This window comes from Trachemys scripta, chromosome 2, assembly GCF_013100865.1.
Source record: "Trachemys scripta elegans isolate TJP31775 chromosome 2, CAS_Tse_1.0, whole genome shotgun sequence".
NCBI lineage: Eukaryota > Metazoa > Chordata > Testudines > Emydidae > Trachemys > Trachemys scripta.
In genome coordinates, this window is record NC_048299.1 from 208656823 (window position 1) to 208801001 (window position 144179).

General features: G+C 40.5%; 2 protein-coding genes across 9 annotated transcripts in view; one reads left to right on the forward strand and one right to left on the reverse strand.

Moving 5' to 3' along the window:
• Positions 1–4324: 4324 nt before the first annotated feature.
• On the reverse strand, positions 4325–112718 carry TRAPPC8 (trafficking protein particle complex 8). Of its 8 annotated transcripts, none has more exons than XM_034762826.1 (31): positions 112364–112718; positions 100389–100583; positions 97648–97731; positions 88677–88766; positions 86117–86291; positions 84684–84837; positions 83346–83433; positions 77969–78225; positions 75792–75907; positions 74253–74403; positions 72632–72732; positions 71736–71841; positions 67861–67992; positions 61492–61716; positions 55456–55564; positions 50792–50986; positions 50440–50570; positions 48943–49014; positions 48324–48450; positions 44987–45144; positions 43908–44350; positions 40842–40986; positions 37677–37773; positions 36669–36737; positions 36492–36532; positions 26368–26547; positions 24017–24118; positions 12683–12730; positions 9431–9576; positions 6955–7044; positions 4325–5413 (listed from the first exon to the last, which is right to left on the reverse strand). In XM_034762826.1, exons 1-31 carry the CDS (start codon positions 112518–112520, stop codon positions 5179–5181), a joined length of 4419 nt encoding a protein of 1472 aa, XP_034618717.1. In that variant the 5' UTR covers positions 112521–112718; the 3' UTR covers positions 4325–5178. The 8 variants fall into 8 exon arrangements, with proteins under 8 accessions (XP_034618717.1, XP_034618716.1, XP_034618720.1 ...); XM_034762825.1 differs by having other exon boundaries at positions 77969–78228; XM_034762829.1 differs by lacking the exon at positions 97648–97731.
• Positions 112719–131889: 19171 nt separating this feature from the next.
• RNF125 (ring finger protein 125) overlaps positions 131890–144179 on the forward strand; it is a 25509-nt gene continuing 13219 nt past the window's right edge. Inside the window, 1 exon segment of the mRNA XM_034759569.1 lies at positions 131890–132071. Coding sequence (XP_034615460.1) covers positions 131890–132071 — 182 coding nt within the window.

Consider the following 144179-nt stretch of genomic DNA (forward strand, 5'->3'; position numbering starts at 1 on the left):
AGAGCAATTTGAAGTAAGTACAAGTAACGAGGCAGAAGAGTAAAAAATGATTACAAGAAAAATAAAAGATAAGACGTTCACTAATACTTAAACTATATCAGATTCAAGCAAGGTTTCTCCCCACATGCTTTCAGCAGTCTTACTGACCAAACCTTATAGGTCAGCACCCCTTCCCCAGAGTTTAACAAATGCTTCCTTTGTCCTTCAAGTGCCATGAATGTGATGGGCAGGGGAAGAGAGCTGACCCTTGGGTTGTTTATCCCTCCTTTTTATAGTTTCAGTCCCCCTCTTGAAAAACATGTCCAGCTGGGCACTAGGCCACAAGGTCTATGTGGAAGGATGTTCCCTGCTGGCTTTTTCTCACCTGTTTGAGCTGTCTGTGTTTCCCTTCCTGCTTGATGACTGTTTACTGCTTAAATACAAATTAAGCAGCACACACATTCCTTTATTTAGGATAGAACTGTTTGCCAACTTCTGTTTGGGCAAGACTGTGGGGTTTGGAACATGTGTTAACTCCATGCAGGGGAATGTTATAACTTTACATACAATGCTGCCACACATTTTAGCAGGATGATACTGACCAGCTAATTATGACTTTTCAAATGATACCTTACAGGACATGCCTTGTACAAAATTATTACAATAGTATGGAGGATGTGAACACAGGGTATATTCTGTCACATCCATGCACTTGGCCACCTCGCTTCTCAAACTCTGTGGGTATTTCTACACTGCAATTAAAAACCCATGGCTGATCAAAGAAAGAGAAAAGTGATAGCCCAAAAAAGAGGTTGAGTTTATAGATGAACAGGCAAAGATGTTATTCTGCAACTGGCACGGCTGCAGAACCTAAAAGTTACCATCTCTGCAACAATACCCACTGCTTATACTGAAATATAGTTTCCTAATGAGCACTGCCAACATTTAAGAACTGCCTTTGTCAGCAGCTGCTTGCACTCGCATTGCATTCTCTGGCAATTCATTAACATATCAGCACAACAGTGATCCCCCCAACCCCCAGTTTGTATCCTGTAATAACTTTGCTATTCAATTGTGTAACCTTAGCATGATTTATTTTTTAATTTTAGAAGAAAGCTGCAACTCTTCTGCTTAACACGGCAGTCTGAAAATGAACAGTATTGCCATTATCTGCCGGTAGATTTCACAGTTTAAGTTCAATTTAAATTAGCATTTGAACTTTAATAATTTAATCATCATGTGGGTCCTCACTGGTGGACATCTACAGAACAGAGGCAAACAATTTTCATAATCTAAAGTACCGGGATCCCATACTGCTAGAAACACAAGTATTGCTTTTGAGCAAAGCTGTTGTCATGAGCAGTTAGCTCAGAATTAAAATCTTTTATCCTTTTCAGTTAAAATATTGCAAAAAGTGCTTCTCAATAGGACCTTTCATACAACTGAGCTGAGCAAAAACAATCAGCACATTTCCTTTTAACTATGTAGTAATATACTGAAAAAAATTTCTCTCCGCTAATGAGGAGGTCCTAGCCCTATAAATCAGATCTATGAGTAAATATTGCAGAGCTTAATATTCGTCAGCTTTTCCATCTAAAGACCCGGCATTCATTCAAAAGATATATTCATTGGACTCCTAGATAGAGTGAGAACATGGAAGCATCCATGTTGATGCATCATGTATCAATGGCAGCTGCAAGTCCGTCTACACTACAGAAGTTTAGTATGCTAGCCATTGTTTAGACTCCTAGCATACCATTAACTCATCACATATAACATGCTCCCAGCAGTGCATGGGAGTTCACACTGGCAAGTGCTGGCTTATTAACCTGAGGGGTTCAAAGAGTCCTCTGACTACGGTTCCACAGTACACCACTCATTGTATACGTGGCCTGTCGAGCAGTTTCTGTACCCAGCTGAGTAGGGTCAAGTTTGCCATAAGCCCCCTTACCCTGTACAATAGCACTGGGTCCTATTTCTTGCCAATTCTTTGCAATCAGTGTGTTTAAAGAAAGCAGATTTCAAAACATGTGTCTGAAGAGCATCATGTGCCAACTGGCCAAAGGCTGACATCTGCAGACTTATATGAAGTGAGAACGATTCAGTTATAGCTAAACCCTAATTTGAAACACCCTGGCCTCTGACTGGATATCCAAATGCCTTGTTGAACATGGTATCAGTCACTTCAGTAAACAGCGCCAGGAGAAAATAAGAGGACTGAAGATGCTATGTAACAAGGCTCGGATGCCAATAGCCACCTCATTGTCAGGGAGGAAACCCTATCCATTTTTTAATGAATTGGAGCATATTCTTGGCTTTTCCCCAGCCACAGAGCCCCGGATGCTACTGGATAGCATCCATCTGGCAAATTACAAAGAAAACAATGACACATCTAGTGTAACCCAGTTGGAGACCATGGATGAAGCAGAGGACCAGAGATGTCAGATGATATGCAAAGATTCCAAGACTTTTTCAGTCTCTTCAGCCCTGGAGACAAGCAGGAAAGCTGGTTTTGGTGAAGGTGAAAAACACTGGCTTTAAAAAAAAATTGGAGCAGGACTTGCATGTCTGGGGTTGGACGGAGAGTCTTCTGCATTTATGTAGGTACCTTCGTTATTGGAAGACTGGTGGATGCAGCCTCACATGAGGGCAGAAGTGTAGACTTTCCCCTACCTCCTTAAGATCCTTTCCTTCCCAACCCTGCTTCCACAATCAATGGCAGCTCCCTCCTTCTTGCACTTGGTTTGGCTCCACTTGACTGACATTTGGTGGCCCTTTCCATAAACTCCTCCAGGTTCCACTGCATGATCTTCATTCCAAGGGCAGAAATCCCTAGCACATGGCAGCTACTTGAGCTTTGCCATCCCATTGGATTCAGAGAGTTATGCCAAGAACCAGGGGACTCAGAGCAGAACACTGATGTCACAGGGTAGCTGGTCCCTATTGGCTGGGCAGGAATGTTGTCCCTAGCCTCTGTTTGCCATAAGTTGGGATTGGGTGACAGGGCATGGATCACTTGATAACCTCTCTGTACATTCCCTTTGGGGCACCTGCCATTGGTCACTGTCAGAGGACAGGATACTGGGCTTGATGGACCTTTGGTTTGATCCAGTATGGCTGTTCTTATGTTCTTCTTAAGTGTCCAGCATGTCCAGTTCTCCTCTACCAAAAGTTGAAGCTAGCCAAATTCAGATTGAAAAGAAGGTCTAAATTTTTAATGGTAAAAGTAATTAAACATTGAAACAATGTACCCAGGGCCATGGTGGAGTCTCCCATCACTGGAAATTTTTAAATCAAGATGCGCTGTTTTTCTAAAAGATATACCCAAGGAATTATTTTGCAGAATGTCTATGGCCTGTATCATACAGGTCAGACCAGATGATCACAATGGTCCCTTCTGGCCTTAGAATCTATGAACATGTGCTTCCAGTTTAGCCAACTGGGGAGGCGGGGGAGCACCTGGGGCTTTAAAAGATCAGGGAAAATCTGAGGAGAGACCTGGTTAGTCAGGGCTGCCTGAAACCACAGACTGGAGGAGCAAAGAAAACAGGCTGGTGAAAGCCACTTCTGAGAGACAATCTGCAAAGTGCAGAAAGCTCTGCAAGCCCTCCCTGGGAAGAGTGAGGGATTGGCCTAGAGGCTGGCGAACAGGCTAGTTTGCTGATGGTCCTTAGCCAGAGAACCTGTGGAGGGAAGGTCAGAAGGGCTAAAGGCTACAAGCCAGCAGATGACCTACCCTGCAGATCTTCCTGAGCCAGAGAGTCAATACCATGAGGCTGAAAAGAGATGTGACCTGTTGGACTGTGTCTGAATAGGTGAGTCATGAAATTGGTCACTCTCAGGGGGAAGGGCCTGGAGAGTGGGACCCTGGAACAAAAGCAGAAAGAACTGGGAACTGAGTGCTGGTGAACTCCAAGGTGGGTGTCTCTGAATGATGTCCCTGGAGATTTCTATGCACCTTCACGTTTACTGTAAGTTTGCTGATAATTGTTTTACTACAAGGATTTTAGGGAAATAAATTATGCCCAGAGATGAAACTTTGTATTGAAAATAGAGACTGATCCTTTCATGGTAAAATAGAAGAGGAAACAAAGGTAGGTACATATTTGTACCGTGGCCTGCTGCAAGAGGACTCCAAGCAGGGTTCTGACAAACAGCAACTGCAACTTTTGAGTAGAACTCTGTATGCGTATGTGGGCTGGAACTGCACCTAAACCAGCCTGTCTACTGTGGATGCATTGCACCACTGTTATTTACACTAGCAAACAGCTTCTAATTAAGGCAATCTTTGTTGACAGGCTACTGCTGTAGATAAGATGCGAGAAAAGTATGCAACGGAAGTCTATTCAGTGAATATGGTGTATGTTTTATTCTATTTACAGTACATTTGTTATAAATATAATACATTTCTTGAAAAGCTTAATTAACTTGAGTAGATTTTTTTTAAAACAGATCAACTCAGTTGTTATAGTTACATAATAAAGTGAATGACAATCTCATGGTTGTGTAATAGTGCATTCTGTATCGAGATGAATGAGAAAACAAACTGGTTTCAAAATTATTTTCAGAACATCTTCGGTGAAGTTGTGTGTAAGCCATAAGGCTCACTGGCTATCAGAACATGAGGACACAATAACAAAGCCCCAAACTAATTTTAAAAACTGAAAAGCGAAAAAAAAAACCCAAACAAAAAAACCCCCAGCATAAATTGTATTTAACAACCTATCAAACTTCACAGTAAGGCTGGCATTTCTGATGAATAATGGCTTAAGTCAGGAAAAAAGACAACAAGGGTTGTCTTCTGAACTGTCTTTTAATATAGCCACAAAATATATTTAAAACATCATGCTGGAAGTTGTAACAGCAGTCAAGCTGCTTTTTTATTATTATTTGGACAGAGCCTGGGATACACAAGTTAATTCAAACGGTTTTATAAGGGGTATTTTAGTTCAGTGTTATGAGTATAAATTACCAGAGATGCAAGAGACATCAAAAAGAATATATGCGTTTTCTGTCCAACGTGCTTTGCCTTAAGAAACAAAATGGCAAGTAGTCTGAATATTTTGCTATTGTCTCCTACACAATCTTTTGTAACAAGTTAGATGTTGGGGTAACATTCCAAAACTGGAATAAATGTCAATCCGCAGAATAAGAAAAATCAGATTCTTTTGGTTTTTAGTATGATCTTTTAGTAAGTGGTCAAATGTTACTGATGATGATCAGTGCTGGCATGGAGTTCTGCTGACTTGTTTCAAACAAAGTAACTTGGTCGGCTAATTTGGCAAATACTCTGTGAGTTCCAAGATTATAGACTCCTGTACGAACAAAGCAAGCTTTCAACTGCAAGCTGTAGACCTCTTGGCTTTTAAGCTGAAGTTTGTACTGTGTTTGCCCAAGCCACGTGAAAGAACCATGGATTTCTAGTGCTTCTGGACTGAAAGAGAGAGAGGGGGAAAAAAAATAAATAAGGTATCTACTTTTGATCCTCTTATGCTTAAGTGTCTACCAAACATGCACCCATTCAAAATGACAATCCTACGAAAAATTTTACTTCACTGTGTAATATGTTTCCTGTATTAAGTGGCATGCAAATGCACTGCATCTCTGGTGTTTTGGCTGTCTGATGTTTTTGAAAAGTGACCAGATGAGCTGACTAGTGCTCAGCTCTACATTAATTCTATTAACTCATTTATAGATTAGTTCTTTACAAATTGTTTAATTGCGATTTCCTGGCGGACTACTGTCCTTACTATCTTCTATCTGTCAACATTTGTATTAAAAGCCTGGCACGCTGAGTTTCATACCCATCTGGTTAAATACACCGGGCAACCCCTTGGCACTGGGCAAATGCATTCTGATTACATTGAGTTTTGCTAAATCTGTCCCAATTATTGCCCTTCAAAATCCATCTCTGAGAAACTTCTAAAAATGCCTAATTGGGACCGTTACTGAGAATACTATTCAGCTATTTAATTACACTAAGTCAAGTTTGATGACAATCAGACTTGAATATTTTTTGGTATTCAACCACTTACACAGATTGTGGAATAAGATATTCAAAGAGAATAAAATTATATACAGAATTCAACCAGCTCTACTATACGTAGTGCATCAAAGGTATCTGATGTTTGCCTCTTTTTATGCAACTTTTATTTTAAAAATCTCATTATTTGTTTTTAAATGTTTTTCCCCAATGTTACTGATAATTTTGAACACAGATGAATTGCTATATTTCCAAGTAAAAACTATAGTCATGTGCAGCAGTGGATAAAATCTAAGAACTTGTGATAAGTGCTGTTAAAGAAGTTATACTTTTTGTTAGGATGAGAAGTAATTTGTCGAATTTTGTATTGCTTATCCTAGAATATGGATTTCTACACAGTAATTCTAACAAACGTAGCAATTATCTACACATTTTAGAAACAATGCACTCTTACTGTACAACATTTTAAAAGAATTTTAGATGAAAGTAACTATATTTTAGGATTTCAAAAGATAACTTTTGTTACCATTGAGAAACTGTGTTAAACAAAATAAATTTTTTAATGAAAACAGCATCCATTGTTGATGTTCCTCTCATTTTGCAGAAACTTTCATTGTAGGAAACATTTCCCCAAAACAAGGAGATTTAAACAGCAAAAAATAAATATTGTTGTCTCACTTTTCTTTATAATCCAGTCATTACTCCCAGCCCGCTTGGCAATACAATCAATTTCTGTTTTACTTCCAAATGAACATGGGTTTTTGAAAAATACTCAAATTGATTTAATTATGCTCCCATTGAGATGAGGAGAAACTCCCACTGACATCAATGGGAACACAGTGAGGATGAAAGTCCTATCCTAAATATTTGATACATTTAATACACATTTGATAAAATGATGTAAATAAAATCAGATTAAGAGATCTCAGTAGCAGTAAGTGCTCACAAGAAACATCAAATTGGTTTTAATTTAACATTTAGAAGTTTACTACCTTGTTGTTTTATGCCGCAAGTCAATTATTACATCAACATCAGCCTCAGAACAATTGGAAAGTAGAAGAGTGACAGGTACTAAACAAAGGCTGCAAGAGAAAAATTGTTTTACAATGCAAGATTTATACACATCACTGGTCAGTCTTGAGAATTACAAAATGTAACAAATCTATTTAAAAAAAATTCTTATGTCCTTAATTACTCAATCATATAAACATTAAAATACATAGCGGTATTTTGTATGACATTATTACAGTCTAATATCAGCTCTTACATGCTGTCAGATAATCATTTTGACTTCTGAAAAAGGAAATTCATTGAAGTATATTTATGATTGTGACCTCAGAGAAAAAAATTATAAGTCAGTGTTGAAACGATCTCCTCAGTTTGTCTAAATGAGACCTGGTAAAGCAATAGTTCAGAGCATAGCTTGATTTTTGCAAGCTTTCTATAAAATCATGTACAACAAGGTGCATTAATACAAAATTTTAGAATGTGAAAACATTTGACCCAACATGCTGGTCTAAATTTTGACTTGCTGCAATATCATCTTTACACCTTCTCTCCATATACTTCTATGCCCTTCTGCATATCGTTGACTAAAAGGGCTATTTAAACTATTTGTTTTAGTGGCCTGAAGAAATACAGGCATTTTAGCCAGGGCAGGTGTACAATGCTCAGCTAAAGCTGAAGAAATATGGACATTCGAGTCCAACTTATTGCATGTTTTTTAAAATGTAGGCATTGCTTTGTATTTAATATCCTGAAGAATTCTACCCAAATACGCTTATTAACACTAATGCTTTTATACAGAACACTCCTTCCAGAAGGATCCCATAGCACCTTTATACACAAACTTTTCAGGGTCGTGCCCCCCCTTACTCCTGTCTGTTCCCCCTGGCCCCCGGGAAGGGTAACGGAGCTGAGGCTGGGTCAGGAATGGAGCTTGGCCGGAGATGGGGCCAGGAGCAGAGCCGGGGAGCTGGGGCAGGGCCGGGATCACAACTGGGGGGCGGGCTGGAGCAGAGTTGGGGGAGGAGTGGGACTGGATGGTGGCTCCCTCCCCAACCCCCGTATGGGGACTGGCCTGGGTCCCGCCGTACCTCCGAACGTTCCTCGGCAACCCCCTAGAGGGTCGCGCCCCATAGTTTGGGGACCATGAACTAGCAGTATCACTTCACCACTGAAATGCATCACTGGGATTGCTTAGCAGTAAACACTTTAAGACAGGAAGTAAAGAGTGCCTTCAAGACTGACCACTGCAGGGGGAATTTAGGTAGTAAGCACATAACTCAAATTGGAATATGACCAGAATTAGACCCTATTTGAATATGTGGAGGCTCTCATAATTAAAACAATCATTTTTGCACATCATTCCGCTTATGCTAGTTAGTTTCAATTCAATATCTATTGTACTAGTGTAAGAATGTAATAGTTAAGTTGTCAAAGCACAACAAGGAAATGTATACATTCTAAAAACGAAACATTTTTTGCTACAATTAAATTATTATCAAATTTTGTAAATAAAATTTCAAAGCAATAGAAATTTGAAACCTAAACTAGTTCCCTTTATTTTTGTAGTGTAATGCTCACCAAAAAAAATTGACAAGACTGCATAACCACAAAGTAGAAGCTACAGGAACACAATTATCAAAATGAAAAATCTTGTGTACAAGTGCTTTAGTTCATTGTTACTACACTAAGTCTCCAATTTCAGCCATGTTAAACATCCTCTTCCTGCAATAGTTTATACCTAACCCATGTTAACATTTAGAAAATTTGGATATGGATATGCTACTGACATAATAAATAAAAATTAATAACTAGAGCAAGAAGTTATTTGTTCATTCAAATATTGTCATTTTGCAGCATATAGTATTCATTTTCAACCCACTTAATGATTGTTTATGCTGTGATTTTCTCAGGCTGTGAAGACAGATATTATAGATTTCTTCATCATTACTTTCTTAACGAGTTATCTAACTTAACATTCCCATTCATTTTTAAAACTAAATTATCTATAGGAGAGGTAGTCAACAGGCAGACCACGGGCCAAATTCGGACTACCAGATGCGTTTGAACGGACCCCCAAACCTTTTAATTTTATCATTGTTTTTTTATTATTATTTTCTCTGGAGTCTGGACCTTGACCAAGAAACCTGGATCTTGATAAAAAGTAATTGACCTTTCTGATCAATAGTACTTCATTTTCATTTCATGTGTCCCATCTTCAACTGCTAGAAAATGCTATTGTGTTGCAATTTTACCAATACATTTACAAAAAAAAATCATTTTTTTGTTTTATAGTTATATAAAATGTTTGTGTTGAATTTTTCCTTGCTCATGGCAATTTTTCCTTGTTTTATCACTTTATTTCATCCTTCCACAGAGCAATATCTAAAAAGGATTTTTGTTAAAGAAATGGGGAAAAAAAATAGTTTCCTAAAGGAATCTTGAAACAAACATTAATCAAACCTTTTCTGATGAAATGAGTGATTAAAGGACTCTGGATAATGAAGACTAGTCTTGATAAGGTTAGAAAGCTGTTCTGGTGTTGGTCTTGTGGGTAGTGAAGTGTTTTCTGGTCGAAAAAACTTTAAGAGAACCATTTCTGATGATTCCTGGAACACACAAATATTCAGACAACTTCATTTAAAATACTCTTATAAATACACTAACACGACACACTGTATAACAAGGGATTAACCAGACAGATGTTAACTTGCAGGTACCATTTTCTCTTAAGAACTGTAGCTTCCAACAGATTACACTACTGTGTCACAATGTTTACAGGAGGCAATTAAGGAAATTACTGTGTCTTACTGTTTTAGGTGCACCACTTCCTCAATTCTTATGATGGGGGTGCTATATCACAGGCAAACTATTAAATTTTCTTCTCCCAAAACTGCTTTTTTAAACCAATGTGTTAAGAGTTCTGCAAATATGTATTACTGGTAAGATAAAAATAGAACAATGTTTAGACTGCACCAAGTTCATCTTGGGGTTTCACAAAAATCCAAGCAGATACAGTGAAAAGTCTATCATGGGGAGGTTGCCACCAAGGAACTGTAGGTAGCCAGGAAAACCCCAGAAGTGGGTGGCACTGGGTGGGAAGGGAACATGTGCTAATACAGTACATCTCTAAAAACTGGAGCCTAGTAAGCTCCTTCAAAAATGAAAACTACCTTCCCCTCCAAAGAGTGGAAAGCCTAAGGGAAGGCAGGTGGTGAAGTACAACCTCCAGGAGAGAGGGGATTAGATGATGTGGAAAGATGTAACTTCAGTGCATCACCCTGACTGCATCTGGTCCAGAATCTAGATCAGGGGTCGGCAACCTTTCAGAAGCGGTGTGCCGAGTCTTCATTTATTCACTTTAATTATAGGTTTCACGTGCCAGTAATACATTTTAATGCTTTTTAGAAAGTCTCTAAGTCTATATATTATATAACTAAACAATTGTTGTATTGTAAAATAAACAAGGTTTTCAAAATGTTTAAGAAGCTTCATTTAAAATTAAATTAGAATGTTGATCTTACGCCACTGGCCCGCTCAGCCTGCTGCTGGTCTGGGGTTCTGTTCACCTAGGCCAGCAACAGGCTGAGCGAGGCCTGCGGCTGGGACCCCGGCTGGCAAGGGGCCGGTAGCTAGAACCCCAGACTAGCAGCGGGCTGTGAGGGGCCGGCGGCCAGGAACCCAGTCCGGCAGTGGGCTAAGCAGCTCAGCCCGCTGCCACTCAAGGGTTCCATCCGCCGGTTCCTGCCAGCTGGGATCCCGGCTGCCGTACCTGCTCAGTCCACTGCAGGTTTGGGGTCCCAGCCCTGACTACATACAGTGGGTACCTAACTTCTCCCTGGTTTTGGCCCGTTCTCTTCCTCTCTCTCTCTGCACTGAGCTGAGAGTGGGAGTGCACTGAGCACAGGGCTGGGGGTTGGGGTGTAGGGTCTGGCTGGGAGCTAGAATGAGGGAGGGGGCTCATGGTTGGGGCAGGAGGTTTGGGTGTGGAGTGCTTACCTGGGCAGCTCCCATTTGGTGCGAGGGGTGCAGGTGGGAATGTGGGGTATGTGTGCAGGTGCTCCTGTTTGGTGCTCAGGGTGGGGGTGGGGATGTGGGGGGTGCATGGGGTATGGGGGGCGTGCAAGAGTCAGGGCAGAGGGCTGGGGGCATGTGAGGGGGTGCAGGTGGCAGGGCATAGGGGGCCTGGGTATGTGAGGGGGTGCAGGTGGCAGGGCAGGGGGGGCCTGGGTATGTGTGGGGGTGCCAGTGTCAGGGCTGGGGTCGTGGGGGGGGGTGAAGGAGTCAAGCAGAGGACTGGGTGTGTGTGAGGGGGGTACAGGGCTCAGGGCAGGGGCTGGGGGGGGAAGAACGGGGCTGCAGGGCTCAGGGCAGAGGGCTGGGTGTGTGTGTGAGGGGGGGTCAGGACAGAGGGCTGGGGGTGTGGGCTGGGGTCATGGGGTGATCACGGCAGGGGGCTGGAGGGGATATGCCCCGCTTCCATCCCCTCCCCTTCCCCAAGGCCCTGCCCCCGCTTCTTCTCTGCCTCTGCGGGGAGCAGCGAGCACACTGACTCCGCTCCTCCCCCACCCCCTGCCTTGAAAGGGCCATCAGCTGATCGGCTGGCAGGGAGGGAAGGAAGGAGGAGGGGCAGGAACCCAGCACACTCTGGGAAGACCCAGGGGAGCCAGCAGGACCAATCTTCTGCCCACTGCCCCCACAGGAGGGGGCGGAGGGTGGAGAAGAGCAGGCCGGGCCAGGCTGGGCTAGGCAGGATTTTTAATGGCACGTGGCTGCCTGCCGGGACCCTGGCAGGCACCAGCGTGCCATTAAAAATCGGCTCGCATGCTGTCTTTGGCACGCGTGCCATAGGTTGTCGACCCCTGATCTAGATGATATGGTACTTGTCCAACACCATCCAATCTGTTATCTACTCCAATCAAAAAGTTACTTATGAGGGGTTAGCTTTCCTCATTCACTTATGAACCGTTGATGCAGAGTCGATAATTAGTGACATAAAATGCATTCACAGTAATGAACGTAGGCAGCTGCTAAATATAAGGAGTTGATTGATGAATCCCATTTCTGCACTACACTTAGAAACAGTTACAGTATTCTTAGCTTATTGCTGCGCTTGTGTCAACAACTTATATTACAATATTTTCTTAAAATACTGAAGACAAAACACTATGAGAAACACATTGAGATTGTGACTTGTGTCAATAAAAGATAGCAGGGAAAATCCCAGCCCCCACTGAAGTCAATGGGAGCTTTGCCACTGACTTCAATGGTGTTAGAATTTCAATCAGGAAATTTAAATAATTATTAATTATTTGCATTATAGTAGCATCCTCAGGTCTGGTTGTACTAGGCATAGGTCATCAGATGACAGCATATGCTTGAAAAAAATTAAGATTATGCCCTTTAAACCAAAACTAATTCACTGCACTCAGACCAGCAACCTAAATGCTCAAGAAGAATACTCTTATTAACAATGGAATATAGTTGGAAACTATCTTTTTAATTCAGTTGGCATTTCTGGTCCTGCTGTAATGGAATCCATCTTGCTGAAAGGTGACACCATGTATAACACTAGCTATATTTAAAGACTATATGACTCCATGGAGGGTGGGGACGGAAGGTTAGAAGATTGATCTAATTGGGGAATATTCAATATTATCTTGGATAGCATATATCAACACCCTAGAAATTGCTCTTCCCCCTAAAGTCAGTTACCTGTTCCAAGTCCTCCCAATCAGAATTCCCGAGTATTTTTTTAAAACCCTACAAAAAACAAATATCAAAATTTATCTGAACAGACAGACAAAAAATAGGATAAGTTACAGAAAAACAGGTAGACAAAGTAAGTCTGGCATCATTACATTTCATTATTTGATTAATTTAACATGTTTGAAACCCTTAGTTCAAAGCAACATTACCTTGGTGCTGAAAGACTGGCAACAGATAGAAATTGGACAATTTAACACCCCAGATTTAAGATTAGTCTTTTGGTTCCTAAATAAAACATCACTTTGACAACCCTCTTTGTACCCAGAGGATGAAGTACTGGCTACCCTGAAGTCATGGCAAAACTCCCATTGACTTCAATAGGGCCTGGATTCCACCCATACTTTTTATATTTGGGCAGAAAGGCTTTCAAAACACAAGCACTCAGAGTGCTGCTCTACACTAACAACATCTCACTGAGTTTCCTTTTTAAGCAACCTGGAAAGTTTAGGAAAATCTAGATAAGAAACCAGACAATTAGAGACACAAGGTGGGTGAGGTAATATCTTTTACAAGACCAACTTCTGTTAGTCCAATTAAAAGATATTACCTCACCCACCTTGTCTTTCTAATATCTTGGGACAAACAAGGCTACAAACAACACTGCATAAACCACACAATTGTCAGCTTGTAAGAAAAAGTGGCACCTTAAAGGCTAAGATTTATTTGGGCATAAGCTTTCGTGGGTAAAAAAACCCCACTTCTTCAGATGCATGGAGTGAAAATTACAGATGCAGGCATAAACATACTGGCACATGAAGAGAAGGGAGTTATGTTACAAGTGGAGAACCAGTGTTGACAAGGCCAATTCAGTCACGGGTGGATGTGGTCCACTCCCAATAATTGATGAGAAGGTGTCAATACCGACAGGAAAAATTACTTTTGTACTGAGCCAGTCACTCCCAGTCCCTATTCAAACCCAAATTAATGGTGTTAAGTTTACAAATGAATTGTAGCTCTGCAGTTTCTCTCTGAAGTCTGTTTTTTTGTGGAAGGATGGCTACTTTTAAATCTGTTATTGAATGTCCAGGGAGACTGAAGTGTTCTTCTACTGGCTTTTGTATGTTACCATTGCGGATGTCTGATTTGTGTCCATTTATGTAGAGACTGTCAGGTTTAGCAAATGTACATGGCAGACGGGCACCGCTGACACACAATGGCATATATCACATTAGTAGATGTGCAGGTGAATGAGCCCCTGATGGTGTGACTGATGTGGTTGGGTCCTCTGATGGTGTTGCTAGAGTAGATATGGGGACAGAGTAGGCAACGGGGTTTGTTACAAGTTAGTGTTTCTGTTGTGTAGTGTGTAGCTGTTGGTGAGTATTTGTTTCAGGTTGGGGGGCTGTTTGTAAGCAAGGACTGGCCTGCCTCCCAAGGTCTGTGAGAGTTAGGGATCATTTTCCAGGATAGGTTGTAGATAGATGATGTGTTGGAGCGGTTTTAACTGGAGGTTCTATGTGATGGCCAGTGGTGTTCTGTTATTTGCCTTGTTGGGCCTGTCCTATGGTAGGTGACTTCTGGGTACCCGGCTTGCTCTGTCAATCTGTTCCCTCAGTTCCCCAGGTGGGTACTGTCATTTTAAGAATGCTTGATAAAGATCTTGTAGGTGTTTGTCTCTGTCTGAGGGATTGGAGCAAATGTGGATGTATCTTAGGGCTTGGCTGTAGACGATGGATCGTGTGATGTGTCCTGGATGGAAACTGGTTCTCCACTTGAAGGTAACTCCCTTCTCTTCATGTGCCAGTATGTTTGTCCCTGTATCTGTAATTTTCACTCCATGCATCTGAAGAAGTGGGGTTTTTTACCCACGAAAGCTTATGTCCAAATAAATCTGTTAGTCTTTAAGGTGCCACCAGACTCCTCATTGTTTTTGTGGATACAGACTAACACAGCTCCTCCTCTGATACTTGGAATGAATATCAATAATTCTGTTAAAACAACGAGAACCTTTGTATAAACTCAAAAAAAAATCTTCAAAACAAAATATTATGGCTAAAATATACTCTAGTGCTAATTGCACTAACTTTCTCATGTAATCCCTTTCATGTAAATTTGATAAAACAGATTCATACCCAGCTTAAATAAATTCTGGCTACTGACTTAAAAAAACCTCACAAATGTTTTGAACTTTAAATCGTAACTGTCCACTCCAGAACTAGTGCGTAAGCATCTTCTGAAGAAGCAGGCAGAATGGGTTTTTACCATAAATGATATGAATGGTGGGAGTCAAAGAAGATGTGGAGAATCAGGATCATTTGACTTGTTCTAAATTACAGTTTTTGAAAATGAGTCGTTCAATATTACAAGCCAGCACTAAAGGAACCAATTACATTACCTCCCACAATTACCCTCCTAAAAACCAATGAGAATGGGAACATTCAAATATAAAACAACTACTATTCCTCTTATTAACTGTGAAAATAACTGCTGCATCAGAACGATGAAGCTAAGAAATCCCTTTGTTAGGCAAATGAATCACAAAAATTGGGAAATCCCATCCATGAATGTTAGCCTGAAAAAGGATTCATATAATTAACATTGGAAACATTGTTACCATTCAACTTCAGATTAACTGAAAAACACATTTTTAATTTTACTGAGAAAAATGTAAAGAACTTTGCTAATACCTGATCTCCGTTGCTTGTATTTCAAATGAGTTTACCCTCACCTGTACTACTAATGACCATGTACCTTGTGCTGGTTTCTTCAGCGTGGTTTTAGAATGTTTTTTGCAACCACACTACAATCTCCATCCTACATTGAATATTGGCTTATACAAAGTCTAAGAATTAGTGTGTTCAAACCAAGTTTTAATTGTTAAGTCAGCATTAAAGCAGACTTGGTACACTTGTAAAGGTCTCCCAAGTGTCACAAGGTGCAGCTTTTCAACAAGATGGGTGCCAAAAGGAGGTAGAATCTTTTTTTAAAAACACATTCACCTTCAACTATTTAAATCAGTTTGAAGTTTTTGTTCAATGAACATGATCTCAAGAGGTGTTGGGCACCTTCAAGTCTATAGATCTCAATGGCAATGCCTCCCAGTCACTTGGCGATGTCTATGTGCTATTTACACCTTTTCCAGATAATGTTAAACATACTTGTTTTTAAAATTAACTGATGTATTTAGCAAAAAGAATACTCAATATAAGTTTACACAAGTCTCATGCAGTTCCAAGGAAAAAAATACATGCTTTTAGCGGAGTTTGAAAGATTGAGATAAATAGGAAGGCTGCAAGGACTGCAAAGAGAAGACTCTTGAGCCAGCTGAATACGGCTGTACAGTGGGACAGAGGAAGCATGAGCTAGAGAGGAAAGGAAAAAATCCCAGATTTTAAGTGACAAAGTGCCAGTGAGAACAAAAATAAAGGGATCTGAAGAAACTGGAAGTATCGGGAGAATCTGATTAGAATCAGTGAGCTCTCATTTCAAACCTCAGATTAAAGCTATTCCTCCCCTGATCGCTGGGCCTACTTTTTTACTCTCCTGTGTTAACTTTAAGTACTATTCATAGGAAATAAAGGCTCTGTGAAAGGTGTTCTACAAGATTGCATTGTGTACTTTGCTCAATCCTAATTTAAAATGAATACTTTTTACATTATTTATCTGGAAGAGTAAACACAGACAGGATTGGTGTGTCAAATTCAGCTGTATGCCTTTAGTGTGAGATTATGAGAGCGATTGGACTCTGAAAAGTGCATTTTTTTAAACTATTAAAAACCAAACTCAGAGGAACCCATTTTACTGGTGTGCCCATGTTGTAAAGAACCCTCTAATAAACATTGGTATATTAGTATACTAATACCCACAATATAAAAATGGCAACCTCAAAGTATGTCTCTCGAAATGGGTACTAGAGGGGTAGATCTCCTGCGTTCTTTCCGTAGCGACTGATGACGTAAACCAAAAGTGTTGATTTGTAACATCTTCTTTCTTATAAATTATGTTTAGCCTGAACACCCCATCATTGATACCCAATTTCATCCTCTAATTTCCTATCCCATATATGAAGCTTCACTGGCACAAGCTACCTCCTCCCTCTGATAGCTATGAAGTGACTATTCGTAAGTTACCAGCTTTTGCCCCAAGGTTCCCTTCTCTAACCAAATTTCTCCAACCCAGTCTTTGGTCTTGTTTAGACTTGGATTTAAAGAGGTGATATTAGCATGTGTTAGCTAACATGTGTTGACACATTTTAAGAGTCTACTATAGATAAGTATCAGAGGGGTAGCCATGTTAGTCTGAATCTGTAAAAAGCAACAGAGGGCCCTGTGGCACCTTTGAGACTAACAGAAGTACTGGGAGCATAAGCTTTCGTGGGTAAGAACCTCACTTCTTCAGATGCAAGTAATGGAAATCTCCAGAGGCAGGTATATATCAGTGTGGAGATAATGAGGTTAGTTCAATCAGGGAGGGTGAGGTGCTCTGCTAGCAGTTGAGATGTGAACACCAAGGGAGGAGAAACTGTTTCTGTAGTTGGATAGCCATTCACAGTCTTTGTTTAATCCTGATCTCATGGTGTCAAATTTGCAAATGAACTGGAGCTCAGCAGTTTCTCTTTGGAGTCTGGTCCTGAAGTTTTTTTGTAGATCATGATCTACAACCCATCCTGGACAATGATCCCTCACTTTCACAGACCTTGGGAGGCAGGCCAGTCCTCGCCCACAGACAACCTGCCAACCTTATGCACATTCTCACCAGCAACCACGCACCGCACCATAACAACTCTAACTCAGGAACCAACCCATGCAACAAACCTCGATGCCAACTCTGCCCACATATCTACACCAGCAACACCATCACTGGACCTAACCAGATCGGCTACAACATCACCGGCTCATTCACCTGCACGTCCACCAATGTTATATATGCCATCATATGCCAGCAATGCCCCTCTGCTATGTACATTGGCCAAACTGGACAGTCACTACGCAAGAGGATAAATGGACACAAGTCAGATATCAGGAATGGCAATATACAAAAACCTGTAGGAGAACACTTCAACCTCCCTGGCCACACAATAGCAGATGTAAAGGTAGCCATCTTACAGCAAAAAAACTGTTGAAGGCCTCAGTTGAAGGCCCCCAGATGAATAGACTTTCCTCCCGAATAAGTCCAATCTCTTAGCTTCCTTGCCCTTGGGGGCAGGAGCCTGCTGGCCATGCCGCTCTTTTTCGTTGACCGCTGAGACCACCAGCGAACAGGGGGACGGGTGTAGAAAGAGGAAGTCAAACCCTCTAGATGGGGCGAAGTATTTCCACCAGTGTGCCCGCTACCGCCTCGTCTGGCGAGGAGGAAGAGGTCGGGGCCTTCTGCCCATCCTCATTGTCCTGCAATCCGGCATCAGCCAGTTGTTCCTCTGCAGCCTGACCCGCAGCGTGGGATTGGGACGGCACCGTACTCGGTGCCGAGTCCACTCCTTCCCGCTCCAGTGGTCTAGAGACCGTTGTCTCCCTATACGATGTCGGGCGGTGCCGCGGGGATCGGGATCGGTACCCGGATGGCCCGGATCTCGAGGCCCTCGATGGGGGCCCTTGCTGGTGGTAGGCCCAGGGTGTCCAGAATGGCCATTGGCTCGGTTGGCCCCATTGCTGGCCTGTGACCTATGGGCATACCCGCCGTACCGGTCTGAGTCAGTCCCCGAGACCACGGACGGTGACCTGGAAGGCCACGGTGGAGCCGTAGGATGGTGCCGGTCCGGTTTTGGGAAGTAGCGCCTCCTCAACCAGGACCTGGAATAGCGCCTCGCCGACCTGGAACGGTACCGGTGATCGCGGGACCGGGAACGGCTACAGCTGGTCGGCCTTGGGTAACGAACCGCCGACGCTTCGCGGTGCCGACTCGTGCTCAGTTGCTGAGTCGGTGCCGACCGCTTGTTGAAGCCCGACTGCTGCGGTGCTTCCTGCGCCAAGGGCAACCGGGAGTCCACCGAGGCGGAGCTCGACCGGGACCGGTTCCTGGAGAGGTGCCGAGACGGCGACCGTGATGGGCGCACCAGCGCCGGCTTGCCTCTGCGCAGCAGCATCGGCGGAGCGCCCTCAGCGCGTGCCGGGGCCTTGATGGACAAAGCAATGAGGTCCTTAGCTGCCTCAAACGTGTCCAGAGTGGAGGGCTGTTCCACGAGCTCCTCCAGCCCTTCATCCTCACTCGACGCGCCCATCCCGGGGCTCGACGGGCCTTTCGGCGCCGGAGACACTACCGGGGTCCGTGTTGGGGCTGTATCGGCCTTAGGGGCACTCGAGGTCTTTACCGGTGCCGCCCTCTTGTGCGGGGAGCGTCCTCGGGCCTTAGGTTGGCTCTTCGCTTTCGCCGGCGAAGACGATCGGCATCGTGTATTTCCCCGCTGGGTCAGTGCCGCGGGCTTCGGGTGACCCGCCGGCGCTGGTTCCCGCACCGATGCCGGGGTGCTCCGCACGGAGGCAGATGGTGCCGTCGAAGTGGAGGGCTGTAATGCCGTCTCCATGTGCAGCTGCTTAAGGCGAAAGTCCCTCTCTTTTTTAGTTCTGGGCTTAAAGGCCTTGCAGATCTTGCAGCGCTCTTTCTGGTGAGCCTCCCCCAGGCAACAGAGACACGAGGCGTGGGGGTCGCTCAATGGCATAGGCCTGCGGCACATGGCACAAGCCTTGAAGCCTTGGGCATGCGGCATACCCCGCCGCCCAGGGCCGGTGCCGGGGCTGAACAAACAACCACGGCAGGAACTTTAAGTACCCTAATGAGCTGTTAACTACTGGCTCAACACTACTACAAACTGATAAATGCTAGATAACACTAATGACTATTGCTAAGGGACACTCTCAGACGAAAGACAGAGTTGTTCCAACGCCGCCATGGACGGTAAGAAGGAACTGGAGGGGTCGGGTCGGCAGGGATATATATACCCTGGAGCAGGGCGCCACTCTGGCGGGAAGGAGGGGGCCCTGCCGGCCCGACGGGAGCCGCTAAGGGAAAAAGTTTCCAATGTCCGTGCACGCGGCGCGCGTACATCTAATATGTAATGGACGTGAACAATCACTTGAAGAAGAAGTAAAGGATTTCAGGTTACTGTAGGTTGGGAAACAAAGAAGGAGGAGGATGAAGCTGTTGAAAACTGAAGTGAACCAGGGCAATTATAGATTGGGAGTAGCCGCATTTTGAGCTTTGGCTAGCTAAAGCTAATTGGTCACTGCAGATGAAGACAACAGGTAAGACTACAAGTGCTAAAAAGAGCTTCAGTACGGCAGTGTTAGAGGCAGTGGAAAGGAAGGTTCCCACAAATACCTAATTAATTTTCCACTGAATTGCAGTAATTCCTATCCTATGAGTATCTTCATAGATGGACCTTTGTCCAAAAATGTTACATATTAGTGGGCATAGCTGGTTCAGTATTAGGATGTCTAAGGTAACTGTAGAGCATGAACACTTTTAATATTATTATATATATATATATATATATTAAAAATATATATAAAAAAATAAAGTGTGTACACAAATGCTAGGTTTATTGCCAAAGCTTGTAATTTTGTAGGCCAGACAGCTTTTACCGTAACATCTCTATTCACATATTTGGCTGTATTAGTTGTTTGCTTGAATTGATTCCGTTTTATAAATAAAAACCCAATCTTCAGTTTATATTCATAAGTTCCTATTTCTAATTTCTGCTTCATATTATTGCTAGAAACTGTATTGTATCACTTAGTTCTTTAAGAACTCCGTTACACCTGGCCTAGTTTCCTTTTTTTCCACCCCCGCCTCTCTTTTTTGGGCTGCTCAAAGGAATAAGCTATATTTGGCATTCTTTGATTCTAATTTTATCTCAAGAGCAGTTTCTCACGTGTAGACTTGGAGGAATGGGGAAAGCCAAGGGGATAAACAGATTCAAAACTGTCTGTTCATTAAAGAGACTGCTACACTACTGCACATGAATCAAGTTTTTAAAAAGCAATGTTGCTTAGCAACATTAGATGCGTCAGAGCACAGCACATGGATGTAGCAGCACTGTCAGTTATAATTTCTATTTATAACTTATTAGAACAAAATATTAAGACTAAGATGTGCCAAAACAGATAGCTGATCCATCTAGTGCAATATTCTGCATCCAACAGTAACCAAAACCTAATGTAGAAGTGAAAATCCCATCTCATTGTAATGCATATATAGACAGTGGTAAAATACTGTACATATAGGGGGGGAAATCTTTGATTTCCACAGGGAACAAACTATGCCCCGAAGCATATGATTTTATTACTCTTGTGCTAGCTAGGATAGCGAAGAAAAGTGATTTAGAATTCCTAATTTTAAAGGTTAAAAGTTTAGGGAAGGAAATGTATCTATTTGATGTTACAAGTGCAATTTAATCAATCAGGTAATGTGCAATTATTCGTACTGGAATTTGATCAAGTCCAGGATAACACTAAGTTTTTTAGAATTCTGCTGGAATTATTATGGACTCCATGTTGTCAGCATCTTGGTTTTACAGTCTCCTTGAAAATTACTGTGGTTCAGTCAGTTGTGGATGATAATCTCCTGCTGGCAACTGCTGGAAAGGCAATTATATGTTCTCAGTTTAAGCAGCACTGGGTAATTGAAAAAACCCCAACACAAACCACAAATAAAATGGCACCATGACTGCTTTACTGTAGCTCAATTCCTCTGAGACCCCCTAGAACTATGGCTGAATAATTTCTCCCTGAGCAGCATGGTTCTAACTTATAATCTGTTCTGTTCAGTTACATACAGTGAGGCCTATAGTTAACGTTTCCCAACACTTGTAAGCCATTGGTTTCAGGTGCGAACTTAAGTCAAAATAGCTTAAATTTGACAATTTTCCATGCCAGGTGTCTGCTCAGGGCTGAATTTTTGGGGGGTAAGATTCAGTAAAATGGTTCAGCCATTTCTCAAAACAAAGCTACTTTTCAGCATGGCAGAGGTTTGTTTTAGTAGTCACAAAAAATCCATTGTATAAATCAGTTTCATGGTATGAGGATTACACAAGAATGAAAGATGTTATAATGTGTACAATTTTAGATAAAAATTGTGAAATATCTATATAATAGCATTTTTAAAAGTGCTGACTGGTTACAAGACACTAATGACAAAAATGTAAGCATTTTGATATGAAATGGTTAAGAACTCAGAAGCCTGCGCCTCTTAAGCATAAATGGAATTTGGATACCACAGAGGAAAGATGCTCTTATAGGTGAGGCACTGGACTGGAACCCAGGGAGACCTGGGTTCAACTTCCACATCTGTCACAGACTTGCTACAAGACACAAGGCAAGCCACTTACTCTTGGCCTCATTCCCCCCCCCCCCCCCTCTTAAAAAAGGAGTTAATACATCCCCATAGAAGGGTTATGAGGACAAATTCATTACAGCTTCAGATGCTGCACTGACAGGGGCTATGTACATATCTAGATAGATAACCATATCTGCCTTCAGATGCAATTAGGAAAAAAAAGTTATTGTCCTAGCAAGCTAACGGTATAAATATAGTCAAGTTTGCAATACATTTTTGCAGAAGAGCTCGCAGGAAATACATACAATACAGATTTAAGGGAAAAACAGAATTAAGATAGCTAACACGTAAACAAAAATGGGCAGGATAGTATTACTTAACTTTTAGTTACTGAGACTCACCTACCTTTACCTTGCACATTACTTGTTTTAAATTCTTCTTCACATTCACAAATACATTGGACTATTCATGTGTTCAGTATTACACTTTGAATTAATACAGTTTTGTATACTACTAATTCTTATGATTACCAATGCTGCACATACACATACTCAGATATTCACTGGTTTGTTGCAGACCCAAATTATTCATTTTCTTCTATAGCTGTTTTTGTGATATCAGTGAGAACAGATATTTTAAAAGTTAATTACAATGGTAGAAAGATTTTATTGATTGATCTCTCACAATTCAGTTTGTCGATTTCTCAAGTTATTTCCTCTGATAATTCTATTAATTTTTATAACTCTGCTAAGTTTCACAGGGAAAGCTACACTAGTGCACAAAATACATCAGAATACAAAAGAGTCAAGTGTTTTTATTTAATCCCTTAGTGCAGCAAAACTCAACATCCTTATTTTGGAGTCAACTTATTTTATTTTATCCCAAGTTGATTGGGGTTTTTTTGTGCCAGAAAGAACTCACCCAAGTTTCACTACTACTATATTACCCGGTAATACTGTATTAAGAGGCAATAGAGAAGTCAGCATGTTAGTATAAGATTTGTACTAACTTAATATTGTATTAAGAGCTCTGAATGCAATTCATCCAGTTTGATTTTAATCTTGCAACAAAACTAAGGAAGTAATTTGTTTAAGACAATTATGCAGTTACATCTCATCTACATGGGTCATGGGCTTACTGCCTTTTTTCCTTTAACATGAACTTAAGTTAACCATTTTGAGGTCCAGCAATTAATGCTACTAAAAATTAAGTAAAGCCAATAAGTGTTAAAACACTGAACTTTAGCTCTTAATTGATTTGTCTGAATATCCTATATTATGTTTGTTTAATTATGCTTCTACATACTAAAAAGCTTGCACATTCAACGATACTCTTCCATGTATGTGACGTTCCCATTATCAGCAGATCACTGAAGTACACTAACAACTTCCAAGACATTATTCAGATCCAATATGTAAACATGTATTTAGAGAATCCTCAGTGCCTATATCAAAGTATAATCAGGAACTATGCCATATGACAGTATCTAAAATTAAAATTTTATTCATGTCTTTTCCAAACACTCTTCTGTTGCTTACACTTCTATATGTTAAAAAAACTTGGCCAATATTACACGTTAACTCCCTTTAACATTTATTGTGTTACACTGCAGCAGCAGAAAACCTCTAAGACAGTGGTTCTCAGCCCATGGTCTGCGGACCACTTGTGGTCCAATCAGCACACCACTACGCTCCATGTGACATTCTCAGGGCCATACAGGTGGTATATAATATTGTATGATGTGGCCCACATAACACAGAGAGCTGCATATGCAGCCCAAAATGGTAAATAGGTTGAGAACCACTGCTCTAAGACCTTGGATGTATTTAAGTCTTCCATTGAAAATTTTGTTTTTATAGTTGTCTCATTTAACAGACTTGAAAGTACGTTGCTGAAATTAGTCTAAAATTAGCAGATTCCTTTTAACTTACAAGATGTATACTTACAAGAGCTTTACAAGGTAATCTCATTCATTCATTTAGATACACACATTTTGGAAACATACCGAACACTTTGGAAAGGCTTTTGTAAAGCAAGAGGTTTTTAAATACAAAAAAGTATTAGGATTACCTGCTTTTGTGGAAAGGAAAAAGCCTCCTTCCCTACTGTATGAAGAACAACATGATGCTGGCCTTCTAAAATAAGCTGCTTGTTGTCTTCCACAACATATGCCTAAATACAAAGATAAAAGACATTTAATATTTCTTAATTTGCTGCAAACCTCAAAAGGTTATCAAATAACACTTCTCTTTCATAATACAAACTTTAGAAGTGATAATGATTTTACATTTATACCATCTTTTATTTAGAAATATTCCGAAGTACACCATAATCTTTACCAACAGATTTACAAAATTATGAATAAAGGAATCGCTTCAACTTTCAATAAAGTGCAATTACTTTGCAGTAGAAAGCTAAGGAGCTAATTAATAAATTCCATCTATAACAGTCCTCTGTGTTGCCTTAATGTTTCTAATTCAAGGAACGGTGAAGAGTTGGGTATGCAGTGTATTTCACAAAAATAATGAACAATAAAATTCACTTTAAACAAAATCTCAGATGAATTATGTAAAATCTTAGGATACATTGAAGATACACTTATTTAAATCAGTTTTGCTCCACTCTGGCATTGTGGTATATTTTTAGAATTTTTTCAACACTACTAAAGATTACCAAGTGAGTTAGTGCTTAGTTAATACTGCAGCATAAATTCCTGGTTTAATTGTAGAATTCAGTACAGCCCTGCAGCACGAGTCACAGAACTGTTCAGCACAGTTTAAGTTCACAGAGCTGTCTAATGCTTGATGCCTTGTTCACAATCAGCAAAGCCTCACAAATTTGTTGTATTACATATTTTAAGGGAGATTTTATGCAGGTCTCCTGGCAGCTTCTAAGCTGCTATCATGGGTGGGAGGAAAATTTATTTTCCACTGTTTACACCATTCTACAGCCTCAGAGTGCAAGACTCCCACTGAAGTCAGATCTTAGATGAACACATTGTGAACTTCAGGGGAAGTCAGTACTTATTTCATTTCAAATAAAGGGAATTTTGAATCTTACTGTTTTTGCAATTACTCTTCATTTGGAACACCATGCATGTCAGCAGTGACAAGAGGCAACATGTTTTTTAGTGTAGACAACTCCCTCTATAGGAACTCTTCACAACTCTCATTATGAATCAAGGTCTCTTACTACTACCTTGGGAGGGACATTTATTCCCCCACTGTACAGAGGGGTAACAGTTTGCAGAAGGTCACTGGAGATAGAGCTGGTTCTAGACTCAGGTCTAATATAATGAAGACAAGTCATCTATTTTGTCTTTCAAAAACAACACTCCTAGAAAAGGTTATCGAATAACACTTCTTTTATAATACAAACTTTAGAAGTGATAATGATCTTACACACGAACAGTGAATAGGAGCTGTTTATCTGCAAATGGCTAGACCGTATAAGGATTTTTATGGCTCTGCTATTGCTTCTGTAGTAACAGGTCATGTTTTTGTAGCTCAAATGGTAGAGGTGATAGTTTTTACATCCAGAGGCATCAGGTTCAATCCCTGAAGACAATCCCTAATGGGGGCCATTATTACATTTAGCTATACTGTTTGTAACCACAATCTGCCCCTAGAGCTAGGAAGAGAAACCCTAAAGGAGGAATCCAGCAGTGTTCTACTGCTGTCTAACATGTCTTGCATGTATGGGCTAGTCCACTGAGGAAAACAGCAGGCTTTCACCCTCAACAATTTCTCCCATAACCGAAGTGCAAACAGTCTGGTGCCTTGTGGAGGTGAAAAAAATATACAAAAGTTAGCATGCAGACTCCCGAACAAATGCTGGAATTTTATATTGCCAAACACAGTATTTAGATTTACTGTAATTTATGTTGATACATTTTTAGTGTTTATACTTGATAATTGGAGCCACCCCTTTAAAAAGTGAGTGGGAGCATTACTTCAAATAAACCCTCTAAGAATGTGAGCAAAATGTGGGAGAGTCTACCTGTGTGTTCAGAGAGTTAAAGATGCTGGCTGTGTAAGGTTCAAAGGAGTCAGAACTTGATTTACTATCTTTGGGAAAAAAAAGCCTCATTCACCATGAGGAAACATAGGCACATATGGAGGGGACAGGATCTCTCAAGTATTAAGCCAATCACATTTAAACCTAGACATGTTTCAAAAAATGGTTCCTGATTACTCGTTGTTATAGTAATAACTTTCAGTACTGTCCCAATTGTGGTTTCAATTAACTTAATTTCCTGTTTTCAGACAAACTAAAGTTTAATGAAAACAAAACCTAAAATTTGTCTGGAAAATTAGGCGTACATCTCAACACTATGTTAGATATAAACAAACAATCTCATTTGCTCTCATTTTCTACTAATCATGCTCTTATATGGATAACTGAAAACAGACCATACATACCTTCCAGAGAACAACAATATTCAAATCCACCTCACTACATTTTTGTATCAATCTGACTGCCTCATCAAATGACTGTTTCGCAGCTCCTTGAAACATATTTGATTGTGCATGTGTTCTTTTTAATTCGGAGGATAAGCTTCGGAAAAAAAAGTCTGCACATGGACTAGCTGAACTGATTATCTGTAAGAAAACAACACATTTTGCTTTCAGTACATGTCAAACGGATTCAAGTTTATTCTATGAAGGTGGAATTTCCTCCATTGTGGAGCTTCTCGGTACTAACTCCCTGGTAAGCAAAACAGTCATGCATGTGGGCTTTTGCACACCTTCTGTGTCACAGAAGTTAACTCCATACCAGCTCTAAATAAGCCAGAGTAGAAAAGAGGAATGGAGATGGTCCAGTTCTATCCCATGATCAAGGGGGAACTGAGGGGCTGTGGCCACTCTTGCAAATGATAGCCTGCCCTATTGAACTGATTATGGTTTGGGACTCCCCAACAGGCTTTAACTACCTGCTAACTCATGTAAACATTACAACTGCTCTGCCTTCACTAGGCTTTTACCTCAAGTTAACCAACTCTAGTTAGCTAACCAGAATTAAGAACATCCCTTTTGTTGTAGTGCATACCCATATTTTACCCTTACTACATTATTTCAGCCATTTTTATGGGAAGCTCTAGCACTCCTATGATTTGGAGAAAAACATGAATTTTGATAAGGATGTGCTGTTTGCTATCCCCAGGAAAATCTGGCCAAGTTATAAGCCTGAATATCACAGTTCACTCATGCTCATTAGAGGTTTGTTAGAGTTTGTCAGCTAATTTCTCCAAAGATTCGATCAGCAATGAACATACTCCATCCCCAGAGATCTTCTATGTGGTCACTAGACTGTGCACACATCATCCCCACAGAATGAATGAGCAGGCTCAATGTCTGGGCAGCAGGAGCTGAGCAGGACACCAATTGTTTCCTGGGGTCCAGACACCAGAACGGAGACCAGAGACACTCCTGTGCTCTCAATGCCATCGCTGCTGGAACCCAAACAAACAGTCCAGATAAGAAAAGGAGCCTGACTGGCACGCAGAAATGTTAGGTGAAAGACTGGGAAAGGAGACATAGAATTTGTAGCCCTGGACAACACATCCCTCTCAAACCTTGAACTGAATCCAGGATTCTACAGTTATCTGCAAATCACAGTGAAACCCACTGGTAAAATCTAGGTCTCATCCCTCTCTAGTGGCTGGTCCATATAGAGCAGTGCTTCCTCAATGACCGGTCCATGGATCTCGCAGGGCCGGGTCTAGGCACCAGCAAAACAAGCTGGTGCTTGGGGCGGCACATTTTTAGGAGCGGCATGGCCGGCGCCAGAATGCCGCCCCTAAAAATGTGCCCCGGCAGCCCTAGCTCATCTCCGCTGCTGCCGCTCGCGCACTGCTGCTCGCCCTCCCTCCCAGGCTCTCAAGAGGAAGACAAACTACTAACTACTCCTATTTGTTACTTCATTGCTCAAGAGAGACAGGCCTGTGTTGTAGTGCTAAAGGTTCCAGCCCTGCTGATGACTCGAGGGCATCAAAATGGTTAAAAGGTTGCATTTGATGTTTTCCTTAAGGTTTCCCAATTCTGCATGAAAATCTCAATTTTCATTTAAAAAAAAAATTTAGCCCTCATTGTTAGAGAAGAGTTTGAAATTATGGCCCAAGTACACATTAAAAAATTAGAAACCAGAAGCAAAGAAAACCAAAAAATTGGGCCTCCTGATTCCCCCCCCCCCCCCCCCCCCAGGCCAGTCTTATTTTTGAGCTCTTGGTGATAGCAATACTATGGTTCCAATGATGAAATCAGGATACAACTTCCTATATGTTTAAAATAGCAACCTTAAAAAAAACAAAACACCATTAAAAATATTAAGGCTGCAAAGTCTATATATGGGGTAATAACATCTCAAATTTCATTCTGCAGACCCAATCAATTTAACCAAGAAAAACACTTGCATTGCCCTTAATGATACCCAAATTGAGGCTTGAACTTTGATGGAGAGATTTCAGAGTAGTAGCCGTGTTAGTCTGTATCCGCAAAAAGAACAGGAGTACTTGTGGCACCTTAGAGACTAACAAATTTATTAGAGTATAAGCTTTTGTGGACTACAGCCCACTTCTGCATCCAAAGAAGTGGGCTGTATTTATTATGCTCTAATAAATTTGTTAGTCTCTAAGGTGCCACAAGTACTCCTGTTCTTTTTGATGGAGAGAGTGGCCCAAACCCTGGTCTAGGTCATTATGAGGGGAATCTTAAGTTGTTGGATAGAATATATGTGTATGTGTATATTCATTCACACACACGCACACACATTATATATTCATTCCATCACTTACTCCAGAACGTTTTCAACCAAATTTCAGAGAATGAAGTAGCAGCTAAGGAGTCTGTCCTTGGGAGAAGACTGGACAAGGAGGTGGTGGCAATATTTGGTATGCCTTCCTACTCCTTCATCCCTACCCTTCAGAGGTCTGTCAAAATGCCCAAACTATATTACCTTGTGCAAAGCTGTTAGCTGTTGTGTATTGGCAGATTACTCACACCATGGGAGAGTGAGTAATGATCCCCCTGGGCTTGGGGAAGTAATGGTCTATGGGAGAACGGTCTTTCTAGAATGTTTTCCTGTAAAGGAGACTGATGAGACTCAAGGACTATACTAAATTTGAAACACCACAGACAGAAGAAATACTGCCCTGCCATTTTTGCGGGCCCTACTTTATGAAACTGCCCTGGATTTTTACATTTTAATACTTGTATTCACATAACTGAAAGCCCGGATTAAAGAATGCCATTTAAACCTGTGCCAACAATGGACAAGATACACAAACAATTGAGTAAATATCACAGAGACTATCTTACTGCTGCTTATACCTCCTGGTCCCCCTACTCTCTTGTGGTGATCAGATGTACCCGCAATTCTATTGCCACTCAGCCACCCAAGCTCATGCTGGGATAAGGCATAGTTCCAGCCTGGTGGGAATGGTCAGTCTCCTAAATTTTATAGAGAGTGTCATTTGGTGCATGATAAGGCAGGCACAGGAGAATTTGACAAAAAAAGCCACCTTTTGGAGAACTCTAAATACCTGCATACTGAGCAGATCAGTGCTAAAATGGGGGGAAATTAGCAAGGCTTTGCATTTGGGGCATTTTTGTCCCAGTCTCATGAGAGTTCAGCCATTCAAGTAAATACAAAGGAACCTGAACACATGGCATGCTGTGTCTCAAACACAGAAGAGAGCTGAAGTCCACAGGAAATTGGCAAAACAAACAGTTAAAATCTTCAGCCACTGATTGGATCTGCTATGCTTGAGCAGCAGGGAGCAAGCCCAACCATTAGGAATTTGAGGCTCAGAAAAACAATGTAGAATACAAAAATGTTGGAAGCGATGCCCTTTTAAAAAGTGGACCAATTCATTCTGATTTAGATCTATTGTCTTCCACAAACACTTAGCTAAAAGCAATTTAGTGTTTTTCTGACTGTGAAAATATCCCAACATTACTGTATTTTCATAAATTCCTTACAAACAAGTTCAAACAATACCATTCATACCACCAATGTCAGGGCTACAAAGTGCCATGGATCTGTGACACGTACATTTAAACAACCCTTTCACATCTATGCAGTGAGCTATATTGCAAGCGAGTTGCAATTGCGGCTCATGGCCAAAAGAAGCCACTATAGTGCCTGTTGAGTAAGTAGCCTCTGCCTTGTGACCTCTTTCCCCTCCCCTCCTCCACAGAGAGTCCAGGGGGAGAACAGCCTGGAAGGGTATAACAAAGCAGTGACAGAAAATTATTGGGATCCCAAACTAGTCCCAGGCTCCACCCCTATCCAGCCAGCATCAAGATAGCTTATCAGACACTTACATCCACCAGCCTCTGAAATCCTCCAACAGGGCCCCTCTACAGCTACCTCCCAGATACCTCTCTCCCCAACTACTCCCCATCAAGCTCCTCTTTTACATTTTCCCCCTTAAATTTCCCCACACTCCCAGCTGTCCCCATCTTCTCTCCCAAACTGACCCCCGGGGCAGAATCACAAAACTCCCCCAGTAACTCCCCAGCCTGAACCTCCATCTGCAGTTGCCCTCTCCCCTAGCCCAATACTTCTGCTTGTCATTCAGATACATAATCTTGCCTCACCTTAGGCTCTGATCTCTCTCTAGGACCTGACTTCCACATTATGTCTAACTCTTGCTGATTCTTTCTGCATAAGACTTGAGAAATAAGACTTAAAGACATGACTTTCCTCTCCATCCATCCAGCTAAAATCCCTATCCAGGGTCTCATTTCACATCTCAATTACGGCAACACACTGTTCTCTGGTCTGGACAAGTGCAATCTTGTCCCAAGGATATCTATTCAATGCTTCTGCAAAGAGAATTTTCCTTGCATGTTGCTTTCCTCATGTCACCTCTCTCTTTGCATCCCTCCACTGGCTCCCCTTTTCTCTATCACATCCAACAGCTGCTTGTCTTCACTTTTAAAGCTCTATACAATCTATCACAACTCTATGTATCATATCTCATTCACTGTAAGGTCAACTCCCACCTTCAGTCGGACCATGATGCCAATCATCCATTTGCTAAATTTTCAAATAAGAACCTTCATTAGGGTTACCATATGTCCGGGTTTCGGGTCTTTAAATAGCTGTCCGGGGAGAATTTGTAAAAAGCTAAAAATGTCCGGGATTTCCCCCTGGACGGCTATTTAAAGACCCAAAAGGGCTGACAGGGCAGCCGCGCTGGAGGGACCTGCCTGCTGGATGCTTCCTGGGAGCCGCTCCAGGTAAGCACTGCTGAGCTCACCTGGCCCCCTGGCAGGTCCCTCTGGGGGGGGGGAGACCCCCTCAGACCCACTGCCCTCAGCCCCCACCCTGACCTGTTCCCTCAGCCTCCCCCGCACTCCCCCCTGTGCCCCCAACCCTCAATCTACTGCCCTCAGCCCCCCTGACCCTGTTCCCTCTGCCTCCCCCACAGTCCCTCCCCTCCCCCCGATCATCTCACCCTGCATGGATGTGGAAATCTGTCCCAGATTCCAGGCTGTCGTTAGCCCCTGGTGCAAAAGATCAGCAGAGGTTTCCAAAGGGAAGTTTGCAGCCTTTGCTCAGACCCAAACATTTTCACTTAAAAAAAAAAAAAAAAAAAAAAATCCCGCAAACCCATCCTGACACCCATCTGCTCTGTCCAGATTTGCTGTTATCCCTGTTGAGGCCAAAGTGATTTGAAAAATTAAAAATCCATGACACCATTGTGTTGCTTCCCCTTGTGTTGCTCATTAATCCGATGGACCTGCCAATAATGAATAAAGATGAATGCCCTGGGAGCACTGTGTCAGGCAGTTTGTCAAGTAGGAAGTGAATGCTGAAGCCCTCACAAAATGCAGAGGCTTTTCTTAACCTGAGAACTGAAAAAGAGCCAGATACCCTGCATGGGTTTGAAAGCGACAAGAGCCTAGCGACTGACCAGAGCAGCGCCAGGTTTGAAGTGATGAGGAGGGTCCGTGTCATGAAGTCTGCATTTCCACTGAGGACTCTTCCATCGCCAGTGTACCGCTGGTGCAGGTCTGCCACTCGGCACAGCAATGCTAAGAGGTGCCAGTGTAGACCCAACCCACTGCCCTCAGCCCCCACCCTGACTGTTCCCTCAGCCTCCCTGCAGTTCCCCCGTACCTCCCACCCCCAACCCACTGCCCCCAGCCTTGCCCTACTCCAAATCTCTTCTTCAGCCTCCCCCGTAATCCCAGCACCTCAACTTCCCCCCAGGCCAGTCCTGCTCCCGTCATCCCCTCCAGACCCTGTCCCTCTCCCCAACCCCCCGACCCTCCCCAGCCCCATTGTCTCCCCCACCCCACTCTACACAGCTCTCTCTACCCTGTCCCATTCATGCTCCCCTCAGCCCCTACCCTACTCCCCCCATCCCAGTCCAGTCCCATCCCCCTCAGATTCCCCCAGTCCCAGTCCTGTCCCCCTCAGTTCGTCCACCCTGCTTCCCCCGGTCCGTCTGCACACACCCACTGATTCCCTCGACCTCCCTCCCCCCAATCCCACTTCCTGGACCCACCCCCGTCCCACTCAGGACATGCATGAAAAAGAAGCAATGGGCTTAAATTGTAGCAAGGGAGATTTAGGTTAGACATTAGGAAAAGCTTCCTAACTGTAAAGGTAGTTAAGCACTGGACAAATTATCTAGAGAGGTAATGGAATAGCAGTCATTGGAGTTTTTTAAGAGGTTAGACAAACACCTGTCAAGGATGGTCTAGTTGTTATTACTCAGTCCTGCCTCAGTGCAGGGGTTTGACTAGATGATCTGTTGATGTCCCTTCCAGTCCTACATTTCTGTGATTCACACTGAATTGCCTTGTGCTACTGTCTAGTAGTAGTGGCACACAGTTCTCTGACATGCAGGTTTATAAAACTGTAGTTAATATACAGTTTAGAGCATAGCAATTTTAAAGCTCTACATGTTCAGACCAACTGAGCTGAAAATTGTGATCTTATATTCAAAACTATTAAGATGTGGGCTGAAATAAAATCAGCATGAATTGCTCAACAGTATCAATGGAATCAGCATTGCGCTGCTATATATTGTAAAACATTACAGTGAAATCTTGCAAGTATTACATAGCACACCGCCTTGCCCAAGTGGTAACTAAGCATAACGTTTTCCTGTTTCAACATTCTTAACTTGTATCCCTCCTAGAAGTTGTTTTTTTTTTTTTTCCCAAACACTGAATGCTGCTAAGTTAGAGTTTTAACAGTTTTTTTTCCCCCGTTTTAAACCACAGCACTGAATGTTATTCTAAAATTGTTTTCCAAATATTCTTAAACTCCCAGTTTATCCCCCGCTGATGTTCATTGTGAAAAGTACTGCAGGTCTAATAATAATATTTGGCACTTTTGTAATTCACTGTCCAACATGTGTTTTGTGCCCTCCTCTGGTGGATTTTTAGAGGATAACTGTATAGCTACTAGCTAAAGGAATTATACCTTGAACTCAAATAGTAGAAGCTCATGCTTTTAAGTCTGGATGGCTCGGGTTCAATCTTTGGTGACTAGCTATGATGGAGGTTGCTACACTTATAATCCCTTTAATCAGAAGTTCTGAATATGCTTTGTTGTAGGCAGAACTAGCCTATAGTTAAGCTACCGAAAATTTAGAATGGGAAGTGTTGAAATGTTGGGAAGCCTTATAATTTTGCCAGTCTGGAACAAACATCCCATCTGAGGGATGGGGGCGCAGAGAGAGGAGAGTGAGACAGGACCAGGAAACTGGGACAAGGAATCCAGAGCGGTAGTGGGGGGCAGTTGAAATCAGATGAGGAGCTGGGGCGGGTTAGACAGCAATAGGATAGACAGACTGGAGGGGACAGGGAAGAAGGGTCTTTGACTACTAGAGACCACTCCGTTCTCCGAACATTTGATTCGTGAGGAGCAGGGGGGTGGAGCGTTCAGGGGAGGGGGTGGAGTCAGGGCGGGGACTTTGGGGAAGGGGCAGGTATGGTATTGACCATAAGACGAAGTTTATGATCCTATGGCAAATATGTAAGTTAGTTCACATAACGTCACATGGAACTGCACAAAACTTAGTGGCGATGCAGAATCTATATCTTGTGCAGTTTTGAACTCATTTTCCTTTCTTGCATACCTGGGATAGTAGCATTAGTTTGCCAAAATTCTAAAAAGCAACAATTTAAGTGCATGTGCTTATCTTCCATGAATGCTCATCTATACATTGAGAACTGACTAAATGTTAACTTAATTTTTACTTATTATAGCAGAATAACTGATATCTAAGATTGTAAATACAATTAGATGCTTGTGTTTTACCTGCTGTGAATGACAAGTAAATGGTACAAAATTCTGTTCCAGAATATACACTGCAAGCCCTCCATTCTTTGATTGTGAAAGACTGAGAGAGTCTTAATAGTTTAAGTTTTATGATTAAGTATTTTAAATCTACAAAAATGCCATTGAACTGGAACAGTTTGCTATAGATGAAAGCCAAGCCTACCCACGTTCCTAAGAGAATAAAAAACTTTCAACTATATCAGCATGTTTTCAAAGAGAAATCTCAGTGTTCCCTGTAACAGATTAGTTGAAAATATTAAAATGCAGAGAAACGGACTAACCCTTATTTCAAGATCAGAATCAGCATCTTGTTTCATCTGTAATCAGATGCAATCAAAGATGATCTACTAAATTAGCAGACACCAAGAGAAAGTGCTACTTCAGGATCAGGTGCTACAGATTAAGCTAGGTGTTATCTGATGGGCAGAGAAAATTACTAACTGGAATTATAATGTGTAAGTAAAGAAAAAAAACAAAGGCACTTTATGAGTTTCCCCACTGGTGATCATATGAAATTACAAAAGAACAACTTTATGTCTACCAGTGCTCTCATCTTGAAGTTTCAAAGTCACATTTACAGTTACTTCTATAGAATGTGCTGCCTTTCAACTACATACAAAGTCAAACAAATCTTATTTTATATACACATGCAAATATTAACTGCTCTATGAAGTCTCAGTATGAACTGTTATTGGTTTTGACACAGATACTCTAAAGCTTTGTATCAGTGTTCAATCTTGTTTCTACTGAAGTCATCATCAAGACCTCCACCAACTTCAGTGGGAGCAAATTAGGCTCGTCTATGGTCAATTTGACTGAAGGCATCAGATACACTCTTAGCTCAGTAATATCAGAAACAGAAAGGGTCAGATATACTGTGCATTTAAAGCAAGATTAAACCAATGTTACACATACACACACACACGGTATTTTTGCATCTAACAAGCAATATCAGTGAAATCTCAACTTGGGGAAGTGTCAGGTATACAAGCTAGTAAAAAAAAAAAATGTAAGAAGGCACAACAGTTTAAAAATTTAGTTATAGTGGTCACATTTGAAGCAAAAGTCTATGCTGAAAAGTGATTTTGAAGACAGACACATTACCTTCTCTATACTGCACCTAACATAGCAAGCCCCAATCATCATCCGGACAATACCATATTGTAAATACACCTCTACCCCAATATAAAGCAGTCTTCAGGAGCCAAAAAAAATCTTTCCGCATTATAGGTGAAACCGCATTACATCGAACTGGCTTTGATCCGCCGGAGTGTGCAGCCCCCTCCCGCCCCCCAGAGCGCTGCTTTACCGCGTTATATCGGGTCGCATTATATCGGGGTAGAGGTGTACATAAAACTAGCACCTTTAACTCAACAGACCTACTCTCCATTTGCATTCAGAGTCAGCGGGCTACTTCAGTCACAGTTCCCACACCCCCCCCCCAACTCTCCCCTCTGCTATAAGCATTCAATGGCTATGAAAGAATATGGATTCTTCCAAATATACCTACACAATCCCATTGAAAACAAAAAGTTCCACAGGTATGTCTGACTGTGAAATCTTTATTATTAATGATTATGCACAAGACAAATGACTTTTTTGGGATAGGTGGGGTTTGTAGGACTGGCAATTAGGGAAGAGGTCTACTTGCAACACAACAAGCAGATCTGGAATTCACTGAGACACTCATGGAACCCCTCCTCCCCTCACCCATATACTTTTTACAGTAACATGTGAGAGCAGAACAAATGTTAAAAACCATCAACAAATTTAATAGTTATTTTTATTATTTCTATTACAGTAACATCTAGATGCCACAACAGATTAGGTTTTCCCTATCCTAGGTACTGAACTACTTATGATCTAAACAGAAAAAACTGAAAGGGTAGGAAGGGAAAGAGGTGAAGTGAACTGCTCAGTGCCACAAAGCAGTGGCAGGGCCAGAAATAGAACTTAGGTCTCCAGATTATCCAAGACCTTATCCATTGGATCATGCTCCCATATTGTCAATGTCCATATTGTTTATTATGTTTATGTACACTGAGGTAGCAAGGAGAAAGGACTTTAGGGTACAAGAATTTGTGTTTTTAAAATACTAGCACAAACATGAAGATAATTGTATGCCACATATGGAGGTATTTCTTGGGCAATAAAGACTTTGATTGGGTCATATGCACAAGACAGGTATTTAACACTGAAAGAATATTGACAAAGTATTAAGTTGTATCAATTTACATACCTGCTCATTTCCAAAGACAATGTCTGCAAATGTGTAATTTTCTAAAGGACAGAAAGAAAGGAAGTGTCACTTCATCTGCATGCAAAGTCACAACATGAGGACTTAAGTTTCATAGAAGTCAAACACTTTTGAAAATCCCATCCAAACCCAATGTCCAATAAAGTTAAGTGAACATACCTCCAGAGTTTTTGCATCTTACTGCTTTAAAGCATAGCTTTCCTCTCTCTCTACTGGCAAGTTTATAATCTGAAAGAAAGATGTTGAAAAAAAAAATGTATTTCCCATTGACCTAGATGATTATATGGTCTCCACCCCATAGCACCTGAGGACCTCCCAAAACCAGTATTTGCAATCTGTAAGCCTGATGCACATAGGAGACTAAGTATTTAGAAACTGCTCATGAACCAATATTGTACAAGTTACTTGTCTCAAAAACTGACTATAATAGAATTTACTTAACTTGGATTCTATATCTTATTTGCTAATAGATACAAAGAATCCATCTTGCTATAATTATCTGGTATACAGATAATGATATCAATCAGTGAATGAATGACTTCCATTTGTACCTCTAATTATTTCTAACTTGGAGTAGAACGTGTTGGAGTAGAGAAAGAAGGAGCAGGTATGGGAAAGGAAACAATTACAGCATAGTAGTGTCTGACTGGTCTGGCCATTATTCTAGTGCAACAGGAAGCCCAGGTGTTTGGACTCATGTTCAAATAAGCAAAGAGCCAATTTTACAGGTATGGATAAAGTAAATTTGTGTAAACTGAAGTAGATTAAATTAAAAATACATAAAGGAAATAGATAACCGAATAAGTTAAGTATCATTCTACCGCTATAAAAATAAACAGATGTAATATAACAGAGGAAGCAAGGCGATGGAAATCGGCAGAATCTGAGAAGTAAACTCCACTAGTCAACCAATCCAAACAGTTAGGTTGAACTCTCAGTATACTGATGGATTTTTAGTTTATTGGTAGAGCAGAAATGTCTTTTAATGATAATGACAAATTAGTTTCTGAAATGGTAAAAAACAGAATTACAAGAAATTAAAAAAAAAAAAAGACAAGAGAAAACAAGTAGATTTAAACAGTATAATCTGATGACTTCTCGCATAAGATTAACTGTTCTTTGCCAAAACAGAACAGTGACTAACATATACTTGATAAAAATACAAACCTTTGTCTTCAGAGAGATTTACAGCTTTTTGTAACTTCCAGTGTTTGCTGTTACTTGATACTTGTACTATATGAAATTCTTTAACACCAGCTTCACTCTAAATAAGAATGAGAAAGTTAATTATGCCAATCTAAACCAACTGACAAAAGGAGCAAATTTTTATTCTAGAAATGAAGAACCCTATTTCAAAACCTATGAGATCTGGCATCTTTGGGAAAGCCCTAATCCATATTATTTGTAATACAGGTATATCCAGAGGCCACAATAGATTGGAGTCCCTTTGTGCTAGGCATTGTACAAAGACAACAAGAAAGTCCCTACCCTGACGAGCCTTCAAATTAAATAATCAGTCAAGAAAAAGAATGGAAGAAAAACAGAGGCATGGAGAGGTGACGTGTCACACAGCAAGACAGCAGCAGAGTTTGAATAGAACCCAGGCCGGCTGATTCTCAGTCCAGTTTTCTATCCACTAGGACACTTTGGGCTGGTCTACACTCGGGGCGGGGGGGGGGAAATCGATGTAAGATATGCAACTTCAGCTACGGGAATAGCATAGCTGAAGTCGAAGTATCTTATTTCGACTTTCCCACGCCGTGAGGACCCGAGGTTCGACAGCAGCGGCTCCCCCGTTGAGTCCACTACCACCGCTCGCCCTGGTGGAGTTCCAGAGTCGACGGGAGCGCGTTCAGGGATCAATATATTGTGTCTAGACGAGACGTGATACATCGATCCCCGATAGATCGATTACTACACGCCGATTCGGCGGCTAGTCTGGACTTACCCTTTGACTCTATCCATATCACTATGTCTAAAATTACTTAGGTAAATATTTCACATCACATGGGCCAGAAGCACAAAACCTATGTTTTAAATCAACTTTAAGACTTAATGTTGCCTAACAACTCCTGTTTTTCTTAACATTTCCAAGAATGATAAAAACATTCTGCACAATTCAGTTGCATCTAAAACACTAATTAAAAATGTTTTATCTGAGACTGTGGAAGCCTACTGAGGTCAGAATTCCTGCCTCACACATCCTCTCATTGACATCTGCTCAAGAAACATTAACTTTAAAAACCAGCCAAAAGAACGGTAACACAATGTGCCTGTGCATATGAAATATTGCAGGGGTATTCAAACTGGGGGTAAGGACCCCTCAGAGGGTCGCGAGGTTATTACATGGGGGGTTGTGACCTGTCAGCCTCCACCCCAAGCCCCACTTTGCCTCCAGCATTTATAATGGTGATAAATATATAAAAAAAGTGTTTTTAATTTATTGGGGGGATCTCACTCAGAGGCTTGCTATGTGAAAGGGGTCACCAGTACAAAAGGTTGAGAACCACTGAAATACTGGCTCAGTTCAGTGATTCAACTAGCCCCCAACTGTTTAAAAAAAAATCATCGGTAAGGATTCAGTTACATTATTCTGCTGTTTAGTGCAGACACTGTAGCTTCACCATTCTGGAGCATGGAAACTCCTAAATATGCATAATTCCACTATAGGCTATGCCAATAATTTCTAGTGAAATGGAATAGTCTAATGGTCTGAACTCAGAAATGGAAGCCAGGAGCCTGGTTTCTAGTTGTATCTGACAAACTCCTTAAAAAGCTTTAGACAGTCATTTAACCTTTCTGCCTCACTTTATCAGCATAAAAATCTCTCTCTCCTTCAAAGGAATGTTGTAATAAATATTTAATCTGTTTTTAAAAAGTTACCTACCAGTATCAATTTCTAGTGCTACCCAAATATTACAAATTAAGAAATATTCAAGTTACAATATCAATAGGTTTAATGAGCCAAAGATAATAGTGAAAAGCTCATTAAATTTAGCTTTACATGTGGAATTCCCTCCGACAGCCAGGTTAGAGAACTACTGAACATTTTTCTTTGATCTCGTCTTCCAGCCAGCTCTGCTGTGGTAGCCAACCATGGCTACACTGGTGATACCACATTACTAGAAGAACTCTGCCAAATTACACAGCTGGCCTCAAAGTCCCTCCCTCCTCCCCCACCCCATTGTTAAAATTTAAACACTATCTTGTATATTAGTTTACAATAGTTTATATCTTGGTGGTAGAACATCTTTAAAAAAAATGAAGCAAAAAAGGCACTTATTGACTCCTAAGATCAGGATTTCAGAATGAATAGAATGCAACCTGCAATTGGTTCATACCCTGGGTTGTACTCAGCTGGTTGAGGGCAATAAAGCAGCAAAATTCTGCAAGCCCTAGGACCTAGTAAGGGTACAAAGCAAAAGAGCAGCTATCCTGGACTCCTACCTGCTGCCCCCCTCCCTCTTTATAACTAATACCAGCACAGCACCAGAAACAGTGTTACAGTGAACAAGAGTTAAATGCAGTATGTTCAGTGAGAAGCATGCTTACAAGTGCCCATATAACAGACCTACAATGACAGAGCCTCACACAAAAAACTCATCTGTCATTTCTTATGAACCAATCTCTAAACCTTGGCTTGTAACAAGTACATTTGGGTTTTTGGGTGTAGTGTGGAAAAAGATTGCGAACCAGCGCTACAGATCATGCCAAGCTATTGCACCAGCAGCACCCATTACTTCAATTAGGGGGACCTACCAGGTTGAGAGTTTGGCTAGTAGGTGTAAGCAAGAGTCAAAGACTCAGATTCCAAGTTCATAATGTTGAACTGAATCATTTTTTCATTTGCAGTTAGCAACAAAACTTGTGTGATGGAATGAAAGGCTTAGATATGCCATTCATAGTTAGTTGTCCATGCTTTGCAACTAATGGGCATGAAGAATGCTTCAAACGTAACTTACAATACATACTCTTTCAAGTCAAATAAAACCTGACACCTATCATAGTTCCTAAAATATATTTGGGGGGAGGGAGGAATTACAGTGGAACTTGTCTACACTGAACTTTGATTTAGTGAAATTCCACTTGTAGTTGAAGAGTCCTAAATTGCTTCAATGCATTTTATTGAGCAAGTTTCACTTAGAACTTCATGTTTATAATAAATCTGTTTTGCAAAATAGTTTGTCTTAATTAGCATATTAAAGAGAAACTTGCCTATCAACAGACCAAGCATATGCTTACAGAAACACATCCAGACATGCAGCCATGAGAGTAAACCCTGGTAAAAGAGTATAAAGACAAAATAAAATCCCCTTTTCTAAACAAACTTACAGTATTGATATTTTCCACATCCACAAACACCAGCATATTGTCCCCTTTGCCTTCATCCTCAAGGGCATTACTTCTGCAGACAGTAGCTCGAACATTCAAAGATCGGCTGGTACAAATAACTGCAGTGTGTCTTAATACTCTATGACTAGAAAGAAAGTATCAGGTTCTAAATTGCAATACTGGTTTATCAGAGAAATTCTCATTAACAAGTATGCTTTTACATTTAAAGGCAGATGTAATCAGGCCATAAATTTGTTTCCAGCTCCCGCTGAGAAGACATCCTTTGCTATATAGCATCTTCCACTCCAAGATAAAAGATATAGCAAGTTGACACTCATGTTTGTAGGTGTTTGAAAACCTGTACTACTGATTAGGCTCAAGGTTCTGGAGAATGTAAATACAAGAATCACAATACTGACACAGGTTCAGATATAGCCAGATGCAGGGAAAAAAAAAAGTTTATGGCTGCTGGTCCTAAATTTTAAACGTGTTAGTCTAGTGAGTACTTCAATGCTGATAAACAAAATGTTAATTCCTTTAGTGCCCAAAGTTCCCATATATCAGTCTGTATTTTGAAAAGTACAACTTTCAATTAGCTACAGTCACACACACATATGCTGAGTATGTGAGCACTTTAAAGTGTGATTTTAGTCCAAAAAGACTAAAAATGGCACCACATTCAAAAACATCTGATACCTGTGCGCATCCAGAATCTTAACTACTTACTCCAGCAAAAAAGGCTTATTTCTAATCCTGTTAGCAGTGCAAGAGCAAGTCAGCTATTGTGAGCTTTATATTTTTCTAGCTAGCAAGTACCTGACAAAAGATACAACTTGACCAATTTTCTGAAGGTCAGCAGGCCTGCCTGTAGTCTGCAATACACCAGAAAGTGAGTTCTGCAGACCTTTTACTGAGACACTCTGCACTTGGAAGATGACAGAAGGCCTGTGAAATTCACAGAGCACAAGAATAATATGCTCATAGCAAAGTCAATCAGTATTTGATAATGTGTATCCAGTTACATTATATGCTCTAAGGACACAACCCACTTAAGCCTGTAGGATAGGTATTTATAGGGAGCTAAACGACAAAGAATTCTTCAGTCCAGTTTACAGAATTCACTTCTCTTAGACTTGAGAAAGATGAGGTGGGAGAGGTAATATCTTTTATTAGACCAACTTCTGTTGGTGAGAGAGACAAACTTTTGAGCTCCACAGAGCTCTTCTCCTGTTAGATTTGGCAAGTAAACTGAACTGTAGCTAGGTGCTTTTTATGGACTACATCACTATAATATACAAGTAGCTTAGCCTCATTAATTCTTCAACATCTATTTGAGATAGTGAAATATTCTCACTTTACAGATGGGGAACTGTGAAAAAGACTAAGTAAGTCGTCCAAGGTCACATAGGAAGTATTGATACAACTAGGAACAGAACTCAGATCTCCCAAATCCCAGTGATTTAATCTAGGTAAAGCTAGACGTTGAGAAGATGCAGCAAGCCAAGAATACGAACATCCCTGCACTGATTTGAAAGTGTAAGAACCAGCCAGGACATAAATTATGAAGGGGAAAAAAAATGAAAGGCAGAGAAGAAAGAGGGATTGAAAACACTGAATTCTCCACTCTGATCTATGAGCAGATAGAAATTAAAACATTAGGTGAATGTATTGGTTCACTAGAGTCTCCTGAAGGCTCACTCCTCCACTGTCTGGACAACTGATGCTTGATCAACTGATAGGCTCTAAAGAACCATGCTGTTTACAAAACACTGAGCCCCTATCTGCTGCTACTCCTAAACTGTATTAGCCAGGACAGGGACTGAACCTAAGAAGCAGTACAAGGCTCTCTGTAGAACCATAGGGACAAGGCACAATAAGGAAGGGCATGTTATGGGAACAGCTGATGCATCTTGTACACTCTTTGGAAGCTTGGGAGTGGACACTGGATGCAAATGTGGTTCACCTCTGTTATAAGGGAAAAAAGGAAGAAGGAATCTGTGGATATTTGGGAATCTGGAGGGGTGAGGCAGCCAAGCATTGTGTTGGTGACTCCTTGTGGCGGATATCCAATGCAGGAACTCTGTATGGAAGGGATACAGTTATCAGGTAATATGGATTGGAAAAGGATTTAAAAGGAAGGCACTCCTTATAGGAGGTGCGGAAGAGGGCTTGGCGCCCCCACGTCTTGAACAGCAGGGAGCTGACCCCCTCCTCCCTGCACTGTACAATTTGTTTCCAGATATTCCCAGCTATTAAAAGGAAATAAAGGTGCAGCCTAATTAACCCACATCCATGGCCTCCTGTCGTTCTTTCAGTGTGGACAATCTCTTCTTGCCTATGTCAACCGGATTAGCTGCTATTTTGTAGGTGGTAACAAGAAAAAAAAAGAGGCACAGAAAAACACAACAAATGGTAAGGCCACCTTCTCTCCAGATGAGTAGCAAAACCAGTATCTTGAGTAAGAAAGTGAAAAGATATTACTCTGATTTTGTATTTGTAAAAAAGCTATTTGTTTTTGAATACTGGTTGAAGAAATTAATAAGTTGGAACTAACTGCTGGCCAAGTTCTGAGCGGAAAGCAAACTTCCTTGAGGCTCTGATGTGGACAGAGCTTCCCTTTTACAGTATCCAATAGCAACCACTCCACTCTCTCTTCCCCTATGGAAACAAGACAACCCACGAGCAAGAACTAAATATGCTTCCATGGCAAAAGCCTGACTTCACATACATTGTCCTTTGCTAAGAATTCATGGAGATTTCTTTCATTCATGAGTGTAGTACTTTGCATATATTTTGGACTGAGCAATTTTCCAACAGTTTGACAATTTAACCAGAAAGTTAATCTAGCAAGCGGTGAGTTCAGTGTCATCTATATAGCCACTGATGTTTATGCTTTGCTATACTACTACAGCAAAGTTAAGCACCAATTAGACACCACTTTCATTTTTATGCCACTTAAGTCCAGAAATATTTAACATATCTAAATACATTTAGTGTCAAGTAGTTTACTAGGTGAGACCTAATTTAGTTTGAAAAAGCTAGTTTAAAAAAAACAAAAACACTTACCACATTTTTGAGTGTTTTTTAATACTTTCATAGTAAAACAAAAAGTTTATTTCATGAACCCCTTCTTCATCTGGTCCATGTAACCACATTGGCAGCTGGATTGAAGCCCCAGGGAGAAGGACAGAGTCAGGAAGTGGGACATGTATCACCTCTGGCTGACTTCCTGTGCCAAGCCCAAAGTTTACAGAAGAAGCTGATGACATCAGTGCTGTGCATACAGAGGTAGAATCTGTCACAACAGTCTTGTAAGCACTACAGTTTTCAGAAGCTGATGGACTCAGTGGTGTTAGAACAGCAGTATTTCCACCAAAAGTAAAAAATTCTGGATGTTTTGATACAACCTTCAGTGCAGTAAGAGGACACTTGCTCACATTCACAAATTCTACATATGCTTTTCTGATTTCTCCACAGAGCAGCCCTGTAGGAAAATTTATAAAGAATACCTGCATTGGGGGGGGGAAAAATTATAAGGTTAACAATTTAATAGTAACAGATTTCTGAAAATAACTTGAAGCCACCACGGTATTAATAAACTAAAATTCTAATTTGTCAATGTTAAATTTAAAAGTAAAGGGAATCATACTGAACCCTAGCAAATGAAGGAATTTTTCTATTTCATTTTTGCTTTCACTGACCCCTTTTATACTCAGGAAATAAGGCCCTACTTTGGGAAATTAGGTTTTGCAACTGGAGATAGGAAAACCAAAATGCTAATTTGCCAGCTATATTTTTTTTCTTGCAGCTTTTACTAATAAAGTTTTGTTAACTCAAATTCTGGCAGAAGTGTATATACTCCAACAGGGGCACAAATTTGTGATGATACCTGTAACTCTCCGAGGTTTCACCTGAATTAGATACAAACTTGGTACTTGGAAAAACTGTACAGCTGTAAAAGAATAACTTACAAAATCCACTACATTCTGCCCCTTTATAAGATTGCGATCTTTTGACCTAACATCCAAAATGGCAATGCTATAAATAAAGTTAAACCAAAAGTAAAAAATATTACTATTTTATTAAAGTATAGTTAAACGTTTGACTATGTGCTCAAATTATTAGCAGGAGAGAATATAAAATACCTCCAACAAGGGCATTTCCTCAGTTATAATAGGATCTAAACGTCTATCTGGTCCATATTTAATCGATGTTTTTTCTTCTTTTGTATTATTAAGTCGAGGGCCCTGAATTTCTAAGTCCTGTCGTCCTCGTACAGACATCCCATTATAGACCAATTTTCCTGAAACAACAACCAACAGTGTGAAACCATGAAGTTACATAAGCAAAATAGTTTGTTATTTTTTCAGCCTCAAATCCTTTCAATTTCATGGCTTTCTAAAAAAGAAGATAAAATGAAAAACAGTAAATGGTTTTTAAGTATAAGTGTGAATACAATGATTATTAATAGTGCCCTACCAAATTCATGGCTACGAAAAACACATCATGGCCGTGAAATCTGGTCTTTTGTGTACTTTTATTCTATACTATACAGATTTCACAGGGGAGATTAGCATTTCTCAAACTGGGAGTCCTGATCCAAAAGGGGCTCATGGGAAGTTGCAAAGTTATTGTAGGGGGGTCACGGTATTGCCACCCTTACTTCTGAGCTGCCTTCAGAACTGGGTGGCCGGAAAGCAGCGGCTGCTGGCCAGGCATCCAGTTCTGAAAGGCAGTACTGCCGGGAGCAGTGCAAAAGTAAGGGCGGCAATGGGCATCCGGAGAATGGTGGCTGCTAGCTGAGGGCCCGGCTCTGAAAGCAGCAGTACAGAAATAAGGGAAGCAATATCATACCGTGACACCCTTACTCCTGCACTGCTACTGGCGGTGGCGCTGCCTTCAGAGCTGGGCTCCCGGCCGGCAGCTGCTGTTCTCCAACCACCCACCTCTGAAGGCAGTGCTGCCGGCAGCAGCAGCGCAGAAGTAAGGGTGGCAATACCACGACCCTCCTACAATAATCTTGTGATACCTCCACATCCCCCTTTTGGGTCAGGACCTCTACAGTTACAACACAGTGAAATTTCAGATTTAAATATCTGAAATCATGAAATTTATTATTTTAAAATCCTGTGACTGTAAATTTCACCAAAATGGACTGAATTTAGTAGGGCCCTAATTATTAAAGATTAAATAGCACCCTTAGAGACTAGTATTCATGGAACAGGAACTGCGCTGGCAGTGCACTCTGCACCTGCATAGAAGCCATGCCTCAACTGTTTTGGAAGGACCAAAAGAAGATTAGGTAAAAACTGAACTATCAAGTCTTATCCTCGCAGAAATGTCAGAAAACCCAATTAGATGGGTCTTCTGACAGTTCTTAACTAGGGACTGGATTGAGACCAATCACACAGGCATAGATAGTAAAATATTTTTAGCACCTTAGAGACTAACAAATTTATTAGAGCATAAGCTTTCGTGGACTACAGCCCACTTCTTCACGAAAGCTTATGCTCTAATAAATTTGTTAGTCTCTAAGATGCCTGTTCTTTTTGCGGATACAGACTAACACGGCTGCTACTCTGAAACCTAAAATATTTTTGTTTCACTCCTAACCTTAATTGAACTTCTGTATAAAGTTATAGAACAAGATCTTTCCTGGAAGATGGTTTAGAAGGAAGAAGAGGGAAAGATACAGACCTATTTTGAAATGAAGTTAAAAATTTTATGAAAGCAAGTTCAGAATGTGCCCCCCTTCACCCACACTGGTCAAAGAAAATTAAAAAGGAGTGTAAAACATGATAGATAGAACTCACTAAATGTGGTCATTTTGAAAGACTAAAAGTAAGAGACACTAACCGGGGGGGGGGATGGGGGAGCGGGGGGAGGATCATAAGTAGAGCCATCCAGCTTCCTGTATACTAGGAGTCAGCAACCTATGGCACACAGCTCCCTGCCGCGGTCCCGGCCCCCAGCCCCACTCAGCCCCCCTGCCCACTGCTCTCCCCTGCCGGGGCAGGAGGCAGAAGCTTGGTTCTGCGGCAGGCAAGCTTCCCTCCTCCCCCACTTCTTCCCCCAGCATGGTGCTTTCCTGTCCCTCCTCCTCTCCTTCCCTGCACCAATCAGCTGACGGTCCTAGCGAGGGGGAGGGGGAAGGGGAAGAGCAGCAGCATGCACACAGCTCTGTAGAGGACGCAGAGAGAGATAGGGATGGAGCCTGGGGAAAGGGGGTGCAACAGGGCATAACCCTTCCAGCCCCCTGCCATGAGCCGCTCAGGGAAGGGGGCTGGGAGCACCCCCACGAGCCCAGCACCCCAGCCTTCTGCCCAGCACCCCCCATCCCTCTGCCCTGAACCTCCCCACCCCATACACCCAGCCTTCTGCCCTGCACCTGCACACACACCCCCAGCCCTGAACCCACCCCAACACACACCCAGCCTTCTGCCCTGCACCCCCACAGCCACATCCCTCTGCTGACCCTTGAACCCCCCCACACCCAGCCTTCTGCCCTGATCTCTGAACCCCCCCCCACACACACACACACCAGCCTTCTGCCTTGAATCCACTCCCCTAGCCCTCTGCCCTGACCCCTGAAACACCCTCCCCCCCCCCAAAGTCTGGGGTCCCGGCCGCAGCCCTGATCAGCCCGCTGCTGGCCTAGGTGAACAGAACTCCAGGCTGGCAGCGAGCTGAGCAGGCTGGTGGCATAAGATCAGCATTTTAATTTAATTTTAAATGACGCTTAAACATTTTGAAAACCTTGTTTACTTTACATACAATAGTTTAGTTATATAATATAGACTTATAGAAAGAGACCTTCTAAAACGTTAAATGTATTGCCGGCACGCGAAAACTTAAATTAGAGTGAATAAATGAAGACTCAGCACACCACTTCTGAAAGGCTGCCGACCCCTGCTCTATACAAAGTATGTATCTAAAGGAATAGCATGTTTTAGGAAAGGAGAAAGGGATAACAACTGAAACATTTAAGATGTCCTTGGCTGAAGAAATTTTTAATGTCATATCAAATCTGATTAAATTATAGCTTGACAACAAACTATGCCTGAGAACTTCAAGTGGCACTGAGATAGGAGGAGACAGCTAGAAGAGAAGTAAATGGAGAGGGACTCTAGAGAAGAAGAAAGTTGCAAAGGCTAAAGAAGGCAAAACATAGTAAATGTGAATTTGTTTGGATTTAGATTTGATTTTTAATGTTCCTGTTTTTTTTCCTTAAACCCAGGATACAAATGCTGAAGGGAAAGTAGTTTAGGCAACGGTAAACCTCTACTTCCCTTACATCCTCTTTCTACGTGCTGCTTCAGTCTGCCACTTGTGTTCACTTACTTCATCAGTCTCTTCTTCTTTCTTTAGACATGCCCCCTCCACCACCACCAGCTGCCACTGTTTACCTGGCAGACTTCAGTTCTATTCTGTGGTACAAACTAATATTCTCTGCCATTTCTCAGGGAAATGCCATATCCTTACCTGCTTGCAATCCAATAGAAGGATCAATCCCATCTAACATCATAGTACCCTGAATAGTGCCAAGATTGTAAACGACTCCCAGAACATGTAGCTCCCCTGTTTGATGGGGAAAGAGCTTTAGTCTTGCCTGTGGAGATACGTTAAATTTTGTTGTTGTTGCTACTAAGAAAATTTTTTTTACATTCAATGTCCCATTTTTACAAAAATTCATAGCATTCATTATATAATCATGTATCAGCTGCAACTGTATATTACACAAATTAAATCAGAAAAGTGTTAATTGTAACTAACTCAATATCTACAAGATTTTTGTTTTTACATTTTTGCAGAATAGTTCATTTGCACATCAGTAGAGAAATTATCAAGCACATAGGGAAAAAAATCTCTTCAGAAAGAAAAATTTCTAATCTGGAATTAGCCTGTTAGAGATCTTAAAAACAAAGGATAATACTGATGTACCAAGTACTGCAGTAAAAGGAAATTATTCCAAGTAGAACTACCTTCTGTCTGATAGAATATCTAAACTTGTCTTTCATTTCTAAGAAAAAAAACTGTATCTAAATATACAATATTGGATAATGTGCATTCAAAGTGTAAATATAAACATTTGCCTACTTACCATTTTTGTCTCTTCGCTATTAATTAAGAATTCAGCTATTACTTCAGCTCCTATCATGTCATTTCCACATGCCTGGGGAGGAAGGGAGGGAAAAAGGCAATTGGTTGAAGAGCTGTTTTTATTTCCTTATTAACAATGTTCTTCTGAACTAAATTGCTACAAATACTAGTTCTTGCAACAGTGTGTTGTTTTGGGACACTTCAAACAAGCAAAAGCATGCACAATTTGAAACAGTAAACAGGGACCTGCAGAAATGCGACCAGCGCCAGCAGACTCCCTTTATTGCCTCTTCTAAGGTAGATAGGTAATTTTTAAGCACTGATCAACCTTCCAGGCCTAGTGAGCCACTTCATTAATGAACAGAGTTCCAAAGACCAATTCTGTTGTTTACATCATGACAGTGCATCTGAGATTCACCATGTGTTGTGAGATGATCAGCTCTAAACTATGGATTTCATTGAGAATTACAGAAGGTTATACAGACTTGCACCACTCACACAGCAAATAAAAGGGAGTCTTCTGAAGGAGAAAGTTAGCCAAACCACAAGTATGAAGTTGCCTCTTTCTATGGTTGGCTAGAAATAAACCAGTCATTAATACTGAGGGACTACATTATTCTGTAAAAAACAGTAGTCAGTTGAGAGATTAAGAAAGTGGTCTAAACACCTTTTCACAGGAAATCAACTTGATATGAAAGAAATGTACTAAACGTTTCAGAATAACAAACTTTATGATAGACCTCTTTGAATAACAAAGGTCATTATAAGAGGAAATTCTGCCAAAAAGAGACATGATCCAAAGTGGCATGATAAGTATAGGTTATTTTAAATAGCAAAGGGTTGATTATGAAGCTACTAAAATAATAATGAAAGGTATCAAAAAATATCCCTGTTACGTAAAAGACTACATGAAACAATTTATGTTAAAAAAAGCCAATGAGAACTGAAAATCTAAGCAAACTAACTCAAATGTAACATAAGGAATCAACTGGTAACAGAGTTATATTAATTGATTATAAACATAGCTGATATTTATTATAAATATGCAGATTAAGTGATCCTACCTAATTAGTAAGAAAAAATAGGTATTGATGCAAAGGTTAAGAATGCATAAAAAGTTTCACCCTGCTGCTGTTATATCAAGCTTCAACTATCTGAGAACAGATGACTCAAATGACTTTAAAGGGTGTGTAATTTAAATAATCTTATTAAAATCAGAGATTAGAAATACTTTACATAATATCTGTGCTTCAAACTTTTACACTATTTGCCATCAAAAGACTAAGCATTTGCCAGCTTTTAACAGTCCCTCCCCCCAAAAAGAACAGTTACAGCAGAAAATAACTGTAGTAACTCATATGGTATTTGCAGACAAATGTTGCCTTTTTAATAAAAGCAACATCTCAATATTATGCCACAGAAGAGTAAGTTTAAGAATAAAATTGTTTAAATTGTAAAAAAATAGTTCGGCAACAGTTAAACATTCTTAATTACTCACCAACTCTTTTGTTGCTCCATTATGCTTTGCACTGAAATCTTTAGATTGGAATTTCCAAAGCAACGATAAATCAGTCAACAAAAGTGGAACCTTCAATGGATTTCTAAAGGCTACTTCCACTGTTACTGGTTCTATTAAGAAAAAGCTATTATGTACTATACATAGGAGTACGTATTTCAATAAGTGATTACAGGCTATATATTCCTAATATGAGCTGAAACTCAATAGTCACCTCAAACAAGCCATATCACAAAAAGTAGCTTTGTTAGTTCCACAACAGCAATGGAAAACTTCCTGCAGATTACATTTAAAGACTTATGATTTTTAAAGAATCCATACGCTATAAATTTACCTTCTACTACAGCAAGTGGAAACTTGGAGTTATCTGAATAGCTGTTCAAACAATACTGCGTCGGTTGAAAGTTTGAAGGTATTATTCCTTTGTTAACCACAGCCACAACCTGTTCTTCAAGCTCCTTCCATTGGTGAGAAGATTCACAATCATATTCCTGATCAAGACTTATGTGTGTGGCTGCCTGCTTTTCACCTAGTAGAGAACAAATAAAATTAAGTGGCATAAGAGAGTGGTGCACAACAGTTATAACATAAAGAGCTGTATTGGCAGCTTACCAGGGACCCAAGGATCATAATCAAGTTTTATATCTGATTCATTTGATAACACTTCCCAAGCGGGTCACGTGAGATACTTTATTGTACTTCACAAGTGCACGTGAATACACTCACAAAATGTATTCACATTTTCTCAAACCATTTGATTTTAAAACATAGGTGCAGATAATCTTCAAGAGTTTCACAATCTTTTTTAAATACACACACTTAAGTGTGAAAGCGGAATAAAAGCTAAACTAATTTACAACAGCAAAAGTTCAGTTTATAAACTAAAAATAGACTAAAAGTCTACACTAAAATACAGAAAAAGATATATTAATTTGCACTCAGCATTTTATCTGAGAATCTCAAAACACTTCAGACATTTTACCTGAGGAGGCAGGTAAGTATTATGGCTATTTGGCACACAGATAAACAGAACCAGTTGAAGATTATGATCACTGTTTCCCAACATGTATAGTGCAGGCAGACCTCTCAACTGTTCACCAGAGTCTTAGCTTTTACTTTTAAAAAGTGAAATTTGTTATCGTTGTGAAGAAAATCTTCAAAAGGTGAAGCATGTAACTAATGCAGTAACGGTTGCTTGGGCCTGAATCAATAGCTCTGAGATGCTGACTACCCAAATAATTGTAATGGGAGCTAACTCAAATGCCAATGACCGTTAATGCCGATATAAAGAATTCCATTGTGCAATAAAACATGTAAGAAACACAAGGAACTATTATATTATGAAGATCTACACTAATGTTTCCCAAAGTTGGTTTAGTGATGACCTAATGGGGGTGGGAGGACATGGAAGATTTATACATTAATGTGTAGGCCCTCAACTACAAATAGCAGAGGGTGGAGAAAATGCTTTCAGAACATGTGGAAATACTCCAATAGCAGATCTGAGGGTCAACCTTGGCAAGTGTTGTACCTTCCAACCCACACCTCTTAGAAATTTATTAAAGCAAATTGGCTCTCAGAGTAAAACACTCTATGCCAATCTAGACCAGCACATACTCTTACTCATTATATGCATCTAAAAATGGGCTTGTAATAAACCCCATTACAAAGAAGATACTCTGGTTATAAAATTTTGTATAACTGAATTTTAATATTTTTAAAAGTTCAAAATGCTACATAACACCTAATCCAAAAAGTGATTACCCTGTTAACTAAAATAATTTTATCGTTGCTATTAACTGTCAAATATAGATATTTCTATCCTTGCTCAGTAACTTAGTACAGATCATTCAATTATTCATAAAAATCGTGCTCATGTTAACACTCCTCTACGTTACTGCAAAATAGAGACCTTTTTTGGATCTTCTTATGTTCTCTTACTTTTCAGGCTAATTTATTCTTTAACATACTACCACATAGCATATATAAAAGCATCAAGACAGTTTCTTTTACACATTTCCTCAGTTAAAGTTGTTTTCATTAAGACTTTGTTATTTCTTAAATGGCTTGGATCCATATAAATCACACTCATCTTTTTCAATGTGTCTCTGGGTGCTCTTTTCCTAGCCTATTTAACATATTTCCTCCAAGGATTCATAAATACACAGTAAAATTTAGTCATTACTACTCTACAATAAATACATTACATTTTGTTCAGATACAATCACTACATTAAGCATGTTTCACTTATTTACAAAAAAGAATCAAGTAAAATAATTTATACAGCTGTGTAGAAGGCTAGGCAAATCTCTTTCTTCTGTAAATTTTATGCCAATAAGTTAATTCTGAAAGAAAATCCTCTAGAACTATTAAATGGAGGTTTCCTAACATTTAAACTTTAAAATTCCCTCAAGTGACAGGAAATATGTTCTCCCTTAGTATATGTACATAACTCACTAACATTGGAAAGTTATGTACACTAAAGGTGAAAAGTATTTGGACATTATGCATTTATCTTTCAAACTTTTTTCAGTTTTTGGTGTAACCATGTGGTGGTTGGCAAAAAAGTTTCAGTAACAGCACCTTTAACTGCCAAATATATAAACTCCACAGGCTTGTTGACCGTGTGTAGAGTATGATTTAAAGTGTGATGTTAGCACTGTTAGTTAACACGTGGCTAATGTGTTTTTAAAAAGTCTAGTATAGACAAGGCATGTAGACGTGCTCAACTAGTTAAAGGCTACTGTTTCAGAGGGACTTGCGCTGTCATTTGGACACTTTTGAAAATCCTATCCATAAGAGCCAAGCTTTATATGCAACATGTATAAAAAAAGATCCAGCCCAGGACTTCTTTTATATGTATGATTGTGTGTGCAAAACTTACTGAAGAAAAGCAAAGTCAAATTATTTCTGAAACTTCTAGATCCATAGCTGTTCTTGCCTAATGAAGGACTGCTCTGTACAGTCCAAGTCCAGCTCCTTTGAAAGCTCTCTCGCACACTCAAGAGCCTCCCCATATTGGTCAACAGTTCCATACTTTCAGTGAATGGACGATCACAGATCATGGTGGATCAGCATTTCACTGGCTGAGACTAACCAAGCCTGGCACTAGACAGATGTAGAAGTGTTCAGACTGCCTTGGAGAGACATTGCAGGATCAACTTTCCCTTTTGGAAATTAAAAAGGACAATACAAGGGGTCAGTCAGAGTTCTCTTTTGTTGGTGTCACCAAAAAGAGCCACTTGACTGAGTTGATTTGACTGGATGTCTAAAACAGTGGGACTTTCCAGTTCCCACGAACTCTAGGTCCATCACTCCAGCCAATCAGAAGTTTGAAGTCATCAGTTGGGAGAACGAGAGTACACCAACAAACTAGTTTAGCAGGTTACCCCTTCTGGAATTTCTTACAATCGCCTGTAACTGTCTGCTGTGCCCACATTGATCAATAAGGTTAAGGATCTAAGTGATCTATGAATATAAGATGGCAAAGGGGGATCCTAAGATAGAACTTTAAAGGGACCCAGGAAGGAACCCACAGACTGAGCGATCCAAGCTAAGAGGACCAATATCCTAAGGATTATGGATACAGAACTGGAGAAATATGCTTCAGGTAACCTATTAATTTATACTGATTTATCTGCATTCCATTAAAAAACGTGCACCTACCCTTTATGAATTCCTTGACACATTTTAGAAATAACTCTAGTTACCCCTTACATTAGTATTATTAGTATTATTATTAATAATAGTACTAATACTACTACTAATAATAATAATACTGAATAGCTGAAGACAGGAGTCAGAAGGTACAAAGGCCCCCAGAGAAATACAAATCTCTGGTTTGGGCAAATTCCCCAGCTGCCAATTCTGCTTGTGATGGCATCAGAACCTTTTGCTCCTGACATAACTATTTGGCTTGGAAATAGTTGTGGCATACTGGAGAATAAGGAGCAGATGATTAAGTATTAGTAACAAAACTTTTCATTTTATGTGTAAATATCCTTTAAAAAAAATATATGTTCATTTCCAAGTTTCCTTAAGGTGTAATTATTTAAGGACCCATTTCATGATGTTTATATGGACTCACATTAGAATACCCAGTAGCTACTCCCAAGCTATTAAAAGCAATCAAAATAGAGGGTAATTGGTAGGGTCCTTCCAATTCCACAGCCGTGAAAAGTGTGTCTCAGACCATAAAATAAGCCTTTCCCCGTGAAATCTGATCTCCCATTGGCTACTGGCAGTGCCCCAGCTAAGGGAGGCTCCTAGCTGCAAGTCCCTGCTGGGCTGGGAAGGGACAGGATTTGTCCTTCCCTTGCACGGCCATGCTGGGGTGTGTGAGAGAGATCACACCCACCTCCGAGTGCATCTCCCTGCTGCAGGTAGCTCCCTGCCCAGCACTGGAGATTCCTGCAGCTGGAAGAGACTTGTGGAGGTGGGTCCGATATCCCCCAGCTACTGGAAGTGCCCCAACCAGGGAGCTCCTAGCTGAGAGTCCCTGCTGGGCTGGGGTGAGACAGGACTTGTCCTTCCCTTGCATGGCAGCTGGGGGAAGAGCAGGGGAGATCAGACTCACTTCTGGGTGCCTTTTCGGTTGGACCTCCCATGCAATTTCAGATGTGAACGGCTGAAAATATGAAATTGACCAATTTTTTAAACGCCTGACCATGAAATTGATCAAAATGGACTGTAAATTTGGTAAGGCACTAGAAATGGGTACTATTGTACTAACTTCGGAGGTGAAAGCATTTCAAATCCAAGATTCTCCCCTGATTGAGGGAAATTTAATATAATTTAGTAATCAGCAACAAGATAGATAAGTTTGACCTATGAAACTAGCTTATGAGATAAATAAAGCTGAGATGACTTAAAGAAGGGAAAAGAATAAAACTGATTAGGCTGAAGAAATATTTAAGTTTCTTGTAGGTTACCTTATTCATATCTCTTTTGGTCCATCATAAAACAGTTGTATCAAACAATCACTGAAAATTCACTAACCTTCTGCTGGTCGTCTATCATGTCCAAAGAATACTCGTGTTGCAGAATTGTTAATATATGGTAAAGGAAGTTGTGGTAAAGGGCCATCAGGTGATAACTGAGTTACATTCTGGAATGAGAAGAGGGGATTTTTTTTCTTAAATGCATTGCCTCTACATAAATATGCTTTCTACAATCTATGTTTAAAAACTGGAGACCAACTTACTAGTTCAGTTGCTATGCATTGATAAAAGGCAAAAAAATTAAATCTACTGTATTTATGCTATGCTTTATCCATTTCTTTGCACAAACTGCCAAAATAGTTCAAAAAACCTCAAAAATTAAACAGTGAAATGAAAGGAGTGGACATAGCTCCCTGTTTTAAGAGTGGGGAATCTATGAAAAGATTCGTAAATAAAAGAATCAACATTTTAGTTCACCACTCTAATCTTAACTTTGTCAACAGGTTTCTGATAAACACATTAAGTTGTAAAGCTCTGTCCTTTGTTTCAATATTTAGTAACAAAATACATTGGTTCTGTATTACTGGGTAATTTTAATGATACCCATCTTTATACTGTACTCTGACTATTTGTGATATGTAAGCTCACATTCTTTATTTTAATTAGCAATAATTGGGTATCTATTGTACTTTTCATCCTTTTTTATATTTTAAATTAAGAGACTATTTCTCAAATTAATCTTTCCTACTAAACAAGAAAAGTTTGTTGTTGCATACAAGTCCCAAATCCCAATCATACGCAAAAACACCAAGATCCAGCTCACTGAATTTAATCTTCTCTACACAGGTAGTAGGGACAAGAGTAAATCTAACAGCCCTCTAAGTAGGCCCCTTCAAAATAGGTTGCTATAGTGCAGAGATGTTTTGGAAAAACAAAACTATGTATGTATGTATGATATATTTCTAAAATCCAGGTTAAGGTGGAATCATTCCTAATTAAGTCTCTAGGTATATTAATGATTTTGAATCTGCAAAGCTTTCAAATATTAACTTAATATTCGTAAGCTTACTGCAATAATATAGCTGGAAATTCAAAAGCAATTATAAGCAAAACATGTGGACATCAGCTTCTCTCCTATGCTTTTTTGGAGGATTTTAGTTCAACGGTTGCAAAGAATTCATTAATTCAGGATCCTGGGTAAAGAAGATACTAATTTTAAAATATTTAAGGTACAAAGTGTTCATTTCTAATACTAAAGTCTACATATACAATTTGCTAACTTGTTCTTTTTTAAAATAAGCTTTTCAAATTGACATTTAATTTGTGTGCAGAAAGTGATACTGTGTGCACTGTACATTCATTCTATGGTTACTCCTGCGGGAATTCTGCACCAAAAAATTTAAAATTCTGTGCACAATATTTGAAAATTCTGCATATTTTATTTGTTAAAATAACACAATATAATCATTCCAGTTTCAATTATTTTGGTAATTTATTTCAAAATACCGGTCAGCAAATAAGTCTGTAACAATAGAGAGACACACAAAAAAAGATTCTGGTAATTTTTTTTGACAATTTGTTTGTTTATTTCTTACCAGGCATATTAATACAGAACTTTGAGTAATTCATTTAGACTACAATACAGAAACATATTTCCTGCACCTGTCAGAAGCGGTGCAAAGGCTTGCGGGAGTCAGGGGTAACAGAGGAGCTGAGGATGAGGGAAGGAGCCTTGAGTGAACTTTGTGGTTGTTGGATGTGTGTGGGAGAAGTACCGAACAGGGTGGGGTTGTTTTTTTTGGGGGGGGGGGGGGGGGGGGGGGGGGACTGTTAGGGAGTTGGGGAGCTCCCCCATGCAGACCCTGGCTGACCCCAAGCCTCTCCCATTCAGTCAGGCACATCTGCCCCAACTACCCACCCTCATGTATCCCTGCAGCACTACTCCCATTCAGCCCCTGGCTTAATGCTGTCACCCCTCTAGCTCCTGAGCCCACACCCCCAACCTATCCCCCTCACTAGTCATTCTGAACTGGAGTTTGTGCAAATCCCCTCTTGCCCCCCTGCAACTAGCAGACCGGTGTGCCCCACTCTGTTCGTCCTAACCTGCCTCTGCAGGCAGGGTGCTGTGATGAACTTCTACTCCTGGGGGAATTCTGGGCCACGGCATACAATATTACTTTTCCCCCAAAGAAAATACATTCTGCCCAAAAAGTGCTGCAGTTCTGCCTTTTGCCCACCAGAGGCCACTGTGGCGCCAGAAGAGCAGCATGAACGCAGCTGGCTGTTCTCGCACCACAGCAGCCTTTAGTGGATGAAAGGCAGAACTGAAGCATTTCTTGGGCAGAATGTATTTTGAGTGGAAAAAAAATTCTGTGACCAGAGATGAATTCTGCACATGCACAATAGTGCAGAATTCCCCCAGGAGTATATGGTGTACTATGTTTCAGAGTCAGGTACACTCTACTATCAAGTAGATGCAATACATCATCTTAGAATTACTTTAACCCATCGCTGGCTGGAAATTAGAGTCTAGATTCCCCTAAAGCATACATTAATTTAATCCATGGTGATTTTCTGCAGTTGGGGCATTCTTTTAAGCATATTGCCACTGAATTAGAAGTAAATACTAAGTAGATTTGGAGATAAAAACCCATTCACTACCATGAACTCTATTCACTACTCTCTCTGACAGATGTTTGAAATACCCAAGGGTACACACATTAGTAATACTTTCATAACTGATCAGGTACTTTTTAAAAATTTGATGGAATAAGAGTTAAGTAAGGTTGCCAATTAACTTTAATGGTTACCAGGGTGGATAAAAATAAATGATTAAAAATAAAATCAATAAATTTGGATTTTTTTTGATAAAATGCTTTGAGGAAAAAAGCTATGTAAACAAAGTTTTAATTAAGATACTTTATAGCTCAAAGATATCATCATGGAATATGGATTATAAATTCTAATTCTACAGTATGCGACAATAAATTCTTGTAATGTTTAAGATAGGTTTTGTAAATTATTTCCAATAGCTCATGGATTAGGGACCCAATATTATGGGGCTCCAGGGGCTTCTGTATAGATTATTTAGGTTAATCTTTCTATCTACCCAATGGGACTCAGTGCTCAGTCTAGAAGCAACCAGAGATGCTTAGTTTTGCAGTTCTCAAACTGAGGATGTGTGTCTCCAGAGATAACAGGCTTGTTAACAGCAAAAATGTTTTAAAATAAATAAATAACTAAATAAATATTGAGGTGAAAAATAACAGACCTCAACCCTATTGTCCCTCTGCAAATTTGTGTACAGAGTGTCAATCCCTTACCTCTCTCTAAAAGTGCAAAGTTTCAAAAATTTCAATGAATAGAAGATTGTTGGTGGCGCAACAGATTTGGACAAGAAGACGTCTGGAGAGAAATGTGAGAAGGGAGGGACAGACAACAGAAACAAAAGTGAAACTGTTTGAGCAGCATATTCCAGAAGTCTTGAGGTCTTTCTGAGTGTAGCCTTCATTGATTTGAGATCGACCATACCATTCTCTCACTAGAAGAGAAAAACTATAATGGCAGCAGGCTGTAAAAGTGACTCAGTTTGGGAATATTTTAATGAAGTTCCTCTACCTGTGGGTAAGACAGGCATGTGTGCAAAATGCGAACAGTGTAACAAAGAAATGCAAGGCCTGGTTGCCCGAATGAGAAGTGTTCCTTCCCAGGAGGAAGCTGCTTTGAAGATGATGAAAGGAACATGTCTGAACACGCAGGATCTTCAAGTTGGTAAACGTTTTTATTTCATACTTTTTTCTTAAGGACTGCCTGTCTTCCTTCTGGACTATTCTTGAGTTCTCATGTTGGAGCAAAAAATATAGTTGTTACTCTATGGTACTATCATTTTAGATGTTGTGATAAAAAATAAAATAAATAACTGAAATAGGCAGATCTTCCTTTTACAATTTCACCTTTAAAGTAGTACCGAGTGTCAATAAATGCAATGAGTAATACTAAATGAGCAGTATGGTAATAATAATTAAATAACTGCATTGACTTATTTTGTTTAGGAGAATCCATCCTCAATATACAGGATTCTGAAGACTATCCACCTTCAAGACACCATCATTTTCTATAGTTTCAGCATTATCAGCCAATGATAAGTGATTCAGTCATATCATGTACGTCACATAGCCACAGTATATCACCTGCAGCAAAAAGAAAAAAATCTCTCATCCAGAAACAACCATAGATATGGTTCTTATCACAAACTTCAGATTACAAAAAGAGCTAATTGATGAAAAAATTGCCCAGTTTGTTTATGCAACAAACTTTCCTTTCTGTATGATTGAGAACGCACACTTCATTAACATGGTTCAGTCATTAAGGCCAGGATACAGTCCACCCAACAGAGCAGATGTCGCAGGCAAACTGCTGGATAAAGTGTATGAAAGAGAAATTGAGCAGTGTGCAAAAGGTCTAGAGGGTAAAATTGTTACCCTGAGGCTTGTCCATAATTATCCGGTTGTATGTGCTTGTGTGACAACAGAAGAAGAAGGGAATGTCTTCCTTACACACACACACACACACACACACACACACACACACACACAGCAGAATATTTACAAGTAGCAGCAAACTGTGGGGAAAAAATTCAAATGTCTAGTACGCAGCTTTGTCACAGACAATGCTGCAAATGTATCCAAGATGAGAAGAAATTTAGAAGAGAGTCGCAAGCGAATAAAATACGGTTGCAGTGCTCATTTGATGCACCTCCTAGCCAAAGACTTCATTATTCCAGAAATAAAGGCAAATGTTGTTGAAATTGCAAAATACTTCCGTAACAACCACTTTGCAGCAGCTGCTCTGAAAAAGGTGGAGGAACCAAGCTAACTCTCCCACAAGGTGTGTGATGGAATTCAGTAGTGGACTGTTTTGAGCACTATATCAAGAACTGGCCTAATCTGATGACAGTTTGTGAACAAAATCATGAAAAAATAGATGGCACTGTCACAGCCAAAGTTCTCAACATTGGGCTTAAGAGAAATGTTGAACACATGCCGAGTACCCAGAAGCCTATTTCTGTAGCCTTGAACAAAATGCAGGGAAATAGCTGCTTTATTGCTGACGCTGTTGCAATTTGGAAGGAACTGACTGAAATCTTAAAAAGAGAAATATGCAATGACAGAGTTAAATTACAAGCATTAAAAAACAAATGGGGCAACACTATCTCCAGCTCATTTTCTTGCAAATATTCTCAATACTTGGTACCTGGGTCAAACCTTAACTGCTGAATAAGAGGAGTTGGCTATGATATGGACATTCAGCAACCATCCCTCCATAATGCCAACTATAATAAACTTCAGATCTAAGGGTGAACCATTCAAGAAATATATGTTTGCTAATGATGTTTTAAAGAAAGTCACACCAGTGAACTGGTGGAAGTCACGTAAGCACTTGGATTCAGAGACAGTTGAAGAGATAATCTCACTTTTAACAGCAGTAGCTTCTTCTGCCGGTGTAGAAAGAATATTTTCTTTTGGACTAATTCATTCCAAACTGAGAAATCGTTTGGGACCTGAAAAAGCAGGAAAGCTTGTTTTTCTTTTCCAGATTACGAAGAGGAAAATGAAGGTGAGGACGACTGAGTTAGCTGCAGATGCCAATATTTCCATTTCCCATGTTGACCTGGCTGACATAATCGAAGCCTGAGCAATATAGCTTTGTGGGGGCCCCTGTGGATTGGGGCCCCAGGCAACTGCCCTGCTTGCTATCCCCCCAACGCCGGCCCTGGCTTTTAAGTATGCAGAAAAGCAGTAGTTGTGGCACAAGTGGGCCGTGGAGTTTTTGTTGCATGTGGGGTGAGGGGGAACCTCAGAACAAAAGTTTAGAACCCCTGCTATAATACGCATAAGATTGGTGCAGTGAAAGTAAATATAGTATTTTAATTATGCAAATACATAGTAAAATTCAGCTTGGAAACTGAAGAATGACATTAGAATCGAAAAGATATTGTAAATGCTAAGTCACTGAATTCTGTTTTTATGTAAGACGATTATTAGTTAACAGAATTTAAACTAATCTTTAAGAATAAAAAAAATGTACATCTTACCTTGTAAACATAAAGGTATTCTCTGAGGAAGGTCCCTTGTTGAGCAGCAGGTTGTTTGCTGTCATTGATCAAAATATGCCGGAAGGCAGACACAGCATTATCAAGCTGACGAAGTGTAAAAGACTGACGACCAATTGTGAAGTTAATATGATCCTCTGCAAGAGACCAACCTTTCCCTTTGTAAACTTGCATGGCTTGACAATAACAACGCAAGGCATGTTTCTTCTGCAAGAAAATGAAATTGAAACTGTTCCTCAAATATTATTACTCTGTGATTGAACCAATTCAATTTTAAAATTAGCAGACAGAGTCAAACAGAGAAATCATTTACATCAATGAAGATTTTAGTTCAACAATTTTTTTTTAATTGTTATTGAAGGTGGGAGAGCAATGCAAGCAAGGGGGTACAACACAATATCCAGTCAGCATTAACCCAGAGGTGAATGGAAAGATTGTTGCTATAACACAGTACTGTTATGACAACTGGGCCTACAAACTGTAAAAAGTGAATGTAAATTCATAACATGTCACAATAATGTACAACAACAAATATGAATGGGAAAAGATACAAGAAAACCAGACAGAGAAACTGGATTAGTCTAAACCAAAAAGGCCATATTGATATAATCCAAGGACTGTTGAAATTATGTTTGTTAGACAGATGACATAGAGCCAAAAATTAATAAACTAAAATTGGTGTGTTGGATATCAGGCCTAATTGTCGAAAAAAAGATATATGAGGGGATGGGGTATTCCACCCATAGCTCCCTTTATGAGTCCTTAAAAAAAAAAAAAAAAAAGATGGGGGGGAGGGGAAGAGAAGAACTCTCAAAAGAACAAAAAGATCAGAGAAGAAGAGATGAAGGCTACTGGAGCAAATATCACCATGATGGCTGCCATCCCCACTATTTCCTGGGACCCCAGGACTTCCATCATCCTGATCCTGAGAAGTGTCCTGACTAGAATAGACCAGAGAGAGGGAGCCAGATGACTTCACCAGCCCCAGCTGAATCCCCAACACCTCCTGGGATTAAAGGACTTCAATAGCAGCTCATCTCAATTAACTTCTTTGCCCCCAAAGGACAGTTATTGCCACCTTCAGTAGCATTTAAGAGACTGTCAAAAAAGGCGGTGTTTTCCTTTAAAAACCCTGTCCAGCGAAAAGGAAAGAACAAGGGATGTTGTTAAAATGAAAGCCTTAATACTTTACATTTCAAATGCTTGAACTGATTCTCCTTTACTAGATCTTTAATAAAATGTTTTAAAAGATTTTTAATTATGTTTGCCATGGTATTAAGCAGACTGGGCTCTCTGTGTACCAAACCCTGGGCCTCATTTAACAATGTTTAATGTTGGACAATGACTGGTTTATAGTAACCCCTCTGGCCTTTTCCATCTAAATTAGCACAGCAGTACTCACTATTAAATCTAAACTCTAAGGCAATACATTTTAAAATATTCAGTAATGGCTACTATCTTGAAGCATGCAAGCACTCAGAAGTGCTAAAATACTGAAACAAATACTCCAGGAATTGTACATATGCCTAAAGGTCAAGTAAACGTCTCTCCTCTCTCATGACCCTGAGTGCCTCACAACTAATATATTTATCCTCTCAATACCCCTGTGATGTATTATCTCTATTTTACAAGTGGGAAATGAGGCTCAGAGGGCCTAAGGTCTTGTCTGCACTTGAAAAGTATATACACACACCCCTGGTAAAGCTATACTGGCAAACCCCCTAGTGGAGACGCAGCTTATACACCAAACCAAATAAGAAAAAATGACCAAAGGACTTTTTTGCTAGTATAACTGCATCTACACTACAGCTTTTGCCAGCTGTGTAATTTTTTCACACCTCTAACAGACCTAGCTACACCAGTAATACTATTTTCTAGGGTATGTCTACACTACCCGCCGGATCGGTGGGCAGCGATCGATCCAGTGGGGATCGATTTATCGCATCTAGACTAGATGCGATAAATCAACCCCCGAGCGCTCTCCCGTCGATTCCTGTACTCCAGCTCAGTGAGAAGCGCAGGCGGAGTCGACGGGGGACCGGCAGCAGTCAACTCACCGCAGTGAAGACACCACGGTAAGTCAATCTACGTACGTCGACTTCAGTTACGTCATTCATGTAGCTGAAGTTGCGTCACTTAGATCAATTCTCCCTCCCCCCATCCCCCCCAGTGTAGACCGGTTCCCAGTAACTTGCCCACAGTCACAAAGGAAGTCTATGGCAGAGCAAGAATTCAACCCAGGTCTCCCAAGCTTTCCCACTGGAATTCCTCTCTGTATGCAAGAAAAATTTTCAAGTGCCCTAAAATACACACCTAGTTGCACTGGGATGCGAAAGAAAGAATATGAGCCTTAAAGATGAACTACAATGCTAAAATATAAACTGAGGTAAACTAAATTGTAACACCCTTAAATAACAAGGCTATCAGTGGAATTCAGCACTCCAATAAGCTAACCAACCTTTCTGAAATTCTCCCCAGGGCATAATTCTGGGATATCTTATGTTAACTAAAAAGTGACAATGAAAAAATTGTGAAACATTGGTATTGTAAGCCATTAATTTCTGTCACCATACTGCAGACTTCAGGCTTCTACATGATCCCACATCAAAGTCAGGAAATCCCACATACTATGGACCTATTTAGGATTGATTCAACTGCCAATTAAGATTCAGAGTAGATAACAAAAAACAGCTGATCAATGTGTCTAATGATCTTAAATCATGAACACGTCTTTAAAGTAGTGATCATCGATTTGTGGCCATTTCTTGGCTGCATCAACACAAATTGTTACACCCTGCTTTTCACCTAATAGGCCAGTACCACAAATGGGATTTAAAAAATTTTTTTTTTTTAATGTTTTACTTTACAGACATGAAAGCTGAGATACTTCCATTAGGCTCAGAGTTCCTGGGGAGGTCACTACAAAACATGACACTACCATTAACACTAGGGGCTTGATTCTTATCCCACACTAGCTTTCAGTTCAGTGGAGTGACTACAGATTTATACGAGTGAGAGAGCAGAAGTAAGGCTACTGCAAAATTCAATGTGAATGTCACTGCAGCCACTAGAACACTAATGAAACGGTCACTCCAAATTTTATTGGTTTAGTTGTCCTTCACTATTTTGTATAAATTCTGATCTTAGAGAAACGACAGTTTTATTAAATTTCCTAAACAGATATGGAGAGTTCTGATTAATTCGTGCTTTTATTTGCAGTCCAAGGATCTGACACAACTTCCTGTAAAGTTGATTACAATAAGTATATTTTGCTGGCTATTGTAAATGACATGGAAGTCCAAATGATGCAGTTTCATTAGCTCTGATAGCACATACAGCAATCAGCCAAAAATAAATGTTTCGGGTTGGGCTGGTTTCCATTACACTGCAAATAAAGTTAGGTTAAGTATACATATTTGAATACATAAAATGTAAAAATCTTGAAATACCAATACATGTCAAAGCACAAATTTAGACCTGCAGCTCCATCTACAGACCAACAGAAAAATACACCCTTTGGAAAAAGCTACACAACTATGTGCTGAGCTAGATTGATTCCCAAATTTTACCACCTTCTTCCAGTAGAACTGTGGGAACTGATCCCTAGCAATAAAAAGGTGAACACAATCCCCACAGGAAGAAGACCAATGGCCTTCCAGCAGCTCTACCAATTTACAGAATTGGCAGCTCTTTAGATAACAACTTCTGCTAGAGGGGCTCCTATGAAGTCCTAGTCAAACTGAATCCTAGCTTTCCATAACAGAAGTCCCAAAAGAGGATGATGCTATTGTAGAGTGAACCAAACCAATATTTTAAGCTTATTCCAAAATCTGTTCAAGAGAAGGTCAACTTAACTTTGTAATACTAATCAGTTTAAAATAAATCAAGTTTGATAGCACATCTTTAAATAGTTTGCCCTGGAACTGATTATTTTTAAGAAGGGGTTTTTCTACTCCCCTATTGAAGTTTATAAAGGTTTTTTCCCCTGCTAGAGAGAGTACAAGAGAGGACTCAAGAGCACCTCCTACCTAAATTGCTAGTACATGACACTGAAAGAGCAACTGAACAGCAACCAAAATGCACACTGGTTATACATAGTGTGCAAGTACATAACGTGAATAAGGTATGGGGAGGGGAAAAGTATTATAGTTATAAATCAAACAAATGTGATTTTTCAAGTTGGCTTCTTTAAAATGTTGATTAATTAAAGTAAACAACAGCTGGTGCACTAAAAACTAAGAACTATAGATAATATTGCACATAAGTATGATTGCATAAAGTCATGCAAAAATGACAGTAATAACTCCATTTACCTGACATTTTAACTACGATAGTTTGGACTGAAATAATAGGACTGATTTTTTAATATATTTAGGGAGGGGACATTGTACTGGCGTATGGAGGAATCCTAACAAGCCATGCTGTTGTCCGTTTAGAACTGTAGTAGTTAGTATACTGTGCAGCTGGAGGGCCTATCTGTTCTCTCCACAGAAGCTTATGCATCAATCTGCCATTAGGTGTGGAGCAGCAAACCTCTACTGGAGAGTCAGATCCTAGAAAATATAAAGCCCAAGCAAGCTGGAGTCACACTGATTAGAGAAATAAAAAAACTGTGGGTTTCATTAAGCCCAGCCCAAAAAAAAGGGTCACACAGGCGGTCACATAAAGAGCATTTCAGGTGGTAGAACTACTGAGATTTAAAAATAAAAAAAAAAACCCACTATTGTGGTAACAGTCTGGTCCTATTGCTAATCAACACAGAGGGGAAAACCTACAATAGGAAGAGAACCTTGCTATGAAAGAAAGAAAGATTCTGAGTCGCTCAAACCCACATTGAAAGATATTTCAAACATATAGTTTTATATTACAAAGGTGGAGGGTAGTCAAGACTAACTTTCCTTCATATCTTCAGCTGAAGCAGGACCAAAAACAAGTTAAAGATATGCAGACAAGAGGGGAAACAGTTTCATTTTGTATTTATACATACATATACCAAGTGCAGAAACAGCTGCTGCTCTTAATATTGTATTAAGACAAATTTTCCCTCCTCATTTAAGATGACCCTACCACTATCAAGTATTTTGTACATTTTTCATTAGTTTAAACAAACAGAACGGAGCAGCTTTTTAAAAAAAATTTAACAAGTGCTGAGTTCAGGGCTCCATTTTCCTTTCAACAGTTCACTACAATAACAAAACTAAGAGCTAACATTCTAGGTTCTAAGTGTTCAACAATAAGTCACTACATGGAGGAGCAGAACCCCAAACTCTAGTCTTGGCAGATAATATGAAGGAGGAGTTCATCTTCAAACTTTGGTTTTAAATACAGTTTTAAGACTTGTGAAAAGAAATTATATATACACCTCTACCCCGATATAAACGCTGTCCTCGGAAGCCAAAAAAAATCTTACTGTGTCATATTGAACTTGCTTTGATCCGCCGGAGCTCGCAGCCGCGCCCCCCCGGAGCGCTGCTTTACCGCGTTCTATCCGAATTCATGTTATATCGCGTTGCATTATATCGGGGTAGAGGGGTATATATTTTTTTTACATTTTTAAAAACAATTTCAGTTTACCTTTAAAGCCCTAATCCTAAAACTGGCTGCATGCAGGCAGAGCCGGAGCCTGCAGGCAGCCCCGTTGGACTTCAATGAGGCTCCACGTGTATCCATCTACACAGAGCCAGTTGCAGGATTGGGGTTTCCACAATAATGTTTCAACTTTAAGAAGTCAAATGTATTATATTAACCTAAGCTTAAGGTAAATACAATTACAAGAAGCTGGAATTGAAAAAATACATGTTAAAGTGCAAATGGTATAAAATTGCACCTGTGAATTTAACTAATTGCCAATTAGTTCAACAGATTTAAAAGAGGAAGTATTATCTAGTGGTTAAAACACAGGCCACAGTCAAGGTAACTGGGTTTCCATTCCTAGCTCTTTTACTAACTGCTATGATACAGTAAATCTTTAACCTCTGTAACTCAGTTTCTCCATCTGTGAAATAGGAATAGTCTTAATTCATTGTTTAAGAAGCATTTGAAGATCAGATGGAAAGCGCTATAGAAATGAGGATTACCATTTAAATTTCATTCAGGGTAATGATCAACATCACTTTAGACATGGATGTAAGAGACCACTTTGTTCAAGGTAGGAATTAATTTGATAATCAAGAAGGGCAATGAGATCAATATTATCTGATTTTTCTGATACAGAATATCATCCACAGTGGACTACAAAGTCACAAGTTATTTTTACCCAAAAGCATGACATGGAATTTGCTGTTTTTAAACACAGTTCAGATTAAATAAAACCTACAGTCCATATTTTTTCAGAATATGAAATACACTTACCTGTCCTGCTTTGCTATACCTATGGCCAGCCAATATCATATGAAAGGCAAACTTTCTAACCATAGGACTTTTCATGTTTATAAAGCAATGTGCAGCCTGCTCCAACAGAAGGGCACTGCGAAGGTCAGAATCCTATTTAAAGGGGAAAAAATCATTAATCTCAAATTTAAAATATACAAATGAAACTTCAGTAACAACAAAGTGTAGCTATACTCACCAATACAAACTCTTATAAGAGATAAGGCTCAGCTGAAGAAGACTTTTAAACAGTAAAAAAATAAAAATCACATTACTGCTCAGTGGAAGACTTATCATAGGCAACATGTTCCAGCCTGTTGATCCAGCCGCACTTTGATCCCTCCTGCAAGCGTTTACAATATGATCAGGTTCCCTGTCCTACACACCTATGTGGGCGCACACACACACACACACACACACACAGTTTTGAAGACAGGCCATTATGAAAAAATGGTATACCTGATTATTGTTTTCTGTATTTTACTTGCAGAATGGGAGTGCATTAAAGATGGAGCCATTAAAATTTTAACCTATTGGTTTTCTGAATCTTATGACACAATCAAATACAGGGAGTCATCGGATTTGCGTCGGACGCCACTTACGTCAGATGCCAATTACGACACTTTTCAACTGACTCCCCATTTCACCCCCTACGATGCTTGATTTGCATAAAGTTCACTTGAAATCACTTCCTGGTTGCATTATACTGATATGGAGCTGGAATGGGTTGCTTTTGATTGACATCGAGGCAGCAGGGTAGCTTGTTGCTGGGTATGGTTGCTGCTTGTTTTTGATTGGCTGAGCCGGGAGCTGGGAGCCAATCAGAAAGCTTGAACAGTAATAGGCTGAGCCTCAGCCAATTAGAAAGATTAAACAATGATTGGCTGAGGCTCAGCATGTGTGCCCTTCTCCCTGGCTTCCCGAGCTTGTGTTGCTGGCATTCTGAGCAGCAGATGAGAGTTTACATGTTTATTGGAATGCTATTTACAAAATACTGTGTATAGTAAATACATTGATGTTGCAACATTAGTCATCTATAATTCATTTAGTACAAAAATCTGGGTTACTGTGGTGAAAATAGTGCATCAAGCCTTGGTTCAGGAACCAATCCCCCCTTCATACCATCGATTTCTATGGGAAAAGCAGTTTCGACTTACAACATATCAACTTACAACGCAATTCTGAGGAACGAATTGTGTCATAAGTCCGAGGACTCCCTGTATTCTTCAAGAGAACCACTGGCAGACCCAATTCCTGAATCCCACTCTGGAAGTAAAATAAAAATTTACTGTAATCCAAAACAGCAGCGTCTCTCTTTTTATTAGTACTGTCCTTGCTTCCATAGCCAAGGAATAACTGTATACAACAGTGGATGTGGCCCCATCACAAATGCTTATAGAAGGAATCAAAATGGAACTGGATCAACGGCCAAAGAATGTTACCTATAATAAATAAGGAAGTTGAGAAGCCTTCCTTATACAGATATAATGGAGTTATTTTCATCCCTATATTTGTTATAGATCTTATACCTGTTAAATAGATTTAAATTATAAACACGAAAAACTGTTTTATTAAGAAATACTAAAATTGTTCTCTTCATCCGAGCCTCATTTTTATAAAGTTATTTCAGGGTGAGTACAGCTATGCTTTAGAGACTCTCTTCAAAACTACACAAATCCACTAGCATGGGTAAATTCTACCTTATATGCAGCCTGTTACTTTATCAGTGACCTAGAAAATACTGAAACAGATTGATATACAAAGGATTGACAGAACATGTTTATTTCAACACTCCCAAAGCCTTCAGCTACTCAGGCAGAAATTTCTAACACTTACCATTCCCATCCAAGTGAGCTGCTGCCATTTTTTCCCCCAGAAAAATTAAAAACAAGAATGTCAGCTTTAATACATTTTATTTTAACATAAGAACAAGTCTAGATATATAAGATGCAATTGTGGCACTGAATTTATCTGAAAAAGTTGGCAGTAAGTTTCCCAACCCCTTTGTTTAAGGTCATTAGTTCCACTTCATTTTGACACCCGAGTTGTCATTGTTTTTAAAGCTAGCAAGAAAATCAGATATCTGATAAACAGCACCCATTGCATATTGTGGGTACAGTCATAAATCATATACCCAAGAGCAGACAATTACATTAACTGAATTTCACCTAATTGGATGCATGAAATGGAGTCAAACAGATAATTTGTGTGGCAAAACCAACCAATCCCAGAAAGATTAGTGATTTGGGAATTACAAAATGATTCTGACCACCACATATATTAAAATCAATGAGGCTATTACTAAATGGAGTAGTTCTCTACCTTGTTATTTTAAAATACACATGGACATTTTTCCTTATTACATTAGATACACAAGTCTACTTTTTAAAAATATTTTTCTGGGCTGTCACTAGGCTTTATCATAACTAGAGTAACTACATCCATCACAGAGATCTTGTGCAACTGAAAACATCCAACACTATCATTCATGATATGAAAGAAAGACAATAAACCTTCAGCACAGTCAGCAGCACTCAATTTCCTTATGCAAATTTCAATGTCTACTTGTCGTTACATCTTCCCCATTATTTAAGTTAAGATAGTAAAAAAAATCAAGAGGTATGAATGAATAGATGTTCTATTAGCTATTAAGGAAATACAGAATTACCAACACAATTTGTTGTTAAATAAGCACTGAGGACAAATTTAGAGAAACTTGTCCAAAGTCTGAACTGAAAAGTATGTATAATCAAAATGTAGTGTGTGGTATGGCCATTTCACGCCACAGTGCCAGTGCAACCTGGCCATGGAGACAGCATAGCCACCCACAGGTAAATCAACCCAGGTGTCCAGATAGCAAGCATGAAAAAATCAGGACACCTTTTTCCAGGGGAAGGAGGGGAGATATTTGTCTATATAACATAAAGCTCCTAATATCAGGACAATACCGGGACATCTAGTCACCCTAGTTCAGGGGTAGTGGGGAAGAGACAATATCCTCCAGCAGCATAGAAGACACTATGACTATGTCAAACCTCCACCCTGCTATCAAAGCTAGGTTAGTGAGCTGGCAAGGATGCCACACCACCACTTTTGGGGTCATTGGCAGCCAACAAGTTTCTCTAACTTGCAACCAAGAATCAGAGCAGGCAAGCACAAGGGTGAACTGCACACCACCTTTGTACTTCTTTATCTTGAGCTGTGCCATGTGCACACAGTGAGGTAGACTACTTCCCATCTTACAGTTTATCGAGCTTCTACAGCTAAGAGAAAGACTTATCAGAACTGAAAGTGACACTGAATACTTAGCTAAAATGACCTAACAAGTAATTACTGAAGATACCCTAAGTGAAACAGAACTTTATTTCTTTAGTTTTACAGCCTCTACTGACACCATGTCACCCACCTACAACACAAAGACAGATGGCTTGTGAATAACATGCTAACTTTTTATAGTGCTGCGTTTTAAAATCTAATCCCTCTCAAATACTTCAGAGAGGTCAAGCATAAAGAATAGATTATGACGATAGGGACTAACAAATGTATGATTCAGTCAGGTTTTTTTTTTTTTTAAATAAAAAATAATGTACATCACTTCAAGTGAAAGAGGAAGGTTGAACACAGGGTATACTAGGTACATTTATGTAACAAGTTGCACAAAAGCATATAAAAATGACTTTCCTTAGTTTACAGTTGAGCTATACCCCAACATAAACTTTATTCCAGCTAGTTTCTGCCCCTGGAAATCTCCACCTTTGAAAGGAACCCATGTACAAGAAGTCTATTTGGTTTTAAAAATTAGCACTATTATTTAAAGCCATTTACTGTGGGGAAAACAAAGATTAAGTTTTCTCTACCTCACTGGTTAAACGTATCAGAAGAGCAGCAGCATCTGAGTATTTGCTCTGGCTTTTTAAAATTTCAGCACTAAGCAGCACACATCTCTCAGCCAGCACCATGTTCCTAAGAGAACAAGAAATTAATTACATGCATTATAACAAAAATTTTGGAGTAAATTGTAGAAAACCTTTAAATCTGCCTGACAAACCTTTAAATCTAGCTGTGTTGTACCTGACTAGCATATATTATTTTGTTATACGTATGAATGCATGTATCTGTTTCTTCATAGAATATCAGGTTGGAAGGGACCTCAGGAGGTCATCTAGTCCAACCCCCTGCTCAAAACAGGACCAATCCCCAGACAGATTTTTACCCCGGTTTCTTAAATGGCCCCCTCAAGGATTGAACTCACAACCCTGGGATTAGCAGGCCAATGCACAAACCACTGAGCTATCACTATTTTAATCTGATAAAATAATTCCCTGTGACAAAAAAATGTTTTAATCTAGATAATATTAAATCAAAGCTGTTACAATACTTTTTCCTTGGGAAAACATCCCTGTAAAGTTCTTAAAATAAACTTTTGCAAAGCAACAAAGTGGTCTAATGGACTGAATACAAGTCTGAGAACCAGAGTCACAAGTTTTAATTACATCTCTGCCAATAACTTGTATTCTGCCAAGAACAATGTGTTCCTCCCCCCACAACCGTACAGGTAAATAGGTTAACTAAAATCTGAATAAATGCTAACTATCAGAGTTTTACTTCCTTGGTGTAGCTGTTATATACCTGCTAGAACACAGGGTAGGCAAGTGATGTTAAATTTGCACTACAGTGTAGTGAAAGCAAACTTAGGCCATAGTACTGAATATCATCATTCACTGGATGAAATGGAAGGTAAGCCATCACCTACTTGCAGATATCCCTATATGTTTGAATTGCTGTATCCATATAATGAGCAGGGTACGGTCTAGGCGCCCCAGGCTGAAGAAAAGCTGATACTGCTGCCATTTCCTGCAGGATTAAAAAAAAGGTAATTTAATGCTGCCAAAATGATATTTTCGAACATCAGCCATAAAGAATCTTTACCTGAATTGACTCTCAGGTTTTGGGAGATTGGATGTTTAAACAATAACACCCTAATTTACAGTAAGGTGGCAGTGAACTTCATTTGCTGGTTTATTTGCCACCCGCCATACCACTTAGGGTTGTGTTATAACTAAAGAGTTATAAATTGAACAGGCACAATCCTTCTCACTTCTCTGGGAAACTTCCAAGGAAGATTTAGATGCTGCAGGAAATGGGGCTGATGATTCAGTAGACAGTATCCTTCCCTCCAAGTCAGTACTGAATCACTACTGTAGCATAGATCCAAGTGTCACTATCCTACTGGAGATGCACTCTTCCCCACAATACAGCGGTTCTCTCCATTTGTAGTACTTAAGTCTTTGTTTTTTTGTAAACGCAAAATTGGAGGTTAATGTCAGCATCTTGGGGAAATTCCAGTTATGGTAGGTTCTTCCTACACAACCACCTCCTCTACAATTCCAGTTGTTTTAACTCCCACCTTGCACCTCTCCCAAAATATATTCATTTCCATGGGAGCTGAACAGACTCCTATGTATAGTTTATAAATATGCACTTTTAACAGTTTGGAACCCTTGCAGTTGAAAGAAAGGTGCCATGTAAATTTAAGCTACTTTATATTACTGAAATGTTTGAGGTTATCTAAGTGAACTTTTCAAGTACAAGTTATTATATGTATGTACGCACGCATGCTACAAGTAAACCTATTAAACACTTATGTTTGCTGGAAATTAGTGACTCAAATTAGGCAACAGCTTTAAAAAAAACAGCAAGTGTGAGCACAAAGAAATTTTTTTTTTAGTAATCCCATTTGTTACTAAATATTTAGGTCTGTATTCTTCTATTGTAGGAGCATGAATTTACACATGAAGCTAATAGGCAGTAACAGAAATTGCCTAAGGGATTTATATAGGCATTAACAGAGTAAAGCCCTCAAGAGTCTTAATAGGAAATCCCAGTATATTTGCTATACTCGTACATTGATAATAATAATATATTTACTAAAAGCTCCAGATCACTAAATATTCTGTCAATTTGAAATCTTACAAAGTAAAAAAATACTACAATATTTAATCTTTTTTATCCATTTCAAAATAATTAAAAGAACTACTTTGCACATTACCATAAGAGAACTATTTAAATTTAACCTATACCAAAAGGAGGCTCTCCCTCATAAGTGTTTCAAGCTTTTTCCTACACATTTAAGTAGCAGCAGTAACTATTCTCTACACAGAACTATGACAAATATTAAGGAGTGTGATGTGATTTTGTTAGATATTGGCATCCACAAAAAACTTGGCTATGTTTTCATATCTGGAGCCAATAAGGATTTTTTTTTTTAATTGTAGTTTCTTTTTGCTGTATATTGTTATCTAGAAGAAGTGTTAATGTTAAACAGATTACTATAAACAATGCACAGAATGGTTATATTGCTGTAATGTACCAACCAGTGCTCCAGCTGCATAAAGCATTGCTTGATCATTTAAAAAGTCTTTCTTTGCTGTATGATAGCAGCTATACGCCAGTTCGTAGTGTTGGACCAAGAAACACAAATCTGCCATTTTCCTGATTTGAAGCTCTGGTGCTTCTGGGGGATACCTATAAATACACAAAAACAATTTGTAACAAAAATACCATTTACATTTTAAGTGCCAATTTTCAAGACACAAACAAGATAGATGCCAGTATAAAAAGAAAAACTGAAACATTAAAGGAAGAGTCATTCCCTGCCACTCAACCCCAGCCTGGGAGGAACGAGTTGGCTGGATGTTTATATTACTTCCATGTTTGCACATTTTAGTACACCTACTCAAACACAGTGAAGCCACCATTCTTCTGGCTGTGGACTGTATGAGACTTCCTTCAAACCTATCATTCACCAGCTGAAAGGGCCTGGTCTACACCTGAAACTTAGATGGACCTAGCTATGCCACTCTGAGCTGTGAAAAACGTTGCACTCTGTTCAAAAGTTAGGTCAACCTAATCCCCACTTGTAGACGCACCTCGACTGATGGAAGAATTCTATTAGACTAACTATCACCTCTCAAGGGGATAGATTTACTACAGCAATGGAAAAACCTTTTCCGTTGCTGTAGCAAGTGTATACGCTGCAGATGTGCTACTGTAGCACTTGTGGAGCAGACAGCTTAGGTCAACAGCCAGGCCAAGGAAGTTTCTTTTTTACTATGAAGTTGCCTAAACAATGCAAAATGTTAAGTAGCTGCAATTGCAATTAGTCACCAAGATACATTAGCATTGTAATGCCAAATGGCTTTATTCTGGACCAGCAACAATAAAGGGAATGGCAGCTCCCTGTAATTCCCCACTGTCCAATTAAAGTAGTAAGGCTGCACACCAATGACTCCATAGCCTTTCCTCCCCTACACCTGTCCTAACTATGGGGGTGCCATGAAAACCAAATACGTCTACTACTCCAGCTGTTGACCAAAGCTCAAAAGAGGTGACATCAGAGAGTCCAGTCTCTATTCTGCGCTGTGCCTAACACCATTCCCACTCTTATCAGTTTGGCCTGCATCAGTACATTTACAGGCCCAAGTTAAACCAATAGCCAGTTAGAAAAAAAATGCATTTGGCCATGCCAGTTTTTAAACCAGTGCAAATTCTACTACGAATAGAGGCATATGAAAGAGCAGCCCTGAGCAGCATCCACACAGAGCATGGTAGTAAGAATTCCGGTATATTCACAGCTCCTCTCTCAATTTCAGGTCACAGGCATTACTGGACAGCAAGGCTTTACATCTCTCATAACTGTCTATGGCTAATATGTTTGATCCTCTGGTAAAACTTCCAAGTCCCAGTGTGAGTGTGTTAGAGAGACCAATATATTTTGGGGAGGGAGAATTAAGAGGAGAAAATCTGGGAGAAGGTAGAGAACCCAACCTGGCACTGGGTTCTCTCTTTTTATATCTTGGCTAGTTGGCATCCAGTAACAGCTTACAAAACGGAAGATTAATAGTTCTACTTACAACAATCCAGATGTATTTTTCAGCTCATTTATACTTTTCTCTGGAACTTTACTGCCACTAAACCATTTTTTTGTTGCAGAAAATAGTGATCGACTCAAACCTTTCCTGGATATTAACTGGAAGAGAAAATTACAATAAACAATGATGTTACTGAATTAACTGCAACATAAAGCATGAATTCCTTTTTTAATAGAAACAGTAAAAATTGTCAGTACACTTTAGCATGGCCAATCTGGTGGTGAGGAGAAAGATTCATTCCCCGACCCCTGAGAAAGGAGCGACTACCTTAACGCCCTCTGAAGATCGTGATTAAAACCCTGTATTTCAACTACTTTCATGGTTGGGAATGGGGGTGCTGCTCAGCCTGCCCCAGTGAAAAGATGGCTTTCATTGCCCGGACATGGGCACAAATAGCCCTTCCTTCCCTGCTTCCAGTCACTTGGAGAGGGGATGGGTCAGCGTCTCCCCGCTGACCTGGAATAGGGCTGCCTCCATGTTGCAGGTAACAGGTTGGCTCTCTAGTCGCCCTTAACGGGGGCAACACACCTTCTCCGCTAAACCTGCCAAAGGTCCCCAACCACATAATGTGCAGTGAGGTCATTCTGTGTATCATGAACTAACTCTTGAGCTTAATCACAGGACTTAAAGGGTTACAGAGTGCAAAAGAAGGGTTTGGACAGGAGCAATATTTCTAAAGAAATTAAACTTAAAGACTAATACACTGGCATGGTTTAGCACTGACACATCAGGAGTTACAGAGGTAAGTTACAAAGGCACACTCCAACTCCTTGTGCAGATGCATTATGGCTTTTAGCTACTTGTGAAGTAGTTTGTGCTCATGTAACAGTATCCTAGGTTATGTGGGAGGAATCTTCAAGTACTTGTGGGCCTTATTGCAGGCATCTAAAAAACAAAAATGCAACCCTTTCTTCCTTCTCAGGAAGCAACATAAGTAACTTGATTACTGTGCGTATAGACCTTAATCTATTTGGTATTCAGATGGTTTTCATCACCATAATATCTTTGCTCCTTTCAGAGAAAGAATTCTAAAGAGGAGGTGTGCATTTCGTTCTCAAGGCAGTGAGATCTAGTCACTTTGATTTCTGAGAGTAACTTTCAAGTTCTAGGTTCATCTCCTGTGGAAGTTCCGTCTCCTGCACGTGAGCTGCCTCCTGTTGTTCAACACTTCCCATGTGCTATCATGGGAAGTAATGGATGCTGAGGGAGAAGCAACTTCTCAAGTAGCTAGATCCAATCCCATGGAGATTATCAGGAGAAGAGAGGAAGCACTTGAAAAATGTGATTATTGTAATTTATCTTAATAAGTGAGAAAGCTGCTGCACTTTGTCAGTTATACATATCCCTCTATTTCTGAGAGAGGCGGAATCACTAGTAGTAAGAGTTGAAAGGAAGCCTGGAAACCTCTGCCCAGATCAAAACAAACAGGAAGGGGCACAATATTCTGGCCAGTCACGGATGAAAGTAAATGTTTTTTGGTCATCACTGCTTTTGAGCATTCGTTTGCATTGAGAAGTCAAAGTATCTCAAGGCTGAGGAAAAAAAATACCTCAGTGTCTTAAAGTACCTCCCGGCTGAGGCATATGCCCTTGATAGTGGAGAAGTTACTAGCTTTGCTCAAGTAACTAAATTATATTACAGCTATGCTATCACCACAGTTGCTGGTGTACAAATAACTGTTTTGGCATGATTTTACACCATGCCACAAGTTGAGTCACGGTTAAAATTTACAGGACTTAGTTTCAGTTCAAGCTGGATGAGGGGAAATAATGTCTCTGTGATGCACTGCAAAGTCCAAAATCAGATAAAGTGTTTTTAACCTAAACAGTTAAACAGACTATTGGAAGTCATAGGTTAAAATATTTAAAAGCCTACTTTTATTATTTTTTTCCAAACATGCAAGTACCAAACCCTGACATTACTATGAAAACAATGTGTTTTCATATTCATGTTTTAGTTATACACACCAACCACTAATAAATCAAATTTGATGGGGACACAAGACTGAATAATCAAAATTTTTTTAAAATAATTCAGATATGGAGGGACATAATCCTATTTTAGATAAGAAGTCTTTTGGATATTCAGATCCACGCTAAAAAAGATTCAGCGCACCACCTTTATTAAGTCGGCAAAAATTGTTTTACTGAGCAACTTACCTGATCATTAAGCTGTCGAATTGTTTTCTCTATATGTGGCAAAAGCCCCCTAAATGTGAACTCCTGTATGAATTGTCTAATTCGATCATGATCTGTGAGCGTTAAACATGCACCATGAGGTGTTCCAGAACTTGTCTTCTTTGATTCATGCAGTGATGAAGTAGTCTTTATGTAATCAGTGCCATCAAAACTGCTACTAGTATCACTCAGATGATCCAGTTGAAGAGGGTGAGCCTTAAAGTTATTTGATAAACCATCTACTGAAAAATAAAAGGTTCTATTTCACTAGTTGTGCATTCAGTTATTTCCTGAAAACAAAAATTTAGATTAAGTAATCTTTACAAGCTTATGTTATAGCTTGTTACACATACTCTAACTTCCCCTATCCAAAGCTTTGTTAAATGCATGTGTATGATTAGTTATTCACGTAATTAGTTGTGCCAACTTGTCAATGAAAGCTGTTCTCCTAAAACTGTGGATTGACTAGATGGTGCAATGTGCTCTATTGACAAAGACCTAGAACCCTCTTGAAAGCTCTGGCCAAGATGGAAGAGAAGGAGCAAAGTGATTTAAGAACATTAGAATGTCCACACTTGGTCAGACCATCTAGCCCAGTATCCTGTCTTCTGACAGGGGTCAGTGTCAGATGCTTCAGAAGGAATGAACAGAACAAGTCAATTATCGAATGATCCATCCCCCGTAATCTAGTCCCAGCTTTCAGGAGTCAGAGATTTAGGGACATCTTTGGGTTGCGTGCCTGACCATCTTGGCTAATAGTCATTGATGGACCTAACCTCCCTGAACTTATCTAATTTTTTTAAAAATTCAGTTATACTCTTGGCCTTCACAACATCCCCTAGAAACAAGTTCCAAAGGTTGACTGTGCATTATGTTGGGTTATTTTAAATCTGCTGCCTATTAATTTCATCGGATGACCCCTAGTTCTTGTGCAATGTGAGGGAGTAAATAAGAGTAAACTTCCGCATTCACTTTCTCCATATTATTCACGATTTTATAGATCTCTATCATATGCCCCTTTGGTTGTCTCTATCATATGGTCCTTTAGTCATCTCTCTTCTATGCTGAGAAGTCCCTATCTTTAATCTCTCCTCAAATGGAAGCCACTCCACACCCCTAATAATTTTGTTGCCCTTCTCTACACATTTTTTCAATTATAATGTCTTTTATGAGATAGGGAGACTGAACTGCACATATTATTCAAGGTGTGGGTGAGCCATGGATTTATACAGTGGCATTATGATATTTTCTGTCTTATTTATCTCTTTCTTAATGGTTCCTAACATAGTTAACTTTGACCACCACTGCACACTGAGCAGATGTTTTCAGAGAACTATCCCCAATGACACAAAGATCTCTTTCTTGAATGGTAACAGCTAATTTAAGCTTCATTTTGTGTGGATACTTGGGATTATGTTTTCCAATCTGCATCACTTTGCACTTATCATTGAATTTTATCTGCCATTTTGTCAACCAGTCTCGTGAGGATGATCCCTTTCCAATGCTTTGCTATCAGCTTTGGAATTAACTATCCTGAGTAATTTTCTATCTGCAAATGCTTCCACCTCACTTTTCAGTCCCTTATCTCGTGGCTTTTTACTTTATTCAAAAGCCTTTGGTGAGGGACCTTGTCAAAGACTTTCAAAATATCCAGGTACACTATACTGACTGGATCATTCTTGTCCACATGCTTTTTGACTCCCTCAGAGAATTTTAGTAGTTTGGTGAGGCATGGTTTCCCTTTGTAAAAGTCACATTTACTCTTTCCCAACCTATCGTATTCATCTAGTAGTAGGCATCCTTCAGTCTCGAGAGACCATGGATATGCGCCCTTAGAGGTAAAGAATTTACTCCATTGGTTTTATTGCAGCCATGAATGTGTCTGAAGAGACCCACAATCTCTGCCACATCTGTCACATTTAAAGACGATGTTTCGAAACTCTGGGCTCTGCCTTCTCCGAGCTCTTTTCTCCACTGCTTAGCTGGACTGTTCCCTCTCATAACTCCGGAGACCTTTGGTAAGCTCTTGTTTCCAAAGGCTGCGGTCTTGTGTGATCTTCCCATTTGTCCACATCCATTTCCATTTCTTTGAGGTCTCCCTTGCAGACAGCCTTGAAACACAATGTCGGGCATCCTTTGGGTCTTTTTCCAGATGCCAATTCGCCATAGAGGAAATCCTTTGGGATGTGCCATTCACTCATTCAGCACACATGCCCAAGCCAGTGGAGGCGTCTCTGTTTGAGGAGTGTTTGCATGCTGGGTATGCTGGCCTGTTTGAGCCCCTCAGTGTTGGTCACTCTCTCCCTCCAAGAGATTCCAAAGATTCAACAAAGGCAACGCATATGAAAGCTGTTGAGCCTCTTTTCCTGATGAGAATAACGTCCACATCTAGCTCCCATACAAAAGTGTGCTGATAACAATGCACGATAGACAGATCTTTGTGTGTTCTGTCAATCTGTTCCTCTGCCATACCCTCTTGTTCAGTCTAGACGTTGTTGAGGTGACTTTTCCAAAGTAGATGTTGAGTTCCATTTCAAGTGAAAGGTTGACTGTGATAACGGACCCCAGGTATGTGAACTCATTCACCACTTCAAGTTCATAATTGTGGATCTTGATGGACGGTGCTTCCTCTACTCCTTGGTACATTATGTTAGTCTTTTTTAGGTTTATAGTAAGCCCAAAGTCTTGGCAGTCTTTGGAAAAACTGTCCATTCGGCTTTGAAGATGAGCTTCTGCGTGGGTTGTCACTGCTGTGTCATTGGCAAAGAGGAGGTGTTGGATAAGGACCTCTTAAGTCTTTGTTTTAGATCTGAGACTTGCAAGATTGAACAGCTTTCCATCCGATCTTGTGTGCAAGTAGACCCCCTCAGCTGAGGAACCAAAAGCTTGTTTCAGTAGCAGGGAGAAAATCCCAAACAGAGTTGGGACAAGTATGCAACCTTGCTTAACTCCGCGACAAATCTGGAAAGCCTCAGAGACTGAGCCATTGTATTGGACTGTGCCGTACATGTTTTCATCTATGTGTCTGATAATTCTGTTCTTTACTATAGTTTGAACGAATTTGCCTGGTACAGCCTATAATTGCCAGGATAGCCGCTGGAGACACTTTTTTAAACCGTTGTTACATTAGCCATTCTCCAGTCATCTGGTACAGAAGCTGATTTAAGTGATAGGTTACATACCAGAGTTAGTAGTTCTACAATTTCATATTTGAGTTCCTTCAGAACTCTTGGGTGAATGCCATGTAGTCCTGGTGACTTATGACTCTTTTAATGTATCAATTTGTTCCAAAACCTCCTTTACTGGAATCTCAATCTGGGACAGTTCCAAGCCAGTCTGTTTAGGTAACAAAACTGAGGGTATGTGAATCTACTTCATGTCCTCTGCAGTGAAGAATTAATTTAGCTTTTCCCCAATAACCTTGCTTTCTTTCCTTTAGCATCTTGATCGTTCAGTGGCCCCAGTGATTGTTTGGCAGACTTCCTGCTCCTGAGGTACTTAATTTTTTTTGATGTTAGTTTGTGTGGTGTTTGCTAGTTGCTCTTCAAATTCTTTTTTGGTCAGCTTAATTAAAAACTTTTACACTTGACCTGGCAGAATTTATGCTTTCTATTTTCTTCACTAGGATTTGACTCCAATTTTTAAAAGATGCTTTTTTTTTTTTTGCCTCTAAGCACCTCTTGTACTCTGTTTGGCCATAGTGGCATTTTTTTGGTCCTTTTGTTTGTTTTTGTTAATTTGGGGTATACATTTAGTCTGAGCCTGTGTTATGGGGTTTTTTTAAATAGTCCCCATGCAGTTTGCAGGAATTTCAACCTTGTGACTGTTCCTTTTAATTTTGTTTAACTAGCTTCCTCATTTTTTGTAGTTCCGCTTTTTGAAATTAAATGCTACTGTGGTGGGTTTCTTTGGCACTTTTCCCCCTACAAGGATGTTAAATGTAATTACACTATGGTTGCTATTACTAAGCGGTTCAGCTAATGACCTCTTGGACAAGATCCTGTGTGCCACTTAGGACTAATTCAAGAATTGCCTCTTCCCTTGTGAGTTCCAGGACTGATTTCTCCAAGAAGCAGTCATTTATGGTGTCTAGAAATTTTATCTTTGCATCCTGTCCTGAGGTGACATGTTCTTGGTCAATATGGAGATAGTTGATATCCCCTATTATTATTGGTGTTCCTGTTTTTGTAGCTTCTCCTCTCCCTGAGCATTTCACAATTACCATCACCATCCTGGTAAGGTGGTGGGCAGTATATTCCTACTGCTATTTTTTTTTTTTTATTCAAGCATGGAATATCTATCCAGAGACACACTATAATACAGTTTGCTTCATTTCAGATATTTGACTGTTTTTTTTTTCACCTAGTGCCAATCCCCCACCAGCATGACCTACTCTGTCATGCCTATAGATTTTGTACCCTGGTATTATGTTCCATTGATTATCATCATTCCACCAAGTTTCTGTGACGCTTACTATATTGATACCCTCTAATACCAGGCACTTGAGTTCACCCAGCTCAGTATTTAGACTTCTCACATTTGTATACAATCACTTATAAAAATCTGTCAATATTTAGTTGTCTGGCTTCATGTGACCTAATTGAATGAGACTCATTTCGTTAACTTCTATCCTCTTTTTTACTAGGATATGGAGTACCCACTTCAATAAATTCTCCCTAAGGGATGCCTCTGTCCAAACTGTGTGCTTCTCCACATGTCAGCTTTCCCCATTAGGCTAGGGAAAACTTGTTAAAGACTCCAATACAACCTTTTTAATTTTACCTGCCAACCATCTAGTTCCATTTTGGTTTAGAGGGAGTCCGTCCCTCCCATTCTTGAGCTCCACAACTTCCTGAAACAGCGTGTTCCAGTTTAATTTCATATTGTATGAAAAAAGTATTTTATCGGTTTTAAATTTCTCACCTTTTAATTTCACTAAATGCCCCCTTGTTGTGTTATGAGACAAGGAGAGCAGAAGTTCTCAATCTATCTTTTCCAGACTAGGCATTATTGTATGTAATTTCATGTCCCCTCTTACTTGTCTCCTTTCTAAGGTAAACAATCCCAAACTTTTCACTCTTCTGATGTGAGTTTTTTCCCCAATGCTCTTTGTCATTCAACACTTCTGACATCCCTCTAGATCTGCAATGTTCTTTTTGAGATGGGGTGACCAATAAAGCATACAGTAGTCCAGATGAGGCCACACCACCAAAGGCATAATATATTCTTCACCATCCCATTCCTTGTGCAACTTAATGTTTTGTTTTATATTGAGACAAGACAAATGACATTTACATTTTACTTTACATGCCTACATTAACATTATAATTTTGAACAAAAATTAAAGTTACAAAAATACCTTGGATGTCATTATCTAAGCCATCTGATATTAAGTGGTCAGCATTCTTATTTGAAATTACAGTATATGGACCATCATCATAAGATTCCTACCAGGAAAAACAGAGCATTAGCACAGCCAGTTTTTAAAAAGCTGTTTGCAAATCATTAGCAATTCCGGTCAATTCTTCCCACAGAAGTTTGATTCTTCAGATATTACATTTTAGGAAGCAGTGTCAAACCATATTTTAAATGGATGCTCCTCTTACAAGTTAGCTTTTTAACAGCTAACTCTTAAAGCTTTGAGAAATTGCCTGGAAGTATGAAACAAAAGTCAGAGAATCAGGGGCAGATGAGAGGTTCAGAAAAGGTCAATTCATGACAGCCGGACCTCTCCAAGTTAGCTCATTAGAAAATCATCAGATATTTTAGAGATGTTTTATCAAATAGAGCAGAGGAGGAAGAAACAACTTCAGCCTTCAGTGGCAGAGTGGCTTTGACAACGATTCCGTTAAATTTCAGGTGCCACCATATATTTAGCAGGAATGGAGGAGGGACTCCCCAATACACTTTAGTCAAAGACTTTCTAACAGTGAAGATAAAGCAGGAAAAGAGGTGTCACATCCCCAAAGGAGAGGAGCTGTTTTCAGTGCAGGGATCCCTCTGCATCAGAGGTTCTTTGGCTGTAGAGATCTACTTCTCAACAAACTTGTGATGAAGAGGATGCTAAATACTTCAGAGACTGACATGCACCGCTATTAAAGTCCTGACATCAAAGGCAGATAGCCCCTATCAGACTGGTTGCAAGACCTCATCACTAAAGAAGCACTTACTTGTTTCCTCTTGGCCTCTTTTTGTTCACTCATTTCCTAAAACACTTTCAAAATCTTCAACTGAGGGGAAGAAAGTTAGCCTGAGGAAGCTTCGAGAAAGCAAGCATGTGAAAAGTGCTTACGCTGTTAACTACCTGGAGCTGGAGGGCAAGAATAACTGGATAAATTCACAAAGCATAGAGGTTATTTCTCTTGGTGCTCAAGGATTCTACTATTCCAATAATAGATTTTATATATTTAAGTGGTACAGAAGCAAAAGTCCTCTAAATGAAGATTGACCTAGTGCCCTCAGAAACAAAAATAGTGTGTTTATGTGTGTGTGTGGGGGGGGGGGGGGGGGGGGCGGGGAGAGACTGACAATCTTATGCTATTGTGTTTGGGAATACGTTGGTGAATGATCCATCATGGCACAATTCCACAGGAATAGCACTGCTAATACAGAGCCATGACAATTGCAGAAACAAAGTTAGCCAACATAATTACAATAGTCATTACAGTGTAGGTTTCAAACATTTTTGAACACATACCTGGTTTTGGATACTGTTTTTCTGGAGATACTGACTCCAAGGATCTGGTATTTGTTCATCTGCACCCCTGTTAGATCCTCGAGAATTTATTTTAAGTAAATAGCAACCCTGAGTTCCATATCTCTGTTTCATTTCTTCATATACTGAGTCAGCTCTGAAATGGAACATCTCAAATATAGTCAGTTTGTCTCAAACTGGAAGTAGCTTTCTTGAAGCACTTTCTTAAAAACAGTGTTCACAGATTTCCTGTCAGACAAGAGTTGTAGAAAAGAAGTGTAGTTGGCAAGTTTTCTACTGTATTGCTTGCAAATCTCACATCAGCATCTACAAAACTCTTCCCAACACTGTGTCTGCTACTTTCCCAGACACACTTTGTATAGCAGTTCGCAGAAGAGACAGAGAGGAAGCCAACACAGCAGAACTCCAGTGCAAAAACACTTTACCCCTGGAAGGTGTGTAAAGGGAAACTGACTAGATCTAACTGCTACTATTTGGCATTAACTGCTTATTCTCTACTAAGAAGGAGGTGGGAGAAAAGGAAGGCAACAAGAAAAGTTAGAAGCTAGAGAAGAGATCAGAAAGGAAAGCGATATGACAGTAACAGACTAAAACAAGCAGAGGAGAAAAAAGTATGAAGGAAGAGATAAACTGATAGGATTAAGATAAGAGTAGTCCTAATGAAGGCATTTCTATTGACCTGTAGAAAAATTTAGGAGAAAACTACCAAATGTATTATAGTAACCCACTGGATTACCACATGAAACAATTTGTTTATGATAAAGCATTTAGGAATCCATAGCTGAAAAACAAGAGGACAGAGATGGGCTCATACCACCCTAACAATGGTAACATCTCCTTATTTCCTAGCACCATTGTAGCCAACACCTTTAATCACTCTAAATTTGAGACACTGTTCTAACTAATTAGACATTTTTCTTTCTTAAACATGCTAGAAATAATATATAATAGGGTAAGTGGTATTAAAGTCTGAGATGCCCAATATGCCCAATTATACAGTATAATCTAGCAATCTACAAAGATTTTAATTTTTAAAGCTACTTTAATTGATGCTAACGTGTATATTGGGGGAGTGGTGATTTGTTTTTTCGAAAAAAAAATTTAACAGGTTGCAATACAATTTGCAGATGATTTTAAGATAATTCACTTTAGAAAGAAATTAAAGACACTAGATATTGCCTACTTCATAAAACTGGAATTAGTTCTGTGCGTATTTCACATGCACATACAAAAAGAAATATTAAATAAGTAAATCTGCCTGGACCAGTCTTCATACTGGTTAATTATATTAAAATAGGCAACAATTTTTTTTACATGCGCGCACATGCACACGTTAATTTCCAGAGTCAGCATTTCAGCAAAACAAGCTTTTCTGAATGTTCAGTAAAATCACAAGGTAAAAGACAAAAACCCACCTTTGTTCCTCTCCTGCACTTACATCATGTAGCAATACATAATATTTGAGTGTGTTTGGTATAAACCATTTTGGATATGCATATTCACTGCTGTGCTGAATTCTATGCTGCTCTTGTGACAGCTTCAGAAATTGCTCCACAGGTTCAGGCTCACCAGAAGAAACTACAAGCATACCTGAATTCACATTAAGGATATGATCTTATCACAAATACCATCAATTCATGGTATCATAGCCTGCTTTCTTCACTACATTTAAGGTTACATCTATATTAATGGCTATATAATTATCCATTTTTGATTGCTGCAAAAGTGTATTTGCAGCAGAAATTTGGCCAAGCAATTTGAACAAGTGGATATTTATAACTTTAAAAAAAGTCAGCTGAATCAATGGTACATTATAATCCTGGATAATACTTATTCCTGCCATGAATGCAGGGAACTGGACTAGATGACTTCTCAAGGTCCCTTCCAGTTCTATGATTCCATAATTATAAATGGGGGGAGGAGAGGGGAGAATTGGTAGGAGCTTAATTTAAACTTGTCGAACTCATGACTTTTGTAATGGCATCCAGGTGCCACTTATTAATATAACTATGCAAAGAAAATGACCTAATCACTGGTATTTTGAGGAAAGAACCAGTTCACAAGTAAAGCCAACAACAAGTGATTAAGGTGAACATGTGTTTGTCCACATGCATGACACAGTAATAACTGAACTATATTCCAAAGAAATATATAATTTGTCTTAGAGGTAGGAATGAGAAAAAGAGAAGCTTGGTTAGTTTTAAAAAAAAAGATTGCCCGAGAGAGTGTCCCAATGCTAGTCTTAGTAAACATGCCAAGGAATCCTGAATTATTTTTTAAAAAGTACCCTAAATTTAGTTGCCTAAACATATCATCTGATTTTCAGAAGTGCTGTATTTTAGGAGCGTAACTTTCTACTCTTAATTTTGAAAATATTTCCTTCAGTTTCCAATATTATTAATCCAGCATTACATTGGCAAATTCAAACAGAATATCTGAACTTTCAAGTTTAAACAAGGCCTACACATAACCATAAAGTCCAAGTTAAATATAGCACAGAATATTATCAATACCAATGCCTTCTATGTGGGGCTGTTTGAGAAAAAACAAGATTTTGTTTGTGGCATTTTTAAAGAATCATGCAACACGTCTACAGCTTTGAAATTCTTGCCTTTTGTCACAGACACATACTAAAGAATAATTTCTACAGCAATTAAATCCTCTTTACTAGGACAGGTGCAGACTTTTTAAAACCACCTACAGACTTCTAAAAAGTGATATCAGAAATCATCATAGAATCCTCACTGTGCATCCTGTTAACTCCCATTCAAACCGAAAGTAAAGATGAAAAAGATTTTGGAGTTTATCCCATCAAGTATGAAATCTGTTTAATAGCTCAACATAAAATCATACTGGACAGTGGGGTAATACCCTAAACTTTTGTAGCGTCTCAGTTCTACAAAGATATATTGGCAATCTTACTTAAAACATATAGCTTGGGGAAGGAAAGGAGTTACTAGATATTTGTAACAGTATGTCAAGAGGAAAGTTTAGTGCTTTACTAACTAGGTTAGTTGTATATGTACGTTAGTATTTGGAGGACGTGAAAAAAATGTCATCCAGGAAGAGTACAAGACTTAGACAAAAGCCATCAACTTCACAATAAGCTAGACAAGAAAGTTGTTAGTTGCTGTAGTTCAGTTAACCTTCCAAGTGTTAAGTTACCTTATGCAGTACTGTCTTCCAGCTACAGAATGAAAATGGCCAGCCTTGCTAGTTTTTTACCACTGCTGTTCAGAACCCTGTAAACAACAGTGATCTGGACACAATCAGGTCAATATCACTGCTGCTGTTTACAAAATACCACAGTGTACTAGTTTTCACTGAGAGAGAGACTTTTCACTGGATCAGGATAGAGTAGCAGCGTCAAAACCCACTGTTGTAGCAGCAGGGAGCTCTGGAACTGGAAAAAAACAAAATAACTCAAAAAACACTTCTTGCCCTTACCAGCGTGAGGGACTTTTGGGGAGGGACTGTGGCTTCAGATACCTATCACCAGAATTTTGTATGACAATAGAATTGTGAAGCAGGGCTCAGGGATAACTCCCCAATAGAAATCTCAGAACACTTGCCTTCCTCAGCTGTGGGGTGAGAAGAGCAGAGTGCATCTGACCTAGCCACTTCCACTTGAGAGTAGAACAGGACTTTCCCATCTTTTGTACGGTGAACAACAGATTTGATTATCTGGTTATATATACCAAGAGCACTTATTTACAGTAATAATTTATAACTCTCCTACATAATGTAGAGAGTTTCTTCCTTTAGCAAGTGTGTGTAATTATATGTGCTAGAGGGATTGAGGAAGAGGATTTATACAGAAGTAAAAGCATAGCGGTAATATCAATAGCTTTAAAGTTACACTCAAAACCCCCAAATTCCTTATATACTATGTTTCTACAATGAAGAGTCAGCTGTAACATTCTGCCTCATTTAATTTTAGAGAGCCATAGTCCATATTTAAGACTCGAAGGATACATGCGACATAGTGGTTTAGGAATTCATGATCTGATGCAGGCATGGACTGAAGAAAGCTCTCTCTGTAAGACTCAAACCATGGAGTAGTAGCTGAAAGATACAAACAAAGTTTATACAAGTCTTAATGAGACTGGAAAATATACAGGAAGAATGAAATAACTTGGCAAATTCTAACAATTAATAAAGGCTAGATATGAATATGCAACTGTCCTCTTCTGATTTGTTTTTAAACCCTATTTAACTCTAGATCTCATTTAATTTATTGAAGAAGCAAAAATTAAGATTGCAGAGACTTTTTCCAGTTAGGTTGTCAACCTCAGAACAGGGGTCATGGGCACTGAGGGAAAGTGGGTTTAATCTGCATCCTCACCACTTTTTTGAAGTATTTTTAAACATTAACATCTTCCATATTTTCGAGTCATATGGACTCAGTCAAGACTACTATAACCCCTCTTCAGCATCACTTATAGTCAAGACTCTGATTCCCTTAGCACAAGTGGTCAGATGTGCCTAAATTAGAATGTAGTACATCTGCTATAGCCATCTTGCATAGAATTGGAAACCAAACTGATTTTGGAATATAGAGAGAGAGGGTGGGGGGAACTAGGATTACTGAATCCTTGTCTAAAGTCTTTTCAAATATTGGGACTGAATTTAGGTATCCCTCAAAACTTCTACAAAGAGACAGCCTAGTTCACAGAGCATGGACCTGGAAGCCAAGAATTCTTGAATTCTATATCTAGCTCTACCATTGACTGTGAGATGTTGAACATGTCAATTAAACTCTTTGGTTCAGTTTCCCCATTTTACTGCAAGAATAATACTTGCTTGTCTCCCAGGAGTGGGGAATAAATATTTCTCCAGGGCTGAAAATATGGAGCAGTATAGTGGTAATCTATTCCTGACATTATTACGCAGTACAATAAATTCTAAAAGGGAAACCAGAGCAAAGAAACAAAAGTTGCGATTTAGAAGTCAGAAAAAAACAAAGCTGACCCAGGAATAAGGAAATATGTTGACGGTGAAAGATCATGAAAATAGAAAAATTGTTACATTTTAGTTAAGTTGGCTAGAACTGAGAAAAATCTCAGTTCCAGCTACAGCTTCAAGTGTATGGTTCCAGTAATTTCCAAGTTTTGCAATACTCCCAATTTCACATATTAAGTAGGACTTTATACAAAGACAATGACACAAAGTGAATCCTTTACTTCAGTGTTTCTCAAACTTTTCCACCTCATATAATCACACACAAATTTAGGGACTTTCCCCACTCATATCTAGGCATAGATGAAAGGATGGTTGCCACTTCCCCAGACTTTTTCACAAATCCCAGATTGAGAACTCATGCCTTATGTACAAAAAGAATAATCACGTTTATTTCCATGGAGATATTAGCCTTGTTTAAATTCTAATCTAACAAATACTTACAAGTACTGTAGTAAAAAGGAATTTCCTAAATTCCATAAATGAAAAGTTAGAAAGAACTAAAGAGTGATCTTCAGATTATGTCAGAATACCAGATCAATTTTTCAAACAGTTATTAAATCTCAAACAAGTTACCGATACTTTAATTGAGAACACTTTCTCTAAAGTGACTTGAAGTCAAATATGAAAAAAGCCCATAGGAAACAAATCATACTTATTTTAGTGAACAGTGATTCAAAACAGGATAAATATTTTTTCTCATTGCCATGGGATGTTGTGATCACTTGAAATATAACCGGTTTAAAAAAAGACCTATAAAAGTTCACAGAGGATAGGTCCATCAATGGCTATTGGCCAAGATGGTCAGCAACCCAATGCTTGGGACAACCCTAAACCTCTGACTGCCAGAAGGGGAAGAGAGGGTGAATCGTTCCAGTTGCCCTATTCTGTACCCTTCACCTGAAGCTCTGGTACTGGGCACTGTCAGAGACAGGATACTAGGCTAGATGGACCATTGGCCTGACCCAGTATGGCTGTTATGTTTTCTTTGTAAATATTACTAGTATTTCATAGATAACATTATATTTGCCATAGAGGTGCACGGAGTATCTTATTTCCTCACAGTGAATAAATTATTCTGCAAGCTTCTTTCTCTCCACTTCCAATAAGTATATGCTGAGATGTCCATGATCCATTAGCTTTTCCAGTGATATCAATATAGCTGAAGTTCTTTTCACTATGTTATGTCAGGAAACAGGATAGGAAAGAAGCTGGTAGCATGCAGGTAGGAGCTAGTGAGGAACCGTCAAATGTTAAAGAGTCTCATTTAAATACAACACATGATGGCAAGCAACTCAATATTGCAAAAGGTACAAAGGGTTATATACTAATGCCAGAAGCCTAAATACTAAGATGGGTGAACTAGAGTGCTTGGCATTAAATGAGGATATTGATAGAAGCAGCATTGTGGAAACTTGGTGAAATGAGGAAAATCAACAGGGTGCAGTAATATCGAGGAACAAAATATAGAGGAATGACAGTACGTCTTGCTGGTGGGAGAGTTGCACCATATGCCAAGGAAATCAGTCAATTAAAATAAAAATCTTGAGAATTAAACTGTACCATAGAATCTCTATGAATAGAAATTCCATGCTTAAACAACCAAAGTAAAGCAGTAAGAATATACTACCAACCTCCTGACCAGGACGGTGACAGTGACCGAAAAGCTTAGCAAGATTACAAAGGCTATAAAGTCAGAAAAAGCTATTATAATGGAGGATTTCACCCTATCCTCATATTGACTGGGTATTTATCACCTCAAGAAGGAATGCAGAGAAACTTCTTAGACACCATTAGTGACTACTTCTTGGAGCAGCTAGTCCTGGAACCCAGAAAAGAAGAGGCAATTCATGATTAAGTTCTAGGTGGGGCACAGGATCTGGTCCAAGAAGTGAATACAGCTGAACCACTCAGTATAGTCATCATAAGGTAATTAAATTTAACACTTAATATCAGGGGGAAAGATACCGAAGAAACCCACCACAGTGCATTTTATCTTCAAAAAAGGAACCAAACAAAAATGAGGAAGCTAGTTAAATGGAAATTAAAAGGAACAGTCACAAGGGTGAAATGCCTGCAAACTGCCTATTTGAAATGCCTGCAAACTGCCTATTTGAAAACAGCATAACAGAGGCTTAAACTAACCGTATACCCAAAATAAAAAACAGTAAGAACCAAAAAAAGTGCCACCATGGTTGACCAGCAAAGTAAAAGAGGCAGTTAGAGGTCTCCTTTAGAAATTGGAAGTCAGATCCTAGTGATCAAAATAGTAAGCAGCATAAACTCTGCCAAGTCAAATGTAAAACTATAATTAAGCAGACCAAGAAAGTTTTTGTCTTTAGCTTTAAATTCTAACAGCAACTTAAAAAAACCCACCACATCAGAAGCAGGAAAACTGCCGAGCAGTCAACTGGAGCCACTGGAAAAAAATCAAGATGTTAAAAGGAGCTCTTAAGAAAGACCAAACACTTGCAGAGATGCAAAACATTCATTTAGCTTCCGTCTTCACTGTTGAGGATGTGGAGAGATCCCCACACCCATGCCATTCTTGTTAGCTGATAAATCTAAGGAACTGTCCCAGATTGAGGTGTCAATAGAGGTGGTGCTGGAACAAATTAATAAAACTAAAAAGTAATAAGTCACCAGGACCAGATGGTATTTACCCAAGAGTTCTGAAGGAACTCAAATATGAAATTGAAGAACTACTAACTGTGATATGTAACCACTCTCTTACAATCAGCCTCTGTATCAGATAATTGGAGAATAGCTAATTTAACATCAAAAAGGCTACCGAGGCAATCCTGGCAATTAGGCCAGTAAGCCTCATTTCAGTACCAGGCAAATTGGTTGAAACTACATGAAAGAAAAACAGATGCATAGATAAATATTATATGTGGGGGGGTATCAAGCTTCTTGTAAAGAGAAATTATGTCTCACCACACTATTTCTTTGAGGGTGTCAACAAGCAGTGGAAAAGGGTGACCCAGGGGATATAATGTACTTGGACTTTCAGAAAGCCTTTGACAAGGTCCCTTACCAGAAGGTCTTAAGTAAACTAAGCAGTCATGGAATAAGTGGTAAGGTCATCTTATGGATCAATAACTGGTTAAAAGATAGGAAACAAGAGGGTAGGAATAGTCAGTTTTGACAGTGGAGAAAAAGTAAATAGCAGAATCCCCCAAGGATCTGTACTAGGACCAGTACTGTTCACCATATTCATAAGTGATCTAGAAAAAGGGGCAAACAGTGAGGTGACAAAATTTGCAGAAAATACCAAATTATTCAAGATAGTTAAGTCCAAAGCTGACAGCAAAGATTTACAAAAGGATCACGCTAAACTGGGTGCCTGGATAACACAATGGCAGACAAAATTCAACATTGATATGTGCAAAGTAATGCACATTGGAAAAAATAATCCCAACTATCCATACAAAATGATGGGGTCTAAATTAGCTGTTACCACTCAAGAAAGATCTTGGAGTCATCAGGAATAGTTCTTTGAAAACATTCACTCAATGTGCAGCAGCAGTCGAAAAAGCTAACAATGTTAGAAACTATTAGGAATGGGATCACTAAAACAGAAAATAATAATATGTCGCTACATAAATCCATGGCTCGCCCACACCTTGAATACTGCATGCAGTTCAACTCGCCCCATTTCAAAAAAGATATATTAGAATTGTAAAAGATGCAGAGAAGATCAACAAAAATGATTAGAGGTATAGAACATCTTCCATATGAGAGATTAAAGAGATTGGGACTGTTCATTTTTACAAGAAAGAAAACTAAGGGGACATATGATCGAGGTCCATAATATCATGGATGGTATAGAGAAAGTGAATAGGGAAGTGTTATTGATTCTTTCACATTACACAAGAACTAGGGGTCATCCAACTATACTAATATGCAGCAGGGTTAAAAAACAAACGAAGAAGTACTTCTTTCCACAACATTCAGTCCACCAGTGGAACTTTATGCCAGGGGATGATGTGAAGGCCAAGAGTATAACTGAGTTCAAAAAACAACTAGATAAATTCATGGAGGATAGGTCCATCAATGACTATTAGCCAAGATGGTCAGAGACGCAACCCCATGCTCTGGGTGTCCCTAAACCTCTGACTGCCAGAAGTCAGGACTGGATAACAGGCTGGATCACTCGAAATTGCCTTGTTCTGTTCACTCCCCCCGAAGCATCTGTACTGGCCACAGTCAGAAAACAGGATATTGGGCTATATCTACCACTGGTCTGACCCAATATGGTAATTCTTATGTTCTTAACACTACATATGTATTTATATCTCAGATTTTGATAATCTAAATGTGAATTTTTAAAAAGCAGATTGAGTGTTGCCCAGGTCCCTAGCAAACAAGACCATGCCTCTGTGCTTACATCTTGTGATTAGTGTTTGCCACCACTGGTGAACAGGACACCAGGAAGATCACTAGTGTATTCAGTATGCTAACTAACAAACAATAAATTACTCTAGAATTACATTCTTTTAGCCAGCCTAGGTGGCCTTTATAAAAAAAATTTCAATTGTATTCATATCCTTGCAGCAATATGCTTTTGGCACATCTATTAAAAATTAATAAATTCCTGGAAGACTAAAGCCCTGATCCTGTAACTGACAGTGCATAGATGAACTGTTGTGCCCCCTGTAGTCAATAGGTATCTGCACAACATAGATAGATTGCTATATGCTGTCAACTGCAGGATTGGGACCAAGCTCTGTAAAGATGTATGGTGCTGCAAGTGGTTCAAGTTTTATCAACTTCAAGGAAGAGTGATAATTTTGTAAGGCATTTGCCAAAGTTGGGTCAATAAAGGAATCCCAACTTAATTGCCAAGATGAATACAACTCTATTCTGACTTATACACTTGATATTAGTTTCTCACAGTTTTACTAGAGGTGGCAAGAGCACAGAGATAAATACAGACTTCATATGTAGCTCCATTCAAAGCTCTCATATGAATCAGTCAGAGAATCAAAAGGTTGTCACGCTGACTAACCACCAGTTCTGATATATAGAGGATTACTTACCAGGTAAAGAACCAAAAGAATTAGGAAGTTTTAATGAGGCTGCAGCATTGTCTCACAATTTAATACAAAAACAGCTGAACTATGTGGTTTTTTTCATCACTGGGGATAAAGGAAGATACGTATATGTCTATGGTAATTTGAGTTATATACAATTAAGTACAATATGTTCAGTGTACCTAGAATTCCTCCTTTACTTTCAAATGGCAGTGGAGTGAAGAAAAGTCCTTCCATCATTATCCAGCTCCCAAAAAGTAACCCGTGTAATGTTATTGACAACACAGCCATATTCTACCTCCTTCTCTCTTCAACCCACCCACCCTCCTCCTTGGGGCCTGGAACGAAAGTGATAAGAAACTGTATATAATAAACAACTTGTAAAGCATTTTAATCAACCTTTCAAATGAACATTATATTCATGTACCTTTATGCCACCTCAACCAATTAAGGTAGCTTTATTTTTAATTACAAAAAAACCTGTTAACATACTGTACTAATTTTAAGCTACTATGGTTTAGCATGAAGTCCAACAATATGCCTTATACCTATTTGTTGTACATATTAAACCGGGAACCTTCAAATTGTACCACAATGTAGAAAACTATGTACATGTAATTTAAGCAGCCATCTGTAATATACAGATTTCTTATTAAAATCTAGATATTTGCACACAGTTTATGGTTTGAGGAAAAACTGGTATATGAAGCCAGATAATATTTTAGATTTCACCTCAGGTTAAACAGTTTGTTATTAAAAGAAAGGATGAGGAAATGCTGGTTCTTGCATGACTCGTTTCCTTTCCATACTTTGTACACACACACACTCCACAATTCTAATATAGTTTTGTAGTATACAAACCAACTCAGGTATAAATAGACTTAAAGGTCAAGAGAGTCTGTGTATCACATTTCATTTCAAATTATACTTTGAATTTCAAGAGCCTTCAGTTCTCAAGTACAGTGTAGCAGGTACTAGTGTAACAAGCATAATGGAAAGGGAAGACACTTGCCAGCATCTCAGATTAGGACACTGCCACCCATAACTGAGTTCTGTCCCATTCCCCCCAGGAAACAGTGGGCAAAGCAAGGATATTCCAGCTGTTTAATCACAATATACTGTATGCACTAATACACAGAGCGCTGAGCATCAAAAAGCATTTACAAAGCCATGATAACTGGCGTAGTAAATACCACAAATCTCTCTCTAAAACCAAATACTGCAAGGAAGTTATTGGTTTTTTTTAAAACTGATTTTCTGTAGAACTCTAGCCATGGTTTTAGAAAAAAAACGGACATTGCATCTGTCTAGATGTACGCAATATTGCCCAGTGTTGCATTTAAAATGCAGCACCAACCCTGTCCAATCCTCACTACAAAGCATGAGGTTTAGAGTACCAGTAATAAGCACACCTGAAAATTTAATTAAGGTAGCAAATACTGCTCAACAGCAAACATTTTCCATATGGAAATAAGTCATTTACTTTCTATTAGAAGCCACAGAAATGAGAGTTTAATTTATCCAAGTCTTACATACAGTTTGCTCATTGAGTAAAAGGAAAGCGCATATAATCAAAAAGTACATATACGTGATGTTCTGGCACATTCAGGAGAAGGCATTTAGCACCCTCTGAAAAGGAAACTTCAATAGCAAACCTGATTTTTTAAATTGCAGGTGTAACTTCATTGTGTACAATCTTTAAGCTAAATATTTAAGATCACAGATCTAGTTATTTTTATAGATTATAATGAAGGCCACGATTTTTTCATGGAGGTCACGGAATCCGTGACTTCCAGTGACCTCCATGAATTCAGCCATGTGAGCCAGGAGCTGCAGGGTCCCGGGGTGGCGGTCCCGTTCCCCGGAGCTCCCGGCCACCACAAGCGGTGTGGCCATAGCTCCTGGCCACCTTGGGCAGTGGGGCTCCCCCGCAGCTCCTGGCCACTGCAGATGGTGGGGGCCCCCGGAGCTCCTGGCTGCCGTGGGAGACCCGGGAGCCACCGCAGGGGTACCCCGAAGCTCTGAGCCACCGAGGGCAGCTGGGCCCCCGGAGTTCCGAGCTACCTTCAAAGCCCCCGTACAGCGTGGATGGAGAGGGGTACCCTAAAGCTCCAAGCTCCCAAAGGCAGTGGGGGCCCCCAGAGCTTGGAAGGGCAACCCGCAGCTGCCCAACCTCTGCAGACTGTGTGGAGACCCCGCAGCTGGGCTCCTTATTTGGTCAGGGATATTTTTAGTAAAATAGACAGGTCACAGGCTTCTGTGAATTTTTCTTTATTGCCCGTGACCTGTCCATGACTTTTACTAAAAACATCCCTGACAAAACCTTAGACTTAGTTATAATAGCATGTCATGTTATAAATTAGCAAACTAAGTAAAAACCACCTCATTTCTTTGCAACAACAAGTAACTAAGACAGAAGAGCTCTTATAAAGTTTTGTACTCTTGAGAATGAATCAAATCCGCACAGAAAACTTCAATAGGATAAAGGAACTTTTACTGTAGATCAATATTAGTATTAAGGTTATAAAATGAGCAATACTACTATTCACATAGAATAATTGAGAATAAAAGAGGGAAGTATTTTCATTTGAAATACTAGAACAGTCTGACAATGTACAATTCCATGTGGCCAAACAAGGGAGGAGGAACCAATTTTTGTGTATCAGAAATCTCTCTGTTCACTCTGCACTTAGTTTGACACTATGGAATGACCACAAATAATTTGTTAATTAGCAGCAAGAGTAGAAATATGGATAATAAAAGAAGAAAAATCATACAACCATCACCAACAATTTTTATTTTTGGAAAAAAAATGAGGAATACACACATCTATGCCAAAGAAAGTGCTGAACAGCTACAGCAGGATGGTAAGGAAAGGTGGACGAGGCACACGGAAAAGAATAGATAAAGGGCAATTTGGCAAACCCGCACCAATCGCAAAAAAAAAATACCTGAATAAAACGTGGATGTGTTCAGTTCCATCAGTGTGTCTTTCCAATTATTGTACCAAGGAACACTAGCTTTAACTGAGCGATCTGATAGAGAAAACACGATATTATTAAGCTAACCAGTGTCAGGTGCATATATACTATCTGCTCTTAGGTTTTGGTAATGTGAAAGAGTAAAATACTGTACCACATCCACCATCAGGGCCTGAAACAATTTGTCTCCTGAAAACTAAGTATTTCATACTACAAAAAAGTTAGACATTTGACCATATGCTATCAGAGATCTTCATTTCTTGTGCACCCCAAACTCCCATGGATTTCAATGGACACTGGGGTTTGCACGTGAAGAATCAGAACCATACACTGAAAGGATTAAACATTTTTATTTGTCAGTTTTTCCAGAGAGAGGAGACTATAACCTTAACCAGCTAAACCTTTGCCAAATTTCTCAGATTATGAAGACAGCTGTAACAGAAATGGATTAAGTAAGAGTAATGAACAGAACTAGTTACAAGTCAGCTAAATTGTATAATGCATCACAGTTCTCCAGGATAAAGTTTCTTAATTTTTAAGCTGTAATGCAGCCGATGGTCATTTCCTTGTTCTTTGCTATTAATAAAAAGATTTTAAAAACACCACATAATTGAAATTTCATACCTTGTGGTAAACTGATAAAGAACAGTTTCATCTACTACAAATAAGAACAGTGACTTAATTAAAAAAAGAGGCTAAAGTACTTTATGGTTATCACACCAAAAATAGTTACTATGGCCATGAGAAGCAGTTTCACAGGCTCTCACCAGGTTTGCAATTAAACTCACAGCAATATTAAAAAAAACAACATTCATATTACTTGTTGAGGGAGAAGGTTGTGTAACTCCACTTTGAGTACTTTTCTTAACAGCTTTCAGCACAGAGATCAGGGAGTCTGTCATGCCCTAACACAATACAACAGAGTAACATTGGCCAGCAATAGCAGATATATCCTGGCAGTATACTGCTAGCTCCCCAGAGTGCCCTAAAACAGAAGAGCACAAAAGCACAGAAAACTAATAAAATTCAGTTTAAAGATAGTATTCTAGGGGAGGCAGATTCATGCATCCAAAATATATGGCTCTCCCTATATATTGTCAGGGGGCTTCCTGACAAGGATGATTAGAAACAAGAAACTAAGTTTTGACAGGAAGAACGGGGGGCGCGGAGCGTGCGTAGCGTGCGTGTGCGTGTGCGTGATAAAACAGGTCTTCAAAATCGTACATAATTGGACCCAGGTCACTATTTACAGCATTACGGGAAAAACAGATATTCCAACGTTGCATTCAAATATACTCAACCTGAGAAACTGCAGTGTTTAGAAGAAGATTATGGGAGACTTCCTCATGAATAATGCACTATGGTACATGCAAGATGGGAATTCCATATGCATCTAAATCTCCATATTTCTGAAGATTTTCACTATGTAAGGAAGACTTAAGCAACATCTTACATAGGCAGCTAGAGACATGGAAACTGTGAAAGTGTCTCTACAAACTAACTGTTTCTGCAAGAAACTACCCCTGAACACTGAAATTTAAGAGATTAATCACCAACATTTCATATCATGTTACAGGGTTTAGTTCTTTAAAACTGAAAGACACCCTATAATATTAATGTGATTTTCAGATATTCTAAAGAAACACACCACAATAGCAAGCAGTATCAAGGAGATATCAGAAGCTATTAATGGCTCACTAAGGTCCTAAATCCAGCAAAGGACTTCAGTGTATGCTGAACTTTTTAAGCACACAAATAGTTCAATAGGATATTCATACTAACATGCTTGCAGTTAAGCAAATGCTTTCCTGGATTAAGGCCTTAACTTGGAGGAGTTCAGAATTGCCAATCACATCTCATGATATTTGGTATTTTCCTTAATGCTTCAGTTCCTGAAATTTTGGGCAATGATATAAAAAGTTTTAACTTTCATTTAAAACTGTTTCTAACCATCAGAGCTGCAGCTAAGAATTTACACATGTCAATCTCAAAGGCTCAAAAACAAGAAGGCAAGCAAATATTCCCCTGGCTTCCCAAAGTTTATTTTTAAAATCATGAGTTTAAGAGCTTGGGGTTGGCAATCTAGTGAGGATGACTATAGAAAAAAAAAAAAAAAGTTAGGTACAGCTTCAAAATATGACAGTACTATGGTGGCAGTGTTATGGACTTATTTTCACAGATTTAGATGCCCCAGATCAAGTACACTATATGGTTACAATTACTTAGTAAAAAAAATAATTTTCTATAATACAACAGTGCATAATGCCTTAAATATTTGATTTCAGAATGTAGTTGGCAGCTTTATAAACTTGAAAGGTGGCAATAAAATCTGATGGAAGAGTATTTGCCCAAAATAACTGGAAGTTTTTTTTAATATAGATAAAACTTTTCTTTGTCACCATTGACAATTCACAACGGAATTAATATATTAAATCTGATCAACAAGTGTTTTCTGCATTACATTAACATTTGGAATCAAGTTACATATGATGAAACAAGTTATTGAGTAAAAATTCTAATGTGTACCTCCCAAGTACTTTAAATAAGCATCACAATATTAATAATTTAGCAGTAGTACTCAATTGTCAAGGAAACTGTATTAAGTAAAAATAAGCTACCACTGCAAATGTTTTGAAAATGTAGAAAACTCCAATTTAAGATACAGTGGAAAAATATAAAAAAAAATACACAGAATAAATCTTGTTACATACCACTAATGTTGAGATCATAATCTCCTGCAGTAATCACATTAGTTACTAATCCTTCAGCCGGTTGACTGACAGATACAACATCATTTAGAAGTTTCCGAATGCCTCCTGGCTGAGGTGAGTGGGTAATAATGTTGTTGACAGCAATTTTCAAGTTTTTAATTACGTGAAGCTGGTTGTTAGGATCTCTCATGTGAACTAAAAAAAAGAAAAGAAAAGAAAAGAAAATGGATTTTCTTAAACTGAATATTTTATTGCAACACCTGTATTTTAGTACTGGATGTATCAACTTTGACAAAATATATTCAAAATTTAAAGAGAACTTACATAACTAAAAAGATTGTTCTTGGGTTAAATTACAATTTTCTCCATGCCACCCTAGTTTCATGCTGGAATAAGATAGTCCTTAATACCAAAGTATTAAATGAAAATATATAGGCTAGGACACCAATCCTTAAATGGACTTAGACCCGTGTCTGACTCTTTAGTTGGCTAAGTCCATCATTTAGGCACCATTGACACTTTCAAAGCCACTGTTCAGCTATTATCTAAATCCATAGATGCTTAAGCCCCCACCAGTCCGATACTAGCACTTATACCACCCCACAGTTAACAAGCCAAAACTCTGGTGGCTCCAAAGTTGGATTCTCAAACTAAACAATCTCAAAAGTGTGCTCTAAATATGCCTAACACTGTTGCCTGCCAGCCCCCACTTCAGGAAGCCCAGATGCAGGCCATCAATAGATGGAAAAGCAGCAGAGACCTGCACAAAAGACACGGGAGGGCACAGAAAAATGTAGAGCAAACACAAGAGTGGAATCAGGCATGAGTAGGAGACAGACATATGGTTTCAGCTGCAAGGATATGGAATACTGGATCAGTTGACCTGGCTTCGGTACCTAACTCTATGAGAGTGTTCACAGTTGAGGATCCCAAGTGGAAGGAGTTGCCTATCTCAGGCCCATCAGACAGGTGCACCAAGTCAGATGCTCCTCAGCATTACTCCTGGTTAGCTCAAGAAGCTCCCCATTCAACTGTCCATCTTCTGAAAATCCCTTAATCAGGCACTGAGCTCTCCCCAGGCATTATATGGAAAAGATAGGCACCTAGCTTGAAGCTAAAAATTCCACTTAGAAGCAGGCCACCTAGAGGTTAGGTGTTGTAATGATGAGCAGAGCAACAGTCAAATACATTTAAGGACCTGGATTCAGACACCTCAATTCATTTTATTCCCACAACTCAAAGAAAACATTGGGCATGTGCATGTCAGTTGTAATGAGCGAGCACAATAGTTACACAGAAGCCAACAGTCAATAACCCAACTTACAAAAGAATCCTCAGTAAAAGCCAACCAAAAAGGCTCTGAGAGGCTTGTTATGAAGCTCTTAGAATTATTTCAGTGGAAGCTCTAATAGCAAGCCATCAGAGGTGACTATCCAGAGAGTTGTTTCACAAAACTAGTATTTTCACAAACCAGAATAAAATAATTCAGAGAAGACTATCACACTTCTGTTGTTATGCCTACAAACTCTCTCAGCCTCTAATTACTGTCTCCTGTTACATACCAGACATGCTGCAATACCTTGACAATAGGATAGACAATTAGCTTACCTTCAATGGCTGAAGATTAACTATGACAAAGGAATGTTCATTTTGAATGTCTTTATGAACTAATTAGATGTCTTTTAACCAAAGCCCAGAAACTTGGCTGTCTTAGCTGGATTTTAAAGAGACAAGCATAGCAAACTCCCAAGAAGTTTCACTCAACAGTTTGTCAAAAATACTAAGATGACAAACTGCCAGTGTCAAAAATACCACCAACCATTTTTAATCATGTAGTTTGATAAAGTCAGGATTTCTCTCAAATGATTCTTGACAGGAATAGATCTCTTATAAATGCTGTGACAAACCATGGCATATTCGTCGACTTCCCATTAGTTTTTATTTATTTATTTATTTAAAACCAAGATCCATTATTTAACCAAAATTAAATTCTGACCATTAAAATTGCAACAGTAAAAATATATTAACATTAGATGTTTTACATTGCTCCTTTGTAAAATATAGATTCTGTTCAATATCCAGTTTTAATTCCAACTTCCTATGCAGCTTTAACAAATGCATGGGCCATGGTTCTGAATCTAACAATTTTAGTTCTCAAATTGCACAAAACCTACTTCATAAATAAAATAAACCAAGTCATTTTAAAAATCGCTTAAATTGTGTTCCCCTGAAAGATTTTGCATAGATGCAAAAAAGTCATTTTCAGATTTTTTTTTAATTTCCAAGAATCAAACATGGTTAAAAGCAAGATTTGTAAACTGGCAGTCAAAAACAATGTCTAAATGTCTTAATTAAAACCTTTCTGTGGGAGATTCTACTTTTGTAACTAGATTTCTTAAATGATTAAGAGAATCTAGGATGTTATGTGCTGCCTTAATCCCTAACAGAATAAGAAAATTTTCAAGAGCTCCCAGGAAATTTTGGTCATGGAATGACTTAGTAATAGGTAAATTGACAACTGACAGAGAAATCAAAGGGGCTATATGTCAAAGAAAATAAGATAGTTACTGATTAGCAAACCATTCCACGTTAAACTGACATACTACAAACAAGAGAACAGTTAATCAAAAAAGGTGTTAGACATTAAAAGTCTATGTTCACTAGATAACTATCCTACTATTTAAAGAAAAGATGGGTAGAAGGGAAAGAAAGTTGTAGATAAGTTTTAAGTGTCCACATGAAAAAGTTACATTTTAAGCAATGTGGTTTATGAAAGCAGAAGTTCATGCTACCAACACAGGTGGGTTTATGCTATCTTTTCCATGTGTGACTACTTCAGATTAAAGAGTCTCTTACCATTAAAGCTAACCCCCATCACTTTAGGACAGCCAGAAAAGAAAAAAAAAAAAGTTACTAGATGTGAATTAGAGTTCATCATGACCAAGAAAAATGGTTCTTGAACTCTTGTCTATTCTTAACTTGAGGCCATTAGCAACACTCAAATCCATTAAGACCTCAGAATGGAGAGGAGAACCACTATATTATGCATTCACTGTAGGCACCATCTCAAGAAAGTGAACAAGAGTGAAGGTAATTGCCATCAATCCTATATTTACCAGTTTCAATTACAAGAGCTAGAATAGTGGTTCTCAAACTTTTGCACTGGTGACCCCTTTCACGTAGCAAGCCTCTCTGTGTGACCCTCCCCCCCTTATTAATTAAAAACACTTTGAACATATTTAACATCATTATAAATGCAGGATGCAAAGCACGGTTTGGGGTGGAGGTGGACAGCTTGTTACCCCCCAAGTAATAACCTTATGACCCCCGAGGGGTCCCGACCCCCAGTTTGAGAACCCCAAAGATAGAATATAGCTGTTACAGTTCCCTCCCATCACCCCAAAGGCATTACCATAAGCAGGACTTCAAAAAACCTGCTGTGAAGAAAACATGGGTTTTTGTGTGTCATTTTAAAGAAGCAAATAATTGTTCATGATTTTTCAGAATGCCTCAAACAAACATCTTTAGTTGTCAAGGACAGAGACAAGGACACATTCACCAGCACTCTGTACTCTACATTGGATCCAGCACTGGCTTGGAAGACAATTTAAAGTTCGGCTCCTCAGTCCCTTCCATTAAACCCTAAATTGGCTGAGGCCTGGTAATCTCAGAGACCAGCTCTCTGAACCTTACTTTGGAGATGCAATCAACAGGAATAGGCTGATTGAACCTAGAGTATACATCATAGGACCCAAGTGCAGAGCTTTGTCTGTGGAATCATTGAGGAACTCACTCCCTAAAGCCAAATCTTGGCATCTTAAGGACACATTGCATAGGAACACAGGAACTGCCACAAAGGATCAGATCTGTGGTCCATTTACCCCAGTATCCTGTCTCCAACAGCAGTCAGCATCAGATACTCCAAAAGACTGTGCAAGAACACTGGCAATAAGTAATACGTGGAGTAAGCTGCCCCCATGAAGGCCTTGCCCTAATCATTAAAGATTGGTTTAAACCATGAAACATAAGGTTTTATATTCCTTCCCAAGTTAATGGACTGCCCCTGCACCACTTGGAGTCTGATCCTTCCAGTTAAATGTTGATAATGGAAGACAGCTATTCTTCCTTTGTGGGCATTCCTTGAACAAGAAATTCCATGTTCAGAGTACAGTGCACTACAATGCAAGTGCTTTAGAAATGTGACAATCCATTATATTTTCCACACTTAGTGAAGTTAATTTGGAGGCGGAGGAGCAGGCACAGGGGATAAATGGGTATACAGTTATCAAAAGAGTCTTCCTCCTTTAGTTAGCTCAACTCTGTTCACCCCAGAACCAAAGTGTCTCCTTTAAGGAGAACTTGGCAAAATTCCCAGGAGTTGGAGAATATATACACAATGACTGCACTTTAAACATTTCTTCTGTTTTCAAATGCAGTGTAGTTGTAGCCGTGTCTGTCCCAGGATATTATAGGGATAAGGTAGGTGAGATAATATCTTTTCTTGGACCAACTTCTGTTGATGAGAGAGACAAGCTTTCAAGCTACACAGAGCTCTCTATAATGCTGGGACTACCCTTCCCAGACTTGAAGCAGAGCTCTCTGTGGCTCAAAAGCTTGTCTCTCTCATCAACAGAAATTGGTCCAAGAAAAAGATTATCTCATCTACCTTGTCTCGCCTCTGTTTTTAAAGGTATTATTAGTACCAGCAAAGCAACAGAATCTTTCAAAATGGAAGAAACTAAGTAACACCTTTTCGCTGGTCTCTTAGAACCTACAGTGCCATTTATCTAAACGATACACTTTCATTTGCTTTACAAAACAAGTCTGTGTTGATCATTACCAAAACACACAGAAACATTACCAAAACACATTTTGTAGCTGTTATCCATACCTCTTATAAGGTTCTTTAACAATAAGCCTGAAAGCAACAAATATAAAGCCATGGCATGTTTTCAATGTCTTATCTCAGGAAGATTTTTTAAAAAGTCACACTTTCATTAAATCTTCTAGTTATTGCAGAATGTTAGGGTTTTTTTTTTTTTAAGGTAATATGTGATAATTGGGGCAACAAAATCAATTCCTTCATGTAAAACTTGTCCATGGGATCAAACCCTGAATTAGGATTTTTAAGGATTTTTCCAAGATTTTGAGCATTTGTAAAAAATGCTTTGAACCCATGCTTAAAATTTTCTACCATCGCAAATCTGACTATTTCTCAGAGCCTATTTTCTGATAGGCCTGTTGTTATGGGTTATGTTAATTATAGACAAAAATCCATACTACAAATTTACCGTATATTAAATAAGTGACTATATATGTTGTAGAGATTTCACATTAGAGTAGTTAATCCTCAGCAGGTGGTTAATTGGGGATGCCAGAGTCCAGAATAAAGACAGTACAAGACAAAGTAAAACTAAATGAGTAGTATCTAAATCTGTCATTTCTTTGTATAAAAGTTATTTGTATTGCAGTAGCACCTCAAGAATCTCAAACAGTATTGGCCCTCACTGTAAAAGAGCTTTATACACATACAAAGAGAGCTCTTGTGCAAAAATACCAAAAACTCAAAATAATGGACCTGAGAGATTTAAGATTCCCCTCTCTAATTCAGCGGTTTAGAACCATCAAATATATAAGACTTATTCTGCATAATTTTATCTTATAAGTAAAGCCATACTTCTATGAAAGGTATTATTTGTATTACATGGATCAGGGTCCCATTGTGCTAGGCACAGTACAAACAGATAACATGATGATAGTAAACTCTTTGGAGCAGGTAGCTATCTAAGATATCGCTGTTCTAGGTGACTTTTTGATTATCAGGCAATAATCAGAGATCAATTAAATTAAATAAAAATAAAAGGTCAATTAAAACTTCCGCTCAGAATATAGAAGTGTTCAACAACCCATAAATTGAAATGACACATGGCATGAAATAGCCAATAACTTTCATATTAATTCCTGAAATACTATATTCAGCTCTGGCTACTCTTGCTCAAAAAAAGATATAGCAGAAATCAGGGGTTCAGAGACAGCCACCGGCAACAATCAGAGGCATGAAAAAGCTTCCAAACGAAGACTGAAGAAATTGCAACAGTTCAGTTAGGAAACAATTATGAGGGGACACGATAGAGATATACAAAATATTGAATTGGATACGGAAAATAATCTGAGGACTCCTACAGTTATTTACTCTTTTCCATAATAAAATGGGATATTTGATGAAATTCAAAGGTGACAAATTTAAACTTGATTAAAGAAAACTTTTTTTTTATATAAAGACAACGAATAACTAACTTGTGCTCATGAGTTCCACAAATCATCACTGAAACCAATAGCTTTGCAAGATTCAAAAGAGGAATAGACATTTATATATACAAGAGTATAAATTACACAGGATACAAAAAGTTAAGGGATCAATTCTTCCCGTCTCTGCAAGGTGCTAATTTGATGGACACTAGGAAGAAACTTTCCCCATAGCAAAATTATTCCCTAGTTGTCCACTACAAGTTTTCCTGAAACTTTTTCTTAAGTACTTAGTACAGGCTGATGTCAGAAACAGCATATGGCACTAGAACAGGGGTAGGCAACCTTTCAGAAGTGGTGTGCCAAGTCTTCATTTATGCACTCTAATTTAATGTTTCGCATGCCAGTAATACATTTTAACGTTTTTTAGAAAGTCTCTCTCTATAAGTCTATATTATATAATTAAACTATTGTTGTATGTAAAATAAACAAGGTTTTCAAAACGTTTAAGAGGCTTAATTTACAATTAAATTAAAATGCTGATCTTACACCACCAGCCTGCTCAGCCTGCTGCCAGCCTGGGGTTCTGTTCACCTATGCTGGCAGCGGGCTGAGCGGGGCCTGCGGCCGGGACGCCAGCTGGCAAGGGGCCAGCAGCCGGGACCCAGACCTGGGGGGGGGTTCAGGGGTCAGGGCAGGGAGATGGGGGTGCGTGGAGGTGCAAGGCAGAAGGCTGGGTGTGTGGGGGGGGGGATTCAGGGCAGAGGGCTGGGGTGCTCGGCTCGTGGGGGTGCTCCCAGCCCCCTGCCCTAAGCGGCTCATGGCAGGGGGCTGGAAGGGATATGCCCTGTTCCACCCCCTTCCCCAAGGTCCCGTCCCTACCTCTTCTCTGCCTCCTCTATGGAGCAGGGAGCACGCTGCCGCTCGGCTCTGCTCGGCTCCGCTCCCCCTCCCCATGGCAATTAGCTGATCAGCACAGGAAGGAGAAGGAGGGGCAGGAAAGCACCACGCTGGGAGAAGAAGCGGGGGAGGGGGGAAGCTTGGCCGCCGCAGGACCAAGCGTCTGCCTCCTGCCCCAGCAGGGGAGAGCAGTGGGCGGGGGGGCTGAGGGCCAGGACCTCGGCAGCATGCCACTCAAAATCAGCTTGCGTACCATGTTTGGCACGCATGCCATAGGTTGCCGACCCCTGCACTAGAAGAACCACTAATCTGGTCCAGTATGGCAGTTCCTATCTTCCTATTATACAAGGGCTTGTTCACAGGGTAAAGCTGTTGCAAAATAAGCTATAGTGTGAATCCAAAGCACAACAGCTATTCCACATTAACTCCCCAAGTTGACACTTATTCCACACTAAGAGTGCCTTTGTGTGGTTTTAAACCAATTCAGAATAAGAATGTTCACACAGGCAGCTACTGAGGAATAGCTATTGTGGGCTATTTCCCCATCTAGACAAGCCCTTGTAAAGTAGGAATACACTTTTTCAGTAAATAAATTAATCTTAAAAAGAATCAAGCTACAAATTGGCTGCAACAATTTAACTGCCAATAAGGGTGTGCCTAGACTGCAGCTGGGAACTAGCCTCTCAACACTAGCAGACAGGCTCCCTCATGCTGGGGTGCTAAAACTAGCAGTGTGGACATTGAGGAAATGGCTCAGGATAGCCACCTGAGCTAGGACCATGAAGATAGCATAGATACAGGAGACATAGCTATGCCATAGCATAGACAGAACTCTCCATTTGGCCACAGCTAAGTATCACATTTTCTGCTCCCTGATTTGCAGTTGCCTCTTGCTCTCCAGCGTTCCCCACAAGAGGGAGTTAACTATAGTGTGTACTCCCTGTATTTTCCATGCAACTAAAGCAGGAGTCAACTTGCAGCCAGAGTGTGTGGTCAGCTGAATTAAGATACAGCAGCCAAAGCCCAGAGAGCCAAGCCACAGGAAGTGGCTACAAACTCTTCACTTCCCTGACACACACAGGAAGTTTGGAATCAGGCAGCCTGGACAATGGAGCCAAGGTGCCTGGAGAAAACATCCTCAAAAGTCATCAAATAAGTCTTCAACTCTGAGCCATAGTTTTATGTGTTTTGACAGAGGATTGAAGATATTTTATTCAGATAAAAATAAATTAACATTGCTTTGGAATTCAGTTCCACCTTGCCATGGAGTAAATAGGGATGTTTATATAGACACCAACAAAAGTAGCAGGTAGTAACTGAAGTCACAAACACAGCATCTTTACGTCACTGACTACAGAATAAGTTAATAGCTGTCATTTAGAAAAATATGGAACATTTACAACTGGTACAAGAGGGAACCAAATCATGTCAAACCAGCACTGCTTCCTTCCTTGACTGGCCTACTGGATGAGGGAAGCAGTAGATGTGATATATCTTCATTTTAGTAAGCCTTTTGACACAGGCCTACATGACACTCTCATAAGCAAACTAGGGAAATGTGATCTAGATTAAATTACTATAATGTGGATGTATAACTGGTTGAAAGACTGTACTCAAAATAGTAGCTATCAATGGTTTGCTCTCAAACTGGGAGGACGTATCTAGTGGGGTCTTGGAGTAGTCTGTCCTGGGTCCACTATTATTCAACAATTTCATCAATGACTTAGATAATGGAATGAAGAGTATGCTCATAAAATCTGCAGATGATACCAAGTTGGGAGGAGTTGCAAGCACTTAAGGAGGACAGGATTAGAATTAAAAATAACTGAAATTGGAAAATTGGTCTAAAATCAACAAGATGAAATTCAAAAGAGTACAAAGTACTACACTTAAGAAAAAAATCAAATAGATACAAAATGGAGAATAGTTGGCAAGGCAAAATAGTACTGCTGGTAATGAGGGGGAGGGATAGCTCAGTGGTTTGAGCATTGGCCTGCTAAACCCAGGATTGTTAGTTCAATCCTTGAGGGGGCCACTTAGGGATCTGGGGCAAAATTAGTACTTGGTCCTGCTAGTGAAGGCAGGGGGCTGGAATCTACTTGCCTCGATGACCTTTCAAGGTCCCTTCCAGTTCTAGGAGATAGGATATCTCCATTTAAAAAAAAAAAAAAAAAAAAGCTAGGGGCTAAAGGGCATTACAAGTTGACTATAAGCCAACCATGTGATGCTACTGTCAATATGGCTAATATTCTGGGATCTATTAACAGGCTGCAGAAAGTTAAGAAATTAAATCTTTCTGCCTCTGACAAGTGTAACCAGATAGTCATTGGGAAGAAACTTCTCCTATAGCAAAGTTTTTCCCTAGTTGTCCACTACAACTTTTCCTGAAACTTTCCTGTCATATTTAAAACACAGGAGGTAACTGTCCCACACAGTCCTATGTCTGGTTTTCTGCACAACGCTTTAAGAAAGATGCAGACAAACTGGAGAGAGTCCAAAAAGACAGCAACGAAAAATGATAAAAGGTTTAGGAAGCCTAACCTATGAGGAAAGGTTAAAAAACTGTGCATGTTTAGTCTAGAGAAAAGACAACTGAGGGAAAACCTGATAATCTTCAACTATGGCTCCATCTACATTTGAAGCTTGGAGTGTGTTTCTGAGCTCAATTACATACGCTCATGCTAGCTCTCATCAAGCTAGCATGCGAAAAACAGTAGTGTAGACGCTGTAGAATGGACAGTGGCAGGCAGCGACACAGGCTAGTCACCCTGAGTACAAATCCATCTGGACCTTTGCATACGATTTCGGGGAAGCTAGCCCTCTTTGCTGCTCGCCATTGCCACTTCGGCTACCTACTATTTTTAGCAAGATAGCTCAAAAAGAGCTAGCATGAGCACGCCTACCTGCGCTAAGAATCACAGCCCCCAGCTCCAAGTATAGATGCCTATGCTAAGGTCTATTATAAAGGGGACAACGATCAATTGTTCTCCATGCCCAGTGAAGACAGGACAAGTAGCATCAGCCTAATCTGCAGCAAGGGAGAGTTAGAAAGTTCTTCCCTCTATCTAACCTAACCAAATACTAGAATAGGGTTCCAAGGGAGGTTCTGGAATTCCCATCTTAGAGATTTTAAAAACAGGTTAGATAAACCCCTGCCAGGAATGGTCTAGGTTTACTTGGGCCTGTCTCAGCCTGGGGGAACTAGACTAAATGATTTCTTGAGGTCCGTTCCAGTCCTACATTTCTATGACCTGTGTAACCCCACAGATTGCTTATACAGGGATGGAGGTTGATCCTTAAACCGCACATATTTCTTTTGGCTTTCTTAAGCAACAATCTGAGTATTCAATTAAACCTGGAAAGTTGGCATGATTTTTATTTTAATGAAAGGTTGGCAAGAATTGTATCTATAATAAAAATGCTAACACATTTGGATACACGGTTTGGTCTTGAAGTATAGAGCAAGAAGTACTAGAAATTATGTGATATGTATCAGACAGTTTTGTCATTATAGACCAGAATGTCTCAAACCCAAGAGCAAATAAGGTCCAGCATGATCATTTAGTTTAGAAAGATTAAATGTAAATTTATCTGATACAAGTTTGACTTTCAATTTTGCTTACTGGCAATTGTAAGAAATTCAAAGGATAGCAGTGGGTTGGAAGAGGCCTACATTTGCTGCTCCTCTCCTTAAAAAAGTGCACACTTTTTAACCTACTACTATTACAACACCTAAGATGGCTACAACTAAAGGACAGTAGAAAAAAAAATATATTTTGCACATTGTGTTTGCTATGCACATTTTGTCTGTCATCTTCCAGTCAACCAGATTCCTCTGTAATTTGAAAGTTTTTCCATATTGCAACAAAAAGAGGGAGGAAATATTTCTGAAAGCAGAAAAATATGGTTGCAAACAAAGAATGGCAGGTGAATTCAGGGCAGGTGTAATGCATGGAACTACGTTTAACATTTTAAATTGTTTAGATTTCAAGTTGGTAGAATTCACTGAAACGTTTTATAAAGTAACTCAGATGCAATTCAAGAAGTATTTTGAGGAACTTGACTTGCTTGAACTTCTGTAATTTTTTCCCACCATAAGAAACTGACATAAAACTCAGTCCAGTTGATGCTGCTTAGAAAACAAACCAATATTAAATGCTGCAGAGCTACCTATAATTTGCCTCATGAGCTGAACTTTAAAAAGACATTCAGTTTAAAATCACTGTTCCTTTAAAACGGGCCTTGCCAGAAGTTTGCAGGAATATACTGCAGTAAGTGGGATGTCAATCGTTCTGGGGAAAACCTGAACAAGCGAGATTTCACTACACTGGTATTTAAAATAAAGAACTTCACGGGTTAATCCCCCCCCCCCCCCCCCCGCGAAAAGAGAGTCACTTCTAAGCTGCGTGTACTGCTACGCCCCGGAGCAGCCCCACATCCAGGAGGTCTCCTCCCCCCACCTCCCAGGTCAAATAAGACTGACTGGAAATCGTCCCTCAAAAGCGAGTCGCCCCTTCCCCCGGCGTGACACGGTAGCGGGCCTCGGGGATACCTGCCCCGATCTGCATCTAGTTCCTCGGCAACCGTTAAGGCCAAGGACAGGGAGGGGCTCGCATCTCCTGGCCCCGGCCCGGGGGCGCACGGCGGCGTGGCGAGCAGGACAAGTACCATTCAGCCGGGCCCGCGGCAGCAGGCCGGGGTAGGAGCAGGACGCCCCCAATACCCTTCCCACTCCCGGCCCTAGGGTGCAAGTGACAGCTCCCCTCTCCTGCCCCGCCCCGCCGGCTGCCATGTAAACAAGCCCCGTCCCACCCGCTGCCGGCACAGACCTTCCGAGGTGAGGCGGCAGAAGGGCTTCACCAGCTCGGAGAAGCCCAGGTTGTTCTTGCGGGTGAGTCTCTCCGCCTCCTCGCTGCACAGCGCGGCCACCAAGGGCACGAACGAGTCCTGGATGAACTCCTGCACCGACTGCACGCACTGGGCCATCTCCCCGCCGCAGGCCCCGCGCCGCTCCGCAGCCGCTCGCCCGCCCGACCGCCGCCGCCTCCTGCTCCCTCAGCCCCGAACCGGCTAACGCGCTCCGGCCGGGACAGGGCCACACGCGCCACCAAATCTACCCCGCCGGCTCCTCAGCGCTCGCCCAGAGCCGCCATATTGAGCCTGAACCGAGACTACAGCCCGATCCCGGCAGCCTCCGCGACCGCTCACGTGATGAGGTGGAAGGTAGGGGCGGGGCTGGGGCCGTCAGCTGAGCGGAAGGCCGGGGTCGGAAGTGGAACGGCGAGGGCCCCGCGCGCAAAGCGAAACTTCTCGCCGCTGTGGGGCCACGCGTCACAGTCAGACGCCGCGCGCGTTCGTTCTCGGGGTGCCAGCACGAGCGCGGCTGAGTGCTCGTGCGCGCCCTCCTCTGTCACCCCCGTCTGAGCTCCCCGTCCCCCACCGACCCCGGAGGGCGCGTTACCTCCTTATACAGCGCTCGGTCCCGGGTGCACCGTGTCCAGCCCCAACCAGCCGGGGCAGGCACAGTGCCCACCCAAATGCACAGCTTCTAACGTGCCGGGGGCACCTGCCCAGCCAAATGTGCAAACCCCAACCTGCTGGGGGGGCATCATGTTCGACCAAAGGCACAGCCCTCAGCCACCCAGGGGACTGCATGTAGGGCTGGCTTAAGTTTTTGTAGGCCCGGTGCCAAACAGATTTGTGGGCTCCCATGGGGGCAGTGGAGTGTGACATGGGGAGATTGGTCTCCGTAGCAAGGGGCAGCCCCGCTCCACCCAGCCCAGTGCGAAGGCACTATTTACAAATCGGCAGTTGCCAGATGCACATGGCCCGCCCAGCCCTGTGCTACCAGCCTGCTCCTTCCCCTCAGGGATGGGCCCATGCTGTGCCACACATCCCCCCATCCAACACCAGAACACCCCCAGGATTTCCTATGGCCAGGGCCACCCCAGGCCCTGCCACAAATGCACAGCGCCCTGCACACCACTACTTCTGCCCAGCGCCCCCCTGCCCAAAGCCCCACAGCAATTGCCCAGCATCCCACACAGAACCCCCATTCCCTAGTACCCCAGCACACACAGATCTTTCCCACCCTCTCACAGCCCAGCACCCCCACTCAGCCCTCCAGAGATCCACTCCCAGCCAGACTCATTGGCCCTCCGCGAGGCGACTGTCTGCTGGGCTGCGCTGCCAGTGCAGGTCCCAGGGCGGTGAATTGCTCCTGCCCCTCAGGAGTGCCACAATCATCCAGGCCAAGGACTGCCCTTGCTGGGCTCCCTCAGGATCCACTTGCCTGAGGGACTCAGCCAAGCCCCTCACACTGTCGTCCCCAACAAACTGGCCGAGACTGGTCAGGCTTCTGCACCTATGTCAGGCAGCTCAGCTCCACGGAGCCAGGTGGAGCCCCACAGGTGATAGGAAGCAGAGACTGCCTGGAGCTGAAGATGTACTGGGGTCCATCCAGGAGACAGAGAGAAGCCGGTGGCTGTGGCCAAGAGGTGGAGAGGAGCCCTCAGCTGGCCAGCAGGCAGGCTGAGAGGATCAAGTGGTGGGCAGAAGGCAGGGGGAGGAGAGCCAGTGAACTCGCTGGGTCTCAAGGCACAGTGCAAGCAGAGCAGGCCGAGGCCCCTTCTGAGCATAGCCCGGCTCCATGGCGCCATTGTAAACCTAGCACTGACTCCAGGCCCAGCCAAACACACTGACCCCAGCTCCCAGGGTTCAGGGAAACAGCCAGTTGTGTACAGTTCCTGTGCCAAGGAACATAATTCCCGAGACGCATACAGGGGATTCCCAACGTGATTCATGCTACGCCAAGCATCACACAGTACCCAGCCCCCAGAGGGCAGCACACCGAGAGCAAACCAGGAAATCCCACAGAATATGTGGGTTTAACAGGACACCACACTGAACCAAACTGAACATCACAGAGATGATTGGCTCCAGAGGCAAAATGCAAAATTAAGCACTGTGACCCACAATGCTGACTGCGAGAGCTTAGTGAAATTATTCAGATGATGCTTTTTTGGCAAATAATGTACATTTGGCGACATCAAAACATTTTGCAAATTTGTGTTGATTTTGTCAACTGGTTTCAGTTAGAAAAACCTCAAAACCTAAAGATTTTGATAGTTTGATTTAAAACAACTTTTTGTTTCAAAATTTCCTTGAATTTTATTTTTAGAAAATCAAAAATGTTTTTAAATGGTCAACATCAAAACAAAACATTTCAGTTTTGTCTAAACAAAACTTTTCAGTCAACCAGAAACATTTTTTTTAAACTTTTCAATTTGCGGGGGGTTGGGGGGAATAATTAAAAATTGTTTTCTGTTTGACTTGAATTGCCAGAGTACCAAAACTTCTGTTACTCACCTGGCTTTATTAAGAGCTTCAGAAACAAAGACTCACAGGGGAGGTTTTCTCTTTTGTGGGAGAGAGGTACTCCATGGTAGTGATGCCAACTCTCATGATTTTATTGCAAGTCACATGATATTTCATGTTTTTCCATAAACTCCACTACTGGAGTCATATGATTACATGAGAATCTCAGCTTCCAAAGGCCATGTCTACACTATGGACGCTACAGCGGCATAGCTATGGTGCTGTAGCTATGCCAGTGTAATCCCATTGTGTAAACACAGACTACAGCAACAGAAGGGGTTTTTCCTTCACTGTAGGAACTCCACCTCACTGAGTGATGGTAGTTAGGCCGACGGAAGCATTCTTCTGTTAACCTAGCTACAGCTACACCAGAGGTTGGCATAGCTACAATGCTCAGGGGTGTGGATTTTTCACTTCCCTGGCTTCTGTAGCTTTTTCAATCCAAGTTTTAAATATAGACCAGGCACGAGTGGCAGAAGGTCCCTAGAAGTCAGGGGGCCAACAGCAGCCAAACCATGGCCCCACTGCCCCGCCCCTTCCCTCCGAGGCCCTGTCCTCGCACTGCCCATTCTCCTGAGGGCTTGCCCTCGTGCCGCCCCTTCTCCCCAAGCTTCCGCCCTTGAACCGCCTCTCCCCCTAGGGCCCCGTTCCCACACCGCCTCTCCCACCAAGACTTTGTCCCCCGCTTGCTCCTCTTCCCCCACTCCCCCTTCCCCCATTGCTCGCCCTTACGGAGAGTAAAAAGTGGGGGGGCCATAGCCCCTTGGTGTCCCCCGTTCTGGCGCCCCTGAGACCATGCCTAAATTTCACAGCAGCAACCTTACTTTCAACAGCAGTGTTCCTTTGTTTCCATCTTCCCTCACCCACAGTCCCTCAAAAACACACAGGTGTCGCTCATAGGTGAAAACACTGACATCAATATTTTGGTGATTGTTTCCAACCATGGTTATTTTTGAGGATGGGATTATTTTTCTGCTCACCAGGCAGCACTACTCAACTTCTTGAGCCTCAGCTCTTGTAGCCAGCTGTAGCACTTATCTCCCTGATTCCCCAAGGCTCAACAGTTGTGCTGTTCCCAGGCTACCTGGTTTGTACATTATCACTACACAGCCTACATTTCTTTCTTCTCCCCTACCTGGTTGGAAGCTGGACTCCAGTTCTCGATCTCTGGGTGGCAAACTACTTGCTGTCTACCTCCATGGAATAGTGCAGGGAACATGCACTTTATCCAGTTTACTCTCACTGTGACTGTGGGGATAGCAGCAAGCAAGAGGCAGCTGTGAGCAGGACCCAGCAGGGCAAGGAGATAGAAAACAAAATTTCTGACACCTGACTGTAGCAAAATAGTGAATTCCATGGCAGAAATGCTGAATTCCATTAAATCTTGAGAAACTACCATATTCTATAGCCATAGAAGCGTGGATCCACAGGAACCTGATTGAAATGAATAACCTCTCAGAACTATTGTTTCAAGCTCTCTGAACACACAGTTAGAGGACTCTGCATTGGTTTACATTTGATTCATGTTTTGGGGGTTTTCTATGGCTGTGTCTACACTACATAGCCTATGCCACTATAGCTCCCCAGCATAGACACAGATAAAAACACTGATGTAAGGAGTTTTTCTGACAATGCAGGAACCTCACTTTCCCAAACAATGTTAGCCATGTCAACAGAAGCACTCCTCTGTTGGCACAGCTGCACCTACACTGGGAGTTTTGCTGTCATAGCTGTATCAGTCAGGGGTGTGGTTTATTTCACACCCCTAACCTACATAGCATAGTTTTTAGTATAGGCCAAGCCTTTTTAACCATAAGAGCTAGAAACATAATTTAAAAACAAAATGAAATCCCAGATACTGGAGATTCCACAGTGAGTGTATTGTGTAACAAATTCTATGGCCACAGATCTATGGAACGCCAGAAGCCCTGGTTAGGCTTACTACAGGTTCTGCGTGAGCAATCCATGGTGGTATATATTGAATACCACATAATTATCTAATATTATATTGAAGTATTAATTTAATTTTATTGTTATACAGAACAATGCATCACATTCTGCACAAGGCTTATTTTTTACCTTTTTTAGACTAATCTTATTTTTGCAGTATTTATTCTTCATTACTCATAAATAAGATTTTGAAAAAAGCCAAGAGAATGTTAATTTTTATGAGATGTCTTAATAGAAAAATCAAATACAACTCAACTTTATTAATTACCAGTACAGAGTATCTAATTGTCTTCCCCAACAAATTCAAGTACAGAGTATCTAATTGTCTTCCCCAACAAATTCAAGAACAGAGTATCTAATTGTCTTCCCCAACAAAATCCGCCTCAATGTTCTCTGAACCTTTTCCTGCACTCCAGATTTCACTGCAACTCCACCTCCTGCCTCAACTCAATTCTGCACCTTCTCCTATGGGTGAAGGACTACTATAGTTCTTAGGTAACTCCCTGCTCTCCATGTGTTAGTATATAATGCCTGCATCTGTAACTTTCACTCTATGCATCCGAAGAAGTGAGGTTTTTACTCACGAAAGCTTATGCCCAAATAAATCTGTTAGTCTTTAAGGTGCCACCAGACTCCTTGTTGTTTTTATAGTTCTTAGGTAAATTGGAACATTAAGAAAAACTATGAGATCACTGCATTATGTATTAAGAGCTCACTCCTGCAAGATGATGGGGCTAGAGTGCTCAGCATCTTGCAGGATTGATGGACCTGGCCCGAAGCCATTGAAGACAATGGAAAAATACTGTTTGACTTCACTGAGCTTGGATCAGGCTGTAAGACTCAGATCCTGCAAATATTTAGGGCTTGTCTACACTTGGAAATGTACTGAAATAGTTATTCTGGAACAATTTTTCTGGAATACTTATTTCAATATAAGCCCTGATCTTATCCCAGACACCCAAATTTTCACCTCTATGGTGTGGTCTCCTGGCTTGTTTTAGAATGAGACAAGGGCTTTATTATGCTCTGGAGTTTTTGTTTCAAGCATTCACTTGTCTGCCTTTCTAATGGAAGTCAGATAGCCCAATCTTCAATGCACAGATTTGCTTCAGGGTGTTGTATCCCAGATTCACTGTCCCTTAACATGGTGCAGTCAAAAAGGATTCAGATAAAACCACTTTTATTTACAGAGCCAAAGGGGCACTGGATAGAACACATGCTATTATTATTAATTATTTGTATTGTACAAAGAAACAATTTCTGCTTTGAAGAGCTTACAGTTTACAAGTGGGTGTGATAAATAGTAGGAGGAAAGGATAAAAAGGTAGGATAAGGGTAATAGTAATAAGTTAACATAGTTCCACAGCCCAGCTATAAAAAATAATGGCTCTGAATCATTTAAATTATGTTATTTATTATTATCATTAGTGAAGAGATGGGGTGAGAAAAATAGCAGGAAGGAGGAGGAAAAAAAGAAAGGGGAAGTGGGACATTGAGGCAGGAAGCTTGAGAGAGTAAATAAGAGTGAGAGGACAGATGGAAGGAAGGAAAGAAGCAGAAGGAAGAGATAGTGAGGCTGGCAGCCCAGAGAATGAGGGAGAGGGTTGTGGGAGATCAAAGCAAACAACCAACCAGCAGACAGAAAATCATGTCCAAAGTTCACATTGTAAAAAGCAGGATACTGACATCATCGTGTCTTAAGGCACCTCACTCTTTACGCCACTTTTGCTCCCAGCAATCACCCCCCAGACCCTTGCTCCTGGAATTGACTCTGACCCTAGAAGTGTTGTGATTCTTTTCCCAGCCCATGCAGCCAGGCAATGGGGAGTGTGCTGGGGCCTGACGCCCTTGAAGAAGTTCTTCCACAGTTCCAGAATGTTGCGCTTACTGTTGGACATGTTGATTGCAGAGGAAAATAAAATAAACTTAACCAAACTTGCAACCACTGGAATCTGCAAATGAACCCAATAGGTTCATTTGCAATTATTCATATATGAGCAGAAGTCAATTTATACATATACATGTTAGTGGTTACACCAGGTGCTTGGAAATTTAAACCATAGACTCCCTATTGCCTGGGATCCTAAAAGCCAAAGTTGAGCTTTTGTTCATTTAAAGCTCCTGGAAGTGCACAATCACAGAGGGGTTGTCTTGACTAAGAAAAGTGGTCACACTTAAACAAATTCTATGTAATATAGAACAAGACCACACAAGCGGTCCATTTCCTGGACCCTACTGTGCTAATAAGCGATGGTCACATCAATACCACCCTATACCGGAAACCTACTGACTGCTACACTTACCTACATGCCTCCAGCTTCCATCCAGGACACACCACACGATCCATTGTCTACAGCCAAGCTCTAAGATATAACCGCATTTGCTCCAATCCCTCGGATAGAGACAAGCACCTACAAGATCTCTATCAAGCATTCTTAAAACTACAATACCCACCTGCTGAAGTGAAAAAACAGATTGACAGAGCCAGACGAGTACCCAGAAGTCACCTCCTACAAGACAGGCCCAACAAAGAAAATAACAGAACACCACTAGCTGTCACCTTCAGCCCCCAACTAAAACCTCTCCAGCGCATCATCAGAGATCTACAACCTATCCTGAAAGATGATCCTTTACTCTCACAGATCTTGGGAGACAGACCTGTCCTCGCTTACAGACAACCCCCCAACCTAAAGCAAATACTCACCAGCAACCACACATCACTGAACAAAACCACTAACCCAGGAACCTATCCTTGTAACAAACCCCGATGCCAACTCTGTCCACATATCTATTCAAGTGACATCATCATAGGACCTAATCACATCAGCCATATCATCAGGGGCTCGTTCACCTGCACATCTACCAATGTGATATATGCCATCATGTGCCAGCAATGCCCCTCTGCCATGTACATTGGCCAAACCGGACAGTCTCTACGCAAAAGAATTAATGGACACAAATCTGACATCAGGAATCAAAATACTCAAAAACCAGTGGGAGAACACTTTAACCTGTCTGGTCATTCAGTGACAGACCTGCGGGTGGCTATATTACAACAGGAAAAACTTCAAAAACAGACTCCAAAGAGAGACTGCAGAGCTAGAATTGATATGCAAACTAGACACAATCAACTCCGGTTTGAATAAGGACTGGGAATGGCTGAGCCATTACAAACATTGACTCTATCTCCCCTTGTAAGTACTCTCACACTTATTATCAAACTGTCTGTACTGGCCTAGCTTGATTATCACTTCAAAAGTTTTTTTTTTTTTTTCTCTTAATTAATTTTTTTTCTCAGAGTTGGTAAGACAACTCCCACCTGTTTATGCTCTCTGTATGTGTGTATATATATCTCCTCAATATATGTTCCATTCTATATGCATCCGAAGAAGTGGGCTGTAGTCCACGAAAGCTTATGCTCTAATAAATTTGTTAGTCTCTAAGGTGCCACAAGTACTCCTGTTCTTCTTTTTGCGGATACAGACTAACACGGCTGTTACTCTGAAACCTGTCATAGAACAAGACCATTTTGCAAACAAATTTTGTCACCTATGTGCAGCTGTACTGAGAAACTAGGGAGCTCTTGAGATCCCATAGCTGTGTTTTTGTTTTAAACACCTGGCTCCACTGCAGTCAATGGCAAACTCCCATTGATTTTATCCCTGATGCTCTTGAATTCCAATTACTGTTTCTACAGTAGATGGTGCTATTGACTATTGGCATCCGGATTGCCAACAGCTCTAATTCCTGAATATACACACAGTGTGAAGCTTATTGTTTAAAAAATCGGAGTTAGTTTAAAAATACTAAATGGCAGTCTTTGCACCAAAGAGTTTATGGATGAAAAGATAGGATATAGGAGGCACAAACAAGCAGGCGGGGGAGAGGACAGGATAAAATATAATAGGGTTTTTAGCAGAGTAGCCATGTGCACAATTCTTAACCAACCAACTTGTCCAACTATTATCAAGTGGCAGTTTTTTGTAACCATTTTGGCAGGGGTGAATTTTAAGAACAATATTGCAGCAGGAACACGAAAACCTAGGAAGGAGAGCGCATGGACATATAAAATCCTGATGTGATGATCAGTTCCAGCCTAGCACTCGTAAAAGCAAGTTATGCACACGGCAACCCTATTTGGTACAGACAGACAATAGAGGAAAGTTTAGAAGTAATCATTTGCTCAAGTTGCATGAAATTAATAAAAACCATATGGATTAAATTTCTGATTTAAAACCAGATTACACCACCTCTTACAGCACCTAGGTTTTTGTTCCTAGAGTCAATGGAAAAAACAAAAGATTCTAACAATACTTCTGTTATCCATGCTAGACATGTTGTTAAATCCCCTGAAATATTGAATGTATAAATATTTGCTATTAAGTTAATATTTTAGTAATATTTTGGAGTTAAATGGAAATGTGCTGGAATACTTGGTTAGAGCAACTTTTAAATGTATTTTAATAGTAAATTTGATCATTTTCTTTTCTTATATAAAAAGAGGGTTAACATTATTGGAGGTTTCTAGCTGTTATTATTTTGGAAAAATAAACAGCTGATGCACTTCTCTTTAGCAACAGCATAAGAACAGGGCCGCCCAGAGGTGGGGGCAAAAGGGGCAGTTTTCCCCAGGCCCCCATTTGAGAAGCCAACCAAACCAAGTAGGGCTGGTTGCAGCGCCACTCAGGCTTGGCCCTACCACCTCTTCATTATGGCTGCGTGGTCTAATTTGAGTGATGCTGCGACCTGGTGCATGGGGTCGCAAACTCAGATATGGTGCTGTAAGCCTGTGCACCAGGTCCAACACTCAAACTAGAGAGCTGGGCACAACTCCGCAGGACAGGAGTTGCCGCTGCAGGGGGAGTTTGAGGTGGGCTTGTACCCCCAAACCCTAATCCTCCTCAGGTCCTCCCTTTAGTGTTTTTGCACCCTTGGTGTTTGAGGGAGCGGATTGTTTGTTTTCGGTTGGTTGGTTTGTTTTGAAGGGTGGCGGGCCTTAGTTTCAGATTTTGCCCCAAGCATCCAAAAACCTCTGTGAGGCCCTGAATAAGAGTAGAGTCTATTCTACGTAGATCTCCCTAGCTCACTAAGAATTATTTTCTTAGGTTATAGTCACACAAACAAAACATTACCTGGTACAAAAACATTCCAATAATTATTTTTCAGGCTATTAATATTAAAAATGTCTTGAAAAAATGGAATCTGAGTTCTTTATTTCTCTCCAGATATTGCTCAGAGGAGTAAAGTTAATCTAGAATTTCCTGCATCAGAGGGGTAGCCGTGTTAGTCTGAATCTGTAAAAAGCAACAGAGGGTTCTGTGGCACCTTTAAGACTAACAGAAGCTAGTCTTAAAGGTGCCACAGGACCCTCTGTTGCTAGAATTTCCTGACTTCTGTATGATTAAAATCTCAGCTTTAACATTGCACTGACATACTTTTTTTAAACCAAATTCAAATAATTCAAAAAAGTCCAAACAGAATTTTACTGAACATTTTAAGGAATTCATTCCTTGGCTCACAAGTGAGACATTTCATTGCAAAATGTATTTTAGTACATTATAAGTGACTGAAAACAGGCAACAGAAATGCCATCTTAAACTTTAATACAGCAGAACAATAGCAATGGCATAATAGACAGCATACATCTACTGTACCACATGCCAAACAAAAAAAATAAAATAACAAATAAACAAGATAAACTAGGAAACTTGTTTACATTGCATTCTAGCAGATTTGAAAAGTTACAGTATAAACTTACCATTTTTGCCACTCAGATTTTAATGATGCGAATTTGCAGTGCTGCTGGGAAAGTAACATTTAAACTCCCCAAAGTACCATAAATATATCCGTGCCAGCAAAAAACAGTATTCAAGATATGCTTTTTCCTACCAATGTCATGATCCAACATTCCCTTAAAAAAACAATTCACAATAATCAGTAATACTGAGCAAGAATCTTAAAATTGTTGCCAAAGAGGAAACCAATTAATTTTGCCAATATACAAATATTTCTGAATCATAATTGAATTACTAGCCCTTGAAATGCCCATCTGTGCCTGTATAATGCACACTTCTGTAGAACTATAAAAACACTTTAAATCCATGATGATCAAGAAAAGTGTCAGCTGGTTGCTGTGGAACATGTAGACTGGCTTAATGACATCTTAAATACAACAGATACACAGTCTATGCACCTTTTTATTGGGGACTGACCCCAGGATCCATTAAAGGTTGGACACTGAAGTTGGAAGGTAACTAGGAGAAAGTACTCTGACTTTTGACAGGAGTGTTTGGGGGAAACTGGAACAGTCCAAATAGCTTTTTAAAAGGTTGGAGAATTAATAGTCCTCTCACCCCTATTACTTCCTAAAGCGGGGCGGGGGAGCTAGCCAGTGGGGTTTCCACAAATCATCTCAGTAGACAGCCAGTCTCCTCCCAGGTGATCCAAAAGATTGTAAATCAGCTGGTAAGACACTATAAAGCAGGTTACAACTTTGTTTAATTAGAACTATTACACTTTGCTTACTCTATTTATTGTCAAGTCTTTTTCCTGTACATAAAAAGTATTTTTTAATTCTGTAATATATTTCCCTCCTGATTTTCCACTTGTTTTGTTAAGCTCATAGGGCTAAATTCTGATCCTAGTTACACCAGAAGTGAATTATCTTAATATACCATTCCTGGATACTTGCTATTACTGTAGGTCATCTATATGGATACAGTCCATAGCTGGGAGAGGGAAGTGGGGTGTGAATGAAGAGGAGCACAGCCAGAGCATTCCAGGCTCCATCCCCTTCCAGCCAGCATAAATACCTTTGGGGGGCCATTACCACTAGTAATGGAGCAGTCCAAATAATTCTGTCTTGTGCTAGAGGATCAAACCAAGCTCTGGAAGTGCTGGTTCCGAGATCGAAGAAGCAAAAATATGGCATATAAGCACTTCTTCCCCCACTCCTTGTGTCATGTGCCAGCTGCAGCGCAGCCAAGCCTATCAGGGCCAATGTCTCAAGTATTTCTCTAATTTTTTTTTTTTTTTTTAAGTTTTAAAGTATGCACCTACCTAGATCAGGTCAGAAATTTTCTAACAGAATATTTTTCTTTCGGAAAATGATTTGTCAAAAATCAAAATATTCCCCAGGAATATGCCATTTTGATCAAATTTAGTTTTTAAAAAATTGAAACAAAACTTTTTGGAAGGGAACATTTTGATTTTATGTTTTGAAATGACCTTTTGTTTAGAAATTTATTTTATAATACATTGTAAATTATAATATGAAATACAAAACATACAACAAATAAAATTACAAAAATTAAAAATAAGTCCACACTGAAACAAAACACTTTTATCAAAAAAGGTTTTTTGAACATTTTGTTTTGTGGGAAGTTGTGAAATTTCTGCTTTTCATTCCATTTCACAACAAACGTTGTTGTTTTTCAAAGTGTTGGACTCTCCTACAGAATGGAAATTCCAGTTGCCAACCAGCTCTATACCTACCATTTCACTCAAGTCCCCACACTCTCTTGAGCCAGGATTGCCTCTCCCTTTTGAAATGGAGCACGCTCTGGGAAAGGAAAACCTAGAATTATTCAACTGAAGGTAGAGTTGTCACATTCTTTGTATGAGCAATGATTCTGTCCCCAGAACTCCCAGATGCCTTGACACACATGCAGATTTCGGCGGGTCCAGAGAAGACCAAGGCAATCCACGCAGAGGCCTCATGCCAGCTCTGGGGTCTCCTGACCCTCCTTCCCCCCAGTTCTCTGACAGCACACCTCCTGTGGAGCATGCTGCCAGGAATCCCCAACTAGCAGCTGCCACAGATCCCCATTTTCAAGGGAAATTTCACATTGTGATGTGCACTGGAGAGGGGGCATGGAAAATGTATTGCAGCCTCAGACATGCATTCTCATACAGAACAGAGCCAAAATTAATTAAATGAATCAGTTAAAAATAATTTGCTCAGCTCTACTTCAAACGGATCAGGGTAACCAGGGAATTAGCACAACACCAGATGCTGCTGATTGCACAATAGTAAGTGAGAATGAACAGAAAGTCCAGGAGCCTAGACTAAGGAACATGGAATTACTGATTTACAGAGGATGTGGATGGAATAATGTATGAATGGAGCTACTATATGAAGGGTGGTGGCATAAAGTAAGAGTTGGACTACAATTATTATAACTAGGACAATCAGAGGAGAAGCTCATGATTTCAGATTAAGCTAAGAACAAGTGGAGTGAATGGCATATCTGGTTGATGTGGGAAGTGAGAGAGAAAGATGATTCAATCTGGAATAACAGTAGCAGCTGAGGTAGTAGTTCCAATTATGGAGAGATTCAGAGATACAGTTGTCTTGTTTTAAAAAATGGGCAGAAATGAAAACACAGAACAAGGAAGGTTTTACTATTATTTGTCTGCAAAATAATTACTTCCACATATGTTGATCACCAGAAATATTAAAATTCCAGGGTATTTTTTTCTGGTTATTCTTGTGGCACGTTCTTATATAAAACAAAGACAAATTTGGGGTTATCAATAACTTTATAAATCAGTGACACAAGATTTGGATTGTAATGCACGCTTAATAGTCCAGGTATAAAACAAATGCTTGTAGTCAGACAAGTTCTTTCAAAATTATCACTTTACCTACCTTGTCCATTAAGCAGTTAAAAGGGCTTAAACCATTACTGCTATTAACGAACAAGCCATATACATTAAAGATTACACAGTTATTCCAGGAAATTTGTGAATAACTGGCTACGTGGCAACAGTACATTATCAGTGGGAAGTATTTGTCTACCCAAGATTATCTTATCCAATTAATTAATTGTATTCTTTAGTTGTAAAATGTTACGCAGTATAATGAAGGTTAAAGTTGTTAAAAATTTAGAGAGATGAGCTGAAGTAGCATCCTTGTTATACCTACTTCCTTATGCAACCAGGGCCAGCTTTAGGCCAATTCCACCAATTCCCCCGAATCGGGCCCCGCGCTTAAGAGGGCCCTGCGCCCAGTGGCAGGGCTGCCCAGAGTGGGGGGCAAGTGGCAGAGAATCCCTTCCCTGGCTAGAAGCACCTTTTTAATTTTTACTCACCTGGCGGCGCGCCCGGTCTTTGGCAGCAGGTCCTTCACTCGCTCCGGATCTTTGGGGGCACTTTGGCAGCGGGTCCTTCAGTGCCGCCGAAGACCCGGAGTGAGTGAAGGACCCGCCGCCAAAGACTAGGAGCGCGGCCTGGTGAGTACAAGCCCCACGTGGTTTTTTTACGTGTTTTTTTTACGTGGTTTTTTTTTTTTTTTTTTTAGTCATCCCTGTCGGGGCCCCGTCGAAACTGTTCAAATCGGGCCCCGCACTTCCTAAAGCCAGCCCTGTAGGCCTTTCCTAGAGTGTTCTTTCCTATAATATATTCTACTAAAGCAAACCAGGTAAAATAGGTGAACTGTCATCATGCAAACAAGCTTACTGAAGACTGAATTCACATTTCAAGGAGACAACCACATAATCTGTATTCATGCCTGTGCAGCACCTGGCTGAATCCTTCATAGAATCATAGGTTTGGAAGGGACCTCAGGAGGTCATCTAGTCCAACCCCCTGCTCAAAGCAGGACCAAACCCCAGACAGATTTTTACCCCAGTTCCCTAAATGGCCCCCTCAACGATTGAACTCACAACCCTGGGCTTAGCAGGCCAATGTTCAAACCACTGAACCCACCTTCTTTTGGGGGTGGGGAATATTTGCTTTTTTTGTGACTTGTGTAAACTGCAGGAAAGTGATTTGAGGAAATCCCCCAAGGTATTAGTATATTGAATTGTGATTATGCAGCCGGCAATAAGGAGAGACAGCTCAGTGTGTCCACTGTGATCTCAGTCAACTCGGGAGTAGTTACTCCCTGGATCAGTATTGCTATACAGATCACATAGTCTTACAAGAGAATATGAATAGAAGTCCTGATTTGGACATGTAGCAGATATCAAAAAAATTGAGTTTGTTCGTTTGTTTTTTGTTTTTGTCGGGGAGGGGTAAGGTACTGTGATGTTCTGATTTCTTCTTCGCTTTCATATTGGGACAGCATTAAATTTATGAGATTGCCTTCTGTGGGAGTGCACCTTAACTCTGCATCTCCTTTTTCAAACATTTCCTCTTTGGTTTTCTTTGTAATTTTATCATTTAAAGGTATATTTTAGGACCTTAACTCTGAATTTCCCAGTTGACCAGCACTTGAGATTGGCCAAGAATTCAAAATGAATCCCTCCCAAAATTTAAAGGGGCTCCATTTCAAGATTCTGGTTTTGACCCACCTCTAATTTTTATTATAATGTGTATTATAAAAATAAATAGAAGTAGAAATGTACCTATATTTTGCCCCAAAGTGTTAATTTAGCTTGGATGCATCAGTTCAGATTATTTATCATTTAGATTTTAAGGCCAGAAGGTACCATTAGATGATCTAATCTGATTTATAATACAGCTGTAGACTTTCATCTAGTAAATCTCACATTGAATCCAATAACTTGTGTTTGACTAAAGCATATCTTACACAAAGGCATCCAATCTTCATTTGAAGATTTCAAGCAATGGAGACTCCATCACTTACCTTGGTAGTTTGTTACAATAGCTAATTACCCTTGTTTTAAAAATGTGTGCCTTATTTCTAATTTATTTTTGTCAGGCTTTAACTTCCAGCCACTACAAGTTGTACCTTTCTCTGGTAGATTAAAGACAGCCTTTGTAGCCTGTATTTCCTTCTTGTGAATGTACTTATACATGGTGATCAAGTCAGCTCTTGATCTTCTTTTTGATAAACAGATTAAGCTTCTTAAGTCTCTCACCGTAAGGCATTTTCTCCAGTCCTTGAATCATTTTTGTGGCTCTTCTCTGCACTCTCTCCAATTTCTCAAATCTTTTTACAAATGTGGATACCTGAACTAGATGCAGTATTCCAGTATCAGTCTCACCAATGCCATATACAAAGGTAAAACCACCTCCCTTCTACTCCTACTCCCCTGTTCATATAAGGAACACATTAGCCCTTTTTGGCACAGCAGCGCACTGGGAGCGCACATTCCGTTTTTTGTCCAATCTACTGTGACAGAGCGCTAGGCAAGACTCTGATACAGCACTCTGGTCATAGCAGCTCCAATCAAACAATGCAGAGTGGAATTGGTTAAACAGAGCTGTGCCTAATTTGTGGATGGAGCAGAGCTGGAAGGCTGATTAAGCCATTAGGCAGAGGTTACAAATAGGCACAGGAAGGAAGTAGAAAGGGAGAGAAAGCAGGTAGCAAGGGGAGGATCTCTTCCTTGCTTATTGCAGGAGCTGGGGGCTCCTTAGGATTGTTGGAGCAGAGCTGTATATAGTACTGAAGGTTGCGGGAACCCATATTAGAAAGTAGATAATGTTTTCACCCCTCAGCTCCCAGAGAGCCGAGAAGCTGTTTGGCCAGTGCAAGGGTCTCTGAACAGTTTGTGAACCAGAGCAGAGGCAGGAGCCAAAGGGCCCTGTCACACTGACCCTTAAATCCTTTTCAGCATCGCTGCTTTCCAGGACCATCCTGTAGGTACTGCCTGCACTTGTTGTTCCTAGATGTATCATTGCATTTGCCTGTATTAAGACACATTTTGTTTGACCCAGGCCTAGCTTATCAACAGATCCAGACTGCTCTGTATGAATGCGCTGTCCTCGTTGTTATTTATCATTCTGCCAATATTTGTGTCATCCACAAATGTTATTGGCAATTTTATATTTAACTTCATTTTATATTTACATAATTGATAAAAATATTTAATAGTATCAGGCCTAAAACCAATCCCTCCATACCCCACTAGAAAACCGTCATTTGATGATTCTTCATTAACTAGTATTGTTGAGATCACTCAGCTAGCTAGTTCTTAATTTATTTAATGTGATTTATGGATATATTATGGTGCTAATTTCTTAATCAGAATGTTGTGAGGTACTAAGTCAAATTACTTACAGAAGTCTACATGGTTACCTTTATCCACTATACTTGTAGTCTCCTCAAAGAATAAAATTGATTTGTTTGACAAGACCTATTTTCCATAAAACCATGTTGATTGCCATTAATTATATTCATATCCTTTAGTTCATTACTGACTGAATCCCACATCCACTTTTCCATTATTTTGCCCGGAATATACGTCAGGCTAACTAGGACAGAATTACTTGCTTTTTCCGAATATTGGCACAACATTAGAACTCTTCAACTCTTCTCAGATTTCCCCAGTGTGCCGCAGGACATGCTTATTGGCACTCCTGGATGAGTTCAATCACCACTCTCAAAGAAGCTCTCATTCTGGTGTCTCTTGCCTAAAGGGCTCAGCACACAGATCCAGGAATGTGGCCCACTGCACCCAAAAGTTCCGCAGCCGCGGCTGATAGTCCCAGATGTGATAAAATTCTATTTCCCAGTGCTTGTTTTGGGGCCCAAAAGCCACTCTGCCTTGTGCAGCTGACGGGGGCAGCGGAAGCTTCCTAACAGTGTGTGGGGGGGGCCATTAGCATCTGAACTGTGGCCCCACCTCCGGGCTTTGCTGGGTTAGGCTCACAAGCCTCTTCCAGCCAGGCACACAGGCAGGGCCACACCCAACTGCAGAGAGAGACAGAGATCCGCTCTGGAAAGATTCAGCCTTAGGGGCTTGCCCCAACACTCTGGTGCCAAGTCCCTTTAAGGGGTACAAACCCAAAGATTTTATGAAATGTCCCCCCTCCCTCAATGTGGAGGGAAGTATGCACAACTTCTTGCCCCCTCCCCCAGTTAGAAATTCCAGAAACTGGGTTTAATAATTGTGACGTTCTGTACCTTGGGGGAACACCCTACATGCCCATGTTCATCCTCATAATATGATTGTGTGGTCTCTAATGCAAAGTGTGTCATGTTGGGTGTCTTCGGAAGGCTCATGATGTACTGAGCATTGTTGTTATAGTAGTATTATGTTATAGGTTGTAATTTCATGTATATAGTTATGAGGCTGAAAATGTGTCCTCATGGCTTAAAGCAGGCCCAGGCAAAACTCTCCAAGAGCAGAGGGGCAGTTCACACCTCATCAGGGCATGTATGGGACAAACCCAGCCCAGCCTCACAGGAACAAAGGACCCTAGGCAGCAACAAAGGATCTGTTGGACTCTTGAGTGAGTCACCCCCCTTCCTTTGGTCAGTTTGGGACTACGATGAGGTAATGCTCACCTGACTCTGAAGGGGGGAGGGCAAAGCCAAGAGGGAAGAAAGAACATGATAAAAGGGAGAGATACTTGCCATGCTCTCTCTCTTCCACCTCCATCTACAGACATCACTACCAAGCGACTGAAGCGCTGATCAAAGGGGAGCGCCTGGCTGAAGAGCAACCAGCCAGTCTGTGGTGAGAAGCATCTAAGTTTGTAAGGGCACTGAAAGTGTTAAGATCAGCTTAGACTGCGTTTTGCTTTTATTTAATTTGACCAAATCCGACTTGTTGTGCTTTGACTTATAATCACTTTAAATCTGTCTTTTATATTTAATAAATTTGTTTATTCTACCTGGAGCAGTGTGTTTGGTTTGAAGCGTGTCAGAGACTCCCCTTGGGATAACAAGCCTGCTACATATACATTTCTTTGTTAAATTGACAAACTCATATAAGCTTGCAGCATCCAGTGGGCATAACTGGACACTGCAAGATGAAGATTCCTAGGGTTGTGTCTGGGACCGGAAATATTGACTAGTGTCATTCAATAGCACAATCCAACGAGCAGCTTACATGCCAGAGGCTGTGCATGAACAGTCCAGGAGTGGGGGTTCTCACAGCAGAGCAAGGTAAGGCTGGCTCCTAGAGTCAAGGATTGGAGTGACCTAGCAGATCTCCGGTCCAGATAACACCAGGGAAACCTCACAATAATAAACAGAACAAATTTTATTAACCACAAAAGGTGAATTTTATGTGTTAAGAGATAACAGACAGAACAAAGCAGATTACTGAGCAAATAAAACAAAGTACGCAAGCTAAGATCAATATACTTAAGAAACAGGTTACAAAATGTAATTTCTTACCCTAAATATTATGTTAGGCAGGTTGCAAAGTTTCTGTGGTTCAGAGTTTCGGTTATATTTCTTTTCAGACTGGACCCCTGGCCCAGTCTGGAAACCCCCCCCCCCCCCCGACCTTCCCTTCAGGTGGCTTTCTCAGTCTTTCTTCTTGGGCAGACAGGCCATGGAGAGGAGTAGTACCATTTGCCTTCCTCCACACCCCTAAATAGGATTTACATAAGGTGGGAATCCTTTGTTTCCCAAACTTGACCCCCCTTCCCTTCCAATGGAAAGTTACAAGAAGTCCCAGGTAATGTTTAGTATCAAGTGACAAGACCACCTGCCTCTCTAGTGTCCCAGCGTCCATGAGTCAATGGCAGTATGGAGCTTCCGCACATGCTCTATCATAAATAGCACTGTTGGCAACTGCATGCCAGCAAAAGTTGTACCGGTAAAAATTTTTGTGTAGACATGGCCCAAGATTAATTGAAAAATAACATCTGAAAGCCAGAGATCTTCTCAGACAACTCTTTTAGGACTCTTGGGTGCAAATTATCCAGATCTGATGATTTTAAAATATTTATCCCTAGTAGAAGCTGTTTAGACATGCACTAAAGAGGATTATACACTACAAACTTTTGTCCACATGTTACGTTGGCATAAAGCTACTGCAGTTAGTATATCACATATGTGTGTGCATATGTGGGTCCCTGTGTATGTGTTGCATGTACTCACCAGGCATGCTTTTTTGATGCACAGTGCAGAGCACCATGGATAGGTATCCCAATGTGCAACTCGCCATTATCCAGTTCACTGACTCTTAGGAAGTTTTGGCAATGCATGGTGGGGCAGAAAGGAGTCACGCAGGGGTTACTGGGATTGAGGAGTCAAGTTCCCATCATGCAACTTTCTCCATCCCATAATGCCATCTCTATCACATAATTTTCATGCCTATTTTGAAAATCCGATGAATCCACATGAGACATTTTGCTGTCCACCATCTCTGACAGAAGCATGGAACCTGCACAGCTCTGTGCTATTGTCATGAGCGTTGCAAGCACAGGACGCATGATCCTCTGGTATCTGCAGAACCTCAAGAAGAGCTATGGGGCATATGATGATTTCATGGAGGGCAGATTGCTGTGGGATATAGCAAGAACCAGTTCAAGATCGTTAGTGGCATTCATTGAGCAGATGTAAATGGTGGAGCCCACAAAAAAAAGCACTGACTGGTGAGATTGCATCATAATGCAGGCTTGAGATGACAAGCAATGGCTGCAGAACTTTTGGATACAAAGGCCACATTCCTGGATCTGCGTGCCAAGCTCACCCCTGCCCTCCAGTGCAGTGACTCCAGAATGAGAGCTGCACTGAGAGTGGAGAAGTGAGTGGCGATTGCACTGTGAAAACTTGCAACACTGGATTGCTACCAATCAGTGGGAAATCATTTTGGAGTTGAAAAATGCACTGTGGAGCCATTGTCATGCAAGTGTGCAGGGCCATTAATCGTCTCCTGCTACACAGGCCTATGATTCTTGGCAATGTGCAAGACCTAATGGCTGGATTTGCAGCAATGGGGTTCCCAAACAGCGGTGGAGCAATACACAGCACACACATCCCTATTTTGGCATCAGACTGCCCTGCCACAGAGTACAAGCAGGGACTTTCTTTCCTGACTGGTGGATTATCATTGGTGATGTTGAAATGCCAATAGTGATCCTGGGGGACCCAGCCAACCCCTTGATCCCTTGGCTCATGAAGCCATACACTAGCCACCTCCACAGCACCAAGGAAAGATTCAACTACCAGTTCACCAGGTGCAGAATGACAGCTGAATGTGCTTTTGGTAGATTGATGGGGCACTGGCATTGTTTACTCACCAGATTGGATCTCAGTGAAAAAAATATCCCATTGGTTATAGCTGTCTGCTCTAATCTGCATTATATCTGTGAGGCAAAGGTTGTCCCCAGGGCAGAGGGTGGAGGTGAAGCAGCTGTCTGCTGAGTTTGAACAGCCAGATACAAGGGCTGTCAGAAGAGCTCCATGAGGGGCTCAACAGCTCAGGAAGGCTTTGACAGAGCACTTTAGCAGCACGCCACAGTAATGTGTTATAGTGTACTGTGCTCTCCCTGGCCCTGCAGTTTGGGGGCCTGTTAGGAATTACGTGGTGCTTGGTGCACAACTGTATGAATAACACTGACAATGCACCTATTTACTTTTGTGGTGCTTGCTGCACATTTATGATTATTACACTGTGTTTGACACTGATCCTATGAGTTGTGTCAAAGTGCACAATCACAAGTAAGTGGGTGCTTTCAATACTGCCAGCCATTCTGCAGCATATCTTGGGAACGAAGAAACATGAATTATTTTCCAAACAATAAGAGTTTTATTGAGTTAAAAAAAAAAAAAGTTAAAATTCTATGCAAGTTACAAGCAAATACGTTAAAATCTTAACAAATTTATAGAACAGAGCTTAAAGAGGAGGGAGGAAGATTCATGTCCATTTTAGCCACACATACATCAACCGTGGCTCTCACAAATCAGCATATTTGAAATTATGGTTGTCCTTAATGTCCTTCAGAGCGGAGTGGTAGGGGTAGGGATGCGATTCCATATGCCATGTGTAATGTTGAGGGGGTATGTAGGAAGGTGCTCTGCTGCAGCTGTCCATGGACTGCAAAGGCAGGTGTGCCTCGGATTGTTGAATCTGTTGGACCACAAGAGTCTGCAGCTTCTGTGTTTGCTACCAGAAAAGCCCCATCATGTCTTGGTGCATCTTCCTCTCCGATTCCTTGGCCTTTCTCCTGACTGCTCCTTCCTTTTCCATACAGTCTGCAATATTCATCCTCCAGACCCTCTGTTCATGGTCTGATGCTGCACTGGCTTGTGGGGTCTTTCTGAACGTGTCATCCCAAGTCCTCTTCTTTCTTCTCCTTATCTGGCTCAGGCATTCCTCAAGTGTGGAGAGGGAACCCTTCAAGTCTGCAATGGCAGCAGCTACAGGTAAAACACACTGTCGGTATAGCTCCCAAAAAAGCAAAAGTTAAGATTCAGAACTCCCTCCCCTGGCTCCCCTAAAGTTGTAAATAAGACATACTTATTGATACTTCTGCTTCGGGGTGCTTGTGCACGGTGCCACTCACAGCTCCAGCCATGGTCTGACCCGCCAGGGGTGAGGGAAATAAGGAGGGAATTGCTCAGTTGTGTGAAATTATGGGTACACAGGCCAGGGCAATGGTACTAAATATTGGCACCATTTTCCACAGGCAGTAGTGATTTTAGCTGATACCTCAGTCCTGCGGGCAACAAATGCAAAGAAAGCACAGCTGCTACTGGTGTCCTGAAACCGCCTAGGCCTTTACGCTGCTACCCTGTTTACTGCAATAGTTATTGTCAATTGGCAAGGGAAAGTGTCCTACTGCAGAGGAAGAGATAAGGCTCCCATCCCTAGAAACCTTCAGCAGAGGATAGCAGAGTACCTCCATGAAAGTGTCACCAAGATCTCTCAGGAGGATTCAAGGGACATCCCTGTGTACATAAACTGCTCTGCATGGCCCCTCTGCATAACTCTACTGCGGGAATGAAAAGCCAATAACAGTGCTACCTCTCTTTGTTGTTCCGCTCCCTCTTCTAGTATAAATAAATTAATGAAAAGTTGACAGCTGTGTCCTGCTAATTTGAGGGCACCAGCACTGTAATGGGAAATAAATTTACACTCTTACCTGAGGTTCCATCTTCTGCATCGGGCTTGCCTGTGCTCAACTACCAGGACTGACTGGACTGCAGTGGAGTCTCAAACAAGTCCTGGCTCGCAGCATAGCTGGCCCCCGGTCACATGTTCCCTATCCTCTTCTTTCTCTTCTGCCTTCTCCTCGTCCTCGCTGTTCATACTATGGACCAGTGACTTAGGATCTTCAGAGGTATCCATGGTGGTGTGGGGAGGGGTCTACACCAATTATGGCGTGCAGCTTTTTGTAAAAGCAGCAGGTCTGCGACCTAGCACCGTATCTACTTTTAGCCTCCCTGGTCTTCTAATATGCTTGCCACAGTTCCTTCGCTTTCATACGGCACTCCTGCTGATCCCTGTTGTAGCTCTTCTCCTGAATTCCCTGTGCAATCCACTCATAGATGTCCACCTTTCTACAGCTAGTCCATAGCTGTTCTTGGACAGCCTCTTCTCCCCACAGACCAAACCAGAGCACATCTGGATCATGTAACCGTGATGGTCAGCTGGGCAGTTGTGCATAACAAAGGAGAGCTGCTACGTATGCTCGCCAACTTGGACAATCAGGAAAAGGCACTTCAAAAATTTGCAGGGCTTGAAAGCAGAAGGGGCCTTCTGGTCCCCATGACCCTGGGCAGTGGAATTAACAATTGTAACCAGAGCGCTCAGCGTCAAGCATTGTGGGACAGCTTCTAGAGAACTGTTAGGGTCAACATAGGTAACACAGTGTCTATATTTGTACTGCATCAAACTCAATGCATTGACCATGGCTCAATGCCACTTGGGGATGTGGTGTTACTACATCAGAATAACAGACAATAACAGACATTGGGAGACACATTTAAGTGTAGAAATTTGCACAATTAGGTCAACAATAGGCAGCTTATGTCAATCTAACTTTGTAGTATAGAAAAGGCCTCTGTTACTAATGGATTGGAAAGCAGGTCATCACCCTTCTGTGATATAAATACATCATCCTGCTTCTTTCCAAATATAAAACAGAAATAGTTATAGAACGCTTCTGCCTTTTTTGGATCATGAATAATAATTTTATCACCTCCATCTAGTATACCTATATACCCATGCCAGGATTTTTTTGTTCCTAGAATACTTTAAAAAAATCCTTCTTATTGTTCTTAGCCATGCCAGCCATAGATTTTTCCCTGATGTGATTAGCTTCCCTTTTCAATTTTCATTATATATCTAATTTATATTGATTGCTATCTACTTCTCTTCTTTTCCATTTGTTATGTGGATAATTGCTGCCTCCACTATTTCTCTTAACCAGGATGGACTTTTAATCAAAGTTGTCCTCTTTCATGTTTGTGGAATTGTGGTATTTTGGTAATCTAATAAACTCTTCTAAAATAAATCCCCATTTTCATTCACATTTTTCTGTCTAAATTTTTCCTTCCAATCAATTTCACTTATAATCTTCCTCACCTCACCTTCCTCATCATCATCATCATCTATAATTTTTAGAAATTCTAGTGATGTTTTACTATTGGCTCCATGAGACCTCCATTTTATGTCTCCCAAATTAAAGTCCCCCATCATATGCAATATTTCTTTCCACACATTAGAGATAGGTGTGTAATTGCTTATTAATTCATTTTGCTCTTATCTTGCATGATATAGTGTATTTCACACATTATTCATACAGAAAGTAGATCAGTGTGGTTAATCTTTGAGCACAGTCTAATTTACCAAGAAGCCTATAGTTTGTTAGTCACTGATTATTTTTCCTTGCATTCTTGTTGGAGAAAATTGAATTGATATACACTGAGTATTGGCTAATGACATTTTTATCATGTAGCATCACTAATGTCTGCCATTGACTTTGAGCTGACATAGGGTGAGATTACACCCATAAAATGACTCCATAGTTACTCAGGTATAAATTAGATTAGAGCAGCGATTCTCAAACTGTGGGTCAAGACCCCAAAGTGGGTCACGACCCTGTTTTAATGGGGTCGCCAGGGCTGGCGTTAGACTTGCTGGGGCCTGGGGCCCAAGCCCAAGCCTGAGCCCTGGGCAATGGGGCTCACGCTTCAGCTTCAGCCCTGGGTGGTGGAGCTCAGGTTACAGGCCCCCCGCCCGGGGCTGAAGCCCTTGGGCTTCAGCTTTGGCACCCCCGCCTGGGCAGTGGGGCTTGGGCAGGCTCAGGCTTCAGCACTTCCTCCCCACCTCCACCCCTGGGGTAGTGTAGTATGTTTTGTTGTCCGAAGGGGGTCATGGTGCAATGAAGTTTGAGAAACCCTGGATTAGCGTTTGGCCCATAACAGAGAATATACACATTGTTTCCTTGCTCTTTAGCAGCATGTAAAAGTAAGAGAAAACAGTAACTGGTAAAAGGAAGTACATTTACTTACAGAAAATACTAAATTCCAGGAATCTGACAGGAATGTAATCCTGACCTGATCAATTTGTCAGCACCAGCATTTGAGCTCTTAAAATATATCATATGCATTAAGGCATGTTTAGCTGCATTTTTTAATAGAAAAGTACATCATTTGATATTTTGCCCGCCTATTATTTGTCATGAAATATAAATATAACTTCTATTACACTTATTGTAATCATTCATCAGTAGTGTGATGTATGAGCATATACTACATGAAGAGGAAGTATTCCTTTTACTGTCATTACATCTTTTATTTGGTAAGTTAATGATATTACTATAAAAGTTACTTATATTTAAACATTAAGGAGATGTAATCACCCCTGTAAAGTATGATGCCAGAAAATTGGAAAAAAATTGTATTTTACTCCCAAATCAAAGCTGCAACTTAAATTTACAAAAAAAACCACTTTAACAAGAGCTGGCTAATTCCAGTCAGGTCTGGATACAGCTATGTAAATTATCTATATGAGAGGGTATTCTGGTTATATCTGGGATATGTCAAACCTTTTGGGGTCTCATTTTTATTCCTTACTAAAAAGTGGGTCACATTTGGTTTTTCTCATATAAAGGTATTAAACTACAGAAAATATAGACTGGAACTTGAATACTTATCCAAGCTTCATGATAATTTATTTATATTTTGTTAATATTAATAAAATTGTCCCATTTTCTTAGGAAAAATATGTAGCACAAAAAAATAACTGGCACATCCCAAATATATCGTATATATCAGGTTCCATTCTTAACCAAATATTAAAAATCAGGATAAAAATCTGGATACATTTCTGTGCATTACTAAATTTGGAATATAGCAATCTAAAACTTAAAACTTCCAGTACTTGTTATATATTAATAATTTTCAGAATGCCACTTTTGTTCAACATATACTTGCATATTAACAAATGCAATAGGTGAAATTCTGCTTTCATTTTTATTGATGCAAGTCCTGAGTATCCCCGCTAGCATCAATTGCTCTGGGTTTATGTCACTGGTATGATTACACTGCAGTCAGGAGGTATGATTGATCTAGCTACATGTGCTGCAAAGCTAACTCCGATAACAATAGCAGTGACGCAGCAGCAGCACACCGGGTCATGCACTAGCCACTCTAGTGTGTGCCCAGAGTTCTGGGCAGGTGGGGCTAGATGCCGTGTTGGCTTCACAGCTATTGTTAGTCCAGCTAACTACATCAAAAATAACTCTAGTATGTCTGCAGAAGATGGTGCAATCACACCTCCCAATTGCAGTGCAGACATACTCACAACAGAGAGCAGTATTAAGACCAATGTGAGAAGCTCAGGCTTATTCACCTTTTTCATAATTATCTCCCTGTCTCTTACAAATCCATCAGTGGTAATTTCCATGTGGGTATGAGAGATCCAGGTATGGAGGGACTCCTCTATGAGAGGGTCTGGCAAGAACAATCAAGGCCTTGTTCCCCAATCCTACATTCCCTGTGCCTCAAAAACTCCCAGTGCAATCAGTGCCCATTTTGGGTGGACAATGAACACAGGATCATGCCCTTTGTCCAGCAACAGCTAAGACAGTGGTTCTCAAACTTTTGTACTGGTGATCCCTTTCACATAGCAAGCCTCTGAATGCGACCCCCCTTATAAATTAAAAACACTTGTAAATATATCTGACACCGTTATAAATGCTGGAGGCAAAGCAGGATTTGGGGTGGAGGCTGACTGCTCGCAACCCCCTATGTAATAACCTCGTGACCCCCTGTGGGATCCTGACTTCCAGTTTGAGAACCCTTGAACTAAGACAATGTACTGCTTATATCTTTCTGGTAAATAATGTTAACTATTTTTATTTGCCACATGAATTTCTAAAGTGCTTAACATCAGGGTATTGAGTACAAAATCAGAAGTTAGGACAGGTAGAATAAAAAAATAAATCTCTTCAAAAATTCCACCAGTGCAGGAAGCAAGATGATGAGAAATTGCTGCAATACTCTACAGATTCCTGTTGTCCTTGTTTATAAGCTCTATCTCCCAAGCTATTCCCTGAATTTGAATGATTCGTTTTAAAAATCTGCTCCACCTTCCCTGCATGTGACATCTAAGCCATTAGAAATGAAAGGGCTGCTTTCAAAATGATCTGTCAGCAGAAAAGCAAATTAAAAATCTTATCTTCATTAATTTAACACTGCAAAACAATAGTAAACTGCATCCTAACATAATACAGAATGAATGTAGTGACCTTTCAAAAAATGAGAGGTTATTTTACTTTCAAGACCATTAATCAGTGAAGTAACAATGCAATTCTACTGATAACCCACAGCCTACAATTTTATGCACTGCAGAATACTTACAGATTTTAACACATGACAAGAAAAAGTAAGCATCATTTGTAAGAAAACATGTCTGGTTGCACCATTTCTTTGTTTTGTTTATTCTTCTTATATTTGAGGATTCATTCCAGGATTCTTTCAGTCTTTTTAAAAGTATTGAGCTTGTTCCCCGTTGTTGTTTCATTATAACATATGCAGAAAGGCCCCCTCCCACCCACCAAAAAAGTATTCATTTTCTGCTTGTTTCTTACATTATAAATTCAGGGTTTGTCTATCCGGCAAGACTTTATAAAAAACTAGTGAAGTAATGACACCACAAGTGACAACAAATTGAAAGGTGTGCAGTTGAGAAGGAAAATTATTTTTATCCATTTAAAACTTTGTTTTTTACTAGCTTTTGGAAGCACTTTTATAATTACGGTGTCTAATGAACTCTTTGGACAAAGGATATCTTTGTTAAAGATTCAACACCATAGGCATATTCAGGACATGTCTACATTGCAGAGATTATAGTTAAGGCTATGATTTAGTCACAGAGGTTGCGGAAGTCACGGAATCCGTGATTTTTAGCGACCTCCATGACGTCAGCCTGCAGTGGTTGGGAGCTGCAGGGTACCCCATCCCCCTCAGGGGCAGGGAGCTGCAGGGTACCCCCACTGCCTGTGACGGCCCCCAGAGCTCCAAGCCGCCGCAGGTGGTAGGGTATCCCGCAGCTTCCGTCCCAGCCGCAGCAGGCAGTGGGGGAAACCCCAGAGGTGTCGGCCACCACGGGCTCCCAGAGCTGCAGGCAGCCAGGACCCCGCAGCTCCCAGCCGGGGCTGGTGGTGGGGATACCCCACAGCTCCTAGCTGTGGTTAGGGAACTGCTGACCTCAAGGCTGCTGCGGGCCTCTAGAGCTGCAGGCAGCGGGGGGTACCCGCAGTCCTCACTTAAGGTGGGAAAGCTCAATAACATCATTCATACGTGAAGTCTACCAGAAAAACCAGAGAAAGGCCAGACTTGAGATATCTGATAGTTTGAAGCTAAGCAAATAACCAGAAAAAAAAAAAAAACCTTAAATAAAAAACCACACAACTTTACAGGTCTCCTTTATGCATCATAAATAAACAAATAAAAATGTGCCCAATCCCAATTTTTCAATATCTTTCACAGGTCACTTTAAGAATCTTCACTGGAAGGCATTCTAAATCAGCCAAATGGAGCAGCTCAAGTGATTTACTGAAAGGCAGAGAGCTCTGCTTCCACCACTACCTCAACATCTCAGACTGTTACTTTGGAGTCTAGCCTGTTGGATTTTGAATTCCAAAAGTTTGGTGCCTTTTCACAGACTGGATAATTAATCTGCAAGCTAGCATGGTTAGTGGGAAAGGTTTTTCTAATAGGTAAATACATACCTTTCCTGGGGGTGTATCTGCATGCCAGTGCAGCTGCCCTGTGGTTGCATTAGGCAGAGGAGGAGATGGATGGGTATAATTTGCATTCCTCCTGCGCCCACAGAAGTGAATCTGGCCCATGGCTGTTTGCATCTGAAACAATAACTTAACGCAAAGGAAAATTTCTTAAAAATGTGTTTGCACCTATGTTAACAGCCCTTGCATAAAAACCTGCTAACTGCTGTCACCATTTTAAGCACACTGTCAAATAGACCGACACCAAACAGGGTTACATGGCAGATTGGTTAAAATCACCTCTTTTCAAGCATCCTTATATTTTATTTTATAACATTATTACTCATGCATATACTGCCTTCCACCCGAGCAGCTCCATGATCTCATTGGGTCATACTTCATTTTGATCTTTGTCATACTCCAAAAATACATACATAGATAGATAGATTTGACCCTGACCTTTTAAAGGCACCTATCACCACACTATCCAGATACCTATACGCAATTAAGGAAAGTAAAACGTCATCCAAAAGGATTATTACTCCCCTCCCCCAAAAAAGATTTTGCCATTTTCTAAAGGGGGTCATTTTCCCAAGGGTTGTCTTCTGGACAACGGAACTCTGCTGGTAATATAATATGGATCCATCACAAAACAAATTGGTAACCAACTGTTAACTGAATTTACAAATTCCCTGTGCTTATGAACCAAAAAAGAGCACACATGATAATATTGTACGTGCACAAATATCTATTGTGTATGTATTGTTTAGACTAGAATTGCTAGAAATAAAATAGTAAGCAGAGCATAATAAAAATTTAGGGCCATATTCTGCCAGCCTTACTCACACTGAGTTGTACCCAATGTAAGAGCAGTAGAACTCACCAGAAGCGGTAGCATGTCCCTGCAGCCTCTAGGCCGGGAACTGCAGCCAATGGGAGCTGCAGGAGCGGTGCCTGTGGGTCCTCCACCTAGGAGCCACTGGGACATGCCACCACTTCAGGGAGCCACGCAGAGCCTGGGCAGGCAGGGAGCCTTCCTAAGGTAAGCGCCACCTGGCCGGAGCCTGCACTGCCTCCCACACCCCAACCCCCTGCCCACCCCGAGACCTCTCCTGCACCCAAACTCCCTCCCAGAGCCTGCACCCTGCACCCCAACTCCCTGCCCCAGCGCTGAGCCCCCTCCTGCACCCTAAACCTCTCATTCCTGGCCCCATCCCAGAGCCTGCACCCCCCAGATGGAGCCCATGCCCTCTCTAGACCCCAGCCCTGAGCCCCCTCCCTCACGCCGAACCCTTCGGCCCCAGCCTGGCGTCCCCTCCTGCCCCGCAAGCCCCTCATCCCCAGCCTCACCCCAGAGCCCTCACCCCTTCCTGGAGCTCTCACCCCCTCATTTCTGGCCTCACCCCAGAGCCTGCACCCCCCAGCCAAAGCCCTCACGCTTTCCTGCACCCCAATCCACTGCCCCAACCCAAAGAAAGTGAGTGAGTGAGGGAGAGCGAGCAACGGAGGGAGGGGGGATGGAGTGAGCGGGAGTGGTGCTCAGAGAAGGGGCAGGGTAAGGGTGTTCGGTTTTGTGCGATTAGAAAGTTGGCAACCCTAGCTTAGGGGCCAGCCTGCTAAATAAAAATATAACTGGGTGAAGTAGCTTAAAAAAATAACACTTCACTCCATTTATCCCCCAACTTTCTCCCCTTAAAAAAAACCCTAAACTAAACAGAACCACTATTTAAAACAAAAAACAAAAAAAAAAGGGCTGTCAAGCCATTCATCATGCTGTTAAACAATGGAATATCATTTATTTAAATATTTTTGGATGTTTTCTACATTTTCAAATATTGATTTCAGGTACAACACAGAATACAAAGTGTACAGTGCTCACTTTATATTATTTTTATTACAAATATTTGCACTGTAAAAATGATAAACAAAAGAAATAGTATTTTTCAATTCACCTAATACAAATACTGTAGTGTAATCTCTTTATCATGAAACTTGAACTTACAAATGTAGAATAATGTACAAAAAATAACTGCATTCAAAAATAAAACAATGTACAACTTTAGCGTCTACAAGTCCACTCAGTCCTACTTCAGCCAATAGCTCAGACAAAACAAGTAATTGTTGGTTACAGGGGGTACAGGCTAAAGCTCAAGTTAGCACAACTCATCACATTACTCAGGCTAAGTCTACTCATTTTATGCCACTGTCCTCCCAATACCTTCCTACAATTCCTCCCCATGTGCCCTTGAGAGACAAGTTCTTGCACAAGATTTCAATCAATCAATCAATCATCCAGAAGTTGTATTTGGAGAGCAGAGAAATAGGGCCCTCAACAAGATTCAAGGACAACATCCTGAGAAGCTCAGAGCTTATTTCTTCTACCCCCATTCTGGCTGTTTTGTGGTACACCTCTACCTCGATATAACGCGACCTGATATAGCACAAATTCGGATATAACGCGGTAAAGCAGTGCTCCGGGGGGGCGGGGCTGCGCACTCCGGCGAATCAAAGCAAGTTCGATATAACGCAGTTTCACCTATAATGCGGTAAGATTTTTTGGCTCCCGAGGACAGCGTTATATAAGGGTAGAGGTGTGTTTATGTATTTACATTTGTATTGAGTAAATAAAACTGGCCAACTGTTTTAATGGTAGGATTTCAGCTGTAGAGTAGTTTATGTTATAGCCTGAAATGTATCCAAATTGTTTCTTGGTTAGTCAGTAGAGGGAAGAAGTCTGCCCAGTAACAGAATATTATCTGTATACAATAAATTCTTGTGTTTCTATCTGTCCTGATATGCTATATCACCCTTCCCCAATGGCGATTTGATAGGTAGAGTGGACAAAGAGCAATCCGGTTTTATGCCATGTGACATTAATAGGGGAGAGGCCCCGACAACTCACCTGAACCATGATCACGGATGTTTACAGAAGACTATTCCGTTTGTTAGAGAAACAGAAACACCTTTTAAACCCTGTCTAAAATACAAACATAATCCAGATTAAAACCTGGCTGTGAAACATGGCTGGAGGTCAAATCATGTTAGAACATGGTTTATTCTTGGATAGAAAACATGTTAGGCCTGATGTACCAGTCCCTTGTGCTTTGTGTAGTTGTTTGCACTTTGCAGAGTAGGTGCAAAATGCCACCATCAGTCTCAGAAGTCTGATTTGGTAGTATTACTTTGCACAGGTGTAAATTACTATACAAGGGGCAAGGGAGTGAAGATTCAGAACCACTACAACTGTGTTACAGAATTGTTTTAGCCTAGGTGGGGGTGTCTACATTTTGGACATTTTCCAAAGATTTCCCCAGTGTTGCTAACACCAGCTGAGCTCCAGCACTGTTAGCAACATTTGGAGCTCTAGGTCCAAATCCTCAGGATCAGTGCTACTGCACCTGGCAAGAAAGAAAAAACTATAATACAATTTTCCTGCATTCATAGTCAAATGTGGTGTGTGTGTGTGTGGGGGGGGGGGTAGTGCAG

Excerpts from the sequence above, each read along its gene's own strand:
- TRAPPC8 (XM_034762825.1), bottom strand. The coding sequence starts at position 112,520 with ATGGCCCAGTGCGTGCAGTCGGTGCAGGAGTTCATCCAGGACTCGTTC. Across the intron at positions 71,842-72,631 it reads ACATATAGGGATATCTGCAA|GAACATGGTGCTGGCTGAGA; the intron begins GTAGGTGATGGC and ends TTGTTCTCTTAG. Across the intron at positions 61,717-67,860 it reads GGTATAGCAAAGCAGGACAG|AAGAAACATGCCTTGCGTTG; the intron begins GTAAGTGTATTT and ends ATTTTCTTGCAG.